The sequence below is a fragment of the Tubulanus polymorphus genome, chromosome 10, assembly GCF_964204645.1.
Source record: "Tubulanus polymorphus chromosome 10, tnTubPoly1.2, whole genome shotgun sequence".
In the NCBI taxonomy this organism is placed as follows: Eukaryota; Metazoa; Nemertea; class Palaeonemertea; order Tubulaniformes; family Tubulanidae; genus Tubulanus; species Tubulanus polymorphus.
Genome location: NC_134034.1, coordinates 12,400,420 through 12,512,823, shown reverse-complemented (window position 1 = coordinate 12,512,823; position 112,404 = coordinate 12,400,420). Strand labels below are relative to the sequence as shown.

The window sequence follows — 112,404 nt, the reverse complement described above, 5'->3', positions numbered from 1 at the left end:
TGACAAATCATTTTGAATATTAAAATCAAATTCAGTCACTACCTGTGTAACTAGGCTTATCATTCATTCATATATTTATTTCAGGGTTGGATGTTATCTATTTCTAAAATCGTGCCACACAAAAAAAGAAATATTCCAACAAACATCCGAGTTGTACGGTTAACTCCGAGTTGATAGCCGATCCAACTCGGGGGTGGAGTAGTGTACAATTTACACCTGCCGCCTGTTGACGCTAAATGATATCCTGTAATAATAATAATGATTACCTGTAAATGCTAGATAACATCCGATGAATATACCGAATCCTGTGGTCAGTTTAAGATGAGGTTTCAGAGACGTCACGATGACATCAGTCGAATTGTCATAAACATCAGCCGCAGTTTCATTCATGTTGTGACTGTTTTGTTCGCCTTGTTTTAAATCCTATTTTCGAATAAATTTACGTTAACGTCTGCGCTGTTTTCTTCTTAACCACGAATCGAATTTCTCCCGAGGAGCGAGTTGCCACAGTTCTCCGAGTCGTTTCGTTTAATTTGATGTGAGGATTATAAATGAATCACTTCATTTGATTTATATATTCAAATTTGTAACCGTAGAATTAACCGATATCCAGTGTTTTTACAGGTCGAGACCCAAGTTTGAGAGTTTCGAATTTCTCTCCCGAGTCTTAAGAAGTTTACCCAATTCACAAACCCCGACTCTATTTGAATTGCGACCGAAAAGTTGGTATTTAGTGAAGACGCACTGCGAATTCAACAGAGTTTGATCTTCCCGATCCGCTGTGGTCGGAGATGTAAATGATTTTGAGAGCTACTTTAAGATGCGAAGCAAAATAAATTGACGATGATCGATTAGACAAGTGTCGTCTGGTTGTGCTAATGGATGTGGTGCCATACTGATTGGACATCCTGAGGGACACGTCATTATAGTACGCCCGACGAGATTCAAAGGACGTAACACGACGTGCATCATCTTTCAGGAAGAAAGTTCATTCGATATCGTTGAGAAGTCGTTGTTGTTGAATACAACCGGCCGAGCCTCTCATATATCTATATGGGGTAGGTCTATCCCGGGTCAGACTTAGTTAGTTACCTAATCGTTGGTACCGGTAAGCTTATATAATCGGATGGGTTATACAATTTACAATAAGCTTTTATAATGGGATGCCACGGACAGGTTACTTACTAGGGTCAGACTATACTCGGAGGCGCCCAAATAGGAATTTGAGAAACTCGTTTTTTTCAAACTTGACCAAAGTTTATCATTCGAATTCTACAGGGTTTCTGAAAACGTAACCCAGAATGTTCTAATCGATTATCAATTAAACACACTATTACTAATACACAATAGTTGCATATTGCACCTGATGGAATAGCCCAGTCCCGAGCCCTTACACCTGATGGAATAGCCCAGTCCGAGCCCTTACACCTGATGGAATAGCCCTGTCCCGAGCCCTTACACCTGATGGAATAGCCCAGTCCCGAGCCCTTACACCTGATGGAATAGCCCAGTCCCGAGCCCTTACACCTGATGGAATAGCCCTGTCCCGAGCCAAAGCGTTAACGATAAAATAACAAGAACAACTTGTATATATCATAAGCAAATAATATTTGACGATTTGTTTTTATTCAGTAGAAGACAATAGTTATTCATACCTACAATACAGACATAGAACGTAAAACAAATTAGTGGCAGTATACAGATGGCTGAAGATAACCGGGTTGGAGAGGTTCTGAGCCTTAGATCAGTGTACAATATTACAATTAGTTTATTGCCCCACAAAAAATTACGAACATCGTAAGAGAGACAGTTACCGAACGAACAATAATTAAATGCAAATCAATTAAAAATCACATCGATTCAATGATTTATCAACCCCCCTAACTATCGGTTTCCACCCAAATTTTGAATCGCTGATTGCAAAAAATTATTCATAATCACAATTTATAGGGTCTTCAGTTATCGATGATTATCCTTGAAAACCTTGTCTCTCATTTCTGCTGAGCTTAAAAATTCAGTGAGATCTACTACGCTGTATTATATGTCTTTTGATTCACTGAATGAACACCACCACGTGCGACTACTCTACATCTCGCATTGACAGTAAAACTAGAAACCGTCTGCAATCTCTAATTGAACTTTTGTCATCTCGGCTTCATTACATCAGCTGCGCGTGAACCAGATATCAATACACACACAAAGTGAGATCAAAACATACACGATATCTCTTCAAAAACGTGCGTTAGTGGTGAAAATCAATATTTCACACATAATAAAACATATTAACACATCAACACACAGACGAGTTATTCGACAACAATAGAAATCCGATCTGACAATGGACTCCGCGGAGAGTATAAAACGCAGCGTTTATTTAATTTCTCGTTTAAAATTTCGTTTTAAAACCTTTTAGGTTTTCGAAAAAGCGGGTTTCAAACATTCTCTAACTTTCTCGATAAAATATATTTGTACATTATCGTAATATATTTCTAATATAATCAACAATCTATTAATTATGCTAAAATCGTAATTCAATCGTTACAAAGCCAGGGCTGCAGTTGCTACCGAAGTAACTATGAATTTTTTTAAATTATTACTACGTCAACTATCCACCGGTTAAAACTCTAACCAACTTCGGCAACTGCAGCCCCTGATACCAGTCAACGTTTTATAGTTATGAGTTTATATTTTACTGTAGAATTATTACCGAACTGTGGTAATCGTAAATCTACAGAAAAATGCAACGGACAACTTTGGGACTGGATCCCGGGTCCAATTTCACGAAAAAATTTAAACTTAAAACGGTTTAAGCTTAAAAGCTTGAACTGTTATTCTCATTGAAAATACGAAATAAACAATTTAAGCAAAAATAAGATTTGAACTTTTTTTTTTCATGAAACTGACCCATTGACAATATTATATATACAGATTATGAAACCATTTTGAGACATCAGTTTGATCAATAATCATCATCGACATTAAAATACTTATTATTTTCGATAATTTCAATCACTATCACAACAGAATCGAGAAAAACTCAATACAAACGTTATTCGATAGCAACACGAGACATGAATTTAAAAACAAAATATAAAATCGAAGAAACCTTCTCGTAAATCTGCCTATGACATCACTGTAAAATCTGACATCACTTCAAGTCAGAAATCTCTAGGAATCGCAAAGCGAACCTGCCCACGAGTGTATTTACATCAAATCATTATACAGGGTCCGATCTAAGGAATGAAAGCCACTTGCCCGGGGGACAAGCATATCTGAAATTTCGCTTGCCCCCTCCAAAAGCTACTTGCCCTACACAGGCAGTCCGATTGGTGGCGCTATCATCCGTTGTATCGAGTGGGAAAAAAGGCTCTCAGGCTGGTGGAGTATTCTCTACATCAGAATTTGTCGTAGCAGGGTCCGATCTAAGGAATGAAATCCACTTGTCCCCGGGGGCAAGCACATCTGAAATTATTCTCTAGTCGGTGAAGTTCGCCGCAACAAGGTTCCACAGTATAATCAAGAAATGTCAAAGATGTTAACATTTTCTATTTCTGTTTGACTTGCTCGATACGGACTATAGATCGTTTCCGTCTCTCCGGAAGATATATAATTTCACAATTTCAATAGATTTTCACGATGATGTCATCGGTGGATTTACGGAGTACGTTACACATCAGACGAGACAATTAGACTAGGAACCGACACCGGAACAAAAAAGAGACACGTAACTAAAACATAAATACATGCAATAAGCCAATATAATAATTAAACGCCATATTAACACGGTTCCCACTCTCAAAATTCCCAAGTATTTCATGGGTGATTTTTCAATTTTCCCAAATGGAAATGAACACATATCGTCATGCAACAGCCAACGTTTTAGCGGTGACCTGTTGATAAAGGTGATTTTAAAGGGAAGTTGCCCTTGGCAAATGCGATATGTGAAATGTATTGAATTTTCCAAATATTTCCCAGATTTGAGGAAAATTTTCAAATTCCCAAATATTTCAAAACCGGGAATTATTATTTCAAAATTCCCAAGTTTTTCCCAATTTCCCTGTTCTGTGGGAACCATGCGTATAGTTGACTCACTTTACCTCCGCGAGGAAAAGGTTCTTGATATGTTTAATTCAAGCCAGGTTTACGTTAAAACCTTTTTTTTCTCTTCTTAGTTATTTGCACGACGAATGATTTGAACACAACTAGAACGGTTGGATCAGAAATAATCTAGATCCAACACTGACTGAAGGTCAAATCAGAAATCATTTAAGATTTCATATAAATGCATTCATAATCGGCAATGTTTAATTTCACTCGATCGACTTTCATCTCTGGAACTCTTCTGAGGCGCCGTCGATTCCAAACTCAGTTCTTTTCGATGATGCTCGTTGATTACCATCATTATTTCGTCGACGTCCTGTGGCCGCGTCGCGACTGATATTTCTTACGCTCGCGACACAGCGACGCCGCCCGGTGACGACGCAACTGACGCTCCGAGACGAACCGATACGAGCACGTCGCGCACCGATACAGCGCCCTCTCGTGGACGTGCACGTTGTGATAGACAAACGCGGCCTTCGTACGGAACGCGCGGTGGCACGCACCGCACAGAAACGCGCCGCACGCGCCGTTGAAAACGTCGTGCGTATACTTCTGCGTCGCCGTCGCGAACGTCTTGCGACAATTCGGACATCGATGACGTCTAGCGCCACCTGCGCGCGAGACGCGGAACCGACCGTGTTCGCGGCGTATGTGCCGGCGAAGCTGCAATCCGTATTTGTAATACTTGGAGCAGCGCGCGCAGTTGTGAAGTTTGATTTGAGCGTGCGCGATATAGACGTGCAGTTTTAACTGAGCGATCGAGATATAAACCCTCGGACAGCGCGAGCAACGGTGCAAATTCTTTCCCTTCCGTCGTTCGTGTTGAATCAGTTTTTTAAACGTCGTAAATCGGCAGTTACATTTCGAACAATCGATCGTCGTATCCTCGGTTACGGACGCGTCGTCGTCGCGCGTCGCCGCGGTTACGTGTTTATGCGACAAGAAGTCGCGTTCGTCGTTGAACGATTCGTCGCACACGAAACATTTCATCGGCGAATATTTGGTTGCTAGGTTACAACGCGGCAGACGGCTCTTCAGTCGGCACGGCGACGACGATATCAGGTGACTGGCGACGGCAGTTCGGGTCGAGAAGGCGGCTAAACACCGCGGACACCGGTAAACCCCGCGGGCCGCCGCATCGCCACGGCAACGGTGCTTACGAATATCATCATCGGTCGTCAAGGTTACGACGCAAGCGCGACAATACCCGCACGCGTCGTCCGCGCGCGTCACCGTCACCGGCGGCAACGGTTTCGAGCAGTTGTTCTCGTTGACGTGAACGACCAGTCGTTTCCGTGGAAACTCGCGTTCGCAGACGGGGCACGTGAACTCGACTCGGTTATAGCACGTTTCGGATTTCAGGTGCGCGACGAACGACGACGCGCGGCTGAAACGACGCCGACATTTCGGACACCGCGGCCGATCGGGGTCGTATTCCATGTGCTCGGCTCGACGCGACATCAACGAGTTACCGCTGAATACGATCGGTATCCGTTCACCGGTGCACAGCAGAACAAAACGAGTTTGTTCTTCGTCTCCGTCATCTTCATCTGAAAATAATCAATTACAATGAGCATTTCACAAAGACCCGCAGCAACAGATTACACACTTCAGCTGAAGATGCTGAAATTATCTCTACTTTTGCTACCTGATTCAATTTCAGTAAATGTAAGTCATTTGGTTAAGTCATCATATTACTGAAGTCATCCCTATTTTTGAGTCCCAATTTGTATTTCAAAATGACTGACCATCACAACTATGTTGACTTTCACTATAATCCCCCATTTCTTCAATTGCATTCTAATTCTCAACTTGAATAAATCATCTAAAACTAATTTCATTCTCGATCTGTGTCAGATTAGAATGAATGAAGTAGTGATACCAGTTACCTTAGCGCCCTTTTCACTGTGATACAATATGTTCAAAAGCGGTATTATTACCCCCCCCCCCCCAGCCTATAACTCGATTCCATATAGGCCTATCAGTCATCTCTCCCTGGGGGTGAGTTACATCTGAGCAGCTACTAGCCGCTGAGGAGTCATCTATTAGACCAGGTACCTACTTACTCCCTCCTGGGTGGAGTAAAGCAATGAGGATAAGTGTCTTGCCCGATGACACTATAACAATATACAGGGTTCGGACCCACGATCTGGCTTCCCCGAGTCCAACGCTTTACCCAATCACTCATTAGCTGAATTTACCTTTCCGTGAGATAACGATGAGTCGGGTATTTCCGGTAATCTGCGAGGAGAGTGTCATCGTGTGAGCAGCAGACGCAGGGAGTATCGTAGACCGGAACTGAACGATGTCGTCTGCCGTCATTAGATACGTCTGCTGCGAGTAGATCACCTGCCTACAATCAATCGATAATCAATAAATACACCGACACTACGACAACATACACTCGACGAGCTAATGATCGCTTAACGATCATCTAGATAGAGATTTATAACTGACGAAATGGAAAACAGCCGAAGACCGAGTAACTACTTAGCGCCACCTGGTGGATCCTTGCTTGCCACAGTAGGAGTTGGCAGTTCTTCCACTTCACAAGAAATGGATAAAAATTCTTTTTAAAGCTGTATTGGAAATATGGAAAGAAATTATAAATCTTAACACTTACTTTTCACTTCGATAATTTCTAGCCGGGACGATCTCGAATCTGGGTCCATTCTCGATGGCTTCCGCTAGCTTCTCAGCGAGCGATAACGTCGCTGTAACTCCGTCTGCCGGTGTTGTATCCGTAGTAACAACTCGCTCTGTTGGTTCTGTTGTAACATTTGTTTGTTCTTTCATCGATTCAGGATGTTTGTCGTTGATGTTTTCTGTAGTATCCATCGGTTCACTGAGTTTTGGATTTACATCGGGCAGAGGGGCCTCCTCAGGTATGGGTGAGAGAGGAACCTCAGCTGTAGAAGGGAGATTGACCTCCTCAGCTGCAAAATTGGGTGTAACCTCAGCTGTGGAAGGGAGTGGAACCTCAGCTGTGGAAGGGAGTGTAACCTCAGCTGTGGAAGGGAGTGGAACCTCAGCTGTGAGAGGAATCTGGTCAGAGACAGGAATACTAACATCATCAGCATTTACTGTTGCGCCCTCTACAACCATTTCTACATCCGTATTTTGATGAAGAGAATCAGGAATGTAACCGACAATGTTCTCAACATCAGCAGGTGCTGTAGCTGGTGCGGGTACAGGATCACTGACAGCTGCATCAGCAGGTGCTGTAACTGGTGTGGGTACAGCATCACTGACAGCTGCAACAGCAGGTGCTGTAGCTGGTGTGGGTACAGCATCACCGACAGCTGCATCAGCAGGTGCTGTAGCTGGTGCGGGTACAGCATCACTGACAGCTGCATCAGCAGGTGCTGTAGCTGGTGCGGGTACAGCATCACCGACAGCTGCATCAGCAGGTGCTGTAGCAGAAGCAGGTACAGCACCACAAACAGCTACATCAGCATTCACAAATCCATCAGTTATAAGTTCATTCATCGTTATGTCTACTGGAGTTTTATCCGCAGTTTCATTAAGTTCAACGACGCCTGCTTCAATATTTTCCTCCTCTTTCGTTTTTACGATCGCTGAATTTTCACCGGACACCGCCGTCCTCTCTCCGGGGGAATCCTCCGTCCTCTTATCTGGGGAATCCCCGATCACTCGAACCGTCAGATGAACGTCTGTGATGTGTTTCTGCAAATCGTACATCGTCGAGAACGATTCCGCGTCGCAGAACCAACAATCGAATGGCAGGTCGCCGCGGCAATGAGCCACGTAATGCAACGCCAGATCGGAGTCCGTCTCCAGTTGAACGACTTGTCGACAAAATTTCTCGCATTTTCGGTATCTCACGGCGGCTCGGGAAACTCGATCGTGATTCTCGAACATGTGACGCGACAGTTCGTTGTACGTTTTAAACGCGTCGCCGCGGTTACAGATTCGACAGTTGAAATCTCCGTCGCCGCGAGTGAAATGTCGCGTCGCGTAATGCGTGCAGAGTTCCTCGACGCTGTCAAAGATGTTCCTGACGGCCGACGGGCACGCGAGGCAACGTAGATGGGACCGACGGTTTCTCAGACCGTGGTCCGAGTTCATGTGATCGACGAACTCGCCGTAACTCGTTACGTCCAGTTGACAAATCGAACAAACAAACGGCAGATCGCGTTCGAAATGAGCCGTATAATGAATCGCGAGATCGCGTTCCGACGCGAACAATATCGGATCCTCGCAACCGAGACAAGTGCGGACCGCGGCGTGATCGGCGACCGCGACCATCGCGTGCTCGGACTTCATGTGCGCTCTCATGTCGAAGTACGTCGGGTAGGTGGCGCTGCATTGTTTACACGTTAACGCGCTGTTCGCGTGAGTCTCGTAGTGCGTCACCAGCGATTCGTACGTATTAAACGACGTCTGCTCGGCGACGGCAGACGGACATATTTTACACACCAGGGGGCGCTCCGGTATCTCGGTATCCGCCGCAATTTCCGTCAGTTTACTAACGAGTTCGCGTAACGGTTCACGCGTCGTCGACGCTGCGTCGATCGTCAACAATACGTATGGTATCAACGTATCCCCGGATACCTCATAAACCGTAGATACACGATTCGTCGATTCCGATTCATTGTTGTCATCGACGACGGAGGAGGACGATTCGGGTAACGACGACGACTGGATCGGCTCCTTCAAAGCGTCTGCTACCTCCTCTCCTCCTCGTTCCGCCTCTATCAGACTCACACCGGCCTCCTCCATCAACTTCTTCATTTCATCATCATCAACATCCTTCTCCTCATCCTCGTCTGTCTCCACTTTCACCGTGACGGGAATTTCTTTTTCCATTCGAACGATCGTTTCGTCGTCTTCGCACTTCACGACGACGCTATCACCCCCGCCGTCGTCGTGGTCCGCTCCGACGTGGCGAGACGACTTACGCCCCTCGAACGATAAACGAACTCTTCCGCACTCGGCGCTCTTCACTCTACCCGCCAACCCTTCGTTAACTCTGAAATACCTCGTCGATAACGAACGCACGTCGTCCCACGGCTCGAGAATCGCGTTGTTTTCGAACTCGTCGATGTAAACTACGATTTCGCGTAATTCGCCTCGATTCACGGAATCATCATCGTTTTTATCGTCGCTTTCATCGTCGACGCTTCGTTTACGTTTGACCGCTCTACGCGCTACGACCAATGAACTGTTCGATCGAAATCCCGAAGTCGTCGTCGATTTTCTTCTTGCGACGTTTCTCTTCCTGCGGCTGCCACTCTCGTTCCTCAGCTCTGTGCGTCTGCTGTTACTGCTTCCACCCCCGCTACTTTGACCAGTCCTCAGCTCCGTGCGTCTGCTGCTACTGCTTCCACCCCCGCTACTTGGACCAGTCCTCAGCTCCGTGCGTCTGCTGCTACTTTTTCCACCCCCTCTACTTGGACCAGTCCTCAGCTCCATGCGTCTGTCACTCTGTGAGTTCTCTGAACTCCTCCGCACGGATTTTCTCGGGACGTACAATTCGGTCTCCGAGTCGGAATTCTCGTTTAATTCTATAAATGCTGATCGTTTACGGAGTCTAGGGACGGGGCTAGCATCCTCCTCAAACCGTTGACATCCCCTGGGGGCGGGGCTATCATCCTTCTCCAACTGTTGACGTCCTCTTCTGGGGGCGGGGCTATCATCCTTCTCCAACTGTTGACGTCCTCTTCTGGGGGCAGGGCTATCATCCTTCTCCAACTGTTGACGTGCTCTTCTGGGGGCGGGGCTATCATCCTTCTCCAACTGTTGACGTGCTCTTCTGGGGGCGGGGCTATCATCCTCCTCAAACCGTTGACGTCCCCTGGGGGCGGGGCTATCATCCTTCTCCAACTGTTGACGTGCTCTTCTGGGGGCGGGGCTATCATCCTTCTCCAACTGTTGACGTGCTCTTCTGGGGGCGGGGCTATCATCCTTCTCCAACTGTTGACGTGCTCTTCTGGGGGCGGGGCTATCATCCTTCTCCAACTGTTGACGTCCTCTTCTGGGGGCGGGGCTATCATCATCCCCATTCTCAACAATACTCACATGTCCTTTTCCCGATTTTACTCGCGATCGTAACATGTTTTTCAACCGATTGTCACCGAAGTCGCGGACAACGGCGGACGGAGTCCGCGTCGACCGACGTTGAGGCGTGTCTTCATCGCTCACCGACGTCGTCCTCATCGTCTCCAAGGTAACATCATCATCGCTTTCATCATCGTCCACGTTGTTGAATTTTCGTTTTTTCACTCGTTTCCATTTTTTATTTTTCGATGTTATTTTCGCGGGTTTTACATCGGTCCAATCAATATCATCATCGACGCTTACATCCTCCTCAGCATCATCATTCTTCTCATCTTCGATATCTTCCCGATCGTCCTTCGTATATTTTTCGACGTCTTTTAATTCCTCGAGTAACGATTTTCGACGTTTGTTGTCGCGATTTTTCGACGCGGTTGCCGATGGCGATGTATCACCGTCGCGTAGAATGTGTAGTTTTGTTTCTCGATTGTTGTCGTGACGCGGCGAGTCGCAAGTGTCGTTCAGGTGAGATTCGATCCTTCTACGCATGACCAATCGTCTGCGGCGGCCATCTTTAGATCCGCTTTCATCAGCAGATTTAAATAAATCCGGTTTCTTTGTTTTTCTGCGATTAGGTTTCATTCTTTGTGTGTTATTCCATTCCTGTTCAACAAAAAATCAAGAAATCATTGTTTATCACTTCTCTAGACTAAGACTAAAAGAGGACTCCAGATTTTAAATTCTCGTCTCGATCGCTGTCAGAAAGGAACGTCAATCGGCTGATTGCTACTCAGGCGATCAGGGCGGGTCCTGACATCGCACCACGGCCTTCGAATTAAGTTAAAAAAAGAAATATGATTTCAATACCTTTACGCTCGTTAGATCGCAGTTTAGAGTACGTTACACAGACTACTTCCGCGCGCGTATCCTAGGTGGCAGCACCGCACGGCAATATTTTTCTTAAATTAAAACAAATCCTTTTGAATCTTCTTATAACTACTAGTTGTTATAAATAAAAGAAATTCCACTATATGAACTCTGAAAAATTCCACTATATTTTGCACTCACTTGTAAATAAGTTTACATATTATTTTGCATAATAGTTAGGAGAAACTGAGACAGACTAAGCGCCTCACCATGGGGGCAGCATTAGACGACAAAACCTTTCACAAAATAATTAGCGGGCCGGGTACTAAAAAATTAATTTAATTATGGTTATTACGGTGAATGTACCTTAAAAAAATTATTTTTCAATTAAAGAATTCCATAGCCTTTGCTTCCCCTGAACTATCCAATTTGTGACGACGAAGGGCGAGTCAATTTCCTTATCCTTGAGCAAACGAACCAAATAACATCAAGATTTATTTCGTTGTATCAAATATTTCCTTTATTTATTATTGCAAACAATTTTTCCTCCGACGCGAACAAGTGAAATTAAAGCCTAGGCAGAGCGCGAGAGAGAGAGATTGATTTTCTAATTATTTCCGAACCGTAAATTCTTAAAACAAACAATTAAAAACGAACACCGAAATAACGACGACAACATAAAACAATCAGCTACAATTATCATTAGACATCGATTCGTTGAATTACCGCATCATTTCTGAGATAGAAAAATCACAATTTATACAAATATTAACATTAATTACAGATATAGTTCTCGTCGAATTCGGACACCTCAGTTTCATCGGTTTTCGTTTAAAATCCTGATTCTCGAGTTAAAAAAATTATTGAAAATCACCGATCAATTTTCAGACTCAACCAAGTTCCCAGTCATGAGTTAAGATTTGACTCAGAGTTAACTCATTGAAAACGAACTAATTCTAACTCAAAGTAATGAAGAACTGTGGAACTGGCTCGTCTGATTTAACCGACAATAACTGCGGAAATGGGTCCGAAATTCAGAGATACAAATATTATCAGTATTACACGGGATATGAACAACATTAAATACGCCATTTGGGGCCTTAGAGGCAGCCCGGATAATCGTACCGGTAACACCTAGCCCCAGGCATCCCCCCAGAGCAGTGTGAATACCAGAGGATCTTTACAGCTTACCCCTAGAACAGTATGAATACCAGAGGATCGAACCCTTGACCCAGACATCACTCAGAAAAGTCCTCCCCCTAGAACAGGGTCCGATCTAAGGAATGAAAGCCACTCGCCCGGGGGCAAGCATATCTGAAATTTCGCTTGCCCCCTCCAAAAGCTACTTGCCCTACACAGACAGTCCGATTGGTGGCACAATTCACCGTTGTATCGAGTGGGAAAAAAGCTTTGTGACATAAAATTGCACTAGCCCGGCGGACAAGTGATGATGATAACCTACTTGCCCTGATGAGAATATACTTGTCCCGGGCAATGGGACAAGTGCTTAGATCGGACCCTGTAGAATGTGAACAACTGCTAGATACAAGACCAGCTCAAACCCTCAAATAGCTATCTATGGCATTATTGTGAGACGATTCAACCAAACCTTCGTTATCATAGTTCAAAATAACTATTCAACCTAGTAAACCAATTCATATTTGTTCATCGTAGGAATATTCGCATAATAAACAGCACCATTTTAACGAAAAGGCAGTTTTATACGTAATAGAGAGAGATTGTACATTGTTTACTTGCTTTATTCTATATTGAATGCTTAGAAAATACATCGATTGGACCCTTTATAAAGATAGCAACCATATTCGTGAATTTCAATAACAACATTGCCAGCTACAAGATAAAACAATAGCAGAGTGCTTCAGTCATCATAGCTGCGACAATCATAACACAGCGGAACCTCGATAATCTGTTCGTTATAACCGATAGTTCTATGGGGTCATTCATTTATTACGTACGCATTAGGGGAGGGGGGAGGGGTCAGTGCAATTGCGTACTGTAATGCTTAATGTATATGAAAGAATGGCCGATTTTGTGTACAGTGGGAGGGGGGTTGAAAAATTCCAATTTTATGCGTACGTAATAAATGAATGATCCCTCGTTACAACAAACTTCACAGGACCAGAAAATATGTTCGTTATAACCGATAGTTCGTTATATCTTGTATGAAATTCATTGAATTCTCTTACTTAGGACACAATTTGTTTATTTGTTATCTGATGAATAGTCGTATCAGAGTTCGTTGTAACGAGGTTCCACTGTATTGTTGACTCATCCAAATGCCGACTTACGCTTACCATAGTCGATTGAATCCGAAATACAAATTGTATTTCGAGAAAGTGATGACTTCGATGATGACTTCATCCGAATTGGACAAGTTTGTTCTGTATATGCTTTCAAATTAAATACATCCTTTATATCGCTTGAATATTCAGTAGCTACACAAATTTCGAACGTAGATGTTAAGGGTTTAGGGAAAAGTGATTCGTCATAACTCTTCATCGAGCATAGACGTGCCATTTTACCGATCATCCTCCGTTTTTCTTAGTTAAGTTAAGAGAGTTACATAAATTTCCAATTTGGCACAAAATTCGTTACACACAGAAAAACAAATGATCAAAACACGGAATAACACACCTTTCGTTCTATTTACATCAACTGAGATACACCAGTTCCAAAATTTGCTTCTCGAGTCAAAATCAAAGAATTGATTTTGACTGATATCTAACTCGAAGACTAGCGGTGGAACTGGCCGTCCAGACGCCTAAATCCAAAATCGTATTCTCGAATCAAGAAACAAAAATGCTCGATGTTGAAAAATACTGACTTTGATTCACGTACGTCTGCTGAGATGGCGCTAGTGGTCATTTCAAAAATACTGCCATTTCGAGTGAGCATAATAATGAAATGAGACACTTATTTTACATTTTTACAGATAGATTTTTTAGATCTATTGCAGTAATGGGAATGGGTTTAGAGCCAGGTCTTCAATTTAGGAACTGCCCATGAACTTAGGCTAAGAGTCTAGAAATGCAAATATTTTTAGGTCGACTCATCTGTGAACTAAAGAACCCTTCAAATGAGACAAAAGTTTAAGGGCTCATCAGAAAATGGGCTTAAATTTGTTTTTTTTGTAAAGTAACCCGGCCCAGACAGCAGTAAACCTTCATATCGGTCAAGAACATTGAGATATTAGATGAATAGATTTTTGTGATTGATGTCAACTAGTTAAAACAGGTCGATGTTGACTAGTTTTAACAGGTCTATGTCAATGTTGACTATTTCATACAGGTCAATGTCGACTTGTTTATACAGGTCGCTGTTGACCAGTTAAGACAGGTCGATGTTGACTACTGTAGTTTATACAGTTTGATGTCGACTAGTTAAGACAGGTCGATGTTGACTAGTTAAGACAGGTCGATGTCGACTAGTTAAGACGGGTCGATGATGTAGTATTGTTATGAGTAGTGCTGCTGCCCAAATCAGTGGATGAATCTCCGCGAGTCGCAACAAAATCTTTCATCGATGGCGATAATTTGTGTTGAATACTTTGAATGTAAGACTGAAAATAAACAGAAACAAAAAGAGTTTCAGTTACGCAATTATTTATTGGGAGGTTTCACACAATGTGTTGATTTTCCATTGAGAGAAGTTAGTAACTAATATTTGACCTCTCCTCGTCCAAATACGGTCAACCCTCAATTATCTTGTCGCCCCTGCTGAGTTGCGAGGTCAGGGGGTTCGGGGTTCGGCTTAAGAGTAGTGGGTTCGAATCCCTTGAGGGGTGAAGATGACCTAAATTTAGAAGTCAGGGGCTGCAGTTGGCCAAAAGTAGGTAGTTGACATAGTGACAATTAAAACTTTATTGTTACTATGGTATCTATCCGCAAAGGCGTCTGCTATCCACGTAAAATCCTGTGGTCCTGACGCTGTATGATCAGTAAACCGAATGCATTGTTGCGTCGTTACCTGGGAGATGACGTCTCCGTTAAACCGTCTGACTTGGTATAAATGGCGATACCGATTGTGCGGCGTTTGAGGTGGTGGCGGCACGCCGCGGTGCGGTGGTACAGGTGGCGGTACCATACGATCCGTCGGACGGTCACGCGGGGGCGCCACGGGACGGTCCACTTGTTCGGCTGTCGATGTTTTCTGTCGTTGTTTTTGTAAATTCACTTTCTTTCTCCTTCGGCGAGTGTGTAACACTGGAAATATATAACGACGGTATTTTAGATTCTATTTACTGACGGCTACAACGCCCAAACTAAACACAATTACACATGGGTTTAACAGATCAGGGACCAGTTACTGAGACACAAGTCTAAGTCCGAATTTGGTTCAGTTTCTAATCTTACAGCATAAGACCAGTCTAAGCTCACTTTGGTTCTATAGCAAATCTAACAACTTTAGACCAGTCCAAGCTCATTTTGGTTCTATGGCCAATCTTAGGCAACTTAAGACCAGTCTAAGCTCATTTTGGTTCTATAGCAAATCTAACAACTTAAGACCAGTCTAAGCTCATTTTGGTTCTATAACCAATCTAACAACTTGAGACCATTCTGGTTCTATAGCCAATCTAACAGGTTAAGACTCGTCTAAGCTCATTTTGGTTCTATAGCCAATCTAACAACTTAAGACCAGTCTAAGCTCATCTTTGTTCTGTAGCTTATAATGTTACAACTTAGATGAATAGACAAAATGAGTTCAAACTGGTCAGTTTAATGATTAACAACCACAATGGAAGAGAAGATTATCGAAGGTGTGGATTGTATCTTACCCTCGTGGTGGTCGAAACCTTTACCCGTCACTTTCCACTGTATGAATAAACCGATGGAGCAGGCGGCCGGCCAACAGCCGAGTATACACCAGCTGAACCAGCAGACGGGTCGCGAATATTCCACGCGGATACGATCCCAGACGTAGTTCAACATTATAAACAACTCGACGAAATAATCCAAACACGCGACGGTCATCGCCGCGCCGAACACCGACGTGCCGATAATCGTGCAACCTTTCTGAAAATACAGCGTCAACAACGCGAACAGAATCCCGACGCCGAATAGAATCCCGAACGATATCCACTTCGTCGTCGGGTGGTAGAATATCTCCATGACGATCAGACCGGCGGTCGCGAGTAACACGCCGAGGTGGAACCCGGTGAGGAACAGGCCGACGTATTGTACGAGCATCGTGATCAACCCGCACAGAATTCCAGCGCCGATCGCGATGCCGGCGTTGCCCTCCGGCGGTAGGATGTTCTCTTCGATGCAGATCAGATACGTGACCACCGAACCGAACATGAATCCCGTCAGAAACATGATCGCTTTGAAGAATCGATATCCTGAAAAATAAAACGTAAACCGTTAAATAGCGAGGAACTTTTACACGAAAAAAATGTCGAAATTTGACTGAAAATTCAGAGAAATTTTCGGCCAATTAGAAGCTTTTATTTAAGACCAGTTTAAGACCATTTTAGTTCAATAGTCACCATTTACTATCAACAAACTTATTTTATACAAATAAAAATTCATATTTGATTTTCGATTTGGAAATGTTTGAGCCATTTAGAAAATGTTTGCGTGGTCAAGGTTTAATTTCAAGACCGGATATCTGACTTTAAGATTTCTCATCTTTTTTTTCATCCTGTAGAGCTAACATGGTCTAACATCTGATGTTATGACAGTGTGACTGTATGAACTCATGGACTGTGGATGTTGATCGAGACAGACACTCTCTACAATCTAAGCTCATTTCAGTGTTGTGAATCGATGTAACAGTAAGTGATGGTTTGAATATGGAGTTATGTCAGACAGTTGACAATGCAGCAGCAGCAGCAGCAGCCGCCGCAGGGATGCTGGAGAGAGTAATCAGAGATGCTGGAATGATGATGATGGATTCTAGTGAATTTTCATTCATACGAGGAATCAGCAGCAGTAGCAGCAGTTGAAATTATTGATCCATCTCATTTCACCTTGACCTTGTTACAAGCGATTGTCCCCATTAGGACGCAGTATAGACTGAGAGACTGTCAGTGAGAGGGGTGGAAAAGAAGGCAGAGGTAGAGAAAGAGGGAAAGAGGGAGAGAGAGAGAGGGAGGCTGCGAAGAGAGAGAAAGAGAGAGGGCAGATAGATAGGGAGGGAGAGAGGGAGAGAGGGAGATAGAGAGAGGAGAGGAGGGAGGGGAGGAAAGAGAGGGGGCGAGAGAGGGAGGCTGCGAAGAGAGAGAAAGAGAGAAGGCAGATAGAAAGGGAGGGAGAGAGAGGGACATAGAGAGAGTGGAGGAAGGGAGGGGAGGAAAGAGAGAGAGGACGAGAGAGGGAGGCTGTGAAGAGAGAGAAAGAGAGAAGGCAGATAGATAGGGAGGGAGGGGGAGAGAGAGGATGAAAAGGCTCGAAGACTATATCTCAATTTGAATAATTTTTCTACCTGTGAACGCGCTGGGAGGTAACTCCTCCTCTCACTCTGTTATACATTGACACGGTATTTATTTCAGTGAACAATATTAAGCAATGCCTTTAGGGGGAGAGAGAGAGAGTAGCAATTGTTTTTCCAATAAGATCAGTACTGCATCCTTGCGTCAATGCGGAGATGACTCATATGAAGTCTTTGAAGTCTTTTTCTCTCCGTCGACTCATTGTTTCTTGCGTAATGCGCGCACGTACGGAAGAACACCGTCAGACTGTAACAATGTCTCCCACGGCAACGACACCGCAGCAGCAGCCGGACACCGAATACGTAACGATATCAAAATATACATCGACGACGTGGGATAAGATTTTTTTTTTCTCAAGGAATGGTTAAGTGTCGGTATCATCTATTCCCAGCTGCTGCTGCTACTGCTAATGCTGCTGCTACTGCTAATGCTGCTGCTACTGCTAATGCTGCTGCTGCTGCTGCTGCTGCTGCTGGTGCACTATTGAATAGATTTCTGCTGAAATAGTTATTGTTATTCATAAATTTGTACTTGATAATAATTTCCCTATGTTGATCGTAAGTAAAATTGGAAAATGATCCCATATACCCATTAGAAGTAGACTCCCATTTGACCGACTTCAAGAAATGTATTTCTTGGAATGCTTACAATTTTTTATTGACAATATTTGCTTTGTTTGGCTGATGCCTGATATATGTTGATTAAAGCAGTAAAGAGGATGTATGTGGGTAGATGTGTATCCGCAGTATAGAGAGACCCATCTCTCTCTCTCTCTGTCTCTCTCTGTCGTGAGTTACAACTTCGTCCTTAAACAGCCAGTAAATCATACACATGACACGACCACACAAACTTGAGATTTATTAAACTGTCTCATTAGAGAGAGGAGAGAGGAGAGAGGGGAGAGGAGCAAGGAGAGAGGAGAGGAGAGAGGAGAGAGGAGAGAGGAGAGGGGAGAGAGGAGAGAGGATAGAGAGGGGAGAGGAGAGAGGAGAGAGGATAGAGAGGGGAGAGGAGAGAGGAGAGAGAGGAGAGGGGAGAGAGAAGAGAGAGAGAGGAGAGGAGAGGAGAGAGGAGAGAAGAGAGAGAGGAGAGATCAGAGATCAGAGGAAAGAGGAGAGAGGAGAGAGGAGAGGAGAGAGAAGAGAGATCAGAGAGGAGAGGAGAGATGAGAGAGGAAAGAGAGATCAGAGAGGAGAGGGAGGAGAGAAGAGAGAGAAGAGAGATCAGAGGAAAGAGAAGAGAGAGTATTTCAGAGTGAGACCAAATTCAGGGAGCTGTCGCAGGCATCTTGCTATTTAAGACCAGTTAGGCTGTGACGTCGTTGGTCACCTGACGTAGTGTCAGGGTTATGATAGGCCATCATCGTGTATGTAAAGAAGCTCCCTCTACAGTTGCAAACTGAAACTAACTGGTGAAGATTGAATCTAGAGTCAATAGACCGGACTGTGAACTCAGCGAGAACTTCAACACGAAATCACATTCAATCTCCACCACAACTAAATACAATGTATGCTCTCACACACAACTCGCAATGGATTTATTAATTACAGCGTATAAATACACGTTCCTCCGCGACGACGCCGGGTCCGTCAGCCGGTCGGAGGTCGTGTTACATTCATATTTAATCCCGCCGAGAATTTATCTCGACTTGTGGAAGATTTTATCAGCCAGTTACACGAGCGTGTGTTTCAAGGTTTTATCAACACGTCGTATCAACGTTTATCAATCCCCCAATCCCCCCCTGCAGATTTATAACTACCTAATTAATCAGCTCCTCAACAAATCCTTCTAACCTTAATATACATCCCGGGTGAGGAATGAACAGGATGCTGCAGGATCTCGGTCAGGTGACCAGCTTCTGTCAGACGTACGACCAAATGAAATAGATTAAGACTGGTCATTCATCGGGTCTGGACCCATGGACATTAGACTGACCCAATGGACATAAGACTGACCCAATGGTTCATTGGCCAGGGTCTGGACCCATGGACATTAGACTGACTCAATGGACATAAGACTGACCCAATGGTTCATTGGCCAGGGTCTGGACCCATGGACATTAGACTGACCCAATGGAACATTGGCCAGGGTCTGGACCCAATGGACATTAGACTGACCCAATGGTTCATTGGCCAGGGTCTGTACCCAATGGACATTAGACTGACCCGATGGTTCATTGGCCAGGGTCTGGACCCAATGGACATTAGACTGACCCGATGGTTCATTGGCCAGGGTCTGGACCCAATGGACCTAAGACTGACCCAATGGTTCATTGGCCAGGGTCTGTACCCAATGGACATTAGACTGACCTAATGGTTCATTGGCCAGGGTCTGGACCCAATGGACATAAGACTGACCCAATGGTTCATTGGCCAGGGTCTTGACCCAATGGACATTAGACTGACCTAATGGTTCATTGGCCAGGGTCTGGACCCAATGGACATAAGACTGACCCAATGGTTCATTGGCCTGGGTCTGGACCCAATGGACATTAGACTGACCCCATGGTTCATTAGCCTGGGTCTGGACCCAATGGACATTAGACTGACCCAATGGTTCATTGGCCAGGGTCTGTACCCAATGGACATAAGACTGACCCAATGGTTCATTGGCCAGGGTCTGTACCCAATGGACATAAGACTGACCCAATGGTTCATTGGCCAGGGTCTGGACCCAATGGACATAAGACTGACCCAATGGTTCATTGGCCTGGGTCTGGACCCAATGGACATTAGACGGTCTGTACGCAGCAGGGGTGTGACATTTAGGGTGTGGATGAGGTCGGGTATGAGTCAGATGAGTAGTTGATTTATAATCGACAGGTTTTGCCTGATTTCACGGATTATTGCCGCCGCCACTACCTCGAGGGAGGCCCCGGTTAGTGATAGATCTCTGCTGTCAGTATAGAATAAGTGAGTCATCTCTTCTCTCTCTCTCATACACACAACTCACTGTCAGAATATTGCAATCACGTCAACACAGAAAACACCTTTATAGGAATTAGCAGTCAGAGTCAGTGAGCTCACAGAGAAACCTGCGTTCAACAAGTGACAACTCCCCCTCAATCCACAACCACAATCTTCCCTCAGCAGGGATTCAAACCTGAGACATGCCAGAATTCTTCTTCGCAGGAATTCGAACCTGATGGCATCGCGAGACTCTGCTGCCTAATTCTCGCTCATAGAGTGAACTCTTCAACTACATTAGATCGAGGAGACAAGAGGAGACAAACATCTATATCTGCACATTAATCATGGGTGTAAAACACCGTTAAACTCTGTAGGGGTTTAATACAGCAATAATCCATCCATCTATCTGGATCCATCCTCCTGTTGCTGCTGCTGCTGTCACTCCTGTTGCTGTTGCTGTCACTGCTGTTGCTGTTGCTGCTGTCACTGCTGTTGCTGTTGCTGCTGGTATTACTGCTGGTGCTGCTGCTGCTGTCACTGCTGTTGCTGTTGCTGCTGTCACTGCTGGTGCTGCTGCTGCTGTCACTGCTGTTGCTGTTGCTGCTGCTGCTGCTGTCACTGCTGTTGCTGTTGCTGCTGCTGCTGTCACTGCTGTTCCTGTTGCTGCTGCTGCTGCTGCTGCTGCTGCTGCTGCTGCTGCTGCTGCTGCTGCTTCTGCTGCTGCTGCTGTCACTGCTGTCACTGCTGCTGTTGCTGCTGGTATTACTGCTGGTGGTTGTGTTACTGCTGGTGCTATTGGGACGAGGATTAAAAACTTGCCATCTGTCGCTCGTTTGTTTTCGATGATTATCGATTCAATGTTGCGGTGAATTTTATCGCTGGTTTTAATTAACAGAGGATTAAGTGAGAATCGAGAGAGGCAAGGGGAGGATAGGGGGGATAAGGGAGGAGAAACAGGGAGGGGGAAACACGGTGGGATGACAGAAGAGAAAGGAGAGTGGGCAGGAGAGACAGGGAATGGAGGGACTAATATAAATAAAAAGAGAGACAAAAGTAAGAGATCAATTACTCAGAGTCAGTATTCTGAGTCATGTAAATCAGCACCTACTGAGTGAGAGAGGAGAGAGGAAGGGAGAGGAAGGGAGAGGGAGGGAGAGAGGAGGGGAGAGAGGGGAGAAGGGAGAGAGTGAGGAGGGGAAAGAGGAGGGGAAGGAAGGGATGGGATAAAGAGGGGGAAAGAGGAGAGATGGGGAAAGGAGAGAGATGGGTGAGATGAAGAGGGTGGAGTGAGGAGAGAGTAGAGAGGATAAACTCTTTTCACTATCAAACAATGAGTGATTCCAATGAATACAAAATACATCTCTGTTTTATGAGTGGCTGCTGCTGCTGCTGCTGCTGCTGCTGCTGCTGCTGCTGCTGCTGCTGCTGCTGCTGCTGCTGCTGCTGCTGCTGCTGCTGCTGCTGCTGCTGCTGCTGCTGCTGCTGCTGCTGCTGCTGCAGGAAATAGATCTTCAGAGACACGAACTCCTTACAACTGTTTGAGAATATACGATAACAATTCGATACACGACGCAGCACGCGTCATCAGTTTATATGATATCTCAATCTTATAACAAATCAATATCGAATGCGCCGAGAATGAAACGAAAAATATCTGTGAAATCTCCGCGACTTGCGACTGAACCGGCACTGGTGAGTGACTGCGGGGAGGCAGCTGCGGCGAGTGTGGGCAGACGGATGTATGATGGATTATTATCCGGGGATTACATACGTTTAGTGTTTATTTATTGAGGATTTATCATCTGTGACTAAATCCTCAAATCGATCCCCGTTGTATGTAATTACAGTGTACACTGTATGCTGTACACTGTATGCTGTACGCTGTCTCTCTGCAACCAACAACTTTTAGATTTCATATTCACGATCGCATTCAACAGTTCCCTATTTCAATAGTCTGATATACTGTGGAACCGGGTCCTGGTGCTCTTAGTTTGACTTAGTTTGAGGGTAACTGAAGCTGAAACAGTCTCCTCATTATAGCTGAAATATCCTCATTTTCAAGGAAACTGTGGAACTGGATCCAGAGTCAAATTAAACCCACACAACTGCAGAACTGTATCCAGAGTCAAATTGGTGCACAACTGTGGAACTGGATCCAGGGTCGATTTAAACCCACACAACTGTGGAACTGGATCCAGGGTCGATTTAAACCCACACAACTGTGGAACTGAATCCAGAGTTGAATTAAACCTGCACAACTGTGGAACCGGATCCAGAGTCAATTTTAACCCACACAACTGTGGAACTGAATCCAGAGTCAAATCAAACCTACACAACTGTGGAACTGAATCCAGAGTCAAATTAAACCTGCCCAACTGGATCCAATGTCAAGTTGAACATGTATCTGAGATCACAGCTGCACTGACCACAATTTTCAAGTATCTTCAAAGATTTGAACTGAAAAACTTTCATCACGGATTCAGAGACTTTTATGCAGTTGTTGTGTCTTACGCTGCCGTCTATTGAATTTCAATGAACACCGCCGTGTTCAACGGTGTTCAACAAACGACGTTCAATATTCCTAATATGATTTGCCGGTGATACGATCGCTAAAACCTGGACGTTCCGAACACAATAATTGCATCAGTACCGAGACCGAGGAACTGGCTGAAAGATCTTCTTCATTACGCATGAGACATAAGACACGAGACATGAGACATAAGACATGAGATTACTGGAAAGTGCACTTAAAAAAAAAAAAAAACTAAACCAAATATTTCCTTCAGGAAATTGAGCGATTTGTCTCGATGAAGATCGTGATATAAACAGCGAGAGAAACTAACTGCAGACGACATTCTGTTGCAATCAATTATCTACTCCCAATAAATCTAGCTCTAAAGTAGAATCAGAAAATACTTTTCTCCTCAAATTTTAGTTTATTCAGCCTCTAGCTCCGAGCATGTTTCAGTGGGATAGGGATGATATTTTCATGCCCTGCTAGAAATTGATATACGACCAGCAGGAACCTGTTTTACAGACTGGTATCAACTAAACCCGGCGGTTCAGTCAATCGATTTCCAATTCAGTTTTAACCACCAGGCGATGCTGGTATAAATACCACCAGGTGGCACTAGTTTAAATGACCACCAGGTGGCGCTGTGAGGACCCTAGATGAGAAGACCACCAGGTGGCCCTAGTTTTAATTAGTAGGATCATCAGGTTTTAACCGATACGACCACCAGATGGCGGTAGTACGACCGCCAGGTGGCGCTAGTACGACCACCAGGTGGCCGCACTGTATTGAGATAATATGGCGGTAGTACGACCACCAGGTGGCGCTTATACGACCACCAGGTGATGATGAGGTAATATAGCGGTAGTACGACCACCAGGTGGCGCTAGTACAACCACTAGGTGGCGCTGTGACGAGGTAGGATAAAGGGATACTCACCGAAGAACGTGTAAAGAATGCCGAATACGAAACACATTCCGCAGAGAACTGCCGGAACTATTTCATAGTTATAACTGATATGTTCACATCTATCCGGTATCGTCGGTACATAAATATCAGTAGTGTTTACCTGTAATAATAATTATAATAATATTAATAATAATCACATAAATATGATTTACACATGCGATGAAAATACTTGAAAAAACATATGTCTTGCGAATACAGTTCAGTTCAGATAGACTCAGTTTCTGGACAACCGTCCTGCTAGTTAGTAATCGGGAGCCAATCACGTACCTGCATGAGGTAAGGTAAAATTTGAACGCGGGTCGTCGTCGTCTCCGCGTCACCGTCGTCCATCCCGTCGCTACGCAACAATGCGGCCGTATCCGTACGATCAGTAATCGCTTACCATCATTACCATGGCAACAACGAGGATTCGATCTGAAAAACGCAAGGACGATACGATTAAATAAGTGTAGATAAACATTCGTAGGCCCGAGGACGGTATTCCCCGGGTCGTGTAGGCGGTCCTAGGGCTGTCGGGAGGCCTTGTATCAGAATTCCCTGGGCCTTGTATGGAAAGCATGACACACACAAACAGGTTGTAGAGTGAGCCAGGATTTTCTATTAGATTCTTTTAATTAGCATCGTCTAATTAGTGATCGATAGATTAAACTGTGTCAGCTGCTGCTGCTGCTGCTGCTCCTCTTACTGTTACCATTAAAACAGACGGATCAATATTAAAACAGCCGTGAAGTGACTACGAGAGTCAATAAACTAGGAGTTAACGATGACTGCGAGAGTCCCCATCAGCAGTTCATCCGACCGGGAATAGCTAATTCTACAAATACCCGACGATAAACCATTGTGAAGGTCACGCGGAGCTGACAGAGATCTATGAATGTGATGTTTAGATCAAGCGATAGAAACTGTTGGCGGCAAGAGAGAACGATGAGAGAAGAGTAGAGACAGGGAGGAATAAATTAAAGGGTCCAAAAAGTTTAAATTTTTTGGTTTAATTGCTATTGGTTACTTGGTGTTTTCAATAGGACAACAATTCAATCCTAACCGTTTTGAGCTTGAAGAATCTGGACCCACGTGTGGGGAGAGGGAGGAGGGGAGGAGGGGGTGGCCTGTTGAGCAGGATAAAGATTGTTAGATTAAAGATGAAAAGGAACGCAGGAAGAGGGGGCTGGGCTGGAAAGATATAGTTTTAGATGGATATAAGAGGGAAGTGTAACCTATATCTATAATCTAATATTTGATAATGAATGAATAATTAGAGAAGTAAACCACAATACGCACACTGCAGACCGGCTACACAACAACCAATCAGACCTATACCCAATCTAGAATGCTGTATCACCAAAAAGTCTTTCAAAAAATACATCAAAGAGAAGTCAAAAGTCTGAGTATTGGAGACTTTTCCTGACAATCAGGGGACAGTAAACCATTTTCAGAGACTGTCCTGACAATCAGGGGACAGTAAACCATTTTCAGAGACTGTTGCCGATAATCAGGGGACAGTAAACCATTTTCTGAGACTGTTCCTGACAATCAGGGGACAGTTAACCATTTTCAGAGACTGTTCCCGACAATCAGGGGACAGTAAACCATTTTCAGAGACTGTTGCCGACAATCAGGGGGCAGTAAACCATTTTCTGAGACTGTTCCCGACAATCAGGGAACAGTAAACCATTTTCAGAGACTGTTCCTGACAATCAGGGGACAGTAAACCATTTTCAGAGAACACTTTAAGTGCCAGTGGTTAAGGCCAGCTGGTTCAGGCATCTTTTCCATCAAATTCAGAAGATATTAGTTTCTGTAAGAGAATTAGCTGCGGTGAGGAGGATATTTGAGTGAAATACCTCCTACTCGTTAGTATAACCACACACCAGTCAGTATTACACAGACTGTGCATCAGTGTGGATTGTGGAATGTAAAAACAAAACCACTTCACTTCACAACAACTGCAACGCCGATAATATTCAATTTCCCTTCAAACTAAAGAGAAACCGTTTCAGCAAATTCTCAACGCAGTTATATATAATACACTCAACACCTCAACGAAACTCTGAAATAATTCAACATCGATCACTTGACTTCAAAATTTTAATTTACTGAAACCATTTCTGGATGAATAAATTAAACAAAATAGTTCTCTAATTTGTTTTCTTTCAAAAAACATGTTCCAACGAAAGCAAGCCCGTATGTTATAAACGGAATGAATTTGAAACGAGCCGAGGGTGCCCACTCCCGCCCACGAAACCGGGCCCCCGAGACGGTTGTATTAGGCCTTTGGATAGTTGGGCCGCACTTTCATGTAGTATGATAGATAGTTCAGGGGCTGGTTTTATAGGCTGGTGTTAACTTTTAACCCAGGGGTAAACTAAATTCATTTTCAATTTAGTTAACCCCGAATTAAAAATAACACCAGTCTATAAAATCAGCCCCTGAATGACGGACAGATAGCCCCCACTCTCCACGCCAGGATACAATAATAATCATTCATATTGATATGAATATTTAGACGTGCAGTGTTTGTAGATATGTATATGTAACCAGCTGTCAGTATGCCTGAAGTGTTATTACCAATATCGACGCAATTATAGAAGAAATACAGCCTAGCCTTAGTAAACCAAAACAAAAACCTCTTATCACCAGCCATACCAACACACCTCTAAACCAAAACACAAACCTTTTATGTCACCAGTAATAATCCACAGTCTTTACCGTGAGACGTAAGCCGCGATCACACGAGCACTTTTGGCCCCGGGGCCAAATTTGGCCCGGATCAACTGTTCACACGGGTGCCAAATGAGCCCGAGCCTATTTGGCCTGGGCCAAATTTGGCCCAACCAAAAACGTCGGACCAGGCCCAGACTAATGATTGCGTTTGAATTGCAACTGGTACCGGAAATTATCCACTCCACTTTGAGCATTTTTAGTATCGAGTGCATGGTTTGCGTGTGAATGCGCTCTCTAATTAGGCCCGGGCCAAATTGGCACGGATCAAATCGTCTCCGTGTGATCGCGGCGATAAGCCTACTACAGAAATGGGTTTAAAACTGAAAGATCAGCTACGAGGAACAAAGTGAACTGTTGTTGAGTAGAATGATGAAGAATATCCACCATGTTCCAGATATATCCATAAATATTAGGCATGGATTCATTTTATCTATCGTGAGATAACCTTTCAGCGGTACTTAATATACAGCTAGTATCATAATGACCTTTTAGTTCCTTCGAAACGACTACAATTCTACCTGGAACAAAATTGCAGCCGGCTTCTTGCGCCTTAATACTCCATCGCGTTGAGACTGCAGAAAATATTTCACTGAGTTCAGAATCAGGGGAATTGCCTCACCAAACTTGAGAGCAATTGACCTGGGTACTGGAAATCGGGTATCTACGTCAAGTAGGGATTGGTCTCGGGTCTGGTGCCGAGCAAAGAGACCGTCACCTAATTTAAAGGGTAGGAAAACCTATCGAACATCACAGAAAACTCAAGAATCCAGGTAATAATGCCAGAAGTAAAAATGCCATAGGTACGGTAATAATGCCAGAAGTGAAAATGCCGGAGGAAAAATCATACCATAGGTAAAAATGCCAGAGGTTAAAATGCCAGAAGTAAAAATGCCAGAGGAAAAATCATACCATATGTAAAAATGCCAGAAGGAAATATGAGGAAAATTAAGTGAAGATTTTATTATCATTGGACCTGAAAATTCTTATTTTCACTAGATTTTACGTAATGAATGCACATTTTACCTCTGGCATTTTTACACCCCTGGCATTTTTACCTCTGACATTTTTACTTCTGGCATTATTACCGCGTACCAAAACTCAATGACTTTTATCCAAGAACTCATTAGAAATGGATTCCCCTTTTTCCGAGTGCTTCTCTCGGTCTATCCGAGGAAACTGGTTGAAAATGTCTCTAAGCGGCTCGACATTTTTCGTAATCTACGTCACCACGAACAAATAAACGCATTTTTTTCTTTATTTCCTAGTAAACACAGATAATAAATCAATTTTTTGACGCCGTAAATAAACCCTCAGCATAGAACAGCATATAGTCAAACAGTAACATACTGTTTAATCCAGGTACCTGTCTATAGTGTTTAGTTATTAATTCTAGCCAGGGTAGCATTTTTCTAACTGATTTCATCATGCCCTGCGTCACACTGTCAGACATACGACTATCAATAGGAAAACTGACAATTTGATGATAAGAAACAAAAGAGCTTCCTATAAATAATCTTTAGTTGAAACATAATAAACATTCTGAAAAGGACAAACATTTCCTCAAGCTAGTATCTTATTCAAGGTTTCGGCACTGTAGGCCTATCCTTTTTGTTATCTTCAACAATAATGAATTTGTCGTTATTATCTTGGGACTGCGGCAGTTTTCCGTAGGGTAGGAGTATAGTTTGGAGGTCCCGACCCTCCTATCCCCGCGGTTGATGATGCCTTATTAAGACATATTGACTTAAAACCTGCACATTTAACATCATCTTCTAGAAAATTGTAATCTTTTTTCCATTTATTTCTATATACGTGCTAACGCTGAAGAAAGCTTCTTGTGGCCTTCGGCAAGGCTGTTGTATTACAAAAATATCTTCCTTTTTTGGAACATTTTCCATTTCCATCATGTTCCTAATTCTGCCCATAATGCCCTTCCCCTATCTATCCCCTGTACACTTCCACCCATTGACGATAACTTCCAAAGACGTACAAGGCAAAAATGATATTAATAATATTAGTGGACGTGGTCGGTTTTTTTTGGCAGCAGGACCTGCTGACCTGAAGGACGCGGCTGCAACCAAAAAATAACATCAAGAAAGTCAAGAAAGATAGATAGAAAGGAATTGATTTTCAGTTGACATATAGATCTTGTGCTGATTCGATACATTACTCATACTCCTCTAATGTTGTTATTGTCATCGATGATGTCAAACAAACAAAAAACTGCAGGACGGACAAGCGAATCGACAAGCGAGAAATTCGGATGCTTCACTTACCACCTGTTCTCTCTCCTTCTTCTGTCCGACCCTGTCTCTGTCTCTGCTGTCGACTCCTCCTGTATTATTCCCAAAATTCAGCAGAGATTCAAACATATTCCTGATATAATCCGTATTATCCGCATTTCACAGCATCACTAGACTGTCAGAGAGCTCATCAGTATGCAGTTGTGAGTTTGAAATGGCATCATTGGATCCGGAGCCAGTGATGCCCGGAGAGGACTTGAGAAAAATAATAAATATATCTTGTATATAGTGGAACGACGAGGTCGTTCAAAAACGAATTAAAATTCTTTTTTTGTGGTAGTTGTGCTAACTTATTCAGAGCCTTTTCGTTTTAACATTTATATTTCTTCTCTAAAAATATTCCTTTTTTCGAATTATTGAATGTGATTGGAAAAATTTAGGAAAGGTAGGTAAACTTTTCAGCAGATAGTAAGGCATCAATTTTCATGTTACAATTACTTCTAGCGACTCCGACCTTGACCTGGCATTTACGGCGTCATACCCTGTCACGCAGATACGGTTGCCCTGGCAGGTGAGTACCGTACAGTGCTTCCACCTCACTCTCCTTAAATTTGTCTGCGGTAAGCGAGTTAAACAAAACGTGCTGCCACCTAACGGGAATTGTCTACCAATGGGAACCGGTGTTACATCGACCGCGCGGGAAATAGACCAATAGACGCTGCGGGTATTTCGACCAATCAACGGCCGCGTTAGATCGATAGTGCGGGAATGGCGGAGTGGATTGAAAGTTTGAGAAGTTTTATGTCGTTGTTTTCTGAGATGAACCTAGCGCCTATTCGACTATGAGTAAGGGCAAAGAAGCGTCAGGTAGGCGAATATAGTTTTTAAGAACTTCTATTCAATTTATCGGGTTATTTTAACGGTGGAATGCGCCGCTAAATTCGGCGTAAAGTTTATGTAAATATCTCGGGAAAGTTTATGAATGAGTAATGACGTCACACGGACGGGTACCTGTTGCCCGGGAGTTTAATTAACCCTTTAACGGCTGCTGATTGTTTGCTTGTTTTAATTTCGCAGCTACTAAAGCCGTGCTGGAATATTTGATCAGACAGAATCGACCTTACAGCGCCATCGACATATTCAGCAACCTTCATAAAGAATATGGCAAAACTGTACGTATCAACGATTTACACAGAAAAAGGGAAAATGAGTTTATTTTGATGATTTTGAGTTGAAAGGGTTAATAATCTTTAAAGCAGCAAATTGTTTGTTTTAGAAAACGTTCACAAAGTCGTTGGAGAGTTTGAAAATGAGTTCTGTTGACCTATATTCGAATTACCGGGCTTATTATGTGAATGAGTGAGAACTTCTTGGTTATGTTTTTTTTCTAAATATGTTGTTAATCGTAATTTAAAAAACAAAGTTCAAACGGGGTTTTTGAAGTTCTCCAAAGAGTTAAGTTAAATAAGATCTTGGACTTGTGTACTTCTAATGATCTGATCTGACTTGAATTGAACTTTCAAACTTAACCTACAGATTCAAATCTAACTTTTTTAGATCTACTCTACTCTAGAACTGGCAGCACCAGACTCGAAAGATTAATTGTACAGGGTCCCTACAACTCCTTGAATCCTTGAAAACTCCTTGATTTTTGAATATATTTTTCAAGGTCCTTGAAAATCCTTTAATTTTGAGAAATATCCATAAACTCCTTGAAACTCCTTAAATTCTGGGAAAGTCCTATTAAAAACTTTCAAAAGGTGCTTTTCAGAAGACAGTGTATTCTATTGTTCTTCATTGTGTGACTTGTGAGTGAAAGTTGTTTCACTTAGAGATTTTAAACATGTAAAACCAAAACGGCACACACAACAACTGATCAAAATTTGAGAAAAACATGGATTTTGTTTTTGTATTTTCGACTTTTTTTCCTTATATATGACCGCGTAAACCTCCTTGAATTTTGAAAATTACTCCTTGAAAAGTCTTTGAATTCTGGATACCAGGAATTGTAGGAACCTTGTTGTAAGTAAGTTGACATTTTCTGTTTAAGCAAGTGGTGAAATCATGCGAACAGTTGACGCAGGAGGGAAAAGTCCGGGAGAAACTTTACGGGAAACAAAAAGTCTACGTCGTTGATCAGGTACGAGACACGCCTCACATCGTCGGGAATAAATATCGAGAAACTTAAACAGGATTATACATGGTTCCCACAGAACAGGGAAATTGGGAAAAACTTGGAAATCTGGAAATAATAGTTTGGAAATATTTGGGAATTTGAAAAAAATTTCCTCAAATCAGGGAAATATTTGGGAAATTCATTACATTTCACATATTGCATTTGCCAAGGGCAATTTTCTTCAGCAATTTCCCTTGAAAATCACCTTAATCAACCAGTCACCGCAAAAATGTTGACTGTTGCATGACGATATGTGTTCATTTCCATTTGGGAAAATTGAAAAATCACCCATGAAATACTTGGGAATATTGAATTCATCTAGACTGTGGGAACCATGATAGTTAGTTTTAAGACTTAAAACTGTAAATCTGACGTGTGCTGTGTTTGTAGAGTCAGTTCGCCGATGTCGACGATGCCGAGATTAAGAAGATGGACCAGGAGATCGTCGAGATGTCGTCTAATTTACGAGATTATCACGACGCGTGTAAAAAGATGGACAGCGAGTTGAAATCGTTGTCGAGCGCTATCGGCACCGAGGAGGCGATCGCTCAGTGTAAACAGTTAGAACAACAGGTAAACGGAATACCGCTCTAAAGGGTTCGATCAAAACGCCACTTGCCCGTGGATGAAATTTCGCTAAACCCTTCATTACCACTTGTGACGTATATTTACATCGCAAATAATGACCTAATCTCACCATGCATGATGTATATTTACGTCACAGATATGTGCGTTTACTGCAATCGCTGGCGAGGTGAGTCATTACACTGCCGGCGTATAGCCGTACTATGTGCTTGTCTGCCTCTATTTAGTTCAAATTTTTACTCATAGATGGAGGATTAGTTCCTCTAATACCGAATTTATGAGAATTGAATGATGCAATTGGGTTCGAATTCTGGTGAGGTACGTTACATTATCTGTGGTAGTGAAGAGGTTAATCCCTCGAAAATGAACTTGCCGTCTACGCAGCAGTCATATTAGTTTCACAATCATCCGTCAGAAGACTAAATGGGTTGATTCCCGCAATGATTGGATCCTGAACTGTGAAACTGTAGATCCCACTCTTAAACATCATTGTTTGTTAATTCTGATGATTCTATAATTATAGATAAACAGTAAGGAGACGAAATTGAAAGTGATAAAAGACTCCGGCGATTTAGTGACTCCCGAAGAGCGCGAAGAAGTCATGACTCAACGAGCGAATTACGTGAAAATCTGGAAGAAACGAAAACGTCTCGCGAATGATATCCTCAACGCGATATTAGAAGGTTACCCTAAAACTAAAAAACAACTTTACGTAAGTATTACTGATGATATAGGGCCGCAGGGTCCGATCTAAGCATTGTCCAATTGCCCGGTATAAGTTTATTCTCATTTGAGTAAGTTGGTCATTTTCGCTTGTCCACCGGGCAGGTGTATTTTTAAATCCAAAATCTTTTTGGGGGATCAAGTGAATTTAATATAGTCCTGCCCCGGGCAAGTGGTTGGACCCTGGGAGGGGGGTATTCTTGACTCAGAAACTGAATTGGTATCCGAGTGTCAAACTGTTATCGCAATTAAAAGTAATAGTTAGTACACTATAGTTAGTGTGTGTGTGATTATTAGATCAATTATGAGTAGTTAGTGACTAATTGATAAGTGGATAATTAAAGTGTCAGTCAGCTTGTGTTAGAGTACAATGAATACAACACCCATTTCACAGTTGGTTTGGTTCCTTTCTTTGATTTATGATTTGACAATGGATGAAATCACTTGCTATAATAACGCGTTAATGAAGTGTTAGACAGTCTAATCCTGCCTTAGATTAACTGTGATGTGTACACAGTAATTACTGCTATGGGTGCAACATAAGCTCTGTCTGTGTAGATAAATGTATTAGCCACACTTGGATATGAAGAATTGCTCCTAGTTGGACAGAGTGGTTGAATAGTGCAAGGTGGTCAGAGTTTGCTGTAGAGTAATATTACTGATTCTGTTTTGATGGTTGTTTCTCTTGTCCATGTCGAATATTGATATCATGACTAGAGTTACACTCATCCAGACCGTATCGAGACAATCGCATTGTGACACGAGAAAGCAGCAGCAGCAGCCTGACCAGCCTGTGAGGAGAGAGGACAAGCCAGTGAGGAGAGAGGACCAGCCTGAGCGGAGCCTGAAATAAAGCAGTCGTGTGGAGGTTGTGTTTATATTTCTAGATAATGTTAAATATTACTTAATCATGACTAGAGGTATACTCACCACTGACACCTACGACACTCCCCACCGACTCATACAACACTCACTGCTGACACCTGCGACACTCAGCAGTTTCACTGTTGATGTGTGTTATTCGTAGTCCATGTTGATAAATGTTTCATGACTAGATGAACACTCATCCCTGGTTTAACTGTATCTCTCTCCATTCAGCCCTGGTTTAACTATCTCTCCATCCAGCCCTGGTTTACCTCTATTTCTCAATCCATCCCTTCTATGTCTGATGGCTTTTGATGAGCGTCTATTTCAGTCCATGTTTAGTTAGTCATGACTAGATGAACACTCATCCCTGGCTGTTTGAGACCAGTCAACTCATTACAAGGATTTCTAGTATGATAGTTTACTGTTACCTGGTTCTCAATAGTGTTACCCCTTCCCCAGGACGAGCTGAGCTCTCACTCGTCCTCCCTGCGCCCTCTAGAGGGTAGTCGAGTGATGTGTGGTTGTCTGGTTCATGTTACATCGAATGCACCCATGACTAGATATACACTCATCGTTTGACTAACTCAAAGACACCATCACTGATACCCTCGTAGGGAAAATGGAAAATTCAGGGGATCTGGATATGAGTTACCACACTTTTCTTACATCACTACATAATTCATAAAAAGATGAATGAATTATAACATTTTAATAGAAATTCTTCAGATTTATTCAGGGAATCTGTCAATGGCTGCTGATGAGCTCAATGCCTCATCATGTCTATCAATCTCTTTAACTGTTTTGTTGGTTTATATTTTCCAGGAAGAAATCGGTATCGAGACCGACGAGGAATATAAAGTGGCGCCACCTGAAGTGTGATTCTTGAAGCATTTATTTTGTGTAGATTTTTATTTTGTGTAAAAAATAAGAGAAGATATTTATGGTTGATTTAAAAAACTGAGTTCTCATGTTTGTTGGTTGTTTTTTGGAAATCTGGAAACAGGATCAACCAAGAAATCGTGATCAGACTGACGAAAGTTTTTCCAAAAGGTAGCACTTTAGTAGTGCTACAATCAACCCCCGATATACTGCCACAATTGAATATTTCAAAAAAGGACTAAAAAAATACCTTGGAGTCAACCAGTGATATACTGCCACCCCCGCCTACTGCCAGGTTTTCTTAATACATGTCAGGGGTCATTCATTTATTACGTATGCATTAGGGGAGGGGGTTAGTGAAATTGCGTACTGTAATGCTTAATGTATATGATAAAATGGCCGATTTTGTGTACAGAGGGGGAGGGGGGTTTAAAAATTCTAATTTCATCCGTACGTAAGTAATGAATGATCCTGTATACTTTTATGCAAATACATTGTAAAACACCCCCTGATACATTCGCTATACTGCCAAAATCGTTCTGCCCCGATGTGTGGGCAGTTTATCGGGGGGGCTGACTGAATACCCCTGTCCCAAATCTAATCACCTCTTGAAGGGAAATACAGACAATTATTTTTCAGTGATAGAAACAAAATTCATTTGCATAATTTATTAAATAATTCAAATCCGGTGAGGAATGGTTTTTCAAGTGATACAATAGTTAGGCGTATAAAATCTATTAGGGAGAAAACAAGATCTCGAAACTACATCATTATAACTATCAACAAACAAAGAATCGGATTTAAATAAATAAATTTCTTAATTAGTATATAATTGATTAAGTAGAATTTTAGACCCAGTTCTGGGTCCTGGAAGGTAATTGAAAGAATAAGCAAACAGTTGACGATTTTAAACCCTTTTTACCCCGGCCCCTTTGTTCCAATAGCGTTACATACAAAGCAGAATGACAAATTTAGGGGGGCTCCTAAAATAAACAACATACTAATGTCACTCAATTCAATATCTTGAAAATGGAAATTTTAGAAATATAACACCTAGGAGCCCCCTTAAACCATTCGGTTGTATTCACAAAGTAAATATTCTATTTACAAATTAACTATCCCAGGCCCCCTTCACCCCAACCCTACCCCACCCAGCGCCCTCCTCACCCAACCCCTGCCCACAGTAATATGCATTGATATATAGTGAGTATCACAGCTGAACGTGTGTCAAGTGCACCAGACAAAATCATCGCGAATGTAATAATATTCAATTTCAAAAAACAGGGGTGGATTCTTCTTTCTGGACCCCGACAGCCTTTCAATTTTCCAAGATCCGCCCCTGCAACATCCGCAGTCCGACAGTCGATACGGTCATCTGCCTTATCCGACGTATCGCCCGCAGCAACATTATTCGTCTGCTTCATCCAACGTCTCTTGTTGTTGTTGTGGTTTTAAATAATTGAACCAACCACTGAATGTAGATTTAGCTTGACTGAAAGCGCTTTCTGAATAATAAGAAAACATTAGTCATTAGTTGTGAGACATAAGATCTAAGCCATTAGGATTTAAGTTATAAGCTTACCGACAGCTTTCCCCGTTTTATTAACGACTTGTTCTGTTGATTGCATGATTTTGCGGCCTTTTTCTGTCGACTGCATCGAACTTTCAAAACGAAAGAAAAAAATGACAATAATTTTTATAGAAATTTCTAGCAGGTGAATAAGGACCTCTATACAGTTCCACAGTTGCGAGTAAGAGTTAACTCGTGAGTTGTGAGTAAACTCTAGTGTCAAATCTTAACTCACAACTGTGGAACTGGGTCCAGTACAGGTACTTACTGTTGTATGCGTAGTTTCATATCTCCTATACCTATTTGACCGCGACACGGATGTCTGAAGTATAAAAACAATTTGAATTCATTGACTGAACTCAAAATGCACCTTGCTATTAAGCGATACAGTGGAACCTAGTTATAACCAACTCGGATACAATCATTCGTCGCATAAAACAAATTTCGTCACGAATAATAAGCCCAAATTGATTGTTTTCTGTTGGACATAACAAACTATCGGTTATAACGAACATATTTTTCTGGTCCCGGGAAGTTCGTTGTATAGAGGTTCCATTGTAGTATTAACTATGTACGCCCCTTCCTAGTCAGTAACCTGAGGCGAATTTGTTTGAAATCGGATTGTATAAACCTGTTTATATCGGTTGCCGTAGAATGAACAAATGCGACAGAACGAAAAGTCGGTTTGAGTCAGATGACAGCGGAAATTCCCATATTCGGCCATGTTGGAAAAGTCAGTTTGATGTTGCAAACCGCTCGTAAACCGGTTTGGTTTACGCAAACCGTTTAGGTTTTACGCCTGAACAAAGACGCCGGTTTATGTGAACCGGTTTGTAAACCAGTATGAATAAAGACGATTTTCCTACAAACTGATTTCAAACAAATGCGCCTCTGTCATTTTCACAATGGTGTGAGTCCATCATTCAGATTATGAAAGACTTAGTAAACTAACCAGACCCTCGGTGCATGCTTACCCGCAGTCCATTTCACTGATATCACCGTGCTTCTGCTGCCCGCTCTTCCATACTCTATAATTATGCGTAGTTTTCCAAGCGCGGACGAAATTCGTATTAAACTCGTCGCACAATTTCTCATCACCTGTAAAAACAAACGACAGTTATTCGGATCTTCAAAGCAACAAATCAGTAATAGCACTACTTCAAGGCTAAGAAAAAATAAATTCCTTGTTTCCCCGTCTGCTAAGCCTGAAAGTTGACCCGGCCGGCCACCTACTACACTTTATCTAAAAACATGATCAAGCTCACAATAACAGACCCGACAGTTATAGAAATGAATTTTATCACGGTTTCCGAAAAATGACCCAGCAACTGCGGAGAAACAAGTTATCATTTTTTTCTTAAGCCTAAACCACTTTTATAAATCGACTCGAGAACCAAAATGAGTTTAGCCATAACTTCTAGAGCCCAAAGATTTTCATCTGTGGTCCAACCGGACTTACCTGAATATTCTACAGTCGCGATCAGTGATGTGAGGTACACTTTAAATTGTACTCGTATCCATTCTTCACCACCTTCCCAACCTATTCACAAAGAATAGACAAGATTACTATCGGTTCTAGTCAACGCCTCCCCCTAAGACCGTATGGTAGATCTCATCATCTCAAGCTGGTGGAGTATTCCCTACATCAGAATTTGTCATAGCAGGTTCAGATCTAAGGAATGAAATCCACTTGTCCGAGGGGCAAGCACATCTGAAATTTCGCTTGCCCCCTCCAAAAGCTACTTGCCCTACACAGGCATTCAAATTTGTGGCCACAATTCACCGTTGTATCGAGTGGGAAAAAAAGCTCTGTGTCATTAAATTTCACTAGCCCGGGGGACAAGTGATAATGATAAACTACTAGCCTTGATGAGAATATACCTGTCCCAGGCAATCAGAAATGTGCTTAGATCGGATCCTGCGTAGTTGTAGTACCTAGTTACTTTGAGGCCAAGGAGTAGTTAGTAACCTAATCATTGGTGGTAAGCTTTTATAATTGCATGAGCTTTGTGGTTTGTGAAAATATATGATCGCCACAGACATGTTACGACTAACCAAGGAGGTACCTGAGACAACCCAGATCTGCTTTGCCATTCTCAGTCACAGGTTAGCAAATGCAAATCTATTTGGGTATTTTGTTTTTTTTTAACAAGAGGAGAGACAAGTGTCTTTATCAACATGGAAACAGATTATGGGCGTAAAGATATTTCAATAATGTGAGCACAATATTTTAACGCTGGTTCACATTAAAATGATGAAGAGATGACGTTACTACAGCTTATAACAAATTAATTTCCTTAAAATGTCATTCAGATGGGCAGGCGGATGATCTAACATGTTTCAATAATAGATAAGACACTTAAAACCATAGGGTGGACTTGAATTGCTGAAGTAAGAACATGCCAGGACTTGCTGAAATGATTAGTTTGAAAGTTTTTGACATTTATCGACATTCAGTTTTGGATGATAATTCATTTTTGCACTCATTGAACCGGCAAAGATTGGAACTACGATAATAAAAGCAACAAGCAAAAATCCGGGCAAAACCCCAAAATTCATCGCCCGTCTACCGCCACCTGACAACAAAATTCCGATTGATAAAAGATATTTTGATCCGAACTTTCGGCGGGCAAACAATGCGCAAATACCAGACATCACATGCGAATTTAAAATACAGAGAAAACAAGATTCAAAATGTTGATTCATGCAGTTATGGAGTTTTCTCTTACCGACGAGACTTGATAAATCATCTAAATAGAATACGCTTTCATCTTAATTATGTATTTTAGAGTAATAGTTTGTGTTCGTTATGCTAGACTGTTTGAAAACTTATACCCAAGCATTCACTTGGATAAACTAATGATTTCGATCCTAGGCCCAGGTTTAAAGAGACCGGTATCAACTTTAAACCCACAGATTCTAACTCAAGTAATTATTCATTCAGTCAACCATCGGGTTTAAGCTGATACCAGTCTCTAAAACTAACGCAATCGTTTTAAGGATTTATTCCAAAGGGTAGCTTTGATATCCTGGGTGTGGCTATATCTACTGGTACCGGTTTTATCTTTAACACATTGAATTAGCCCCTGGGTTAGAGATAATACACGTCTATAAAACCGGGCCCAGGATATAAAACCGGGCAGAGGACCCAGGATATAAAATTGTGCCTTTGAACAGTATTTTCAATCACTCAGTGTTTTCTGAACTACTGTTTGCTGAACTTTGCATTCAATGATTTTACGAATAAAAACATTTCGTACCGGTTCCGTCGAGATAGAGATCTTCTAGATTTTCACCGAGTACGTTCTTAACGAGATAGTCGGCAAATCTCAAATCAGCTGTCGTCAATGTCAGAGCTTTCCTCAGTTCAGGGTCGTGAAATTCGAAATTCGTAGCTCCCTCCTAAAAAGCAGGTGAATGCAGAGAAATGTAAATGTTTATATGCCATGATTCAGTTCCACAGTTGCGAATTAAGATTTAACTTATTGAACTAACTCTAACTCAGAGCTAGTAACTGTCGACAATTGTTGAGCTGTATTTTAAATCTCGTTAATTCATGGGGGGATTAAACTCTTACCCCGATCACAACGTCTGTTAGATGGCGCCGTTGTTTGAATAGAATATTCGTTGCCCCGATTACGAAACTGCGAATGTTGACGTCTTCGAGAATGTTGAAGTATTGTAACGGTAAATATGGGTGGCAGACGGATCCCTGAAATCAGAAACAAGAAAATCAGAACAAAATCATTTTTCCATAAATCTTTAGACCAATCCGATGTTTTTTGATTAAAGGTTCTTCTCTAGTATACCCCCCCCCCCCCAAGGTGAAAGAAACTTGTTCTATCAATGACTTACTTTCGTAAAAATAGCTAATGGAAATCCGTGTCCGTCCTGCTGTAATCTAACCGGACTGACTGGTGGTGTCATGTTTCTGATAACGTCTGTTGCTGTAGGGGGCGCTACGTGGATGGCTGTTTCATCAGTTTCGACGAGGTTTAATTTACCGCGTATGAATCCAGCTGTCGTAGTCGTCTGCCCGGACTCCGTCTGCTCGTTTGGTTCATCTAAACTAACACTTGGTGGCGCGTCGATTTCACCTTTTAAATCTAAAATCAGTTCGGGACTCGTCGACGTCTGCTTAGCCTTCCCATCGTCCTCTAGTTCGGCCTCGATCTCGAGTAACAGTTTATCGTCCTCCCACAGGAAGTTGTCCTCGCGATCGATTTCGTAAAGACTCTCCGGCGAGTCCAGATCCGTGTATTCCGGTTTACCAATCGTTCCGCCGGGTGAAGTTATGTTAACCGTTAACGCCGGCGTCGATTTCTCGAGGAACGAATCTCGTGCGATGGCTTGTTTAAACGTGATCTCGTCATCGCTATTGACGACGTCGGAGAACACAAACGGCTCGACGTCTGCTCTCGCGGCGTCCGTCGAATTCCGAGCGTAAAACGTCGAATTCCCTTCCGACTTTTTAAAAGAATCGTCGGCAACGATTTCAAATTTAACCGACGCTCGTTCGTCGTCGTTCTGACTAGAAGACGCTCGCCGACAATGCGAGCATTGTTCATTGCCTTGGTAACCGATTTTCTCGGGATGTAACGCGGCCGTGTGAACGCACGGTAACGACGGAACAGGGGCGATCCCCGGCTGAGTAGTGATCGCTTCCGCCGCCGACCCGCCCGGTGACGCCACCTGCACCGCTTTACCGGGACAATCGTGAGACGAACTGAAGAACACGTGATCAGACGAACGAGGAGTTCCTCCGCCACTAGAGGGCGTTACTCGAGGGGAATTACCCGAATTATCTATAAATAAATTGAGATGAAAATCAAAATTGGGAGAAAAACTCCCGAGATGAATTTTGATTTATTTCTACGAACCCGAGTTATTCGCAGTTGTCCTGGACGACGGCATTTCTAGCATTAATTTCGGCTGATGCGATTTGATGATATCCGGTTTATCATCATGCGGGTCAAGGTCGTCGTCTTCGTGGAGATAGGATACGTCGATGAAATCGGCACCGAAACTATCGACTCGGAGGGTAGCGGAAACTTTTCTCGTGATTGTTCCGGCTGCTTCCGTTAATCCATTCTCAATCATACCTGAAACATAACAATCGAAATCATTTTGTATCAACCCTTTCAGTGTGTTTACACCGCAGTGCCGTGTATTAATTAATTAGGTGACGAACGAGTACACCGCACCACAGTGTATTGATGAAGTATAACTAATCATTATCTTCTATCTCTATTGAAAGATCGCAGCACTTGGTGTAGACGCACTTAAGCGGTATACTCGCTATTCAATACACTGGGAATCTTTTTCTTTAATTTTCAAATTAAATCCAGCACTTTCAGGCATTAATCAGTCAGCATTGAGGGGTTTTAGTTTTCACTCGAGTCACTGATACGTGTTTACGGTACTCACCAGGAAACAGTGATAATATTGCTAACATCGCGTTGTTCAGTGTAGAAACTGGAGACATGAAAAACAACACCTAAAAACAAGGAATTAGATAAATCTTTACTCGGTTTCACTTACTGAACAGTTTTATTACAATCACTCCCATGCGACCCAGTTCCTAAGTCCTGCGACCCAGTTCCACAGTTATTGGCTGAATTTGAATCCATATAGAATTATTCCACTTTCATAAACTTAAACTCTACTCTACTATGAAACTGTGTTTCATTTTGGATCAGGTTCCGCTGATGTTCCCGCGTTCGAACCGACTTCGAAGCAAATTAGGTGCAAGAAATCCAACTCGAATCTGTCAAACTCACATCCGGTGATCGAAGACATCTCAAGAGTTTAGTTATTTTTTACCTTTCTTTCTAGGAGCAACAGTTTAAATAGAATCAGTACTTTGTGTCTGTATTTAATGACTACATCGCGCGCTGACATTCCTGAAAAATATTTAATTGAAAGAAAAAAAAAAGAAAATACAATATAGTCGTAGCCTCCTAATGGAATACTGACGTTTCGTATGGTTTGAAACCGTTACCTAAAAACGCTTGACTTTTGATATGATTCGCGGTGATTTGAGCGTTCAAATTCGTGTACATAGCTTCCAACAGCGCCACCTGGCTGAAATCACGTTCCTCGAAATACGCATGAGTGATCAGCTCTAGTTTGGCCTGTATCAGACCGTACAGAGGCTGGAAGAAAATTAACGAGATCAGAAAAGATTTTTCACCCAGAAACGAAAGGCAGATTTAACTGGATTTTTCTGATAGATTCAACAGGTCAAGCATATATGAAAATGGTCCCTGTAGAGACACCAGGGCCTGGTTTCATAGCCTGCGTATCAAAGTTATCCCTAGGGGTAAATCCTCAATCTGGGTGACAACCACCATGGTTACAATGAGAAACCATGGTAATAACTGACAAATTTCAAAATGTTCCCAGGGACTATTTTTCTTCCACATCTATGAAACCCAGCCCTGGTGTATATTGCGAACACTAGTAACCCCTAAAACAACCAGATAGATATCAGACTTACGAGAGTACTCAATACACAAACACTCTTCTGTACTGTACTTCTAGTGATATCAGCAGTTTTATTTATCAGATCCTGAAAAATTAAACAACCTACAGGACGAAGTTGAGTTAGCCTGAAAAGTGGTCAGATATCTTTGGACTCGTCTTAAGTTGTCACATTTACTACATGACTGTATTCTGTATCTGTAAACTTCCATTGATTCGACCACTTCTGACTGAAACTGACTCATGAAATATCAAATAAAGCTACGGTACAAGACTTTAATACAAGAACAACAGAATATCTAACTGTGACTTTATTCTAGTTTTCAAGCCATTTCTGCGTCATGGTTTAATTGCTTCTGGTTTAGGGTTTAATAGCTATCAAATTGGTTACTTCATATTATTCATTGTATATTATATATATTCAATGTATATATTATATCAATATCATTTGTTGTTCAAACTTAACCGTTTTAGCATTAACTATTTAATGAAACCCTGAATCGAGTTTTTTTCATTTTACCTGAGCCGATATTTGACGATAACAGGAAACTCCGAACACCGTGTTAGAAGAATCGTCTCTCGATTTCAGGTGGAAATAAATCGTGTCTTTCTCGTAATTATGGGCGCCGTCTGGCAGGGCTAACGATGGTAAATGCTTCCAAACGTCGGGTAATTCATGACTGTCGACGGAGTTACCCTCTATTAGAGGCGGGTAAGCAAACTCTAACTGTTTGTAAAGAAAGAAGAGAGAATTTTAATAGAAAGAGGTCAATTTTATACAAGGTATGTTTAAAACATCATGATAAAAAAAGGAGTTTGCCGGGGTAGTGATGACCGCCAGCTAAATGTGACTACAGTGTTTTGGGGGAACAGTCTTTTTTTCTTGTTTTTGGAATTTTGGTCGGACGGATTCTTGGAAGTTTTTAATTTACCTGGCATCCCTTTTTATGATGAAATCCCACGACACAAACGTGTAAGACACATTTATCCATCCCTGCACTCGACATTTCTTTATCAAACGCGCCACATAACTGTCCGTAAATCAGGGGACATTTGACGAGTAAAAATCTCAAAATCGAATCGAAAATTACTTCCGGGTTTTAACAGTCCAAATCCGGTGTTTCCTGCGCGGTCACCAGTCCTAGTCCAAATCCGGTGATTTCAGCGCGCGCACCAGTCCGCACCAGAAGCTAGACTGGTTACCGGTCTCTACCTTCACTTATAGACTGGTTGCCTGTCCCATTCAATATCAATATTTTTAACTAGTCATGTAATGTTACAATACTTGGCAACCATTCTAACTGATCTAAAGAACATTTAACGCCCATCTTTTAGATGGGCTAGGTGCATATCAAACTATGGCTGCATGAGAAATATTTTAAACCGACCGTCACCTAAATTGATGTTAATTACCAAACGAGCCGGACACCAATAGGCCTCAACAGGCCTCCATAAGTCCGTGATATTGATGATGATGATGTTTCTTGTTTGCTAGCTTTCCTTGCTTGCTTGAGTACCTATCCTGTCTTCGAAAAGAAAGGCTCAAATAAATTTTTTCCCTTACCAATCTTATCCATAAACAAACATTTATATGAACGCCATTAAAATATTTTGGAAAAAAAAGATACTATCATTTTAAGACTGAAAGCAAGAAACGAAATTCTTAATATGGACTAGTTCCTAGATTTACATGATGACACCGTTTAATCCAGTATCAAAATTAAAGAAAGAAATTTGGGTTTTTCAAATTATGAGTGGTAAGCGCAATGAAGTTGTTGGCAGAATTTCCAGAGGATCCATGCTGCAAGTAATCTAAAATGCCTAATATGTCTCCACTCAATTGAATAAGAATTTTTATGAATTAAAATCTGTCTCTATTGATACAAAGAAACTCCATCGACAATCTCCTTGCCTTAAAGTCGGCTGAAGAAACCACCAATTAAGCATTCAAAACGCTAAGAAAGCTTGGGTATAGACAAATTCGAAAAGTCTGCATGCAAACCCAGATGAAATTTGGTCAACCTTCCGAACAATGACCAAACAACAGTCTAAGACGAAAGACCGCGTCATCAAAAATCTTAATAATTAACAACCAGGGCCCATAGGGCTGACCGCACGTTAGAGTATACGGGATTTAGTTTGTGTTACGAGCGTGAATTGACTCAATTGAACTGGCGTATAGTAAATTCTCTGAGAACCACCCACGATCATTCGACCGTGACCATGTGAAATCTATAAGCACACAATCGCGTCAATGTATTACGACATAGGCTACTGCATGAAACATAATGTGATTCATATTTCTACAGCCAAATCTCCAATAGTTTACCACCTAAATTGCAAACCAACCTCATTGGAATATATCTTTCAGGGTCGGTTTTGGTTTTTTAATGAGAATTATTGAAACAGGCATACTTTCAATATTATGGAAACTAATGATCAAAACATGTTTTTTTTTTTAAATCAGATGTGTTTGCTTTTATCCATCGACGCTTCCTCGACGGATTTCTTCCCAAGATTCTGATAAAATGGCCACCCCCGTCCTTGATGTAGACTTCAGGTGCTCATTTTTATGGCACTGTTTGAGTTTTATATGAATCTTGAGGTGAACAAATCTACGCAGTGTGATTTGAACTTCTAGACATTCCCTGAGATGCTATACTCTCTCATTCGACCACACTCTAAAGTCTAGCAATTGAAATTCGGATATATTTGTCTAGATCTGCCCTCGTGGTGTAATTAGCTTCAAGCCCAAGCTACTTCAGGCATGTGATATCCTGCACTTTTGATATTTTCCATTTCGATTTTGTTGGTGTTGCGTCAAGGCTTTTGTAGTTGGATAATGTAAGCCTACACGGTCCAGGCCTACCTTCTTTGCTTACTTTTTTTCATTACGGTACGGTAACGCAATTAACCAGGCCCTGAGAGGATAACCTCATTCTTTCTAACATTTATTACCCGAAGATTGTTTCGCTGCTATCTTTCAGTGGGCCAACGAGTTGTTGTTTGTGAAATCTGAATTTGAACATAATTTGTATTTTGAATTTTTAAACTATTAACTTTGACGTGGAGAAAAAATAGAACAATCTACTGTTCGGATAATTATCATTTAATTATCTAGCTCTACCCCTGAAAATGGATCCAATATGATTTATAGTCTTGGGATACCACAAGACACGAACGACGTAAACTAAGTAAGATAAGTAAACGGTAGGCCTCATGTACAAATACGGGTAGAGCATATTAATCGATTAGTTTATGTATTCGCCACAGTATTTAGGGGCAGCACTGGACGATTGAGATTTGACAGAGCTGTGGCATGCGAGCAGGAAATTTATCCGCGATCATTTTATCCTACCCTCACAATTAGATATTAGTCAATAATCCTAGGTCTTAAATCTAATTTGTATTTAAAATAAACATTAAAACATCGATCAAAACGGGTTTTCAACTGACGTGAACTGAAAAATCAATTCCGTTCAATAAAATATCTACATTTATGTTTGCATTTGATAATGTAAACTTCGGAATTTCTCCAAAATCTTTCAATCGAGTACTAGTCTTTGACACGATCAGATGGCGTTCTCTCGAGCTCTTCAGCTTTTGCTGTGTTTCCTGGCGATCTTGTGGCGCGGTATTTTTCGGAGTGGTGGCGTGGCGCCGGTGGCGGTGGATGGAGTTATGTGTGCGGTGGATGGAGTTATGTGTGCGGTGGATGGAGTTGTGTGCGCGGTGTGTGCAAGAGGAGTGAATGGAGTTTATAATATGTGTCGTATGAATGTGTGGTATATTTTATATCTTTATTTTTTTCATTTTTTTTCTATATTATTTTTGTTTTTTCATTTTTTTTTCTTTCATTTCATTCGTCCCTCGCCCCCGCCCTCTCAATCTCAGGGTTTCAACTGGCAGCGGCAGAGTCTGAGTTCACTTATGTGGCCTCTTACCAGCTAGTGGCGGAGTGCTGGTGATGCGGATGTTACTATGGAGGACCTACGATCAGAATAAGATGGGGGCGGTAGCAATCTTCGACTGAGGGGGCTGTTGGATCTTTAGGTCCCCAGTTTGGTCCATTCTAGTCTGAATCTGCTGGTTCATTGCCTAAGGCTACCCATTGGCATCTTGCTGATGGGCTCCCCGTTCACCCAGTTTTTCTCTTGTCATCTGGGTGTCGGTTGTCTTAGGTGGTGTGCTCAATTCTCAATTGGGTCCCCAGTTTGGTCCATTCTAGTCTGAATCGGCTGGTTTCTTCGCCTAAGGCTACCCATTGGCATCTTGCTGATGGGCTCCCCGTTCACCCAGTTTTTCTCTCTCTCTTCTGGGTGCCGGTTATCTTTTGGTGTTGATGCTTGAAGATCGGATATCCCCCGAAGCCGAAGTTGTTTGTCGCTTCCCGTCTTACTCTGATTACGGGTCCTCCGTAGTAACACCCGTGTCGTCAGTACCCCGCCACTAGCTGGGACGAGGCCACGTTACAGAACTCCGACTCTGCCGCTGCCAGTTGGAACCCTGAGAACCGGACTTTGCTGTTATCAGCCAGAAGTTCTGTGCTGACTTCTTTCTCTCAGGTTAGATCAAATATGATGTAAAGCCGTTAAAACTATGTATTACCAGCGTCTATATGGTTGTACATCGATTTAAGCCGTGAAACTGTGTAAATTTTATTTTTCATCCAAGGTTCTTTCCCCTTCCATCAAAATCTTTCCCAATTTTTCTTGTCGCAGCGGATGATATCGTCTATGTTGTATTCGTGAACTCTGTAATCTCGAGCATCTTTTGTGTACTTCAAATACATCCTAAACTCTGTAGCTTCGATTTCTGATTCAGACCCCTCATCCTGGCCTTTCATCTTTTTCATCATCCACTATCAAAGTTAGATATAGTTGCAAATTTTGTCTTGTTAATTAATGATTATGTACTATTTAATTTCAGCTCATTTTAAGCAAACTTGGGGCGATAGTGGTATATCAGGGGTTGATTTTTACTAATTCCAAAATACAGGTGTTCTCAAAAAACACTTATCGTGTGGGGAAGAGGTATATGGTTTGGCTGTATATGTACCTACCCCGAGACACGAACGGAGCTGGCATAAATCTGTGGCACGATAATAGTTAATACTATTAATGATAGGGATGGTTATGAGATAATTAAAGCTTTCTCAAACCACAGTGGTCAGGCTCTGTCTGACAAACATTTTGACTTAATATATAATATGCTCTCTTCATCTTGTCATTTCGCTAGCCAGAAGTCCAACTCCGATGGTGGGAAGTCTGGTGATACCAACATCCATAATCCGACTCTGGGACTGAGTCCGATGGCACCATTGGACGTTCCAACGGTGGGGATGAATAAGGATATAACTAAGGTGAATTACTCATTAAGGTATTACTTAGATATCTACAATTAAGGTAAATTCAATGATGTGAAATTATTTTGAATTCAAGTACATTGACATTAAAAATGTAGCTGATACATGTGTATCTGAGCACATTACTTATTTATGTGCATCTAAGTGAACCTATTGTGTCTTCATACAGCTGTATTAGTTTTGATACATATTGCCAAAATCATTTAACGCAGATTTACTTCTGATCGAAGGGAGATAAAACAAATCTGTGCAAAATACATTCCTGAATTTGGAAGGGAGAATATTTCAATTTCACTGTGTATGTCAGATTGAGAGCCTTATTCTGACAGGATATCCTGAACTTAGGTCTTATTCCTCTCGCTAATAGCTCTCTTTTACTAACCCCTCTCCTTCAAACTATATTCCGGCATCATGTCTTGCACCGCACCAGGGAGGTCCGGTCATAACAAGGTCTTTCGATCCTTATACACAGTGTACTATAAAAGGGAAATAAAGATTATATTGCAATTCGGGTAAGGGAATTTCTAATTTACCACTAAAAATGTGATTTTATCTTAAGTTCTGATGAATTCAAATAGTGATGAATTCACCACATCTGAAATTCTACTCACGTAGGTTTTCAGGCTCCATATAAATATTGTTCGACTGACAATTAATTGTGGCTAGTATGATTACTAATTAATGGATCGCTTAGGTATCAGAAAATTAGTTAGAATCAATTCAATATAACGAATTTAAGTTTATTAAAAATAGCGCAGTGGATGAGACGACTGTATCGTGCAATGTTGTCTGCGTCTAACTGGGCCACATGTGTGTGGGATCTGTTGAATCAGTTAGGTTTTGGGGAATTCTGGGTTCGTTAAGCTAGTTATATTATCATAATCATAAGTATATCATTGTATATATTTTACCAGCAATATTTAAAATTACTGAAATGGATTAGAATACCATTCACTGGGCACAGATGTCTGTGGGAAGAATACATATCTCTTAAAAGTTTATTAATTGGCGATGAAGTTAATTTAATAATACGAAGGGAATAGTAATGTATATAGGGGCAATTTTACTAGCAGGTTTGCACTATATGATACTATTAATCAACTAGTCATAATATGTACAAAATGATCTTCAACCTTGTAATATAGATATTCCAATCTCGATGTATCAAAATAGGCAGGTTGGAAGATTAATTGAAGGCACCGGAACCGAATTTCCCGTTATGTGCTTGGATTTCAAGAAAAGAAAATTTATGTAAAATGGACCGCCGATCACGCAACTATATCTGTACTTCGATTTCCGATTTTGAAAAAACTTTACGGGGAGAAAGCAAAAGTAAAAAGTAAAACTTAGACAAAATTATCTTAACCTTGTAAACTTTCGGACTATTTACATGAAAAGAAAAGCAAAGAAATGTAAAATTAGACAAAATTCAAACATTGTAAACTTTCGGACTATTTACACAGAAAAAAAACAACAAAAGATATGTAAAATTAGACTACCAACTTAGGAGACCCTCGCCGATAATGAACCCGGCAATCATAAAAGGTAACTTAAAATAGTTGAAATTATTGCGATAAATTCTAAATGAAATACTTTGTCATTACAGGATATCTTCTTTTAATCATTGCAGCTAAATTTCAACTATGAGAAAAACCCAGTTTGAGATCAACTACTCGTCCAAAATCGACCAACTGGAACAGCGCACAGCCAACTAGAATCAACCAACCAACTTCGATGATCCACGCCGATAACGAATCCAGCAATCATAAAAGGTAACTTAATATAGATGGAGTTATTTCGATTCATTCTCAATGAAATGTTTTGTGATTACATGATATCTTTGTTAACTCTTCAGCTGAATCCTATCTTCATCAAACTGCCCAGCTTGAGAACAACTCATCATAAATCTACCGATAAGAACGGCACACACAACAATTCCAGCTTAAATCAAATGCATCAATGAACTTAGAACATTTTAACTGATACGGAACCCAGCAAACTTGATATGTAAGTTGATATTTTATGGAAATGATAATGATGAATTCTAAATGAAATAATTTGTCATTACAGGATATCTTTTTTTAATCATAGCAGCTAAATTGCAACTATAAGAAAAAACCCAGCTTGAGATCAACTACTCTTCCAAAATCGACCAACTGGAACAGCGCCATTTGCCAAATTTTTGTAGTCTCTCCTACTGTAAACAGAGGGCGCATGGGTCTGCTGGCATAGCCACTGACTAGAGATAGCCACTGTTGTCACAGTTGATACAGTACGATGTGACCCGGCTACAAAGTCAAACGAGTGCTTGAGGTCAACAACTCATCTAAAATCTAACGATTAGAGAACAGCGCACAGAAGGGGCCTGAATTCTGAATGAAATATCTGTATTTACAGGATATCTTTGTTTACTCATTTTCAGCTAAATCCTATCTATATGAAACTGCCGCTCATGAGATCAACAACTCGTTTAAAATCTGCCGATTAGAGAACAGCACACAGAAGGGGCCAATTTGAATTGATCTCAACATCAACCAACCAACTTAGGAGATCCTCGCCGATAGCGAACAAAGCAATAATAAAAGGTAAGTTGATATACATGAAATTATCTTATATAATGATACTGAATTGTTGTACCGACTGCTCCATCGTTACTGGATGAATTGCCCTGAAAATTTGCCCGGCGGGAGATCTCGACGTCTTTTATCGCTTGGGCATGGTTTCCATTCAAAATTATTCACTTTCCAAATTTTTGTAGTCTCTCCTACTGTTCACAGAGGGTGCATGGGTCAGCTTGTATAGCCACTGACTAGAGACAGCCACTGTTGTCACTGTTGATACAGTACGAGCTACTGTTGCCTTTGTGACCCAGCTGCCGGGTCATGAAATTCATACATTATGAAATGATCATATCGGTACTTTACATATTTGTTTCTATCTATAGTTCTGTAACCTTGGGCCTCCATGGGAAGAAGGTCAAGTGAGTCCTGAGATCCTGTATGGTCTCTATATGGGCACAGCTGATCACACCACATAAATAAGGCCAATTTAAAATGCCCAAATACTCAATTAACATGCAACGAAATAATAAGTTGGAAATAAGTTCCTGTTTAGAAATCCCCTGTGGTGTCCATGGGCTTTCCACTAGTTACGATTAATTCTGAATGAAATATTTGTATTAACAGGATATCTTTGTTAACTCTTTCAGCTTTATCCTATCTATATGAACCAGTCGCGCTTGAGATCAACAACTCGTTTGAAATCTGCCGATTAGAGAACAGCGTACAGAAGAGGCATTTAATTACCAAAATCTATGCACCGGTCCACATTGCTGATCTGATATATATCCGGCCGTCATTAGTCAGTGATGAACTAATGCTACTACTACAACAAATAATTAGGCAGTTGGGGTTCGAAACTAATGTCCTAACACACCGAGTATCCAAGCCAATACCGAACCTAGCAATCGTTAAAGGTAAGTTGATATACATAAAATTATTACGATTAATTCTGAATGAAATATTTGTATTTACAGGATATCTTTGTTAACCATTTCAGCTTTATCCTATGTGAACCAGCCTCGCTTGAGATCAACAACTCGTTTGAAATCTGCCGATTAGAGAACAGCGCACAGAAGAGGCATTTAATTACCAAAATCTATGCACCGGTCCACATTGCTGATCTGATATATATCCGGCCCGTCATTAATCATAAACAGTGATGAACTAATGCTACTACTACAACAAATAATTAGGCAGTTGGGGTTCGAAACTAATGTCCCAACACACCGAGTATACAAGCCAATACCGAACCTAGCAATCGTTAAAGGTAAGTTGATATACATGAAATTATTACGATTAATTCTGAATGAAATATTTGTAATTACAGGATATCTTTGTTAACTCGTTTCAGCTGAGTAATATCTATATGAAACTGCGGCGCTTGAGGTCAACAACTCGTTTAAAATCTGCCGATTAGAGAACAGACTTAGACAATCCTAGCCGACACTAAACCCAGTTATCACAAATCACATCTATAAGAAAAAGCCCATACTAAGATCAACTAACCATCTAGAATCTACTGATTAAAACAGTCGACAGAAGAATGCAACTTGAACTTAGAACCAACTTCAAACTCAACCAACCTCGAAATCCTAGCCAACACTAAACCCAGTTATCTTGAAAGGTAAATTGATTTACATGGAATTTATTATGATTAAAGCTATATGAAGAATTGTGTATATTGTAAGATATTGTCTAATAACAGGATATCTTCTTTTATTCATTTCAGCTAAATCACATCTATAAGAAAATGCTCAGCCTAAGATTATCTAGTCAAAAATGTACTGATTCAAATAGCCAACAGAATATTCCAACTTGAATTGAATTCATCAACTACCACAGAACGAATTTAACTCATGAACCGACTTAGACGATCCTAGCCGATACTTAACGCAGCAATCTTGAAAGGTAAGTTGATTCACATGGAATCTATTATCATTAATGCTATATGAAATATTGCGTGAATGCAGGATATCTCCTTTTGTGCATTTCAGCTAAATCACATCTATAAGAAAAGCCCATACTAAGATCAACTAACCATCTCGTTTCTACTCATTAGAACAGACAACAGAAGAATGCACCTTGAATTTTACTAACTTAGAAATCCTAGCCGACACAAAACCCAGTTATCTTGAAAGGTAAATTGATTTACATGGAATTTATTATGATTAAAGCTATATGAAGAATTGTGTATATTGTAAGATATTGTCTCATTACAGGATATCTTCTTTTATTCATTTCAGCTAAATTACATCTATAAGAAAATGCCTAAGATTTAACTAGTCAAAAATCTACTGATTCGAATAGCCAACAGAATATTCCAATTGAAATCATCAACTACCACAGAACGAATTTAACTCATAAACCGACTTGAAAGGTAAGTTGATTCACGTGGAATCCATTTTCATTAATGCTATATGAAATATTGTGTGAATACAGGATATCTCCTTTTGTGCATTTCAGCTAAATCACATCTATAAGAAAAGCCCATACTAAGATCAACTAACCATCTCGAATCTACTCATTAGAACAGACAACAGAAGAATGCACCTTGAATTTTACTAATCAACTAACTTAGAACTCCTAGCCGACACTAAATCCAGTTATCTTGAAAGGTAAGTTGATTTACATGGAATTTATTATGATTAATGCTGTATGAAAAATTGTGTATATTGTAAGATATTGTATAATTACAGGATATCTTCTTTTATTAATTTCAGCTAAATCACATCTATAAGAAGAAGCTCGGCCTGAGATCAACTCGTCATCTAGAATCTACTGATTCAAACTGCCAACGGATTATTCTAACTTGAATTGAAATCATCAACTACCACAGAAGAGTCCAACTGCGTAGGCCTAGAAGTCCAGATGAGAAATTCAGCCAGCAGCGGTTTATCGCCCAATGACGGATTTCTTCTACAGGTGGAGCAGAGACAATGCGTGTGTTATATATAAACAATTAATCAGGAGCAGCAGAGACAATGTATATATATTGTGAACAGTTATTCAGGAGCAGCACAGACAATGCGTATCTTATAAACACTTGTTCAGGAGCAGCAACGTCAGTAGATTATGTAAAGTATTGATTTATTTTGTGTATTACCTTTTTACAAACCAGTCTGACGTGTAACATGGGTTTCAAAATGCGTTTTAAAATGCACTGTCTATTTGAAGAGGCGGAAATAAAGAAATAGTTTTAATGTTGATTAATGAAAATTGAAGTTAGATAATTAGGGCTCTGGGCCTGAGAAGGAACTATTCATATTTGAATATTTCAATAAAATGGCATCCTAATTCTTTCATATTGATTAGGCAAACTGTTTTCGATTTGTAAACAGATGTGTCATGTCCTTTGTAATGCGACAGAAAGTTCCTTCTTGAAGTCTCATGAAATCTAAGCTCCATTAATTCATGGTATTGATCGCGTTCAGCGTCACGGTTCGACGTAGGTCCGTTGAAATACACCTAAACTGAGATATGATATCAACAGGATAGTTCAGATAATCTTCATACTTAGTTCAACATAGCTTTGCATGATTTGTAATAATGACATAGTTGGGTCTCTTAGAAACAGTGATTCATTTTATATATTTCCTGAGAGTGAAAATGATTTGCATAGCCTGAATGTTCAAAAGGGAGAGGGTAGTCGGTTAAACGGTTGAAACTTTTAAACGCAATAAAGGAAGTTGATACCTGATTAGTTAAACTCGCCCAGCAAGTTTATGGGCTTTGAATAAAGATGTTTTGAAAATGATTCCTTGGCCAAAAAGTGGGCCTTCAGTATAGACTGGCTACGCCCTTGAATATCATCACGTAGTTAAGAAAAACATAGACTATAATGTTTGGCAGTGTTCTGTGTACAAATACTAAGTTTATATACCAAAGTGTTGTATTTGTTGATGCCATAATTTTTTTCCAATGCCCATAAAAGTGATTTGACTAATGAGTAGAATAGCTCGATTTTCACGTAGAGTTTTAGCATTGAGCTTCCATGTAGATGATCATAGCTAGGTATATGAAAACTTGTATCTTAGTACATTGTATCCACAGAGGTATAAGAGAGGTATAGCTAGGAGTAATGTGATATAAAGGAATAAATGATAATGGCCAGCAATAATTTTGATCGTTTTAATTCCGTTTATAGCTGTTTTAACTTCTTTCATCATCATCCATAACATAAGGTTGAGTTGCTTTCAATGATCGCTTAACTCTAAATCGGGGGTTTTTAATGATAAATGATTATTTAGGAGCAGCAGTGAATTTGTAGCACTTTTTTAAAGTGAGCCCATATTTCCACCGGTAAGAAATTCCTGATGATGTAAATAGTAAAAAATAGTACAAAATACAAAATACATAATTAAAGAAGTAAATAAATAAAAAAAACAATGAATAAAAAATACATAACAAAATAAAATAAATATTTAAAAAAAACAAATAAAATCATAAGTAATAAAAAAAATAAACAAAAACGAACAAACAATTAGTTAACTTCTATAATTATAATCATCATCAGGAATTTTCTTTTGATTAACTTAATCTAATCATTAAAGGTTGTTCTTCACATGGAACAACCTTCTCTAGAGTTTCCCAACCTCTTATGATCATTTCTGTTGTTGTTTTAAGCGTTCTATCGGATCAGTTAGTAATAAACAAAACAAATAACCATAAACCTTAACTAAATCGAATACACTGAAAAAATAACTGATTTGATAGAATGCTTCAAATAACTGATGAAAGATCACCCGCCCTTTTACCTATAGCACACCCTGTCACTGCTGTTACTGTTGATCGTTTTAGGGATAATATCTGGGAGATTTTACATTTTACTCTTTTTTAGAAAGAATGTTAAACAGCTTTAAACGTGATTAAGTTATCGATAGTAAAATTATTGTCATGTTTTCAAATAACTTTGTATTAAATGTATTAAATGAGCGAACTGATAATGTTTGAAAATCATAAGTTAAGACGAGGGGCAGCGGAAGAGGGACTTTGTAGGTTTTGTCTCTGGTTTAAATGCTTTTATGTCGAACTATTAAAATACAGTCCATTTGTTAACGAGGAACTTACATGATAATTCCGCGAGTATGTAAATACCCGTCATTTAGCAAGGTTTTGTCATGAGAATAAAACGACACATACGTGTTCATTATTCATCTTAGAATTTTTCGACTGTTTAGTTAGATTTATAGCAACCATCAAACTGAGGTCCTATCGAAGATAGAGGAGCATTCTTTTCTATAAATGAGGAAATATGAACAGTGTTGATTAGTAAATTGTCCTAGCTATGTTTTGAAAGCTATATTGTCAGTTTTACAATATATGGGGCCTGATTCAAATCTTCGCATGATGCATTTCCGATCTCGAAAAAGTTATCGAATTCAGTTTAATTGTAGATATCTCATCAGTGATCAGTTATTTGTAATTTACCTAGATATATGGATAGATGAAATATCTATACGATGATACTCAATATATCTTAATTAAAAACACCTTCAAAATACTTTGCATTAAACATAACGATGTTGAGAAAATAACGTTGATAATGTTTGAAAACCTCAGGCAAGGTTGGCAAAACTCTAGCTGTCTTACTTAAAACTCTAGTTATCTTGTAAAATAATGTTAATGGACATGAAAAAAATTAAGATTGATTAGTTAATCTCTTTCCAGTTTGAATCTGTAGGTATTAATAGTTTTAATGCTTTTATGTTGAACTGTTTTTCGAATACAGTTCACTCATGTGTTAACGAGTAACTTACAATTCCTAAAATACCAAGCAAAGTTTGCGAAATTTCAGTTTTCTTTTAAGAATAATGTTTAATGAAATGAAATTAGAGATTGATTATTTGAGAGAGCGAATTTGTGGATTTATGGAGTTTTAATGTTTAAATGTTGGAGATATGTTATGTGGTTCTTTGATGATTGATGATACATAAACAGAGTATCCTAAATATCTCTTACATTGTCATTTGAAGAGTTGATATGGTAAAATGATTCATATTTCATGAAATAGCCAAATGTCACTTATGCCTGGTGACTTCATGAATTGTCAAATTAATAGTCTTAGACATTCAGACTGGTCCCAATTGTCGGTGTTCTATGGATCAAAGTTTACAATTCTTTTGTGTTATTTTATTATTATCCTATTGATTCAAATTTTCTGAATCAGTTGTAATCGAAATGTTTTTGGTGAATAAAAACCTTGCAGTAGCAATTGTGATGTTAAAGGCTAGTGCGGTAATCTTATTTTTTGGATAGCTCATTATAAGGCTAAAAATGATACCTTGTTTTTCCTGATCAGCCAGCTGTCATTTTGTAAGTAACAATGATATTTGTAATCAGTTAATCTCTATAACTGCCGAATCTGTTATGGTTAGCTTGATCATGATTATAAAAGTAATACCTACAAGGTAGATAGGCGGCTGGCCGGGTCAACTTTTAAGAGTAAAAATATAAATCAGATTGATTCAACATTAAATCTTACGCTTTCCAGGGTAATTGGCCAGGTTTACCTCTGGTTTTAGTGCGGGGAGCCATGGACTCTAACAGTTTAGAGCCCATGGTTGTGGCCCATAGACCTTTTTCGTTTTAGAGTCTATGGTTGGACCATGGTTGCATAAACTCTAGTTTATAGTTTATGCGTCCATGGTTGGACTGTTTTTGAAATACAGTCCACGTGTTTGAGGAACTTACGTTATAATTCCTCGAGCACATACCTGGCATTTCGTATAATTGTTGTATGATAATATATATGTTTGTTTGAAATTCTTTATTTTATTTGTTTAGTTAATTAGCTATTCTGAACTTCGTTAGTTGACCAGTCAGTGGTTTTTTTGCAATCCACCTCTTTTTTCAACCCAATATTTCCACCAACATTGTCCGGAGACGAGGATGTGCGGAAAACATGATGATGCAGACACACTGACACTTAGTTGACCGGTTAGAAGCAAGTGTTTAGCTGCCGAAGAGTATTGTGAAATCAGCAATCTTTTTGATTGTCACTATAGCCATCCGTTGACCAAACAGGCTTTAAAATACTTTGGAAAAAAACAGATACTATCATTTTAAGACCGAAAACAAGAAACGAAATTCTTAATATGGACTCCTGGATTTACATGATGATGTACCGTTTAATCCAGCATCAAAATTAAAGAAATTTGGGTTTTTTCAAATTATGAGTGTAAGCGTATTGAAGTTGTTGGCAGAATTTCCAGAGGATCCACGCTGCTGCAAGTAATCTAAAAAGCCTAATATGTCTCCACTCAATTGAATAAGAATTTTTATGAATTAAAATCTGTCTATTGCCGGGGTTTTATTATTCGATCATGCAGTCAATCCACTCGCGTCGGATCTCGGACCGCAAAGACGTGGGACTCTGGAATTCGATATCGTTGAGAGCTGGGTACAGAGGCGCGTATTCAACCCGGCAGTGGAACATTTGATAAACTCATATGGACGTATAAACTACTTTACGTCCGTGATAGTCTAGTAGCTAGCCGTCGTTCCACAAACAAAAAACGGTTCAGTGGCGAATTTAGCCTACCGCACTTGCCGCTAATGCGGTAGTCAACATTTTTCCTCTAACAACATTTTATTTATTTCATGGATGGATTTGACTTAGCTGATTCCTTGGAAAAAAGTACCCATATTAAAACAGGATTTTTCTCTTCCAAAACCCAGGAAATGTCATCTCAGCCCTTTAAATTTTTCAAAATTTTCTGCGGGAGGACTCCCAAACCCCCCGTAGACACCAGAAAGGTGTCCTTTCGTGCCGGTCGACCAGTTGATACCGTGCGTATGTTTTAGAGAGACTATTTAAGAGGTGTGCTCTACTATCGGAAGCGATCCTTTGTCGAACGTCTCTTAAACTCCGAATCCAGACGAGGAGAATACTAACTAGTATATTTTCGATGACCTGTCGTGAATATTATTTATTGATGTATGTCAAAGCTCGCGACTCGCAGGTCGGCCTTTTCGTTATAGTATCCGGAGCTCACGACTCGCAGGTCGGCCCTGTTCTGATCTGATCTGAACTGAACTATCTCAAAAATGTTGATTAGGTATTTATAAGTGATGACTAGAGTTGACACCTAACCCTAACCCTTCACCTTACCCTAAACCCTCTAGACTCTAACCCTAACCCTCTTGAGCCGCTGGACCTTGCCCTCTGGACCCTTAAAATGCCGTTATATTGTATAATGTACTGTACCAAAAACTGAGAAATTCTCTATCAACATGGTACATTTTGCGGTCGAATGTGCTTGATTTTCGAACTATTTATCGGAATAATTCCGACTAGGCCTAATGGACATTCGGTTTCGTTTAGTTCGACTATAGTCGACTAACTCAGATAACCGAAAGTGGCCCTGGGTTCGTGAAAATGATTCACGGACCGGCCGCGAAAAGCAGTTAATTTTATAGCAAGGCAGTGAAATGGGGGTGTTACTAAAAACCATGCGCTACTAAAACGAAGACCTATGCACTTTGGGGTATTAGAACTATGCATGACTAAAAAGAAGTCCGAAGATACTCGAAATCATCACTTGAGGCGCTCTGTACCACCTAAGCCGGAAACGTAAACTGCCTGGTCGGTTTTCTCGGGTGCATATAGTTTTCGTTTTTAGTAGTGCTTCGTTTAAGTAACACTTGTTGAAACGAATGACAAATATCAAAATCAATTATATTTATTCTCATACAACAATTATACAAAATGCCAGGTTTGTGCTCGAGGAATTATAACGTAAGCTCCTCTAACACGGACTTTCAAAAACAACTAGTCCATTCACCATAGGCGTATAAACTATAAACGAGAGTTTATACGCCCATGGTCCAACCATAGACTCTAAAACAGAAACGTCTATGGCCCACAACCATGGACTCTTAAACCGTGAGTCCATGGCTCCCCGCACTAAAACCAGAGATAAACCTGGCCAAATACTCTAGAAAGCGTAGGATTAAGTAATCAATCTGATTTACATTCTAACATCATTTTATTTTCACATATCATATTATTAACTTTTAGCTTATTTTCTCAAATTTTAATAGTAATTTTATTTCTATTACTATGTATGAAATTGTACTAACTTAAAACAAAGTTACATGTAAGGTATTTAGAAGTCTTTATCTACGATACATTTCCACTGCAGCTGATTTATAAAATTTGCATCAATAGGAAAATGACAAAAATACACAAAGAATTGTAAACTTTGATCCATAAGGGCCTTGATGAAAATAGTATTTTATGAACCATTGATAAGCACCACAGCGAAATAAATACATATATTTGCAATACACATAACTAAACAATTGAAAATTTTTTACATGAATGACGAACATGTATGTTGTTTTATTACAACAATTATACCTGCTAAATGAGTTATTTAAAAACAGTTCAAAATAAAAACATTAAACCTACAAATTCACTCACTCTGGGAAGCCTAAGGTTAACTAATTAATCTTAATTATTACAAGAAATCTACAAACATTGCCAAATTTTCCTCGTCTTTAAGAGATTTCTTCAAACATTATCAACTAGCTTATTACAAATGTTACGTTTGAGCGTAACAAAGCAGGGTCCGATCTAAGCACTTGTCCAATTGCCCGGGACAAGTTTATTTTCATTAGGGCATGCAGATTATCATAATCACTCGTCCACCGGGCTTGTATAATTCTATGTTTCAAAGCTTTTAACCCACTCGATGCAAGGGATGATTGTGTCACAATTGGACTGCTCATGTAGGGCAAGTTGACTTTTGAGGGGGCAAGTGATATTACATATGCTTGCCCCAATGTCAAGTGGCATTTATTCCTTAGATCAAACCCTGCAAACTATCATAAAGGTTTTTTTTCTTGATAATTTAAGATAAATCAAGTATTTTCATATAAATGTGGTTTGATTGGCGAAGCTAGGTATTCGGTAACTTCTTAATTGTATTATTCAACTTGGATAGTAGATATAAATACAACTCAATATAAAAATCATAAATTCTTCGAGTCCAGATATAACAGGCCCCACGCAGACGTGGTTAAACCGATAATCAAAACAAAGCTAGGACAATTGACCAATTAGCACTGCATCCTCAAGTTAGCCTATCAAGCAACTGCTCCTTATATTCTATGCTCCTGCTATTTTCGACAAGCCCTTAACTAAATCAGTATTTTATGAACCACTAAAAAGCACCACAGTGGAATTGTTGCTATAAAACTGAACAACTTAAAAGTTTCAGCGCGAATGATGAAAATGTACATCGTTTTATTCACACAATAATAATAATCTAATCGAGGAATCACCATGCAAGCTCCTAATTTCCAAACATGCAAACTGTGTTACAATAACAGTCTCCAACATAAAAGCATTAAAACTAGAGATGGAACATACAGATTCACTTTGGAAATCTCAGTATCAACTAATCATTACTTTCACTAGAAAACTAGAATTTTGCCCACTTTGCCTGTCTTAAAGATGTCCAAGCACCTTGGCATTAAATACTAAGTATTCTGATGTTCTTTTCTGTCAGCTTCGAAAACATCAACATAATCATACAATCGGTAACTAATCAATAACATCAATTACTTAAGTTTAGAGCTGTTTTACATTCTTTCTAAAAAGTAAAATGTATGTACCAGATTTTAAATAGTAAGTCTATCCCAGTATAACGATCAACAGTCACAGCAGTGATTGAGCGCGGCTAGTTGAAAGGACGGGTCGATCTTTCTTCACAGTTATTCAAAGCATTCTATCATATCAGTTATTTTCTTTAAGTGTGTTCGATTTAGTTAAGGTTTATGGTTATTTGTTTTGTTCATTACAATAACTGAGTCCGATAGAATGCTTTGAATAACAACAGAAAAGATCTCGGGTTTTCGCTATACTTAGGGAAGGTTGTTCGATAAATGAAGAACCTTGTTGATGAATATTTAAAAAAATGCCTTTTCATGTAAATAGAACATTAATTTGTTGTTTGTTTGTATTGCTGTTTATTACTTTTAATCTATTTTTTAATATTATCTATTTATTTATGTGCTTCTATTTTGTATTATTAACTATCGATTATTTATTGGTTTTTTGATTTATTTTGTTATTAATTTATGTACTTGTATTTTGTACTATGTATCATTTAAACTCCTCTATTTACAACTGCAGGCATTTTTTCACTGTAAAGTTCTGGGCCCATTTAAAAAAGCGCTACCGATTCACTGCCACTCCTTAATAATCATTATACACCCAATTTGAAGTTAAGTGATTATTCACGAGAGCCATCTCGTGATATGGATTTACCCATTACAATAAAAGAAGTTCAAACAGCTATAAACGATGTTAAAACGTTCAAAATTAGTCCTAGCTATAACTTTATGTCTTGTTAATCCTAGCTTAACCTCTCAAATGTAAATAATGGTCTCCTTTCAGATAAAGCTTTTGTTTTCAAATACGTAGCTATGATCATCAAACAGTTTGATGGAGGCTTACAGGTCGATGTGAAAATCGACATCTACGATTCATTTGTCAAATTGGTTACATGGGCCGTCCGAAAATATCAATGCCATCAAATTAGTACATCTACAATTCAGCAAATACTTAATATTTGTACATCAACACTGGTCTAACGCTATGTCCTATGTTTCCTAACTACGTGATATCTATACCGACAAATAGCCAGTTGACTATGTTTAACTATGGTAAGTTATCAATATCAAGTTGAAACTATATCTCAGTTTAGGCGTTAACTCGAACAGACCTACGAGTCCAAACTAGGCGCTCGACTCCGACATTTACCCCTAGTGACTAACCTAACTTGACTTATCTATCAACCACGGATCGAAGACCAATATCTTGAATTAATGGAGCTTAGCTTTTATTAATAGACTCTCACATTGGATAAAACATTATAAAATAGTTTCCTCGAAAACACTATATTATCGATCAGACTGGTTTCAAAAAGGTGATAAGTAAAAAATCAATACTTTACTACAGAATTCTGCTATTGTCTTCGCCGCTCCTGGATCTCAGTGTTTATAACATGCACTATTATCTATGCTGCTCCTAATAAGATGCACTATTGTCTTTGCTGCTTTTAAAACATTGTTTATCCTGAATCAGTGTTTATGAAATAATCCATTAGTTTTGCTGCTCGAATCAGTGTTTATAAGATTCACTATTGTCTTTGCTGCTCTTGATAAAATGTTTTATAGAAATCAAACGTCGAGTGATTAATCCGTCACTGGCTCCTCAACTTATCACCTGGGCTTCTGCAGTTTTCATCAGGAAATGGGTCAATCAGTAATCGTTGTGGGTGTCTTCTTCAGACCATTATTTCCGAGATGTAGTTTGGCTGAAACAAAGTGAAGAAAGCAAAACATTTCAGACAGATATATCTATCATAATTTACATGTCATTTCAAATAACGAGCAACAATGTTTTTCACAAAGTAAAATTCATTGACGTCAATTGCCCAATTTAAACCCCAATAATCAATTACAGTAGTAGGACTAGTTCATCACTGTTTAAGACTAGTAAGATCAGCCATGTGGACCGGTAGATTTTGATGATAGTCACTTATTAAATGATATTCATATGAGGCCTGAAATCTATATATACCGGCAATAAAGATTGCTGGGTTCAGTCATGCCCTTTTCTGTGCACCGTTCCAGTTTGTAGATTTTGGCCGAGTAGTTGATCTCAAGCTGGGCTTTTTCTGATAGTTGAAACTTAGCTGCAATCATAAAAAGATGATGTCCTGTTATCACAAAACATTACATAAAGAATAAATCGAAATAATTCCACATATATCAAGTTACCTTTCATGATTGCTGGGTTCGTTATTGGAGACGATCATCTCAGTTGGTTGACCTTTAGTTATACATTTTTATAATACATTTCTTTGGTATTTTTTTTTCATGTAGTCCGAAAGTTTACAATAAGATAATTTCGTCTAAGTTATACATTTCTTTGGTATTTTTTTTCACGTAGTCCGAAAGTTTACAATAAGATAATTTCGTCTAAGTTATACATTTCTTTGGTATTTTTTTTCATGTAGTCCGAAAGTTTACATTAAGATAATTTTGTTTAAGTTATACATTTCTTTGGTATTTTTTTTCATGTAGTCCGAAAGTTTACAATAAGATAATTTCGTCTAAGTTATACATTTCTTTGGTATTTTTTTTCATGTAGTCCGAAAGTTTACAATAAGATAATTTCGTCTAAGTTATACATTCCTTTGGTATTTTTTTTTTATGTAGTCCGAAAGTTTACAATAAGATAATTTTGTCTAAGTTATACATTTCTTTGGTATTTTTTTTCATGTAGTCCGAAAGTTTACAATAAGATAATTTTGTCTAAGTTATACATTTCTTTGGTATTTTTTTTTTATGTAGTCCGAAAGTTTACAATAAGATAATTTTGTCTAAGTTATACATTTCTTTGGTATTTTTTTTTTATGTAGTCCGAAAGTTTACAATAAGATAATTTTGTCTAAGTTATACATTTCTTTGGTATTTTTTTTTCTAGTAGTCCGAAAGTTTACAATAAGATAATTTTGTCTAAGTTATACATTTCTTTGGTATTTTTTTTCATGTAGTCCGAAAGTTTACAAGGTTGAAGAATTTTGTCTATACATTTCTTTGGTCTTTTTTCGAAATCGAAGTACAGATATAGTCGTGTGATCGGGGGTCAAGTTTACATAATTTTTTGGGTCGTTTTTTCCGTATATATAATAGTCCGAAAGTTTATTGTAGTTTGTCTCGGGTATATGTTGACGTCTTCATCCTCCAAGTTGTTTGTCCCGCGTGTTGACTAGGTAATGATGTTGTTGGAACGTCCGAGGGTGTCATCGGACTCAGTCCCGGAGTCGGATTCTGGATGGTGCTATCACCAGACTTCTCACCGCCAGAGTTCTGGCTAGTGAAATGACATTGGGAAGAGAGCATATTAAGTCAAGATGTTTGTCAGACAGAGCCTGCATCTGTGATTTTGGATATCTATATTACAAGGTTAATTTTTCTGCCTATTTCAATACATCTGTGATTTTTGATATCTATATTACAAGGTTAACTTTTTTCTGCTTATTCTAATACATCAGTGACTTTGGATATCTATACTATAAGGTTAACTTCTTTCCGCCTAATTTAACACATCGCGATTTTGGAAATTGGGAAATAATTGGGAAATTTAAATAATAATTGGGAAATTCGGTTCCAGTTCATTCAATTAATCTTCCAACCAGTCTGAGCCGGCAAGCGACTGATTGGGGTCAATTAAGTTGACTGCCTATTTTAATACATCGAGATTTGGAATATCTATATTACAAGGTTGAAGATCATTTGGTACATTTTATGACTAGTTGATTAGTAGTATTGCTGAAAAAAAGAGCAGAATCTTGTGAGCAGAAAATCCTTTTGAATATCTAATCATAATTAACGTGTCAATTCATATATATAAGATCAGCAATGTGGACCGGTAAGTAGATTTTGATAATAGTCAATTATTAAACAATATCTATATGAAATTCAACTCATATCGTAATTAATCTATATTCTAGATATCTAAGCAACGGTTGATTATTATAGTTTAAAAACAATTCGACTAAAGCATCTTTAGTCATCTCTAGGAATACCAGAGTTACAACAAATTTAGTAATGCATAATCAATCTTATCAAATTGTTTTTGTACTGTTTCTATCTTCAGAGATTCTTGATGTTTTTCTTTCTTGGGTGCTAAACACTCAGTGACCAGTAGGCTTTTATTGAAACCCAGGCCCATCGTACAGTGCAAACCTGCTAGTAATAATGCCCTAAATACATTTCAATTGTCAGTTAAACCTTGTTCGTATTATCAAATTAACTTCATCGTCAATTAATAAACTTTAGGAGATTTGTTTTCTACCCATAGGTGGTGACATCTGTACCCAGTGAAGGTTATTCTAATCCATTTCAGCAATTCTGAATATTGCTCCTAATATATACAATGATCTTGTAATTATGATAATATAACTAACTGTGCGCTGCCAGCATTGATCCTGGTCAACATGGTTCTACAGATTTAATAAACTTTGAATCATTCCAACGCCTTGACAAATCCAGAATTCTGCAAAGCCTATAAAGATTCAATAAATCCCACGCCTAAGAGACAGAGTTTAAACACACCCTGTTTTCTTTAGATATCAACCAATTAGATTATATAGTTTTCTTATCAACCCTTGATTTGAGCACTTTTACCTTATATGAAGATGCTGAATTAATCTTCATCTTAGATACCTAATCACTCAATTAATTTCCTAGCTATAATTAAAATTGTCTCAGACAATATTTTATACGGGGCTTATATTTCTACATGACGAGAATTTCAGACTATTTTCACTATTTCAAAATGCTTATTTTGCATAAGAGCTTTTGATATCTAGTTTGACGAATACAGAATTCCCCAAAACCTAACTGATTCAACAGATCCCACACACATGTCGCCCAGTTATGACGCAGGTGACATTGCACGATACAGTCATCTCATCCACTGCACTATTTTTTAAATAATTTTCACTTATTTTCATTACATTGAATTAATTTTAATTAATCTTCTAGATATCTAAGCGATCCATTAATTAGTAATCATACTAGCTACATTTTAATAGTCAATTGAACATGGAGCCTGAAAATCTACATGAGTAGAATTTCACATGTGGTGAATTCATCACTATTATGAATTCATCAGAAATTAAGATAAAAGCGCATTTAAGTGGTAAATTAGAAATTCCCTTAAAGCCGAATTGCCATATAATCTTTATTTCCCTTTTATAGTAGTACACTGTGTATAAGGACCGAAAGACCTTGTTATGACTGGACCTCCCTGGTGCGGTGCAAGACATGATGCTAGAAAATAGTTTGAAGGAGAGGGGTTAGTAAAAGAGAGCTATTAGCAAGAGGAATAAGACCTAAGTTTAGGATATCCTGTCAGAATAAGGCTCTCAATCTGACATACACAGTGAAATTGAAATATTCCCCCTTCCAAATTCAGGAATGTATTTGTGCACATACAGATTTGTTTTATCTCCCTTCGATCAGAAGTAAATCTGTGTGAAATGATTTTGGCAATTTGTATCAAAACTAATACAGCTGTACGAAGACACAATAGGTTCACTAGATACAGATAAATAAATGTATTCAGATACACATGAATCAGCTACATTTTAAATGTCCATGGACCTGAATTGATAACAATTTCACATAACATATTGAATTTACCTTAATCGTAGATATCATATAGTAATACATTAATGAGTAATTCACCTTTGATTCTATTTGTCAGTTAAACAATATCTATTATGCGTAACTTGACACACAGTATGGCTTTTAGATGAATCAGTTAGGTTTAGGTAAATTTTGGCAATTGTGAAGAACATGACCAGTTGCCATAAGTACGTCAGTTGGAGATAGAATTACTGATCAGTCGATGAGACTGATTCAGATGTGCGCATACATATATCAGCCAAATTTAAATTTTCAGTTTTTACGACATTTATATTATGGACCTGTATTACATACTGTATAAATAGTTTTTGATCTTAGAAATAATGAATTCATCTTTATTGTGGATCTAAGCCATTGGTTAATGAGCAATTTTTCCTAGCTATATATGATAATTGTCAGTTAAACAATAATCATTGTGCAAAACAAGGCACAGAGTATGGCTTTCGGGAATGATTTGAAAGCTTTGTTTAATTCTAGATTTGTCAAAGTGCTGAGACCTAATCACAGTTTCTTAAAGACCTGCAGTCCATAGTTTTATCTACACCAGAAGCATTTTTCATCAAACATTATAAGATATTGAATGATTGCTTATATCTAAGCGATTGGTTAATTAGTAAATTGTCCTATCTTTATCTTGATTGTCAGTTAAACAATAGTCATATGAGGCCTGAAATATCTACGGTACATTTGAAAAATTTCAAATGTCACAATTTGAATTTACCTTAAATGTGAATTTACCTTAATTTTACATACTTACAAAATCTTTCAATCAATAACTGACCAATCTACATTTTAATTACGAGACCAAAGAATATTAAAGGGACCTCACTCAATCATTTCGTCTAATATTGTAAATATTCAAGCAATCATTGCCTAGCTATATTTCAATTTACTACCGGCCACAGAGCTTCAATAAAGTAGTGCGGAGATGGTGAGCTTGACCAGCGTCTCTATCCTCTCCAGTGCCTATGCATTCTAACCCAGATATGAAGAATCAACTTAGCTTTATGTATGTATGCATTCCTGTTGCCATGCAGGATGAGGTCAAGACTGCCAGGTTCGGTTGCGGCAGGTCTTTGGTGGTCCTTCAAGGTGGAGTCTTTTGTGGGCACTTCTGGTGGGCAGATTTTAGATGGGCCTTTACGGATTAACCTGAAATGAGTAAAAGAACAATATTCTGTAGTTACACAATCCTTTTCGTATCACGCATCGTAATTTACATGTGTATCAACTTAACTTTCAATATTGCTGAATTCAGTGTTCTTTTTTTCGGCATCCTCTTCGTTGTAGTCACCTTCAGCATCTTCTTCTTCATCTTGGGAGTCCTGAAATTAAAAAAAAGAGAAGAGCGATGAAAACCTGGTACGGAACAAAACTAATGTTCGAAAGCTTTACAGCTCTCCGTCGCCGGTCACATGCCCAGAACACCAGACAAAGAGCCAGCCAGGAATATACTGCCCTCTACACGCCCTCACACAGAACGCGAAACCCAGGATGACGACGCCTCACATTCCCCATCTAACTGCAGGATGTACTGGGCGACGTCAGTAACTGACACACCTGTAAAATTGCACGAAACACAAATAGTGCAGTACAACCAGCTTGACCGGGTTGAGATTCAAGATCTCAACTAGCACCCAAAAGCGTGACAAGAGACTTCATCCACTGACCGAGGTTATCACAAGGACACAATGAAACTAGCACTCACAAGCCGACGAGAGACTTCATCCACTGACCGAGGTTGTCACAAGGACACAATGAAAACTAGCACTCAAACTAGAAATCAAAGAGCGTGACAGTAGAATCATCCCTCAGCCGACTCAGAATACCAGAAACAAAGAGCGTGACAGTAGAATCATCCCTCATCCGGGCGGTCGCAAGGACACAATGAATGCTAGTAGCGTGACAATCCAGTATAACCGCTCCATTTGTATCCCGCGCAATCCCACAGATATGCCCGTCATTGACATCACTCAGCACACTTTGTAGATAGGTGGGGGCAGTGAGGCCTCGTCATCCTAGTTTTCGTGTTCCGTATGAGGGCGTGTAGAGGGCAGAATTTCCTGACCGACTCTTTGTCTGACCTCCTCGACACATGACCGGCGAAGGAGAGCCGACGCTTTCGGACATTAGTTTTGTTCCAGCAAACATTGAAATTCGACAGAGAAATCGGCCCTGAAAAATAAAACGGGTTAGAACCTGGAAAAAAGAACGGATTAATGAACACGGAACAGTACAGGACAGTACAGAGACGAACAGTAACACATAAAACATAAAGACGTCGTTCCTCAGGAAGCAGGAACAGGAGCGGGAGCGCAGCGAAAATCGCCAGGAGGAGAATCCACGGTAGCATGTTCACAGTGTGAGTGTGCAGAGGTGAATGGTCTATGCTTGTGTACACCGTGGTCAGCCGGTGACGTATTCAATAGCGCGTGTCAGAATGATATCAACAACTCTGAAAAATCGCTATTGTGTCTCTATTGTTGAATGGGCTTACATTATGAAAGGTTCCACCGCCGGGTTGAATACGCGCCAGTAGTCAGCTGAACAATATAGTGGAGGAACTTTAATAAGGCCATGAAATAATATAAATTACGTACTTGTTTCCCAACAGCTACTTCCGAATTTATAAGCCGCCGCCTGTTTTTTTTTTCTTAAATTCTAGAATGATTTATAAATTATACCGACCGATAGCACTTCAGTTAAAGATTCACACCAACACAGGTCTCCATATAATAGAAACCGCATTTACTAATGAAATTAGTTTATTCGTCACAACTACGTAAGGACAGTTCATGCACCCCGAGATAACTAACTCACACAATGCACGAGGAAAGCGGTCTATTTGAGTCATTGAGGGAAAACCCACTAATACCATGTATTCGTGATTAATCACCATTCGTTAATCACACCTGTCAATAGACAGATTTGCATTAAAAAAACTCCTTGATTAAATTGAGGGGAGACCTATAAGCTTTTTTAATTACTTGGAGCACCGATCCTCTGAAATTCTGCCAAAAACTTCATGCTAACCACTCATAATCTGGAAAAAAAAAATAATTTGTTTTAAACGGTACATCATCTTGTAAATTTAGGAAAGTCCATTAGAATTTCGTTTCTTGTTCCAATTTACTCATCCCATTTTTGATTTTGGTCAAAGAGTATGGCGGTATCAAATCATGCGTACAGGGTCAGTCTGTCCATGAGGATACTAGTTGTGATAAGTCAGACAAGTCATTGAACAAGGTCGCGCAGCCTAACCAGAAGCCAAATCCGGCGCTTACTCAAAGTCCAAATCCGACATTTACTGCTGTAGTTGCAATGAAGTTGAATTGAATTGAATTGAATCGAATCGTAGACGGGTTTTTGCGTTTTTGGGACTAAAATGAACCTGTTTAAAGATTGAAATTCGGGTCCAAACACAGAATAACGCATCGTGAGTAGAAGTACCGTGTGGTGCGTGGTCAGAAAGACTGAGGATTTGTTTAATGTGTTTACAACAAACACCCTTCCCGTCCCCCTGTCCCTCACAAAAATTGAAGTCCAGGCTCAAAATCAGTTAAAAACGACAGATATGTTGGGAATACCGACTTCAGTCACTGGAGCTCTTGCCAGCACTTGGTTGAAGAGATGCTGCCATGTCGATGCCTTACTTACGCACACAGCCAGTGCTGACACCAAAGCAGGATGGGCAGGGGGGTCATAATGAAACTAGGCCTACGATAATCCTGGTTCAATTGGATTTTGAATATTCATATAATAAAAACGACGGTACATTTTTCTGCAGAGAGAGGGAGCTGTTTGAAATGTATCATAAAGGAGGAGACGGCCGACCGAAAGGATTCGGTTTCGGAGGATTCTCGATGTCGTCGTCGAGTTCGGACGGCAGCAGTAGCGGAGGAGGACGCAACAGAGACCGCGACCGCAGTAACCGCGGCAGCGACGGTAAGAATCGCGGGGTCGCGATACCGCCGAGTCCGGTCGTATCGCAGACTCCCGGACGCGGTTACGAGAATCCGTTAGCGATACCCCCGCCGATTAGAGGAGGCACGTACGGACAGATCGGTAAACGCCGCGTCAAAAGCGAAGAAGAGTAAGTGTTTGAGAGATCTGAATATAAGATATGTTTCGATAAACTACGCACGAGTTCTAGGAAACAGTTCGGGACTTGGGCTTTTGTTATCATTGTCGAATTCTCTCTATATTGAAGAATTCATTGATCCGCTCCTGATGAGTTGGGTCGTCGTCAAAAATTGGATATCTGCATAAAAAATTTGTTTTAAAAAAAGATGGCTGGGTTTCTTAGATGTGGAACCGAAAAAATACCTGGGAACATTTTGAAATTCGTCAGTTATAACCATGGTTTCTGATTGTTACTACGGTGTTTCTCACCCAAAATGAGGATTTACCCCTAATGTCCATTTCAACCTGACTTGAGAGCATTCCTGGTGGCCTAGCTCGCTCATTTTTGGTAGTACATACCTGATAAATGTCTAAGTAGGACCAGAAATGACAAGCAGTCGACCTAAATCATCATTTTTTAATCCATTAGAAACTGTGTTGAAGGATATCCAAAAAGTCTTCACTGAAAGGGGTTAAATGAAGAAAAGAGACTCCATGATTTGAAAGTTTAACAATATTTTTCCATGCCTACGTACCAAACTTCAGTTGGTAGGCATGGAGACATATTGTTAAACTTTCAAATCATGGAGTCGCTTTTCTCTCAGGAACCCCTCTCAATGCATATTTTTTGGATATCCTTCAATACAGTTTCAAATGGAAAATGATGATTTAGGTCGACTGCCAATGCATTCTGGTCCTAATGAGACTATCATCAGGTATGTACTACCAAAACTGACTGAGCTAGGCCACTTGGAATGCTCTCAAGTCAGGTTGAAATAGACATTAGGGATAACTTTGATACTAAAATGTGTGTGATAAATAAATCCTGGTAGTTTGTCGATAAAAAGCCAATTGTTCGGATGTGAAAATTCCGGAGTTCTTTAATCAGACTCGTGTAGAAATAGAGATTATTCAAATATTCGATAATCGTTGATCGTTTTTGATTTGTAGTTATTTCGACGAGGAAGACATAGAAGAACACAAAGATTTAGAATATCAACCGGTTCCCGGTAGTCCTACCTTCGATAAAAACCTAAATGATTCCGATGATAGCGACGATCCGCTTGATGCATTCATGGCTGGAATTGAGGTGAGGATTAACGTTGCAAATTTCATCATCCATCCTACCAAAAAGTTTATAAAGTCATTGAACTGTTAGTTGAAAACTCTGCATTTTTGGAATGATGGATTTTAGTTGAAAACCGATAATTGGAACCTCTTGATAAGAAAAACTGCCCTCACTGAGGATATCTTATTCCTCACACGCTGGCCTCTTACCTGGAAATCAGGGAAAAGTCAGGGAAATGTGTAGAGATTGGCAGATCACGCGTAAAAACAAAACAAACAGTTTCCGTCCATGTCTTAAGTATTTGACTGTGTTAATCGATTGAATTCTTAGATCGAGTCAGAGTGAGGAAAAATGACTTACATGTCAGGGAATAGTCGGGGGGAAAGTCAAATGAAAGTGGCCACCCTATTTTAATCATTTTGTCAGGGTAGTTTGGTTTAAAAGGGTCGGGGAAATCTTGGATTCCTTGGTCCATAAGAATTCCAAAAAAACTGATCGAATTCTTTTCACTAACCGCGGCGCAGTGTGAGGTAAAGAAACAGACAGGAGCAGACGTCGAAGACGATGAAAAACAACCGAAAAAGAAACAGCAGCAGCAGGCGATCAGGGACGACATCGAGGAAGAGGACGTTCAGGAATCGTACTTCAGATACATGGAGGAGAATCCGCTAGCCGGAGTTTACCTGGAGGATGATACTCCGTTAGATTACGACGAAGAGGGAAATCCGATCATTCCCGAGAAAAATAAGGTATGTTTATATCGCTACAGGAGGAGGGGGAGGGGAGGAGGAGGGGATGCTGGCATCCTGGATAAATAACCTCTGTTTACACAGTAAACTTTCAGTGTAAGCTCATTTTGGTTCTATAACCAATCTCACAACTTAAGATCTGTCTAAACTCATTTTGGTTCTATAACCAATTAAACAACTTAAGATCAGTCTAAACTCATTTTGGTTCTATAACCAATTAAACAACTTGGGATCAGTCTAAACTCATTTTGGTTCTAAAACCAATTAAACAACTTGAGATCAGTCTGAGTTCATTTTGGCTCTACATTCAATTTAACAACTTAAGACCAGTCTAAGCTGATTTTGGTTCTATGATCAATCTAACAACTTTATTTTTGTTCCATAGCCAATCTGACAACTTAAGAACAGTCTTAAGATTTAAGACTATTTTGGACGTATGCTAGTCGCAAAGTGCAAGTTGAGACCAGTATTCACGAAAGGAATCAACCTCAGCTAAAAGCCGAGTTCAGGTGTTTTTCCTTATATTTGTAATATTTTGACTTACAGATAATCGACCCGCTTCCTCCGGTCGATCATACTATGATCGACTACGATCCGTTTGAAAAGAATTTCTATACGCCGCACGAAGAGATCAGTCGTCTTTCGCTGGTCGAGGTCGATCAACTCAGACGTACGTTAGGAATACGGGTAAGTGCTAACTCAGTTCTCGACTCTAAGGTAGAAACGTTTGAAATTAGCTAATTTCATCTCAAGTCCTCTGGACCAAGTTCGCCAAAGTTCTCTGTTAACATTTGACTCTTGGGTTAAAACATTGGGAAAATGTCTACTATAAAACTTCATATAAACTTTTAGTCGCTATGAAAAATTAACAAACCTCCTGTTGAAGTTGATACTGAGTCTATATTATAAAGACTCAGTGAAGTAAGTTCGATTCTGGGCCCAGTTCTTAAGTCATGGCTTAAGACTTAAGACCAATTTAAGACCGTCTTAGTTCTATAACCAATCTAACAACTTAAGACCAGTCTTAAAATCTAAGACCATTTTTGGACTTAAGTCTCAACTGAGGAACCGGCCCCTGATGTCTTAAAACCAGAGTCAATTGCAGAACCGGTTAATCAGATCGGATGAAACGGTGTGAATTAATTTTTCAGGTGTCCGGATTTTCGCCTCCGAAACCGGTGACGAGTTTCGGCCATTTTGGATTCGACGAACAGTTGATGAACGCGGTGAGGAAGGCTGAGTACACGAAACCGACGCCCATACAAGCACAGGTGAGGTCACACGGTTCAGGTGAGGTCACACGGTTCAGGTGAGGTCACACGGTTCAGGTGAGGTCACAGGGTTCTTACAGATCACGGAAATCAACGAATTACGCATTTATTACATTCCATGCAGTGAAAATCAGACAATATTGTGACTGTTCTTGACAATCTGGGAAAATTCAAGGAATTTGAATTTTTGGTGTCTCGTTCTTGCTGGTGACGAATGACGCAAGGAACCTTTTGATAAGAAACTGCCCTCACTGAGGATATCTTATGATTCAATCAGGGAATTTGAATTTTTGGTGTCTTGTTGTTCTTGTTGGTGAAGAGTGACACAAGGAACCTCTTGATAAGAAACAGCCCTCACTGAGGATATCTTATGATTCAATCAGGGAATTTGAATTTTTGGTGTCTTGTTGTTCTTGTTGGTGAAGAGTGACACAAGGAACCTCTTGATAACAAACAGCCCTCACTGAGGATATCTTATGATTTAATCAGGGAATTCGAATTTTTGGTGTCTTGTTTTTCTTGCTGGTGACGAGTGACACGAAGAACCTCTGTGATAAGAAACAGCCCTCACTGAGGACATATATGATCTAGGCCTTAATGGGGAATAATTTTGTCAAGTGTCAGGGAAATTTAGACTGCTGATCTGTTAGAACCTCAGAAAATATTTTCGAAATTATGCAGTTCTAATCTATGAAAGACAAATTTCTAGAAAGAAAAAGACTTAGTATTTAGCAGTTTAAATGTGATGGTGATATTTTCAGGGAATCCCGGTCGCTCTTTGTGGACGGGATATAATCGGAGTTGCGAAGACCGGTAGCGGTAAAACGGCGGCGTTCTTGTGGCCGTTATTCGTACATATTCTCGATCAGAAGAATCTCGCTATTAAAGACGGACCGATCGGATTAATACTGGCTCCGACTAGAGAATTATCGCAACAGGTTCGTAGAAATATTTTTGAAATTTATTTTAATCCGAATCCAATTACGAGAGAGACTGATCGATGCCCGGATGGTGAATAAGTGCATGACGTCTGCTTAAGAAATTGTGAAAAAAATTGGAAAAAATCTGTGAAAAGTTTTGAAAACGTTTTTATGACATGTTGTAATTAATTGTGGAAATAACATTATTATTATTATTATTAAAATCGCGAATTGCATGACGTCTGCTTAAGAAATTGTGAAAAAATGTGAACAATTTGAAAACGTTTTCTTGAAAATCGCTTTGGAACTGAAAATGGATTTTATAATAACATAAATGGTTCCGTTCAAATCGAATTGCGATGGTCAGGTTGAAATGCATTTGTGAAAAATTCGGAAAATCTCTGAAAAGTTTTCTTGAAACTCACTTTAACTGAGTATGAATTTCATTATATCATAAATCTTTACAAATCGAATTACGATGGTCAGGTCGATGTGCTATTGTGAAAAATCTGTGAAAAATGCATGTCTGCTTTAGAAATTGTGAAAAACTTAAAGGTTTTAGAATATTTTCTTCAAATTCACTTCAACTGAAGATGAATTAAAGGTTCTTGTTAACGTTTTTTAGATTTACCACGAAGCGAAGAGATTTGGTAAGGTGTTTAATTTTCGAGTTGTCTGCGCGTACGGCGGAGGGAGTATGTACGAACAGGGAAAAGCGTGCGAAGAAGGGGCTGAAATTATTGTCGCGACGCCGGTACGTCACTTCATATCCCCCCCCCCCCCCGCTTTATAGAAACGCCAGTCTCTAGCCATGATTGACATAATCAAAACCTTCTATACAGAAAAGCAGGAAGGCCACTTACAGGGGTCAGTTGCTGAAAAGTTGGTTACAGGTAACCAATAGTTGACATTGTGGCAATTAAAAGTTCATTTGTTACTATGGTATTTATCCACCGGTTATTTTTATCCACCTTCGAGCAACTGCAGCCCCTGTAAATTAGGGAAAATTCGGGAATTTTCTTGTCTTTAGGGTTGATTTTATTTGCGTTTCTCTTTTAATTTTCAGGGTCGATTAATCGATCTCGTGAAAAAGAAACATACAAACTTACAACGTGTGACGTATCTAGTATTCGATGAGGCCGATCGAATGTTTGATATGGGTTTCGGTGAGTTGGTATTTGATGAACCGCCAGTGTCTGTCAAAACATTTGTCATTCTGATCCCCTGCCATACACTGTCGTAGAGCTTAGTCTAGAATTTTCTCACTTAACTATGCTTAAGATGAAGAAATTCTATTGCTAACCCTGGTGTGTTACTTTGCTGTAAAAACTGGTCCGAATGTGGAAAATCCTGAAAGTTCATTAATCGGAATTAATCGGACCCCTGTAATACCAGTCCAAGCTCTACGGCTATTTTAAACAGTGTTCATGTCATTTGCCTTTGGAAGCTTCTCCGCAGCGCAACACATTTGCAGAAGATGATGTCGATGAATTAAATACCATTTTTGTGTTTGTTTGTAGAGACACAAGTCAGATCAATAGCTAATCACGTTAGACCGGACAGACAGAGTAAGTTGTTGGTTTAGAAGTGACCGTCTTAAAGAAAAAAACCTGCAAATATGAAGAAAAACTAGCAGCAGCAGTAGTAGTAACGTAGAATTAGAATAAAAACGAGTTATGAGTCAATTCTATGAGTTATTTTCAAACTCGGCTGAAAATGGCTGATAGAATTGAATCGAAGTCTTGCGGCTCTTTCAGTATTTCTACATAAATGCGGCTTTTCTCTCGATTTAGAAATGATATTTTTCACAATCTTTAGCCCCCAAATTTACAAGAGAAAAAAATGCTGATTCGCTGTTTGCTATGTTTTCATTTCTAGCTCTTCTGTTCAGCGCTACGTTCAAACGTAAAGTCGAACGACTGGCGCGAGATATATTGACCGACCCGGTGCGCGTGGTTCAAGGAGAACTCGGAGAGGTTCGTTTTCGATCGTGTTTCTCGGAGCGTCTGCTCGGAGGAACGTCGATTCGTGTATCGTTTGTTGTTTTATTTTTCAGGCGAACGAAGACGTCACTCAAATCGTCGAGGTTTTACCGGAACCGGTCGCGAAATGGATCTGGATCAGAAAAAGACTCGTCGAATTTACGTCCGGTAAGGAGAACTCGAGAACCCGCCGATCGGCTCGAGTTCGTCTGCTGAACCCAGAATTCGCTTCTGACGCAATCGTTTTGACCAGATTACGCTCTCTGCCTATTGTAGATATAGGGATCATTCATTTATTACGTACGCATTAGGGGAGGGGGAGGGATTGCGTACTGTAATGCTTAATGTATATGAAAAAATGGCTGATTTTGCGTACAGAGGGGGAGGGGGGGTAGAAAAAGTCAAATTTTATGCGTACGTAATTAATGAATGATCCCATATTCATATTCTTCCCTGTGGGGAAATCAGGAATTCTGATTCTTTTCTTAAAAATCAGGAAATTCTGATTTTTTTTTTTGGAAATCGGGAAATTCTGAATTTTTTCTTAAAAATCAGGAAATTCTGACACTTTTCTTAAAAATCAGGAAATTTTGACTCTTTTCTTAAAAATCAGGGAATTCTGAATCTTTTCCAAAAAATCAGGAAATTTCGAATTTTTTTCGTGAAAATCTGGAAAATCTGACCTCGTGAAAATATGCAAATTCTGACTGGTTACTTGAAAATCTGTTTTGAATTTTGAATTTCCTGATCCGTCAAATCCCTGATAACAGGAACCTGTGATCTCTGTGATTTCTGTGATTGAAATGAATGAGATTTCTCAACACGTAATTTGTGTTTTTGCTCTCTCCCGTTTTTCAGTTGGTAGCGTTCTCATATTCGTGACGCGTAAAGCAAACTGCGTCGAATTATCAGACAATTTGAAAAAGAACGATTTCTCGCTGGGCGTTTTACACGGAGATATGAGTCAAACGGAACGTAACGAAATCATCACCGGATTCAAGAAAAAAGATTTCCCCATTTTAGTCGCCACCGACGTCGCAGGTTAGCAATGAAAAAAAAAGAAGAGAATTAGAGAGAGATTTAGAGAAAGTTTGGTCTGGTTTAGAACTTACAAAAGTGAAATACATGACTCTGTCACTTACTGCGGTAAAATTGAGACTGGTAAAATTCAACCCAGAGTTGGTGTCAGATACTGAGTAAGAGTTTGTGAAATACAGTAGACTCTGTCTCTTACTGCGGTAAAGTTAAGACTGGTAAAATTCTACCCCGAGTTGGTGTCAAATACTGAGTAAGAGTTTGTGAAATACAGTAGACTCTGTCTCTTACTGCGGTAAAGTTAAGACTGGTAAAATTCTGCCCCGAGTTGGTGTCAAATACTGAGTAAGAGTTTGTGAGATACAGTAGACTCTGTCTCTTACTGCGGTAAAAAAGTCACCAACTTCCAGAGTTTCAACGGAAATTGAACCAAAACAAACAGTTTACCGATTTTATAAATGCAGAGAAAAAACATTTGTAACCTTTATTTTCACTGATTGAATGTGCTATTGTATTACAGCTCGTGGTCTCGATATACCGAGTATAAAAACCGTAGTGAACTACGACGTGGCACGAGATATCGACACTCACACGCATCGTATCGGTCGAACGGGTCGCGCCGGCGAGAAGGGAACCGCGTTCACGCTGATCACGGCTAAAGACAAAGATTTCGCCGGTCATCTGGTGAGGAATTTAGAAGTCGCCAGTCAACTCGTTCCGCAGTCTTTGATCGATCTAGCGTTGCAGGTTAGTTAGTTTCTCGGCGTAGTCTTTTCAGAAGTGATGGTGCATATAACTGAACCTCATTTTAAACTCCGTGGACGATGAAATAAGCCCTCCATGAAAATAACTTATGGTTATTATTATTATTAATAGAATCCTTGGTTTAAGAAAAGTCGGTATCGTAACACGAAAGGCAGGAATATGGGAGGAAAAGGATTTGGATTCAAAGATCGACCTGGACTCGGAGCTGTAAGTATCTCACGAGCCAGTTTCAGAAGTTGGTTTGAATTAACTAGTGGACAAATACCATAGTAACAATGGAATTTCAATTGTCACTATGTGAACTATCCACTGGTTAAACTCGAACCAACATTTCAGCAACTGCAGCCGCTGATAATTGTTCCTGAATTGTCGCGATCATGCGGGGGGTGTACTGTACTTTAGAATTATCTTTCGATTTGTAGGAAAGTAGTACAGGTGGCAGCACTGGTTCTAATACGGGATTCGCGGCATACGAACGAGGGGTCCACGGACCTCAGGGCGATCGCGTCGCTTCAATGAAAGCTGCATTTGCAGTAAGTGATTTGAAAATTTAGAAAATTTCTGTGTTTGTTTACGCCCCTCCACGAAAAACTGTGCGTACTATCGGAACGCTCCCTTCTTAGGCGGGCCTAGAACTTTTGATTAATTTCATTTATCTTTCGGCTCATGTTAAATTGATTTAAGAGTTGATTCTCGTGAAACTAAGGCCTGAAGAAAACTAGATAAGCAAAATACGTTCTAACTTGGTTTCTTTCTCTAAATAATTGCAAAAGCTCATAGAGTAATTTTGAACTCTTCAGGGCCTGTTTGATAATTTGATATGATTTTGATAATTTTTGATAATTTATAAGATTTGATCCTCCTTGGGAACTTGGCCCAAAAAAAACTAAAAGAAAACAATAAATACGTTTTGAGATAATTTGATATGATTTTCTCGTCGTTTTCCAGTCACAGTTCAGGAGTAATTTCATCTCGAGCGACGGAGGATTGTGGAAACCGGGCACCGGGCATATCGAACTAAAACAAGACCCGCTATATCAACCGGCGGCGGCGACGGCACCTGCGCCGCCAGCTGCCGTACAACATCAGCTACAATCGTCGTTCCTACCGCCGCCTCCTCCGCCGTCGTCATCGGATCAAAACTCGCATCGAAAACGTAAAAAATCTCGCTGGGAATAAATTTTCCCGCGGAGCGCGACTCGGACAGGATTATTTTGCCAGTTTTTCGCCACGGTCGAAGAAACTGTTTTGACGTTTCTCGAAAGTGACGTTGAAATTAAGTTTTTACGACGATTCTCTTTAAAAGAGGTTTTTGTAGCAAAATGCATTGAAATAATGTCAAAATTTCTCATAGAAAATGGCTACTCGTAATTAGTCCCCTTATGATGTCATTTGAACAATGATGTTATTAATTGTCACGGTAACAGTCATGGGTTAATGGACACGGGCGTCTATTTTTGATGCGTCTCAACTATGCTTGTATTTTTACCGAAAGACATCCTCGCTTGCCAGGGTTTTGATGAGGAGGCTATCGAACCCTGGCTGAAAGAGGGAACGCGGGTGTAAATTTTTGTACAAAAGAAATATTTGTAATGAAGATTTACTTTGATGAATTAAAATGCATACTCGATGTATATAAAACAAGGAATAATCGTGTTGTCTTGTGTGATTTGGATCCAACCTCAAAAGATATTTGGATTTTTGGGTTTTTTGAAGTTGAGAACTTTTTAATTTTTTTCAAAGGAAATCTATTATTTTTTGAGGATGATGGAGAATTCTTTCGTCTAGGAAACTAAAACTCTGCCGTAGTTGAGTTGTCCGATGTCGACGGTGTATTACTAACTTAAACTGGTATGGTCGGTACATAGCATGATTTAGGCAGGGGTTATTTCGGAAACGACAAAAAATGTTTCGGCCAAGCTGGTGCTGCCACCTAACAGTTCAGTTCGCTGCCCGCGAGATGGTGGTGCGGTAGATTATTCCGAAGTCCACGCTTCCGCGTTCAGCTGAAAGTAGCGTTTAAATACCAAAAATAACCATTGAACGACCCCGAAACATTGAATAACCGCAACAAAACGTTAATATGTCTCTCTTTGAAAACTAGAATTCGATGTTGGAAGATGTTTTAAGTCTGAATCATGCCTAAAAAAAGAGAAAATAAAAAAAGTGAAGACGGCGTTCAGCCAGAAACGACAGATGGCGCCGTAGTCGCTGTACCCAGTACTACCGATGCTGAACAGGATTGTTCAAGTTTCGAAGCCGGTTTATTTTCGTCGCTAGGACTCAACGACTGGCTCGTTAAACAATGCCTCGCGGTCGGGATGAAACGCCCAACGCCGATTCAGCGCAACTGTATCCCTCCGATCGTCAACGGCGACGACTGCATCGGCTGCGCTAAGACCGGTAGCGGTAAAACGGCTGCGTTCGCGCTGCCCGTTTTACAGAAACTCTGCGAGGACCCGTACGGTATCTTCGCGCTCGTGATCACTCCGACTCGCGAGCTGGCGTTTCAAGTCGCCGAACAATTCCGCGTTCTCGGTCGTCCGATCGGATTGAAAGACGTCGTGATCACCGGCGGTCGCGACATGATCCGACAAGGTCTCGATCTGGTCCAGCGTCCACACGTCGTCATAGCGACGCCCGGTCGACTTGCCGACCACATCTCGACCGGGACGAATTTCAGTTTGAGGAAGATCAAATTTCTGATCATGGACGAAGCCGATCGTCTGCTCGAGGACGACTTCGGCGAACAGTTGAAAACGATTTTCGGCGCGTTGCCAGCGAAACGGCAGACGTTGCTATTCAGCGCGACGATGAGCGAAACGTTGCGGGAACTCGCGGAAATCGCGATGAATAAACCGTTCACGTGGTTCTCGAAGGCGTCGACGGCGACCGTTGAACAGCTCGATCAACGATACGTTCTGATGCCCGCCGAGGTGAAGGACGCGTATATGATACACGTGATACACGAGTATATCGAACAGAACGCGGCGAGCGCGTTGATCATCTTTACGAATACGTGTAAATACTGTCAGATTCTCGGAATGATCTGCCGCGATCTCGGATTCGACGTCGTCGTTCTGCACTCGATGATCCCTCAAAGTCAACGCCTCGCGTCGTTAGCACGGTTTAAATCGCAACAAGTGAAGATCCTGATCGCGACGGACGTCGCGTCGCGCGGTTTAGATATTCCGTCAGTCGATTTGATTATTAATCATAACATTCCGAATAAACCGAAGGATTATATTCACAGGGTCGGGCGTACGGCTCGAGCGGGTCGGAACGGGATGGCCGTCTCGCTTGTTACGCAATTCGACGTTAAACTAGTCCACGCGATCGAAGCGCATGTTAATACGAAACTGTTAGAGTATCCGGTCGACGAGGCGGCGATCGCGAAGATCGTCACCGAGGTCGCGGTGTCGCGACGCGAGGCCGAGATCTACCTCGACGAACAGGACTTCGGCGAAAAACGCGAAATTAACAAACGCAAAAAGATGATCCTCGACGGACTCGATCCCGACGCGGAGATGAAGAGGAAGGCGGAGAAACGAAAGAAGAAATTTAAACTGGCGAAACGCTCGAAAAATAAAAAATCTAAAACCGATGTTACTGAATGAATCAATGTTTAGAAAGAGTAACAAATAAATATTTTCCAACATCTAAAGAAATTTTGTTTGTTTTTTTTCTTATTTTCTGAAAGTACTGACCAACGACTTCATTCCAGGACAGGGTGGTCATTGACCTGGAAAACTAAGGGAATCAGAAAAATCTAGAAGAGAATCAGGAAATTCGGATAAATGCTTTCGGTGTTTATTATCAAACGTGATGCAATGAAAACCTAGATCCCGTGGAATACTGTGGGGAGGGGGCAGGAGGGATTTGTAAATGACCAAAAACCACCCCGTGGGAGAAATTCTAATCTTTCATTCCATGCGGATTTATAAAAAATCTTCTTTTTTACATATTCTCTGTAGGTCGTTGCATTTGGAGAAGAGGACCATCTTTTAGATTTCATTTTGGATCTAAGTTAATTTAAATTTTCCCGCCATTGCTGTAGTTTGACCTATATTTTAGGCAAAATTATTTTCCATCACGTGCCTAACTCGTGATAAATTACTCGACTAGCCAATCAACGCCCTTCTCGGATTTCAAATGTAAGTCAATGTATTACGAGTGATTGACCGTCTTGTGCTGCCATCTGTCATTTACTAAATCTGTATTTAACCCTTTTCTAACGTTTTTGAGTAGGAATTTCGGATAATCGACACTAATTCATGGCCCAAATAAGTACATTTTGCGTGAAAATGTCCCTTCAAACCGCGGGTAAGCGGCTTAATGAATATTACTTTTCTTGGACTGGTTCCGCACGGTAATACCACGTAATACCGCGCGGAGCCGGCACCAGTCCATTAGCCTTTGTCATTATTCCCTTCATCTTTCCAGCTAACGCCGTGCGTGTGGAATATCGAATAAAAGCCGCAAAATGTCAGGAGAACAGGTCAGTAAAAAAAGGCGAAAATACTCAGATTTCGACGAGAACGTCGCCGACTTTTACTGGATGAGAAAAATTTACATTTTGATTCATTTGAATTTTCAGGACGGTGGTAAAACTGAGGCGCCAACTGAGTACATCAATTTGAAAGTTGTAGCACAGGTCGGTACCATGTCGCCACTGTAATACATGTTCGTTGTGATATGTTCCGTTTTAGATTCGTGATTTCTTGTCTTAGGTTTACAATCGTAACGATTTAAGATTTTCTAGAGACAAGAATGTAAAGTTTGAACCTGATTTTGTGTCGAGATTCGACTGAAATTTCGACTGAAAATTAGTGTGTTCTGCATCCCAAACCTAAAGACCCACCCCAGGGGAAAAAATAGTGCTGGATGTTTGTGTAAACAATTTCTGTATTTTTTGGCAGGATCAAAATGAAATTCATTTCCGGGTGAAGATGACGACGCAGATGGGTAAACTGAAAAAGTCATACAGTGAACGAACGGTAAGATGTCGTTAAAATATATATATATATATATATCACTGTGAATATACAGGCATCAAGGAATTTCGGATTTATTTGGAATTCTGACTTATCGATTTCTGGAAGCCAGTTCTGGAAGTTCAGTTGATGTCTTGCTGTATGAAAGAACCTTTTGATATGAAAAAGCCCACACTGAGGATACGTTATAATTTAATCGGGGAATTTGAATTTTTGGTGTCTTATTATTGTTCTTGCTTGTGGCACAAGGAACCTCTTGAGAAGAAACGGCCCTCACTGAGGATATCTTATGATTAGATTTAGGAAACTAACGTCGGGGAATGTTTAATTCCTTGATTGGTAAAAACCCTTTGTTGTCGAGTTCCCTTAGACGTTTTGTAGGGGGGAAAGAGTCGGTTCACAATTATGGTTAAAACTGTTTTTCTCTGGTTGATTTACAGGGTATCCCGGTTAGCAGTCTCAGGTTTCTGTTCGATGGAACAAGAATAAACGACACAGATACGCCGAAACTGGTTAGTATTTATCGCCTTAAAAGTTGTCTCTCATCAATTTTGCAACGGCTAAACGGCTTTCGGGGGCTGACTTGGGCGGTGGTCAATAAGGCGCTTTTCGTCATGACAGAGATTGGTAAAACTGAAAAAAATTCTTCTCGGGAATTTCGTCTCTTGGGAACTACTGTCATTCAACCTCCGATATACGGCCGCCTACCGCCAGGTTTTCTCAATGTACATCTCTATACAAATACGTAGTAAAACACCCCCGATATACTGCCATCTATTCGGCCGAAATCGTTCTGCACCGATGTGGGCGGTATATCGGGGTTTGACTCGGGTATATTTTCAAAAGCAACTACCACTGAGGATGAGAGGCTAGCGGCCTTGACTTGGCTGCGTTGTCCAAGAAATGCATTTTCTTCTTGATCCTGGCCTTCAAATTTTGCAAGATCCGCCCCGGGTAGAGTCATTTCTACTTTTGAGTCAGCAATTGTTATATTTTTTCGATTGGCTCATTTTACTCTGGAGTCTATGCCTCAGATTTTCACCCTGGAGACGGAAGGGGGCATCAATCACAGAACTGGAATACCGCCAGGATCATTCATTTATTACGTACGCATTAGGGCAGGGGGAGGGGTCAGTGCAATTGTGTACTGTAATGCTTAATATATACTAAAAATGGTCGATTTTGCGTACAGAGGGGGAGGGGGGTTGGAAGAGGCGAATTTAATGCGTAAATAATAAATGAATGATCCCTGGGCCGATTTTGGGCGGGGGTAGTCTCGGGGTCAGGTTTTATCTACAACCGAGGACGGAACCCCAATAGAGGCCTTAGCTTTACCCGAGGAATGCTTTATCTTTTCTTCTGTACCTTGGCCTTATAATTTTCCCTCCCTGCCAATTCCATTTCTGCTCAACCATAAGGAGACTTACCGGCCTCGGCAGTTGAAGATGAAATCTTATATTTTTTCGTTATTTCAGCTCGAGCTGGTGAAAGATGACGTAATCGAAGTGTTTCATGAGCAGACGGGCGGCGGCTGTAAAGAATATCACTAGGGACGACCGACGACATCCAACAGACGTTTAAACAAAACACTACACGAAAACATAGAAACTTTGGGAAAAAACGAATCGACGCGACGAGAATTAAATCTAATCGGAGAAAAAAAAACAAACATATCGATATCGGCACGTATAACACCGGTGTACTCACACACACGCATGTGCTCGCGGCGGGATTCGATCGGTTTAAGCCGGGGTAGGATTTCGCGCGCAGCGATTTTCCGAGGTTTTCTCCCACAACGTCGGTCGCGCGGATTCGAGACGCGGACGTGTAAAATAACGGATCTGTATATATATATATATAAATACTGATACATATTTGGGTATTGTTTATAAGACGCAATTGCTATAAAACGCAGCCGGTTGGACCGAGTAATTTACTCTCGTCCGGAGCGGAGTCGGTTTTCTTTTGCGGGATCAGATTTATTATTCAGTCTCTAATTCAGAAAACTTTTAAATGTAAACTGAGCCCGCGGTTATTAATATTTTTGCTGGCGCGAAAAGTATCGAAGCTTGTCTGTCCATCGTCGGAGACTAGATTGAAAAAAGTCCTCTAGATTAAAACCTAATTTCATTTGTAAGCGAGAAACAGAATTGTCCCGGTGAAATAAACCGGGCAGGCCGTGTTCTGTCTGTCCTCGCGACGATAGTCCTGTGCGTTATCAATAATGCTGGCGTATCAATTGTTGAGTGTAAAAAAGGAAATGTGAAATAAAAAATTTATGTTGTGCTTGTTCTTAACAAAAAAAAATAGTTGAAGTTCGCTGGAGGCTTTGTACGAGGGCTGCAAAAGAAAGACGTGCGTTTTATTATCGAAATATTTACGAATTCAATTTGGACGATGAAATAATAGAAGAAAATCTACCGATAGTGTATAAACGGTTATTTAGTAATTTGTGCATTTATGATAGCAACGTGATGGTAGGAATTTATTTTCGATAATTTCGCGATTGATTTGAACCTGATACGATATTTTGTACAGCCGCTACTGGTAACTGATAAACGGTGATGATATCGTCACGTTGCCCCCCGTGTTTTATTAGTAATATGTGTACAACTTTTTTTATGGAAAATACATCTGATATTCATACCAAAAAAGAAGTTTGATGATTTAGTTGTTTTCTGGTTTTAGAGAAAGGCAAACGATATCACTTAGGACTTCAGTCCCTATTCCAGGGTCCACTAGCATATTATCATTAGAGCAAGTAGGTTTTTATCACTTTACCTCAGGGCTGGTGCATTTATGTATCTCGAAGCTTTTTCCCAATCGACACAGCAGTTGGACTGAGTGTAGGGCAAGTAATATTTCAGATATGCTTGCCCGAGGGCAAGTGGCTTTTATTCCTTAGATCGGACCCTGTCTTCGTTTTTAGTAAAGAATGGGAAGATTGACTTTTTCACTTCATTGTGTCCACCATCCATGATCCTATTTTGCCCAAGAATTTGTGGTTAAAGTGACTTGTCTCCTCTCGACTTGGTTCTTATGCGGCTATTAGATTATAAAAAAGTGTTTTGTGCCTCTGAATTGGACTTCAATTGCCTGGACTATTGTCCAAAAATTCTACTGAAGTTGCGAAAGTGCCTTCGAACTCACAGAAATGTCGCAAGTCTGATTTAATCCATTAAATCTATGACTTTTTTTTGCTAGGATTAAATTTGAACGCTGTCGATTACTCGGGTAGGAAAATCAGTAGAATCGCAATGTTGTATTTTCGTTTCATGCGTTTAACCCCCTAAAGCTAACACTGGCAAGTGAGTTTACTATTTAACTTGCACTGGCAAGCGAGTTTTCAAATATTCGTTTCTTACGTTAGACACCTCGACACTCATGCGCCGTTCTGAGTGAAACCGCGTCGCAGTCAGTTTTGAAATAGAGCCGTAATTAAATACTGATTGATTGACAACTAAATCAGCGCCGTTCTACAAGTTTCAGATAGAACACTGATGGTAAAAATATATATCCTTCACTGCAGCCTAAGAAAGGAGGCCACAACAAAATACATACAACACAAGGCACCCCAAACAAACCAGCGAGCATATGACTGAGTGTGACTCATTGACTGGCATCGACCGAGCGAAAAAGAAAGTGTACATAGTCCATAGGGAACTTAGTACACAGGCCCAGCCTTACAGTGTAGCATCTGCTTGGCCTGAACATTCAGAACCTACCCCAACCAGCATTACCAAACCATTCACACGACAAGGGACCAGGCCGAAACCCGCGACCTGCCGCCATCACCATCATAAGACATAAATGTCTTCTAATCAATGCAATAATTTTCAATACTCTTGAAAATGGTTTTTAGTATAAAACCGAAAATTAGGAATTTTAATCAATTCTAATAGTTTCGATTTTTAAAAAACTTTTTCGATCCTGAGATTGTGGGACTTAAACATTCTACTCGTCTCTCGCGATTCATTGCGTAGTTTTGCCACGTCACACGTTGACTTCTTTCTATTTCAGATAAATAGGAAAAAGAATTTTTAGAACGTTAACTGGTTAAAACGCCTAAAAACAACCGGAGGTTAAAAGTTGATAAAAAGGTGACGTAGAACGATGTCTTCGAGTGTCAACGATTTGAAAGATCGCGTCGATAAACTTTTCGTCGAAATTCAAAGTTTGAACGAAAAAGCGGAGAAATGTTTAAACGACAGTCTCCCGGACGACGATCTTTTCGAGGTCGATTATCATTTAGATACGGCCATTCGTTCGGTGGCCAAGATAACCAAAATTGTGGAGAAATTCTCAAAGTAAGTTGACAACATCAAACTGATGTGAAATGTGAAAAATTGTGCGAAAATTTATGTCTGCTTGAAAAATTGCGGATTTGAGAAGATGTGAAAAATTCAAGAAAATTGTCTGTAAGAATAATGTAATCCTCTGTATAAAAATTCATTTTAATGTCTGGTAAATTTGTGAAAAATCTGAACCAAAATCATGTGAAATTTCCAGGTAGCTAATTTTGTTGTGAAATATGAGAAAAAAGAGCCAATTGTAAGGATTTGAAAATTTGTTTTTCAATCCGACTTTTGTAAACTAAAATTTGTCCGAGTCTTTCAAACTGTGAAACTGTGTCCACATTGTCTTGAAATGAAAATTTCAAGTTCCAATTGCCGGACTTCGTGACAATTCATCTTACGTTATTCTATTTCAGAGGTGACGATGCACGGAAATTTAAAACGAACCAAAAATCGACTAACTCAAAAACAACTTCATTATTCGCGAGTAAGTCGTTCACGGTGAACCAAGTGAAAGTCGCGCTTCATCGCTCCTGACTCTGATATCCTATGAATCTGAACCGCGGTTTAATAGAACCGCGATCGAAAGAAACCCTACCCTAGTTCAACGATGTAGATTTTGAAGCTCAAAATTGAATATTTCAGATTTCGCGAACGAAAGTTTCGAAGACGAAGAACAGGAAAAAGCGATAGCGACGCCACCTGGCGGCGATAGTCATCGAAATGAAGGCGGTGATTTATCTCTGAGTGAACAGCAGGATATCGACGGTCTGATGGATGCCTTCGTCGGCGACGATGAAGAAGATGATGAAGACTTCAGCGGTGGAAATAACGATGATAATAAAGTTGAACAGGAGAAGGATGAAAGCGACGATGCTGACGATGATGATTGCGATCCGCCGAGCTCGAAACATCTGAAAACTTTGCGCGAATTCTTCGGTTATAATAAATTCAGACCGTGAGTTTTATGTCTGGACCCGACTTAACATTTCTCATACCTCACAAACCTTCAGGCTTTGTACCATTGGTTGTCTTTGATTTCTACACTTTTCCAGGGGCCGATTGCATAGTCATCGCTTAGACTTAAGACCAGTCTAAGACCAACTTAGTTCTATAGCCAATCTAACAACTTAAGACCAGTCTTAAGATTTAAGACCACTTTTGGACTTAAGTCACGACTGTGCAACTGGCCCCAGGGTCTAATATCCAAATTTCCATTGCATCTAATTGAGGAAAAGCATAAAGTGTATTTCCATCTTAAATATAAACATGCGCAGAGCTTGAACTTGGGCTGAAATTGAATTCCTGACCACTTTTCGTTGCACGGAATATCGATGATTTGTGGTTGATATTTTTCAGCGTTCAATGGAAAATAATTCAATGCGTTCTACGCGAAAAACGTGACCAGTGCGTCGTCATGGCAACTGGTAATTACATCGCGCGTATTGGGCCGAAATTGCATGACATATTGCTGAATTTATTTGTGGCGATGTTTAAGGTGAGAAGATCTTGTCTTTTTACGTATTTCGAAAATTTATTTCTTTAGGTTACGGTAAAAGTTTATGCTATCAGTTTCCATCGGTTTTCACGAACAGAATTACGATCGTCGTATCTCCTCTGATTTCGCTGATGGAAGATCAAGTTCTCGGTTTAAGGTTTGTCGCCTCTTCTTAAAAGTCTGAGCATTTCAGCGGCTGCAGTCGCTCGAAAAGTTGGTAAAAGAAAGGTTAACCGTCGGATAGATTCATACAGTTGTCGACTATAGTGAACTCTTACCAACTTTTGAGCAACTGCAGCCCACTGTTCTAGAAAGAAAGAAAGACTTTTGCTGGACTTATGAAATCTTGAATTTTGAACGATATTTTAAAATGTTTTTGAATGATGTTTTAGGGTGATGAATATCGAAGCGAATTTTCTTGGTTCCGCTCAGAATGACAACATCGCCGTCAAGAACGACGCTCTCAAGTGAGTAAAACAGTTTAAACCCTCGTAAAAGTAGAACCGTGGAACTCAACCTTACCCTGCGAACTGTGGAATATTAGGCTAAAAGAAAGTGACACCTTGTTTCTCCTAATCGGCCCTGGGTCGTTTTGTAAACAGCGATTAAATTCGTAATCAGTTCATTTCTATCACTGCCTGTTATTGTTAGCTTGATTACAGGGTAGATAGGCGGCCGGCCGGGTCAACTTTCAAGCTCTGCAGAATTGAGAAACAAGGTATCAATTTCTTAGCCTAAGTTGATTATTCAACTGAGCACGTATGGAACTTAGCTTGTTGCAAAACAGCGACGATCGCGGTTAAAGGGTTAACTGAGTATTAATCGATGTATTTATTTTGTAGTGGTGTTTATCGTATTATTTACATGACTCCTGAAATGGTTGAAACGGCGCCCGATTTCCTCGAGCGTCTGCACAGTAAAATCGGTATCGATCTCGTCGCGATCGACGAGGCTCATTGCGTGTCGCAATGGGGTCACGACTTCCGCTCCAGTTACCGTAGTCTCGGCAACGTACGAAACACGCTGAAAAACGTCCCGATTTTAGCGTTAACCGCGACAGCGACGCCGTCCGTTAGGAAGGATATTTGTAAATCGTTGCGATTGGTGAACCCTTTGTCGTCGTGTACCGGATTCGACAGGTCAGTTTAACAAAGATTTAGGGAGGACCTCACTTCTGAACTTCTAGGGAGGGAATTTGAGAGGAATAGTGGCCTGCTGGTTTAATCGTGTCAATCGGTCTCTTGTCAATTCACAGATACGAATTCTGGTGTCTTGGTCCACAGGTCAAAGGTTCTTTTCTGGCCCCATTTCCCTCTTAATCAGCAAAAGGAAACCTCAAACCTGCTGATATTACCTTGAGTGGTGCTCATGGAATTGAGGGGAACAAAAAACTTCAAACCTGCTAGTATTGATATTGGCTGATGCTCAGTGAGGGATGCAAAAAGAAACCCGCTAATATTACCCCGAGTGGTGCTCATCGGGTTGAGGGGGACAAAAAACCTCAAACCTACTGATGAGTGGCAAATATTACCCTTAGAGAGGGATGAAAATCCTATTTAATACATGTAGCAGTTTCATAACTTCACTGGAAAATTACTAAAACGTACCTCTATAAATTGTATTCGATGAAACTGTTTTTATTTTAGGCCGAATCTGTTTTTATCGGTTATGAATAAAACGAGTGATTGCGTGCGAGATATGAAAACTCAACTGATAAGAGACGACAACAATCGACTGAGATTCGAAGGACCGACGATCGTTTATTGCCCGACGAAAAAAACCACGGAATCAACGGCGTATACGTTAAACTCGCTGAACGTCAAGTGTGTCATGTATCACGCCGGGTTACCGTTAGCAACGCGTAAAGAATCGCATCGGAAATTCGTTAACGATGAAGTCCAGGTTGGTACCCAGTTCCACATTTCGGCGCTCAGTTCCACAGTTCTGTACCCAGTTCCACGGTTATGTACCCAGTTCCACAGTTCAGCACCCAGTTCCACATTTCTGTACCCAGTTCCACAGTTCAGCATCCAGCTCCACATTTCTGGACCCAGTTCCACATTTCTATACCCTTTTCCACATTTCGGCGCTTAGTTCCACAGTTCTGTACCCAGTTCCACGGTTATGTACCCAGTTCCACAGTTCAGCATCCAGTTCCACAGTTCAGCACCCAGTTCCACATTTCTGTACCCAGTTCCACATTTCGTCGCTCAGTTCCTCAGTTCTGTACCCAGTTCCACGGTTATGTAGTCAGTTCCACATGCAGCGTCTAGTTCCAAAGTTAAACGCCCAGTTCCACAGTTCCTGATCCCGTTCCACAGTTCAGCATCCAGCTCCACATCTCTGTCCAATGAGAAAAATAGGGCACTTTTTACGAAGCACCACTTACTCCGAATACTTCTACACCATTTTAGGGGTTGTTTTCGGCCATTTCATGCATCGAAAAAATATTATAGGTGGAAAACCTTGGTCCAAAAAAGTCTTGGGGTGACATTTTTGAGGACACTTCAAAGTTGAGTTGAGGAGGGGTCCGGACACCCTGACCCCTAGATCCGCCCCTGCAGTCTACTGTATGTCTATTTCCAGGTAATAGTAGCGACAGTAGCGTTTGGAATGGGTATCGATAAACCGGATGTGAGGAAGATCATTCATTACGGAGCTCCGAAAGATATCGAATCTTATTATCAGGAGATCGGACGAGCTGGACGCGACGGTCAACCGAGCACCTGCGTGTCGATGTTTGCAGCTGCAGATTTCAGTATTAACAGGTACCGAAGAACTGCATTCGGATGAAATGACTATTGCGCGAATATTTGGAAATGAGTTGAGCTTATCTTGCCTTGGAATTATGGAGTCATGGAGTCTAGGACTCAGTTGCACAGTCATGGCTTAAGACCAGTCTAAGACCATCTTAGTTCTATAGCTAATCTAACTACTTTAGACCAGTGAAAGGTTCATTTTGGTTCTACAACCAATCTAACTACTTCAGATAGATATACCTTTCAAATTACTGAAATCTATGCTTATTAAAATGTGAATTTTGTCGTTTAAATTGTTCGTAGGTTTTTACTGAAAGACATTCACAACCCGACGTTCCTCAAACACAAACAAGCCATGTTGAAAATAATGGAAGATTACCTTTACACGACGGAGTGCAGACGCAAGTAAGATATCCGTTGAAATAGTCAGTTTTAGATTAAAATTTAAGATTTTGGGAAAAAAACATTGAAGATTTCATTTTGAAAATTGTAAGGAATAACAGCTTTTTAACGAGGAAGTCTTTGGATTTTTAGATTGATTTTGTCGCATTTTGAAAATAGAAGAACGAAAGGAACACTCACCGGATCTGACTCGTGTTGTGATAATTGTCAACGAAGGTCAGTGAATCCCCGCCCAAAACCACGAACTGCTCGAGCTCCCCCCTGATTTTTGAAACGAAAGTCCCTGAAAATCGTTTGATTTTGCGCCAATGTCCCATTGAAACTGTTGTCCAGCATCCCTGTTTGTTTAAACATTGTTATTACAAATGGATGCTACAGTAGAATCTGCTTAATTTCGGATCATTTGGGATCAGCAAAATCAATCCGTTTTATGAGAAATCTGGATTAAAGTCATATTCTTGTATGTGAATGAGCAAATGGACGGCAAATATTGTCCAGATCAGACCAAAATCTGAACAAAGCAGATTTGACTGTATAAGGCTTGAAGTAAAGGTGAAGATGGCTGATTTTGTTTACAAGGGGAGGGGGATGAAAAATTCTAATTTTATGAAATATGTTTTTCCATGATTGAAAATTGATTTTGTTGATTTCCAATTCTTTAATTGATCAACCAGGAATAAACTACGTGAAGGAGGTGGGTCGACAGATGGCGCCGCCGCTAGTTTAGAGCAGGATTACAGTAAGGAAGTGAAGGATCTGTTGACGGCGGTCGACGCGACCGGTAATCGTTTCGGTCTCGCCGTGCCGATATTATTCCTACGCGGTTCGACCAATCAGCGATTACCCGCTCGGCTCCACAATCATGACCGGTTCGGCTGCGGAAAATATCGCTCGGACAAATGGTGGAAATTGTTCGGTGAGTTTTCAATTAGAACTATAGATTTTTAGATGCAGTTGCTCAAAAGTTCGTTAGAGTTAATCATCGGAGAGTTGACATAGTGACAATTAAAAGTTCATTGTTACTATAGTATTCATCTGCTGGTTTTCTTTTACCAACTTTTGGACAACTGACCCTTGAATCCTATCAGGTCTAAGATCGTCTTTCCGATTCAGTGTATGGTATTGATTTCAATGAAAATTGATTTACTATGACATAAGTCGATTAGAATTTCATTAAAATGTAGAAGGGGTTGAAGCTTGGTAACTGAGTGACCACTAGTGACACCTGGTGGATTATTGAGGAATCCTCGTTTTCTGCAGTAGGTGTCAGTAACTGATTCGGTCTCGAGGTTCGGGCGCGATAGTTTCAAATCGTCGAATCATCATTTTTCAGGGAAACGGTTGATTTCGAAGGACTATCTGACGGAGAAGATGATCACGGGCGGTTTCGGCTCGACGGTCGAACTGACGGAGAAAGGCTCGACGTGGTTGGAACTCGCCGAAGCCGGTCGCGCCGGTAAATTCATGATGTTACTCAGCGAAGAGCTGCTCGCTTTAGACGAACCCGCGAAAACAACTCTAACGTTTGAGAGAAAGTAAGAACAGTGATGATTATGCAGTCAACTCCCGGTTATCCGCCTGCGGTTAATCCACTACTCCACTCTACTGCCAATTGAAATACTTAGTCCATAATAAATTATGGCTTCCAATTTTCCGCCAAATTCCATATCCGCCATCTGTCGTACAATTTTCAGATCTTATAAAAGTAGTTTTTAGAAATTCATTTATCTACCACCCTCGATTATCCACCACATTTGCGGCGGTCCTGATGGTGGTCCTGATGGTGACAGCTATCTGGGAATTGACTGTAGTTTCAGATGTTACGTTAGTAGAAGTATTCTCTTTAGAAACTTAGGGGTCAGGGTTCAGGAGGCTTAGGCTTGAGTCTATTCCAAAAACGAATATGTTCGAGATGTTTTTAGTTCTTTTTACTCGTATAATTCAGGATTTTGCCGATGGTCGCTAGTGAGAATTGGATATCATCCTCACAGTTGAAAACCGGCTCGAAAGCGAAACAAAACACGGACGCAGAGGAAGAAACGAAAAGGGTACGAAAAGTGCCCCGGTTTTGGAATTTACCCCAGAGGTCAATCGTCAACTAGGGTTCAGTTTTACAGACTTGACTACAGCTACTATTTGAGTAATCTGAATAATTTCTTGTGATGGGAGAGAGATGAGTCAAGGGGAGAGGGTTGGGAGAGGAGGGAGTCTTTCTATGTTAACTAAACGCAGGCGCGGATCCAGAGGGAGGTTTCAGGGCTCGTGACCCCCCGCCCCCCGTTCAGCTACCAAAAAGATTTTTAATGGTTTTCTTTGAGGAATGAACTCAAGAAAAATGCAGACGGTACCACATAATCGGTACCATATCATCTAATGTTTGGCCAAACAATATACCGTACAGGCCCCCTATCATTAGTGATTTTAGTCAGCAGTTTAACATAAACACTTTTTATGAACCCCCTCCTGGAAATATCGTGGATCCGCGCTTGAATCGATCTGTTATTTTATGATTTTAGGCTCAGGTTTATCAGTTGTTATTAATGGCGCGTATGAGTATGGCTCAAGTACACGGTATCGCCCCCTATATGATATCCAGCAATCAGAATCTGCTGGCAATGTCAAAAATCAGGTACGTTACATCCCGGATCACGAACAAAGTTTAGAAAATCAGTTTCGCGTTTTCAACGAGGACAACAATTCAAACTTTCAAATTAAAAGATTTTCCGAATAATTTTTTCCGTTTTCTCTCCAGACCGTTGAGTTTAGAGAGTTTGTCGAAGTTGGAAGATTTCGCCGCGAGTAAAGTTCAAAAGTTCGGAAAAGGTTACGTCGATGTTATCAGAAAATTTTGCAAAGACTCGAACGTGAAAGGGGACAACTTCCCGGATGAGACAGATTTTAACTCGTCTATCGATAAGGTATCCAAACTTTAGAAAACGATTTCTGCGCATTTTCTCGTGATCCGTGAAATATTGTGTGTTGTTCGTTCGTTGTAGACTTTTGAAGTCGATGAGAATTTGTTGGGGCAACTTTCAGAGACGGCTGTGATGACGTATCGCATGTTTGAACTGGAGGAAAAATCACTGGTAAGTTTTCAAAAAAAAAATTTAATTCCTGGACTGGGTTTCATAGATATGGAAGAAAATAGTCCTTAGGAACATCTTGAAATTTGTTATAACCATGGTTTCTCATTGTTACTATGGTGGTTGTCAACCAGATCGAGGATTTATCCCTAGGGATAACTTTGATACTCAGTCTATGAAACCGGGCTCTGGTGGCTTCTTGCCTGTTGTGGCAGAGTTCCCCCCGGGCTTGTTTGTGGTGGATTTCAGATTTCGTAAGGGGGTTAGAAAGGAGATCCGAAGATAAAGCTGTATTACACTAATGGGAGGTTCTAAACCCCCCCGTGGGAGGATATGGAATATGCAGCGTAAATACCGGTCAATATTGATGATAGAATATTTGTGATTTTCAGTCGCAAGTCGCGAACGGGCGAGGTTTAAAGTCTTCGACGTTGTGCAATCATTTATCGGAAGCGATTAAGATCGGTTTACCGGTGGACATCGACCGCTGCGGAGTCACTCCCGATATACGCAAACAAATAGAAACAGCTATCAGAGCGCCGCCTATCAACTCCGGTTAGTGGAACTTATTTCGCTGCGGGCCGCGGTTTGTCCGAGTTGAGGTTTGAGGTGAAACGAGGTTTCTAGGCTTGATCGATACAACACCATAAAGCATCCTCCGTTGTCAGTTTCTGCCTCGTCAAATTTTGGTGTTTTCCCAGTTTGGCCTTCGATTTATTTCTAATAAATTCTAGTAAATTTCTAATCAAGGAAACACAGGATTGTATCAAACATCTTCTAAATGTGAAATCAGATATTTCTTGTGGTATCCTGTCCGGATAGTTGTCGCGGATAGTTTCGTTTCAATTTTAACTATCCAAAACACAATGTACTTTTTGCTGAACACGAGTCCTGGGGTTTATTGACTCTGTGATGAATGAGTGTTTCTCGTACGACTATTTTGTAGATATAAGTCGACTGACTCCCATTAAAGACGTTCTTCCGGCGACAATCACATTCGAGATGATTAAAATAGTGATCTCGATACTTCAACGACAATACGGTTTGTCGGCTACAGTGCTGCCACCTGATCCGCAATACGAAACTAAAAAGGTATTAGACCGTACGAGAGGCCGTACGAGAGGCCGTACGATGAACTCGAGAATTTGCATTTCAACAATAGAATATCAGGGGTCGGTTCCATAGTCAAGACTTGAGACAAAATGTGGTCTTAAATATTTAAGACTGGTTTTAGGTCGTTGGATTGAGTATGGAACTAAGATGGTCTTAGACTGGTCTTAAGTTGTTAGATTGATTATAGAACTAAAATGAGCTTAGACTGGTCTTAAGTTGTTAGATTGGTCATAGAATCAAGATGCTCTTTAGACTGGTCTTAAATATATACGCCCTGACTATGGAATGCCCCAGGTGCCAGTTGCACAGTCATGACTTAAGTCCAAAAGTGGTCTAAAAATCATAAGAGCGGTCTTAAATTTTTGGATTGGCTATAGAACAAAGTTGGTCTTAGACTAGTCTTAAGTCTAAGCCATGACTATGCAACCAGCCCCAGGATTTAATGTAACGTTGACAGAAAGTTCCTCAAACTCACTTTATGTCGCTTGTTATTTGGGTATATTTCGATAATTTCCATTACTCTATTATAGGTGGCGCCGACGTTTGCGCGGCAGACGTCAACCTCTGATTCGCAAAGCGCCGAAACTAAACGTAAATTACCGGATTGGATGAAGGCGGCCGCGTCGAACAAACATCAACCTCCGGTGAAGAAAAAAATGATGAAATCGAGTTTATTCAGAAAATGATTCGAAAAAATTCATCGAAGAGGATTTGAACAGTAATTATGTGCTTTAAACTTTGTTATTCTTCGCATTTCAAACAAACATCAACATTCGGCGAAAGTGATTCCGCGAGTCGCAGATATTGACCGCGATAGAGTTGAAAACATTTTGTGTTGTTCGTTCAAAATTCAGAGAATAGTCAATTCTGAAAGTGATAGAATTGCGAAATTTTGTTTAATTTAGTTTTACAAATGAATACAGTAGATTTTGTGATGCGGGTAAAGGTAATGCATTTAAGAGGCGCGCATACTCAACGTACCTCATTTCATGACAATGTCTTTTATAGGCCTATGTATTTCCGGGTCCGATCTAAGGAATGAAATCCACTTGCCCGGGGGGCAAGCATATCTGAAATTTTACTTGCCCCCTCCAAAAGCTACTTGCCCTTCACAGGCAGTTCGATTGGTGTTCTTTATTTTGCAACACTCGGCGATTGTTGAAATTAAGCGCCGAGGATCTGTAGAATCTGATTGTTTCGGGTACTCGCTGGGCGAGTTCTGTAATCTTATAAACTGCAACTGCTTTTCTACTTACTATATAAACATACGTATTTTTCAACACTCGGCGATTGTTGAAATTAAACGCCGAGAACGTAGACCGTTAAGAGCGGTGGAGGGGGGGGGCGAGTTCTGTAATCTCATAAACTGTTATCTATTTTCTACTTAGTATGAACAGGTACTCTCTGTTAAGCCCGTTCTAGAGATCAGCGTGTTAGTTAAATCGTACGAAAATAATAAACGTAGCGTCTCGAAACAGTTTCCGATTTGTAAAGTTTTTTTCGTCTACCGGTGAATACGCCTTGGCGTGAAGGATGTTTCAAGACGCTGTAGGCAGCTGAATTAACCATTTGAAAGTCTTAACTAGCTACAGTATAGGGGTAGGCTTACTTGAGATATTTATGTATGTCCTCGTACGTGAAATAGGGGTACCTGTACTATTGGGTCGGGCCTAAATAGCGGAACCTTGTTACAATCGGCTTCAGGGCACCAGAAAATATTTTCGTTTTAACTGGTCCGATTGAATTGGGACAGTCTTTCAGGGATAAAAAATCCCGAGACTCCAGAGAAAAAATGAACGACAAGCAGGAAATATTGCATTTTTACGGATTTTTTTCTTTCTAAATAATAATTTCAACATTGTTTTTGTTTGGAATATTTAACCATTTAACGACGAATTCAATAACTTACTTTACTTCATTATATTATCATTCATATAACAAGAAAATACCGGTAAGACCCTTTTACAAACGTAGTAATCAATTATACTAATATTTATAACTATTAATAATTTATTAATTACTTACAGATAAATAATTTATCATATTTAATTTATTTTTATCGAACTACGGAAACTGGGACTAGCATATGATTTTATTGCACTATTTACCCTCACTAAGCCTGACTTTCAAAACTTAACATATCTAATCTTTATTCTATAACGAACGCAAAAGTTGTGTCTCGAAATATTATTCTTAATTTTTCAATCTACAAAGAAATAAATAATTAACCTATACCCCTAACAGTCACACGCACACGCACTGACACAACTCGGGAGCGGAAATCCCTAAAAACCATACACGCTAAAAATATTTGCAAAACTTTTTACATTTTCGGAATAAATATCGGTAATAAATAATTCATCCCCCTAGAATAACGACCCAAAATTCTAACAAATCCAGGCGTTTTCAAAGGAACTTAAAACCGAAAGCAAATCTCTTTTTGAACCCTAGAGATATTAAATGATAATTCAAATTTTTCAACGCTTATTTAAATACGATCGAACTTTTTACAAAATATCACAGTTTTTGCTTCAAACGTCGAGTGTTTTTCAAACTTTTCTGTACACGGAATATCACAGTATCGCCTTGGATTGCACTAACTTCACAAACTTTTAACGAAAGTTAAGGAATTGTTTTTTTTTGTGGGTCTTTTTATTTTTCTATCGTTTTTTTGTTGTTGTTGTCAATATTCAATGAAAATAATGATAGATATATTAATAATAAATTAAATCCAAATATTTACAACACTGAAAATAATCAGAGCTATTTTCTAGTCACACGTATATATACAATTAATCAAAAAAATTCATTACGAATTTTTGGTCTGCTACATTACAATTCTCAATGAATGTTCAATTATATAACAATATTCGAGTTATCAAAAGTTACTAATTTAACATTCTGGATTCAGTTTCACAGTTGTTCAGAGTTAATACTAACTCACAACTGTGGAACTGGATCCAGTTCATTTTGACTTTCTCGGTGCCACAGTTGTGAGTTCACATTTCACTGAGTTAACTCATTGAATAAAACTCATTGAAAATGAACTAATTTTAACTTAGTAAACTCACAACTAGTGGAACCAGATCCTCGGGTTTTTAAACAGAATCAGCGACACTTGCCTCTACCTTTAAACGTCATCACCGGTGAATTCCCGGCACTCGCCATTTCCCTCTTGGGCGTAAACACGCGGTTCAACTGTTCGCACTTAGGTGGCGCCATCGACATCGTCGCCAGTTTCTTGTCACGTTTGCGCAGGCGTTTGGAATCGAGGTCGACGAGCTTTTTACGCTGCGGGGTTTGTAAACCGAGTTGAATCCGGGGCGGTGTGTGGGGTTCGATTATATCCCAGACGTGTGGGTTCTTCACACGTATCGTCAGCAGTTCGGCCGCCTCTAGATGACCTGCATAATGGAGACGAATGCAGGAAATATTTACAACGATCTGATTGTGGCCTGGATAAAGGACAGGGTGGCCGCAGACCTGGCAAACTCGGGGGAACAGAAAAATCTAGGAGAAATCAGGAAAAAATCCAGGAATTTGACAAATTTTGTAAAAATCCTGGAAAACTCCTGGGATTTGTATATGGGCGGAAAGTGGCGGCCCCTGCAGGAGAAAATCAGTAACATAGGAACCGTTGATTCATTGTATTAAACATGGAAAAATACTCCTGAAAAAATATCTCTCAAATAATGTCACAAAACAATCTACTAAAAGTTACGATTTTATGATAAAGCTATTTTAGGAGACTAGGTTGAATAGAAATTGCCCCTCTCAGCGTCTGGTATGATCTAGGCTTACCTGCATTGATGGCGCTATCGATCGGGTAGACTTTCGACGTACTGCACAGATACGGCGACGCGCCTGAAACAACGAAAACAACAATCGTATCGATGTCGCTAGAGGTAACACAACAACTAGAGATTGAAGTTTACCGACCTTTTTGTAAGAGGAATTTGATGAGAGGAATGTTTCCCTTACTGGCAGCTCGGTGAAGGGCCGTGTAACCGGACTTGTTCTGCGAATTGACGGAACATCCTGAAATAACGAAAATACGCGGTATCCCTTTGGAACAAAATATGAAAATACGCGGTATCCACTTTAGAACAGCCTTATAATCAAATTGGCACATTTTGCTACCGTAGTTGGATGATCATTATATTGACGACTTATCTAAATGATGACTTACATCATAAGTCAGACTGTACTAGTGAGACTCAGACTGTAGCCAGTGAGATTCACATTGTGTATATGCTTTATTGCTAAACAGACTTAAGACAGTAATACGAGGTGAAGTTTTGATTTCGCTGAGTCTCGCACGTGTTATCAGTAACGAGTGAACTTTGGATGGTCATTGTCTGTATAAGTTCTGTATCAAATTTTATGCTTACTGTGTTAAAATTGTAAGCTACTCTTTCCTATACGAGCGTTTAATGTTTAGAATTGCACCGTACAGAAGACTGTTTATCCCGGGGTCGATTGCCTCGAATTGTCGCCTGCCCCGCGCAATAATATTACAAATTTGCAATACTTCTAAAGTGAACCTAGAACTGAAATAGATCCGAAAGTTTCTCGCTTACCCGCCTCGATCAGATCATGAAGTAAAGGAAAACGATTTGAATTGTCGTTTCGTTTCGCGTTCAGAATCCCGAATGTGGCCAGATATAGAGCAGAATCACCGGCGCTTGTCCTCGAGTTGATATTAGCACCTTAAAAATATCATCAAACTACAGTTAGCACGCCATCTATAGGGATATTCTGTGGTTAGTGATAAGAAAATGAAACTGTTCAGCGATGGTAACGCCATCTATTGGTGGCTTGGCATTCGACAATCTGGGCAAAAGATAACGTACCTTTGTTGATGAGAAACTGCACGAGCTTTCTTTCACCGCTGATACACGAACACTGAAATCAATAAACATCAAATTCTTTTCAACAAATTTCTCGAAACCCAACCATTGTTCTCGACAACGACAGGTTTTAGAGGGGTGGCTACCCCTTTCATTTTCATATCCACCTCTCTAAAAATCAGTAACCCCTTATAAAATATCTGCTACTCCTACCAAGAGTGGATGTCGAAACCCTTGCTACTTCAACAGCCACGATGTCATACGCTTAACAATGAATGCAGCCCTTTAAAAATTCCAGTATACGGAGAACACTGTATAGATGCATAATCGAGTCATAACACCCTCGGGTCATCACGTAGCCAGGATTCCATCCGGAACTGTCGTGAGCGCTAATATCAGTTTTCCTCCTAGGAACTAAAAACTTAACTAACCAGGAAAAGAGTCAGTCCACTCGTAGGAATCGCGTAGTTAACGTCGTATTGAAGTTTGTTGACTAAACGTATCACGGCTTCGGCGTGTCCCTTTTCATAAGCCGTCTACAAATGATAAACTACGAAAATTAGACCAGGGCCCAGTTTCACAAAAAAGTGAAACTCAAATTTTTGGTGTAATTGCCATTGGTTACTTCATTTCTTCAATGAGGACAACAATTCAAACTTAACCGTTTAAGCCTTAAACTTGTTCGTGAAACTGCACCCAGAATTCTCATTTAAACTAGATCAAAATTTAGCGGACAACGGACTTACCTTGGCTAGATCGAACACGTTTAGACCGAACATCTTTTTATCATCGGACGTCGCGCCGCGTTTTACAAACGATTTATTTACTGCGAAGATATATCACAAATTCTTGATACGAAATTGAGAGGGAAATATCGATACGACACGATGTTTAAAGACTTACGTTTACGATAGATGAGACCGGCTACAACGATCAGCGAAATGATGCATACTACGATTATCGAGTATTGGGGCGGACGCGTCGAGTTGAACTCTTCTTCCAATCGACGGAAATATCTCGAGGCATTATCCACAAAACTTTCGGCAACTATATATAGAGAGAAATTCTTCGAAACTAAGTCCAATATCGCGGAGAAAAATCTGCGAGGATGATTGTAGGAATACAGTTAAAACTTGCCACAGAAAAAAACGAAGTCATTTTCCTATCCTCAACTCGGACTTTGTTTACCTCGGACCAATTTTGCTGGTCCCAGTTAGTCCGAGTTAGGCGAGATTTACTGTACAAAACTAGGGGACCGGTCGGATTAGGGTTCTATCGAGGAGGCCTTGTTACTCGATCTTATAGATACTCGAGTGTCGTTTCAGGAATAAAAACACAACAGGTGGTGCTGGTCTATTGAATGGATACGACAACAGGTGGTGGTGGCGTCTCCGGGTGAAATTTAAAAAAAAACATTTAATAGTATTGATGTGTTCTACAAATCACACTTTCTCTAGACCTGCTGACATGTACATGCACGACAGGTGAAGGGGTTAGACAGGCCAAATGAATGTCTACACAAGACTATACTAGCATTAATTGATATTTAGGATCTTGAGTCTATGTTTTTTTTTTCCTTTGATGGAAATGCATGAAAATTACAAGCTTTGCCGAGCTGCCTGGACGAAGTTAGGTAGTTCTGTCGGTTAGAATTGTGGGCTGTAAGGTGAGTTTTATGGACCAGGGCCCAGGCAGCGGACTAGGCCCAGGCAGGACCCGGCCTGTACAGGCAGTGGAACCAGACCCAGGTAGGATCCATGCCGGGGTGTAGTGACCGCAGATGCCCGGACAGGAACCTGACCTAGGCAGGAGTATAGATATACACTTACACTGAATGAATAAAGTGAAGATTGTCGATATAAAATAGAACAACATTCGCCAGATGTTATCAGTGTTTGTGACAATCGCTGTCCAGCTGTTTGAAATGTATTCTACAATGATCTGTTTGACGGGAGTCGCAGCCCAACTGCTGTCTGTAATCACCCCCTCCTGCTCTTGCTGCGTAAAGCCATCCATCATCCCTCCTTCCTTCCTTCCTCGCGACTATAGCTCTCCAACTAGAAAATAAAGATGTTGGTTGGATTTTACCTAATTTTCAGTGTGATTAGAGGAGCTGTTTACAGGGGTTTTATGCAGGCCTGGGTAGCCCGGGGTATTTTTAAGCCCTTGATCAGTGATTGGGTCCAGATACGAAGATACAGATAGCTGACTAATGAGGAAGGTTGGCCTAGTTGAGGGTATTTCACACTGAGGTAAGTGAAAATATAGCCTATACAGGGTCCGATCTAAGCACTTGCCCGATTGCCCGGGACATGTATAACATCATTCGGGCAAGTAGGTTATCATTATCACTTGTCCCCCCCAGCTAGTGCAATTTTATGTCACAAAGCTTTTTTCCCACTCGATACAACGGATGATAGTGCCACCAATCGGACTGCCTGTGAAGGGCAAGTAGCTTTTGGACGGGGCAAATAAAATTTCAGATTGCCCCCCAGGCAAGTGGCTTTCATTCCTTAGATCTGAACCTGCTTTATAGCTTACAATCATACAATAAATTACACAACAAACTTGTCACAGTCATGAGAGGAAGCTCAGAGGGGTGGGACAAAACAATTATCAGGCTTATCAAGGGACAGTTTTAGTTCACTTTGTCTTTAAATTTGGCTGATGGGGGTCCAAGAATTTGCAGAAAGAAGGAAGCCCTCTTTATGTACCACTCGCTGTTTCGAGTGTTTGTGTTTTGGGATTACAAGTTCGTAGGCCTAGGCAAAAAAACAGTAAACCCCTTAAGACTATCTTAGAGCATACAAACATCTCGAAAATGGAGTGAAAGAAAAGATCGCAGAGCAGAGGCAGTAGGGATGAGGGGATGTAGTAGGAGGGAGGGATGGGCGTTGTAAAAAAAGTTATATATTTACAGTCAGTACAATAACAGGGAAAATATTCATTTTTCTCGATTCGATCGCCTTTAAAAACTCACCGCGACTCGATATGGTACGAATCGACGATCATCCGACTCCGTTAACTCGCATCATTCACTCGATGATCGCTGATTTCGACGTCGCTTTCCGCTAAACGTCAAATCGTCATTTTGACGGATGTTTTTGACAGCTGAGAGCAGACGAAACGTAATCTCTACCCCGATTATAGCGAACCCGATAGCCGTTCGAAAATAGAATCTAAATCAGATTCTGAATGTAATAATTCCGAAGAAACATCGGATTCTCAATAAAAGACCTTAGTTTCATGATTTTTATGGATTATTCGACTGAAATTAAAGATCAAGATCGTAGAGATTAATGTGCTCGGTCGTGACGTCATCAAATCAAAATGGCGGCTTACAGGGGAAAGAATTTTATTTTTTTCGCTGTAATTCTCGTCGTTTTTGTCGCATCCCGCGCGGATGCCGTCGCTCCCTCGACGCTGAAACTGGTGCACCTAGTAAGTAGTAAACTTTCCGATCTTTTTTCTATTGTGATTCAGTCTGCCAGGCGGAAACTCAGGTCAATTTGTGAAGTTTTAATTTTACTTCCGGGTTTTAGTGCACTGCAAGTGCAAAAAAATTAAACACCAATTTAGACTTTATTCTTACATTTTGTATCTGTGTTTTTTAGAAATAGGTAGATCGCTGGTACGTTTGATAAAGTTAGATTATACATACTATATTATGTCTTGCATAAGTTAACTAAAGGCAGATCAGCCTAGTACTGATTCAGACCCGTGACCATGTCATTATTCATTGGCTTGTGACTGACTGACCTTTTTGCCTTTGTTAGGCTTTATTTGCTATTTGTACCAGATGTTGATAACATTGTTAATATTAATTAGGAGTGATCAAACTCCTGTCATATATATATATATATATATATATATATACATCTGTTCAATATGTCATAACAGTTTGTACATGGCATTCATAATTAACTAGCTGTTAGTATTTTTATCATAAATTCTAAGCTTCAAATTCTTATTGATAATTAGACCGAATGAAGTAACTAATAGCAACTAGATCTAAAATCTGAGTGTACCCTTTTGCGTGAAGCTGAATATTGATTATCTGGTAAAATTGAGTTCGGGGATTTTGTAATTACAATTCTATAAAGAATATTTGTGCAGAGTTTCCTGAATTTTTATTGCAAGAGGTTATTGTAATCTATCTTATTGTAGACTGATACTCATAAGAAGGTCGAGGTCGAGATTTTAAAACCCTTATAAGTTAATCACATTTTGAAATGTAATCTTTTCTTTAATATTTAATCAATCTTACTGCTGTTGACTATAGTTCAATTTTGTCACATGGCGAGGGAGGTCACCGAGGACTGATAACAGAGTAGAGCCTGTACTACAATTACGTCTCATTCATGTTACATTACTGTCACATAATCAGTATTCGGTCAATAGATATCAGTGTCAGTTCCCAAAAATAGAAACATAGGATTTGTATCGGCCTTGAAAAATTCTCCCAATTCAAACAATTTTGACGTAATTAGTTTTTAAGTGAGAGATTTCCAGAAATGTTGAAATGTTTTTTAAGGAATTTACTCCTTAGAACTGCTTGTTTGTGAAAATCTGACGATGATATTGTTAACTAATCGTTACACTTTGCAGGTATTCCGGCATGGAGACCGGAGTCCGGTCGGCTCGTACCCTAAAGATCCACATCCACCTAGTATCTGGCCGAATGGTTTCGGTCAACTATCACAGGTATTACTTTATCAGTTATTACTGCACCATTTAGAAATAATGGTTTATAGCGCATTTCAAACAAGAAAATGGATGAATTATTAATATTTCAGATTGGGATGAATCAGCATTACAATCTAGGTCAGTATCTGCGCCAGAGATATCAAGGTTTTCTCAGTGATTTGTACGTCGCGAAAGAGGTAAATATGAAGAATTGATGATGTCATTGGGGGATTCGAGGTAGTAGCCATGTTTTCGAATAGGTCTGATGCCTGTAAACTAAGAATGCAATTCCATGATATCATAGGACAGTTCATTGACTGAGGTAGCGATGTTTGTGGAACCTCGAGATTTTCAATACGGCCTCCACTGAGGAGAGTTCACGATAACTGGGAAATGAAAATGTTGAATGTTGGATTGCCTGATCTGCAAGAAGCATGTACAGCATTATTGCAATTTGATGATGTCATAGGGGGCTTTATGGAGATGGCCATGTTTTCTGTTTCGTGTTTTGATAGTGTTTGTATTTGCACAGATTCGAGTTCGTAGCACAGATGTCGATCGTACTCTGATGAGCGCACTCAGCGACCTCGCCGGGCTCTACCCGCCGACCGGCTACGAAGTCTGGAACAAGAAGTTACCCTGGCAACCGATTCCTGTTCACACTATTCCCGAGAACGACGATCACGTGAGTTCAATTCTAGGAGTTACAATGAAAATAAACCCTCAAGGGTCAATTCGATAAAAAAAATCTGGGATCGGTCACACAGTTCTGAGTTCACATTTGTTGACTCGGAATTAACTCATTGAAAATGAACTGATTTCAACTTCGAGTTAGTTCTGAGTTGCGATTGGCGGAATTGGAAGCTGTTTGTTTGACAAAGTATCTAGACTTGGATTTGAATGGAATTTTGCGGCTACTGAATAAACTTCATGTAACAAATGTGCAACCTAGATGGGTTAAAAATGTGAAAATTCCCGAGTTCATTAATCAGACTCCCTGTAAATCGGAAGACCTCCACATTTCAGTCGTCGATCGATCGACTGTATTATTGTGTTTGATTGTAGTTGTTAAGTTCTAGCGCGTATTGCCCGCGATTCGACGAACTCTGGCACGATATCCTCAATTCCGACAAAATCAAAACGGAAGAACGCGAAAATAAGGTACGTTCCCGCGCGGAACTCTGTCGTCTGGAACTTGGAATTCGCTTGGAACATTTTCCGAACGAGAGCGCCCCCTATGATCGAACTCATTTCGTTTATTTTCAGGCGTTCTATGATTATGTAAAGAAAAACGCCGGGGTCGTAAAAGAAGGAATCGCGAACATTTGGAAAATTGCTGATATTTTGAAAATCGAGGTCGGTTAAAAGAAAATCTTAATTTTGAGGAGAATTTTCTACGATCAAATCATTTATCGGGATGCCATGTATCTTTCAGAGGATACACAATTTCACGTGGCCCGCGTGGGTTACTCCGGATGTGTGGTCGAAAATGGTTGCTCTGAACAATTTGGAGTTTAACTTGAAAGATGACTCGCCAGAACTGGTTCGACTCACAGGGGGTAAGGTTATCTTGATTCAGAGACAAATTAAACCCATACAACTGTGGAACTGGATCCAGAGTCAAGTTAAACTTGCACAACTGTGGAACTGGATCCAGGTTCAAGTTAAACTCGTACAACTGTTTAACTGGATCCAGAGACAAGTTAAACTCGCACACAACTGTCAAAGTTGATCCATAGTCCGATTGAACCTATACTACTGTGGAACTGGATTCAGAGTCATATTAAAACTCTCTTGATTTTTTGTAGGAAATCTGCTGAAGAAAATGATCAATGATTCGATGTCGTATATAAATCATCAAATGGATTCTAGTCAGAAGATGTTCATGTATTCCGGTGTAAGTAGAACCTAAGAAGAATCCTCACGATCCGCGAGATGATCTGTTTGTTATTCTATGTTATCTCTGTATTTCAGCACGATACGACCGTAGCTCCGTTTTTAAGTGCCTTATCGTTGTACAATCAGATACCTCCACCGTACGCAGCCTGCGCCATTTTAGAACTACATCAACAATCGTCCAGCTCGGAGCCATTCTTCCAGATCTGGTATCGCAACGACTCCAGTCGCCCACCATATCAGCTAACTATGCCTGGTAAATTAACAATCGTTTCTTTTTTTCGCAAAATTCATAAAGATGTTCAAGATGATGAATTAGAAATGAATAGAAAATGTAACTCAAATTTTGTATGGCATGAGTCTATAGCATATATGGCATATAGTTTTATTTAAGACGATATGTACCCGATTAAACAGTTCTCATTTGAGTTTCTAGAAATTAAGTTTCCACCACAGGGCCCAATTTAACAAAAAGGTTCAAATCTTAAATTTATTTAATTTCTTAATTGATTCAATTCTGGGTACAGTTTCGGAAATCTTAAGGTTTGTCTGAACTCAAAGTTGCTTTCTGGCCTAAAAAAACAACCTATCCTTGAGAACTTCACAAATGTGTCTCAATCCCGTCTGCCGTGGCTGATGTATCCGTCTGCTGTGGCCGATGTATCCGTCTGCTGTGGCTGATGTATCCGTCTGCTGTGGCTGATGTATCCGTCTGCTGTGGCTGATGTATCCGTCTGCTGTGGCCGATGTATCTGTCTGCTGTGGCTGATGTATCCGTTTGCTGTGGCGGATGTATCCGTCTGCTGTGGCCGATGTATCTGTCTGCTGTGGCTGATGTATCCGTTTGCTGTGGCGGATGTATCCATCTGCTGTGGCTGATGTATCCGTCTGCTGTGGCCGATGTTTCCGTCTGCTGTGGCCGATGTATCTGTCTGCTGTGGCGGATGTATCCGTCTGCTTGTTTGCAATAATAGATGAATGATTCGTAATGTTTCCAGGTTGTACGGCATCGTGCCCGTTGTCGAAGTTCGTAGCGTTAACTCGACACATCATCCCCGGTGATATCGATAAAGAATGTCGATCTTCGCATCATTTACCATTCAATCTTTCTCAAGGTCAGTCATCGTTTTATTTCTCCTCTCTCTTTTTCGCACTGTGGCTAACAAAGGGGTCAGTTGCAAGTCTGAAAACGGTCTTGGTGTTAGATAGTTAGATTGGCTGGGGAACTAACATCATCACAGAGTGACCTGAAACATTGCAATTGGCCCCCAGGGTTTTGAATGCTTCAATTATTGAAAGATAAACATCTCTTCTCTGACATTTTGAATTAATTTGGCAGTTATTGTCGTGGTAACATTAAATGGTCCATAGTTTCAAAGGGTATATAAATCTAGTTTGAAGTTAGTACGACTGCATGAGCAGAATTGCGTCTTAAACAAAATTCATCCTTAAAAAATAGTATATTAAAGCACTTCAGAAGAAGCAACAGAGGTAATGAACAACTATATAGAATACATAGGGTGTATAAAGTATCGCTTGCTTAATTTAGATCGGTTTTATTTTGATTTTCACTCATTTCCGACTAAAATTCCAGTCCCCTCTTGGTAATTTCTATCTAAATGAGAGCACATAAATCGGATTTCGTTTGATAATTCAGACAAAATTTTTCAGTCCCAGGTGATCTGAATTAAGCGAATTCTACTGTACTACACAGGAATTTATTTTTCAAGGATGAGTTTTGTTTTAGTTGTCAATTGGCTTATATCACTCATTCCCACTCATACCAAAAGTCTACCCTTGTTGAAGCTGATTATTATGATGATGTATTTTTAGGTTTGGTTTACACGGCAGTCGGCGTCAGCGGTTTAGTGATCGTTCTCGCGTTGATCGCGGTCATCGTCGTCGTACGTCGACGCGTCTGCTCCTCGGGATCGTCGTCGTCGTCTGCTCGTAAATATCGCTATCTGCCCGAATACAACGATTGACAATACGTACCCCTTCACGATATCAGTTCACCAAATTCCGAATTCGACTCCGAATGATTTTCCCGCGCGACATTATTTAAAGAAAAACGCCGGAAGAAAAGATTTTTACAGCGATTTTTCATTTGATTGTTTTTTTTTTAAATGTAAACATCAGGGGCTGGTTCCGTAATCATGGCTTACACTTAAGACTAGTCTAATGATCAACTTAGTTCTATAGCCAGTCGAACAACTTTACCTGTACACTACCAATAGAGACAAAAATTTCAGTGTCTTATTTTGCCTATTGTTTCCCATTTGCCACCGATATTTTCGGTTAGCTGTATAAGACCTGTGAAAGTGTACACACTACGCAGTATAGAGGTGTTGATTGATTAGCAGACGACTGTCTGCTTTCACTGTAATTCCTATCCGGCTGTATAGGCATCACCAAATGCAACATAAAAAATAATTCCATCTAATCTGGTACGGAGCGTGCACAATTATCTAGGGGTGAAATGATGGTTAAGACCGGTCTTAAGATTTTACGCCTCCTTGTGGACATAAGTCTCGAATATTGAACCAGCCCCCCGAGAACTGGGTTCCACGCCTGAGCTGGATCATCGTCCAGATTTGCGCTATTTAAAAAACAGTTTTTGGTTCGATTGGGACAATTTTCGCCGCAAACATTTTGAAACTTGGTCCGGAGTCAGGCTGGGAACTCGCAATTCTTATTGTGATTTTCTGAGTTTCATAAAAGTTGAGTACGGGTTTGACTTAGTGTGTGCATGTGGAAACAAATAGTTTTTATATGGCTGCAGTTTGCAACAACAACAAAATATTTCTCTTGCAATTTTCTTCGGTGTAAGTTCAATTTTCCAGTAAAATGTAAATGGCTTTATGCAGTATTTAACTCGCAATAGAAGATATTTAAATTTAAATGTCACTGCTGTAGTGCTGCCACCTAACTTGATATATGTAATCAATATCTAAATAGCGCTTTTTGTCGACGAGATTTGTTGCGAAAAATATCCCGATATTTTCGGCTTCTTTTCGATATTTTATCTTGACATTCATTTCGACTTTAAGCTGAGTATTTTTCGTATAAACCGGTTGGATTTCATCGGTCTCCCCTTCTGATCTGGATTGAGCGCCGTCAACTTAAGTATTAAAACCCTAATTTTAATCGCTATAAACTGATTATTTGTGTTGGGGTGATTATTGAATTGAAAATGATTATTTTAATTAAGAATCGAAAGTTGTTAATATTTTTCTCTCTTCCAGAGGCGAGACGCGTTTTTGTTTTTGAAACAAGACCGTCTTGGCCTTTAGTTCTGTGTTAAGGCATGACATGATTGTTGTAACTAAAAAAGGGTGAAATTAATATTTTAACGTAAACTAACTTTGATTTGTTTTTTTTCGAATTTAAGAAGGACCAATAGTTTGTTGTCTCCAACTGTATTTTACCTCATCTGAAAATGTTTTTTAGAAATACCATGTAATGTGTGTCTAGTTCTAGAAGTGATGGCGTGATGGCAATAATGAAATTGATGATAGATATTTGTATTAATATGATTATGAAAATTATAGAAATGAGAATATTGTTACTTTTGAATATCTGTATATTTTGTGGTAGGAAATTTTTGCATGTGTACGAATATTTTGAGAAATGTTTTTTTGGAGGTTTTAGAATTCAAGTAAGACGATGGGTGCTAGGACCTGCTGCAGGACCCGGTTCCACAGTTCCGAATAAGATAATTGAAAATTCAAACTCTCGAGTTAATTTTCACTGTGATTGTAGAACCCGGTCCAAATCAGGGGTCCACAGATACACAAAAGTCTCTCACGTTAAAAGCACGTTTAAAGTCAAATCTAAACTTATGCCTGTGAAATTGGGTCCAATTCTAGGACTGGTGATTGTCTCGGATGAAGTAAGCCCTATCATTTTAGAAATAAGTGGGAAGCATGTGTAATGTTTGACCCAGTCCTGGAAGTGGTTGTATCAAATAAATCCGTGAAGCTGTAGGCTGTAAATCCGCGAAGCTCTAGGCTATGTTGTTCTAATTGTTCTATATCTGTAAACAGTATTGATATATAAATGATAAATACAATTTTTCAAATGAAATTGAATTTCAGTTGTTTTTTTTTAATAAGGGATTTTTCAGATTTTCCAGGATTAAATTAGCAACAGAGGGGCGGGGCATATAGTCACTATAAACACTAGAGGATATAATTGACACTATTTCTGCAAAAAGTTGCTTAAAACTAATTTTTTATATTTTGATGAAATAGCGGGCCGCATTAGATATCAACCGTCAAGTGCTGCCCGTTTGCATAACGTTGGCGGTAAATACGGGAACTAACTCACCATCGCTTGCCAGCGTCTTTGAACTTAGACTAGTTGCCTGTCCTATTCAGTATGAGAAGATAGAGACCGGTAACCAGTCTAACTTTGAACTGTCCTAGTGGACAAACTATTTACCAGATAGAACTTATTATTACCGATCAGTATCTGTATCTAATCGATGTTAAATCTGTATTTACAAATTTGCTCTAAAATTGATTTCCAGTCTAGAAACAAATTTTCCCATGTATCTCGGATTTTGATTGGATTAATAAGGAGTTCAGTCCAACAATTGGAATTGGTAATTTTCAGTTTGTTAACCCTCGTCCGGCCGCCGTCCCTAACACGCTGGGCCCTGGGGGGAAGTCTCCCCTCTT

The 112,404-nt window shown here is 40.2% G+C and overlaps 10 protein-coding genes and 2 long non-coding RNA genes across 14 annotated transcripts; 7 read left to right on the top strand and 5 right to left on the bottom strand.

Annotated features, from left to right (window-relative positions):
• Positions 1-1,590: 1,590 nt before the first annotated feature.
• On the bottom strand, positions 1,591-11,017 carry LOC141911512 (uncharacterized). The gene is made up of 4 exons (XM_074802496.1): positions 10,987-11,017; positions 6,725-10,782; positions 6,303-6,454; positions 1,591-5,651 (listed from the first exon to the last, which is right to left on the bottom strand). Exons 2-4 carry the CDS (start codon positions 10,759-10,761, stop codon positions 4,402-4,404), a joined length of 5,439 nt encoding a protein of 1,812 aa, XP_074658597.1. The 5' UTR covers positions 10,762-10,782; positions 10,987-11,017; the 3' UTR covers positions 1,591-4,401.
• A 476-nt stretch (positions 11,018-11,493) lies between these two features.
• LOC141911513 (transmembrane protein 198-like) lies at positions 11,494-28,999 on the bottom strand. Its single transcript, XM_074802497.1, has 6 exons — positions 28,825-28,999; positions 24,095-24,241; positions 23,798-23,927; positions 15,782-16,345; positions 14,974-15,209; positions 11,494-14,566 (listed from the first exon to the last, which is right to left on the bottom strand). The coding sequence occupies exons 2-6, from the start codon at positions 24,155-24,157 to the stop codon at positions 14,432-14,434; spliced, it is 1,128 nt and encodes a 375-aa protein (XP_074658598.1). The 5' UTR covers positions 24,158-24,241; positions 28,825-28,999; the 3' UTR covers positions 11,494-14,431.
• Positions 29,000-29,543: 544 nt separating this feature from the next.
• Positions 29,544-34,099, top strand: LOC141911983 (homologous-pairing protein 2 homolog). The gene is made up of 6 exons (XM_074803121.1): positions 29,544-29,658; positions 29,869-29,963; positions 30,842-30,931; positions 31,358-31,540; positions 32,076-32,264; positions 33,965-34,099. The coding sequence occupies exons 1-6, from the start codon at positions 29,634-29,636 to the stop codon at positions 34,019-34,021; spliced, it is 639 nt and encodes a 212-aa protein (XP_074659222.1). The 5' UTR covers positions 29,544-29,633; the 3' UTR covers positions 34,022-34,099.
• A 1,098-nt stretch (positions 34,100-35,197) lies between these two features.
• On the bottom strand, positions 35,198-43,160 carry LOC141911758 (late secretory pathway protein AVL9 homolog). Of its 3 annotated transcripts, XM_074802794.1 has the most exons (16): positions 43,007-43,160; positions 42,595-42,801; positions 42,091-42,162; positions 41,593-41,746; positions 41,415-41,494; positions 41,019-41,088; positions 40,472-40,693; positions 39,447-40,396; positions 39,169-39,303; positions 38,852-38,993; positions 38,321-38,341; positions 37,051-37,131; positions 36,566-36,689; positions 35,860-35,913; positions 35,604-35,683; positions 35,198-35,526 (listed from the first exon to the last, which is right to left on the bottom strand). In XM_074802794.1, the coding sequence occupies exons 1-16, from the start codon at positions 43,079-43,081 to the stop codon at positions 35,429-35,431; spliced, it is 2,565 nt and encodes an 854-aa protein (XP_074658895.1). In that variant the 5' UTR covers positions 43,082-43,160; the 3' UTR covers positions 35,198-35,428. The 3 variants fall into 3 exon arrangements, with proteins under 3 accessions (XP_074658895.1, XP_074658896.1, XP_074658897.1); XM_074802795.1 differs by lacking the exon at positions 38,321-38,341; XM_074802796.1 differs by lacking the exon at positions 42,091-42,162.
• A 3,346-nt stretch (positions 43,161-46,506) lies between these two features.
• LOC141911981 (uncharacterized) lies at positions 46,507-56,737 on the top strand. Its single transcript, XR_012620104.1, has 12 exons — positions 46,507-48,984; positions 49,070-49,211; positions 49,295-49,446; positions 49,862-50,024; positions 50,648-50,914; positions 50,998-51,267; positions 51,352-51,624; positions 51,730-51,908; positions 51,995-52,138; positions 52,244-52,377; positions 52,464-52,615; positions 52,721-56,737. It is a non-coding gene; the product is annotated as an uncharacterized LOC141911981 (long non-coding RNA).
• Positions 56,738-60,443: 3,706 nt separating this feature from the next.
• Positions 60,444-63,071, bottom strand: LOC141911892 (uncharacterized). Its single transcript, XR_012620093.1, has 3 exons — positions 62,793-63,071; positions 62,593-62,707; positions 60,444-62,326 (listed from the first exon to the last, which is right to left on the bottom strand). It is a non-coding gene; the product is annotated as an uncharacterized LOC141911892 (long non-coding RNA).
• A 6,483-nt stretch (positions 63,072-69,554) lies between these two features.
• LOC141911686 (ATP-dependent RNA helicase DDX42-like) lies at positions 69,555-79,786 on the top strand. Its single transcript, XM_074802687.1, has 17 exons — positions 69,555-69,669; positions 70,021-70,326; positions 71,307-71,445; positions 71,949-72,173; positions 72,720-72,860; positions 73,325-73,444; positions 74,206-74,382; positions 74,990-75,118; positions 75,431-75,530; positions 75,885-75,932; positions 76,243-76,340; positions 76,421-76,514; positions 77,205-77,387; positions 77,902-78,128; positions 78,258-78,353; positions 78,569-78,679; positions 79,095-79,786. Exons 2-17 carry the CDS (start codon positions 70,040-70,042, stop codon positions 79,323-79,325), a joined length of 2,406 nt encoding a protein of 801 aa, XP_074658788.1. The 5' UTR covers positions 69,555-69,669; positions 70,021-70,039; the 3' UTR covers positions 79,326-79,786.
• Positions 79,787-80,107: 321 nt separating this feature from the next.
• Positions 80,108-81,797, top strand: LOC141911878 (putative ATP-dependent RNA helicase DDX49). The gene has a single exon (XM_074802957.1). It carries the CDS (start codon positions 80,285-80,287, stop codon positions 81,761-81,763), a length of 1,479 nt encoding a protein of 492 aa, XP_074659058.1. The 5' UTR covers positions 80,108-80,284; the 3' UTR covers positions 81,764-81,797.
• Positions 81,798-82,542: 745 nt separating this feature from the next.
• On the top strand, positions 82,543-84,805 carry LOC141911842 (small ubiquitin-related modifier-like). Its single transcript, XM_074802910.1, has 5 exons — positions 82,543-82,644; positions 82,744-82,800; positions 83,066-83,143; positions 83,581-83,652; positions 84,616-84,805. Exons 1-5 carry the CDS (start codon positions 82,630-82,632, stop codon positions 84,688-84,690), a joined length of 297 nt encoding a protein of 98 aa, XP_074659011.1. The 5' UTR covers positions 82,543-82,629; the 3' UTR covers positions 84,691-84,805.
• A 1,728-nt stretch (positions 84,806-86,533) lies between these two features.
• On the top strand, positions 86,534-97,751 carry LOC141911986 (bifunctional 3'-5' exonuclease/ATP-dependent helicase WRN-like). The gene is made up of 21 exons (XM_074803126.1): positions 86,534-86,643; positions 87,161-87,447; positions 87,852-87,922; positions 88,081-88,393; positions 88,795-88,862; positions 88,982-89,090; positions 89,326-89,400; positions 89,776-90,072; positions 90,580-90,835; positions 91,520-91,701; positions 91,996-92,097; positions 92,227-92,310; positions 92,769-93,010; positions 93,428-93,629; positions 94,040-94,142; positions 94,611-94,723; positions 94,847-95,012; positions 95,091-95,180; positions 95,570-95,732; positions 96,124-96,269; positions 96,821-97,751. Exons 2-21 carry the CDS (start codon positions 87,254-87,256, stop codon positions 96,974-96,976), a joined length of 3,132 nt encoding a protein of 1,043 aa, XP_074659227.1. The 5' UTR covers positions 86,534-86,643; positions 87,161-87,253; the 3' UTR covers positions 96,977-97,751.
• Positions 97,752-98,175: 424 nt separating this feature from the next.
• LOC141911949 (uncharacterized) lies at positions 98,176-104,272 on the bottom strand. Its single transcript, XM_074803070.1, has 10 exons — positions 104,121-104,272; positions 102,970-103,197; positions 102,044-102,187; positions 101,887-101,966; positions 101,572-101,676; positions 101,144-101,195; positions 100,871-100,999; positions 100,230-100,328; positions 100,092-100,154; positions 98,176-99,694 (listed from the first exon to the last, which is right to left on the bottom strand). The coding sequence occupies exons 2-10, from the start codon at positions 103,157-103,159 to the stop codon at positions 99,399-99,401; spliced, it is 1,158 nt and encodes a 385-aa protein (XP_074659171.1). The 5' UTR covers positions 103,160-103,197; positions 104,121-104,272; the 3' UTR covers positions 98,176-99,398.
• Positions 104,273-104,461: 189 nt separating this feature from the next.
• LOC141912024 (prostatic acid phosphatase-like) lies at positions 104,462-111,764 on the top strand. The gene is made up of 11 exons (XM_074803186.1): positions 104,462-104,581; positions 105,749-105,844; positions 105,937-106,023; positions 106,359-106,511; positions 106,892-106,987; positions 107,093-107,182; positions 107,262-107,385; positions 107,635-107,723; positions 107,801-107,978; positions 108,721-108,837; positions 109,556-111,764. The coding sequence occupies exons 1-11, from the start codon at positions 104,471-104,473 to the stop codon at positions 109,705-109,707; spliced, it is 1,293 nt and encodes a 430-aa protein (XP_074659287.1). The 5' UTR covers positions 104,462-104,470; the 3' UTR covers positions 109,708-111,764.
• The last annotated feature ends 640 nt before the right edge of the window (positions 111,765-112,404 follow it).

Coding starts and splice junctions, on each gene's coding strand:
- LOC141911949 (XM_074803070.1), bottom strand. CDS start 103,159: ATGATGGATGGCTTTACGCAGCAAGAGCAGGAGGGGGTGATTACAGAC. Junction 101,967..102,043: donor CGGTCTCATCTATCGTAAAC/GTAAGTCTTTAA, acceptor ATATCTTCGCAG/TAAATAAATCGTTTGTAAAA. Junction 101,196..101,571: donor GTGGACTGACTCTTTTCCTG/GTTAGTTAAGTT, acceptor TATTGATTTCAG/TGTTCGTGTATCAGCGGTGA.
- LOC141911878 (XM_074802957.1), top strand. CDS start 80,285: ATGCCTAAAAAAAGAGAAAATAAAAAAAGTGAAGACGGCGTTCAGCCA.
- LOC141911758 (XM_074802794.1), bottom strand. CDS start 43,081: ATGTCGAGTGCAGGGATGGATAAATGTGTCTTACACGTTTGTGTCGTG. Junction 40,694..41,018: donor AATATTATCACTGTTTCCTG/GTGAGTACCGTA, acceptor GTTATGTTTCAG/GTATGATTGAGAATGGATTA. Junction 36,690..37,050: donor CGCGACTGTAGAATATTCAG/GTAAGTCCGGTT, acceptor TTGTTTTTACAG/GTGATGAGAAATTGTGCGAC.
- LOC141911512 (XM_074802496.1), bottom strand. CDS start 10,761: ATGAAACCTAATCGCAGAAAAACAAAGAAACCGGATTTATTTAAATCT. Junction 6,455..6,724: donor AGAAATTATCGAAGTGAAAA/GTAAGTGTTAAG, acceptor GATTGATTGTAG/GCAGGTGATCTACTCGCAGC. Junction 5,652..6,302: donor CATCGTTATCTCACGGAAAG/GTAAATTCAGCT, acceptor GATTATTTTCAG/ATGAAGATGACGGAGACGAA.
- LOC141912024 (XM_074803186.1), top strand. CDS start 104,471: ATGGCGGCTTACAGGGGAAAGAATTTTATTTTTTTCGCTGTAATTCTC. Junction 107,724..107,800: donor AGATGTTCATGTATTCCGGT/GTAAGTAGAACC, acceptor TCTGTATTTCAG/CACGATACGACCGTAGCTCC. Junction 108,838..109,555: donor ACCATTCAATCTTTCTCAAG/GTCAGTCATCGT, acceptor ATGTATTTTTAG/GTTTGGTTTACACGGCAGTC.
- LOC141911513 (XM_074802497.1), bottom strand. CDS start 24,157: ATGGACGACGGTGACGCGGAGACGACGACGACCCGCGTTCAAATTTTA. Junction 23,928..24,094: donor TTTTACCTTACCTCATGCAG/GTACGTGATTGG, acceptor TTATTATTACAG/GTAAACACTACTGATATTTA. Junction 14,567..14,973: donor ACGGAGACGTCATCTCCCAG/GTAACGACGCAA, acceptor GTTTATTTTCAG/TCTTACATTCAAAGTATTCA.
- LOC141911983 (XM_074803121.1), top strand. CDS start 29,634: ATGAGTAAGGGCAAAGAAGCGTCAG. Junction 29,659..29,868: donor TAAGGGCAAAGAAGCGTCAG/GTAGGCGAATAT, acceptor TTAATTTCGCAG/CTACTAAAGCCGTGCTGGAA. Junction 31,541..32,075: donor GTAAACAGTTAGAACAACAG/GTAAACGGAATA, acceptor CTATAATTATAG/ATAAACAGTAAGGAGACGAA.
- LOC141911842 (XM_074802910.1), top strand. Junction 82,801..83,065: donor ATTTGAAAGTTGTAGCACAG/GTCGGTACCATG, acceptor ATTTTTTGGCAG/GATCAAAATGAAATTCATTT. Junction 83,144..83,580: donor AGTCATACAGTGAACGAACG/GTAAGATGTCGT, acceptor GTTGATTTACAG/GGTATCCCGGTTAGCAGTCT.
- LOC141911986 (XM_074803126.1), top strand. CDS start 87,254: ATGTCTTCGAGTGTCAACGATTTGAAAGATCGCGTCGATAAACTTTTC. Junction 92,098..92,226: donor ACGACGGAGTGCAGACGCAA/GTAAGATATCCG, acceptor TTGGATTTTTAG/ATTGATTTTGTCGCATTTTG. Junction 93,630..94,039: donor ACTCTAACGTTTGAGAGAAA/GTAAGAACAGTG, acceptor CGTATAATTCAG/GATTTTGCCGATGGTCGCTA.
- LOC141911686 (XM_074802687.1), top strand. CDS start 70,040: ATGTATCATAAAGGAGGAGACGGCCGACCGAAAGGATTCGGTTTCGGA. Junction 71,446..71,948: donor CATTCATGGCTGGAATTGAG/GTGAGGATTAAC, acceptor ACCGCGGCGCAG/TGTGAGGTAAAGAAACAGAC. Junction 72,861..73,324: donor GACGTACGTTAGGAATACGG/GTAAGTGCTAAC, acceptor TTAATTTTTCAG/GTGTCCGGATTTTCGCCTCC.